Source organism: Myotis myotis, unplaced genomic scaffold (assembly GCF_014108235.1).
Source record: "Myotis myotis isolate mMyoMyo1 unplaced genomic scaffold, mMyoMyo1.p scaffold_m19_p_16, whole genome shotgun sequence".
Classification (NCBI taxonomy): Eukaryota; Metazoa; Chordata; class Mammalia; order Chiroptera; family Vespertilionidae; genus Myotis; species Myotis myotis.
Genome location: NW_023416320.1, coordinates 40550728 through 40694906, shown reverse-complemented (window position 1 = coordinate 40694906; position 144179 = coordinate 40550728). Strand labels below are relative to the sequence as shown.

Sequence of the window (144179 nt, the reverse complement as noted above, 5' to 3'; positions counted from 1 at the left end):
ATCCTCATATAAACCTACCTCCGACATAATTATCTTTTGCAATGTGCTCACCTGATATAATTTCTAAAAAGAAAACAAACACTTCTAATGCTTACCCTAGCGTTACTTAATTTAGGAACTTTAAAATGGCAAATTTATCAACTGATTAGCTTGAATTGCATTTCTCTGTGGGGGAGATTATCTAGTGTGAAATAGCTCAGAATCCACCCTTTCTCCCCAGAATGTGTTCCAGCAGAAGGACGAATTCACATCAGATAATCTGGGGCAAAAATACATACTTGACCTTCTTGGCTAATTCACAATATAACTTAGCATACTAAAAAAAAAAATATGGTGTCCCACAGGAAAAAGGATTAAAATTTTTTAAATGTGTGTTAACCAAAATCATAATGCTTAACGTCACATTTCCCTACTTTGGGTGACTTCCATAGTCTATCCTCTTCCGTATGATACCTATGGACATTCTGCAAAATAGGCTTTGGGAACTTGTTCCTTATATCGCTCTGATGGACTGAAGGTTTGTGTCTTCCCACAACTCAGGTGTTGAAGCCCTAACCCCCAAAGTTATGGTGTTTGGAAGTGACACTTTGGGGAGGTAATTAGATTTAAATGAAACCCAGAGAGCAGACCCCAACAAGGTGGTTAGTGCCCTCGTAAGGAGAGAGACACCCGAGTTCCCTCTCTACAAGCAAATGTCCCTAGAAAAGCCCAGCTGAGCCCACCATGAGAAGGTGGAAGCCCGAAAGCCAGGAAGAGCAAGCTCACCATAACCCAACCACCCTGGCACCCTGATCTTGGACTTCCAGCCTCCAGAACCGTGAGAAAATAAATGCCTCTTGTCTAAGCCACACAATCTATGTTATGTTGTTATAGCAGCCCAGGCAGACTGAGACAATTGCTTTATCATTTCCCATTTCATTCATATTTTATCCATATCCTATCCTTGGATCACCAAAAGTTTTTCTGTCCTTAACCCACATAGAAACATACATCTTAGTCTTTTAAAAGGTAGTGTGTGGCCTTTGAAAAAGGAAAAAACAAAACAAAACAATAAAACAAAAACAAAAAAAACAATGGCCATTTGTCTTCACCACCAAATTTTGCTGTGATGTATCCTGAAGTAATTTCCCCACTGAGCATTTGTCTTCTCACCTAAACTTTAACTGTGGTGATAGAATATAATTAAGGAGGTCTAAGGATTAAATAAGTCACCGTATGTAAAAGTTTAGGCAGCTCCTATGCCTGGTAGACACTAGTGTATGCAAGGATATCACTGGGATGATTATGAAAGAAAGTCTAAACCAACTAGACTTCTACTAGCTTCCACATGTGTACATGCTAATTATTAGTATCCTATAGTAATACCACAACTTCGCAGCCCCGTGTTAGAGGAGGGGCCTTAGGAAAGGAGTGCGCTGGTTTTCTGGCCTCTTTGTTCTTAGCGCTGTGGCAGACAGAGAGGAAGCCCTGCCTGTTTAGCTACTGGGTGGATGCTGCAGGTTCCTTTGCTCACATCCTGTGGACGTGACTCATTGCATGTACTGCTGCTAACATCCAAGTGTCAGCCTGCTGCCTGGGGGCTGAGTGTGCCTGAGAGGGCTCTTCAACCGGCCACTTGGCTCACATGCAGCAGGATGGACATACAGGGGAAATGGATATCAAACCGCCCACCCCTTCAAGAGATGATTCTGGAAAGTTGGGTACAAATCCCAGCTCATTGGATGGGATATTCTGAGAAGAGTGCATTTCTCAGTTTCCTTGAGGGACCAAACTCACGTCCTTACTTTCCTTTGGTGTTTTCTGGACTTTCCAAATAAACTATTTGCACTTGAAACTTTGTCTCAAAATCTGCTTCTAGAAGAACCCAACCGAAGACGACGGTGACCCCTCTGAGGGGGCAGGAGGAAGTGGGTGCAGGGTGGGGTGCGCCCACGCAGCTTCTTTGGGGACGCGAAGTTTTGATCAATCTCCTCTGATGTCTAGGCTTCACCTGCAATTGTGGGTTCCAATGGACTCCATTGCCTTTTCCTAAAAATCGTAAAGGCTGATGATCTGGAAACACTATAAACACGAACAAGAACCAAAGTGCACTTACTAAGAACTGAATCCACACTTTTGTACTAGAAGCACAAACTGTAATACTTGACCCATGAGTCTGAAATGCCCTCATATGCCTGAATTTCCCACTGAGTCCAGAGTCCCTCTCAAATGTCTTGAAATTCCCTGGGAAGAATGGGAATTCTCAGTCACCTTGGCCTCCGGGACCATGCCTCTAGGCCACCCTCTGGGACTAACAAAACCTCCCCCTCCCCCCACTCACAACAATAAGCAGTGTTGCAAATTTATCGAAAATCAGGAGAGGGCAGAAAATGAGAAATAGACTGTGTTGTAACAATGAGTATAGCCACTGTTCATTTTTACTGATTTCAGAGAGGAAGGGAGAGGGGTGGGGGAGGGAGGGAGATAGAGAGAGAGGGAGAGAGAGAGAGAAACATCAATGATGATAGATAATCATTGATCAGTTGCCTTCTGCACGCCCCCTACTGGGGATCAAGCCACCACCAGCTATGTACCCTGACGGGGAATCAAACCATGACCTCCTAGTTCACAGGTCTGCGCTCAGTCACAGTGCCACACAGGCAGGGCCAATCACTGCTCTTTCATAACACATTAGCCAACCCACTGTCAAAATATTACCTGGCTACCATATTCTCTGAACTGCTAAAACATTTTCTTTCCTACAACAGATTCCACCGTGACCTGAGACTAAAGCAGCCGTGGGCAAACTATAGCCAGCAGGCCGGATCCGGCCCGTTTGAGATGAATAAAACTAAAAAAAAAAAAAAAGACCATACCCTTTTATGTAATGATGTTTACTTTGAATTTATATTAGTTCACACAAACACTCCATCCATGCTTTTGTTCCGGCCCTCCGGTCCAGTTTAAGAACCCATTGTGGCCCTCGAGTCAAAAAGTTTGCCCACCCCTGGACTAAAGCCATCCCCGGAAGTACGCGGTCTGCCTGTCATGCCTGCGTCCATCTTACTTTGGCCTGGGGTCATCTCAAAGACCAAACTGCTTGTTGCCTAGACCTCCGAGTTTCACTGTCTCCCCAAAGTCACTGCAGGTATTGTCTTCTCAAAGAAGAATTCTGGTGCTACCTCATTACACATATTTAATTTACATATAATGCTTATTGTTTAACTAAATAGATCAGTAACAGCCAAAGTAATGTGTGTTTTTTGTACTTGTCCATTCTCACTATGCCAAAGTTAATAAATGTGGTTAAAGAGTGTTCAACACAATTTTCAATGACAAACAGGTGAATGCTGTTTACTAGTTATAAATTTATTTCATCTGTATTAGAAGCAACATAACTATAATATCAAACTCAATGTTTCATTGAAATAGTTGTGTAAGAAGAGACGACTTTCAAAGATTCTAATTCAAATGAAAGTTGATATAAAACAGAAATATTATCAAGAAGTCAGTAACAATTCTGACATGGTCAACCAATATGACAATAATTGTGAATGTGGTGTTCGACTAGCTGAATAAAATTTTTGAAATATTTCCCTAGGGTAACGGTGAGGTATTTAATAAAAAAAAAAATGGCCAGGGAAATGTTTGTCATTATTCAGGTCCTGTTTTATTTATCTCAAATTTTATGTATTGCCTGAAAATATATGCTACTCCCAATTGAACTGTTAAATTTATTTTGTCAGAGCTGAGATACTCATTTCAATTAGTAGTGACTCTCCATCAGTTGTTAAAAGTTTAATACTGACTTATTAGGGAAAGTTATATTGCTCTTGTTACTTTTATTTACTGACTCATATACACATGCACATAAATGCATAGATAGGTAGGTAGGTAGGTAGGTAGGTAAATAGATAGAAGTGGAGACAGTGGTATCGTCAACTGTGGTTCTCTTTTAATACATTTTCTTCAATATTTTCACTTTTAAAATATCACCTTCTATGCTCTTTAATCCAAGATTCCTATTCCCTGCCTCTTAAATTTCAAAAACCATGACTAAAAGGGTCCTTTATGCCACTGTACTGGGATTTCATTATTTGAAGAGTTTTTGTATACCTTTTCAGTTACATTTAGATCGGTCTCTAACATTTGAGACAAGAGAGGGTGAAGGTTATAGTAACCTTCTAGAATGCCTCTGATCATCAGTGTCCATTCATTCACCAAATATGTATCCAATATTATGCTCAGGTTAACATAAATGAAAACAAACCGCAATGTACCATAAAATTAAATTTTATATTTCACTTGCCCATCTTTAGAGTAAATGCAGTCAAGTGTCTGCATTTATACTAAATATTAAACTATCTTATTAGGACTACGTAAACAGCCAAATTTCAAAATTTGGCCATCGGTACAATTAATTTCAAAGCAGAGACTGGAATAATTGACCAAAATATTCTTCATCTGTAATTCTTTTGTACCTTGTCTTTGAATAATATTTTATACCTTTTTTCCAAGATATTGTCTATACTACCTGATTTATCCTCACAACAAACGAACCAACTGGATAGGCTATGTCATTGCACCCATCCATCAGGGAAGTAATAGATGTGGCCCCTAAGAACGGCAAACATGCTTGCTTCTAAGCCAGACCCTCACACTGATGATATCTCCCATCTCCTGCTTGGCCATGGGCAGCGGTTCTATTGAAAAAGGAGAGTCTAGGAAAGCAGTCACTCAATGATAGGCCTCATCCGCCCACCCATTACCTTAAAGCAACTGTGCCTTCACCTCTCTATCAGGTCAAGCACTCGGTCCACACATTTCCCCAATCGCTGCTATCGATTCAAAACAAGCAAAAGAACATCCCCTCCACTTTTGTCCGAAATATGCGATCCAGTGGTCTGTTTAGACATCTCATAGAAAGGGCATTTGTCTTCTCAGCTACCCGCCTTTCCACTTTTGCCCTAAATCCTATAATTTTCACTTACCTTCTATTCCATTTCCTCGCGATCCATCCATCTCCTCACTGCTGCCTGGGAGCACACCCAGGACATTTACTATTAAAAGAAAAAAAAATTTCAACGCTGTAGCTTCCAACCAGTTTAGATTTTATTTTTTCCTTCCACTGTATTTTCAAAAACTTACCTTTCCCCAATCTATCTCTAGGTAAACTTTCAGCAATATATATAAGTTCTTGGGGATCCGTAAAAATGGAAGGGTGCCCCATGGAAAACACCCCTTCCTCCCAAGCCCCACTAGCAGCCCTGCTCGGTTTCCCAGAGGCAAGCTCTCCAGCCACTGAGCCATCTACGGAGGCCGGCTTCACATCTTTAACCAAGTATGTTTCTAGCCTGCTTGGCTTTTTCTCAATTGGTTAGCACAGTGCACGTGGCTGCGGGGAGCGAAGGGGGGGCAGGGGGGAGGAGGTTTCACCTGATGTTAACATAACCTGGAGGCTAGCAATCCTGGGATGAGGCCTAGGCTCATGTTTGTTGTTCTTCTGCTTGCCTGTCTGTTTCAAGAGCTTCTCCTAGTCACCGCATGGGAGTGACATGAGTTCTCACCTGTTCCTGAGCACTTAGGTGTCTCAAACGTTTGAGACTTCAATGATCCCGCAATGGATAGCCTCTATATACGGCACTGCTCAGGGTAAGTACATACAGTACATGTAAGATAAATGCCTACAAACCGCTCATTTAAAAACAGAATTAAACTAGCCAACGAAGCAGAAACAGACTCATAGATCCATAGAACAGACTGGCAGCTGTCAGAGGGCAGGAGAGTGGGGTGGGGAGGGGGGAGCTGGGTGAAAAGGTGAAGGGATTAAGGGAGAAAAGCAAAACCTCAGAGACACAGACAACATTAGGGTAATTGCCAGGGAAACGGGGGTGGGGGAGTTAGGAGATGGTGACAGGTGACTTTGGGTGGCGAACACAATACAATACAGTGGGACCTTGACTTACGAGTGTCCCAACTAACGAGTTTTTTGAGATACCAGCTGTCTCTCGGCTGATTTTTTGCATTGAGTTGATAGAGTAATTTAAGTTAACGAGCTCCTTAATGAGCTCCTTAACGAGCTCGGTCTCGGAAAGAATTAAACTCGTAAATCAAGGCCCCACTGTATCCTGATGATGTATTACAGCAGGGGTTCTCAACCTGGGGGTCGAACGACCCTTTCACAGGGGTCGCCTAAGGCCATCGGGAAACACATATATAATTACATATTGTTTTCGTGATTGATCACTATGCTTTCATTATGTTCAATTTGTAACAATGAAATTGGGGGTCACCACAACATGAGGAACTGTATGAAAGGGTCGCGGCCTTAGGAAGGTTGAGAACCACTGTATTATAGAATCATACACCTGAAACGTATATAATTTTATTAACCAATGTCACCCAATAAGTGAACTAAACATGTTAAAGAAAAGACTTTTAAAAAACTTACAATCTTTTCTCCCCCTCCTCACCCACTTAGTTGCCTCCTTTCTGCTGACAGAGCTTTTGTGCCCTTCTCGCCAACGCCCGCCCATCACCTCCCCTAACCCAAGCTGTCTTCTCAGGTAACCCAAGTCCACCTCCTTCAGGAACCACCCCCAATTGTCCTCCTGCGAGGACACGTCCTGTTTCTTATTACCTCCGGTCGTTCATATCCTTCGCAGTGAATTCCCGGGACACAGGGCTCTCACTGTGTAACAGGCCGCCGCACAAGACAGGTGGGAACTGCGGGCTCCACTTATACCAACACAGTCCAGTCGGCAATTCGTATCCCTGAGTTTCGCATCCGCAGATTCAACCTTCCCTGGGTCTTGGATTGAAAACAGTGATTTTGCGTTCGCAAATGCAGATTCTGACTGGCATGGGAAACACTGTTTGGGATCTGTGGTGGGTGGAATCCAAGGATTCCAAGGGCTGTAGGTAAGTTTTGGGGAAGTCACAATTTATAGCGAGTTTTCAGCTGTGCAAGGTTCGGTGCCTGCCTAGCCCCTACATTGTTCAAGATTCAAATGCCTTTGTAGTAATACTTTCGTTCCCACCGAATTTCTTAGAGGATAAACTATACCTTTTGTGTTTGCTCTTAGTTGCTCTTAGCACAGACCTGTATATTTAGTTGACTCAATAAATATCTGTCGCATGAATATATTATTAAATGAATGAATGAAAATGAGTGAACAAATGAGCACATGACCGAAATCTAAATTCTGCAGAAAACCACATTTGATTCAGTCTGAGAGGGCCACATGATTCCTTCTGGACCTTCCTTTGTATCCACTTGAAAATTTTTTAGCTTCAAGGCCTTTGTTAAATGAGTAGTCTTAGGGCGCTTCCCATCCCAAACAAACTGAGATGAAGTGCAGTCCCTTTAAGTTCAGTGTTTCCCAGATCCCTTTGACATTCAAAAGAAGATACTGTTAGGAAAATGTGATTCCACTCTCAGTAGTCCCCATGCGCTCATTGAGAACAATGCGTGGTTTGTGGAGAAGGGTCCTCTCTGTGCATCACTGCTTGAGGAAGTCTGTCTTCTGCTGTTTTCTTTCAGTTCTACTGGGTCTGGGAACCCTGGGCTTCTCATAGAGGAAACTAGAGTTTCGTGAGAGATGCACAATTAAGAGAGAGCTGCTAGCATAAGGCACTGTAATAACCACCGCTGCTCACCCCATTGCATAAGCAACAAAATTCAGGATCTTAGGTCATAGACCTCTGACTTTATCCTGAGGGCAAACAGTGGAAACCTTTTCCTTGTCTCTGAATCAGAAGATTGGGTCCATTGTGTAATTTATCATTAATATTGAAATTTTTTTTAAAATTTAGACATTCTCAAATGTGATAGTTAAAAAAAAACTGTGTAAAAGATTATGGGACATTGTGGTATAGGGGGGGAAAAAGACTAATAAGTTAAAACTTACCATGCAGGGCCTCATCCTAACACTCCCTCTCTGTCATGTCGCCCAGGTCCGTTTTCTCTCTGTCCTCCATCTTCTCATTGAATAAATAACAATTTAGACTAGAAAATGTGAAGGCCCATTTAAGTCCTAATGATCTATTTAGGAGTGGGAGCTCTGGAGATGGAAAACCTGCCTCCCAGACACAGTTCCATGATTTTGTGCTAAGTGCGTGTTGGCAAGTTATTTAAGTCTCTGAGCCTCCATTGTCTTATTATTAGTATTTTACTTGGAACTAATGATGCCTGGTCAATAGACAAAGTGAGGAAAAAAATTTTAATTCAATGTCACTCCATACAAATAATAATTACAAAAGTAATCTTATTTCTTTCTTAATTAGGAATAGAGACGATTCTCATTCTTATTGCACAGTGGTGAATGAGTGTGGCGTGGCACACCCTGGTCTCCATCGCCTAAGCTCTATTATTTTGCATAAGGTTCAAAACTTTGGGAAACTCACGTTGAATAATAAGCTTTCAGTACTCCTAAGAAAACAATAAACAAATAAATAAATAAATAAATAAATAAATAATAAAGCCTTTGTCTTTTAGAGAAAGGAAACACCTCTATTAAAATAAAGGGCCAAATACCACACAGGGATATTAGGAAATGAGCCAACACTAAAAAATGCTTAAGCACATCCAGACTCAATACATTCATCATAATAATAGGTAGCATTTTACATTTGCGTCCCAGACACTTTTCTAAGGACTTTGCATGCATTAACTCAGTCAATATTAATATCATTTTAATTTTATGGGTGAGATTAATTGAGGAATAGTTTAAATAATTTGCCCAAAGTCAGATTAGTGAGTAATGTAGTCATTATTTCAGATCACACAGTCAGATCACATAATCAGAGATTATGAATGTAAACTACCAAGCTCATAAAAGGTGTCTAATAACAAAAGAATGTAACTTAATAACAAGAATTTCTCCTGGCTCAGGCATCCTACAGAGTCACAGAAATAAAATTTTGTATTGAAACCTTTTCCTTACTCCTGTGCAAGGGAAGATAATATTTAAAAAAATGGAAAGAGAGAGAGAGTCTGCATGAGATGGGTGGTCAGTATGCAGCAAAAGGAAGAACTGGAGGGGAAATTATTTGAAATTCATGTGATTTTTATAAGTTTGGGGCCAGAATGATTAACTGCAGCAGTGGCATCAGGGTAAATACAATAGTTAGCATTACTATATTAAAGTTATTCCTGAATATCAAAAGTCTAAAGAAAAATTTACTATCTAGTTAATTTCTTTGTTGTTGTTTTTCTTTGATCACTTGCATGTCTTAAAAAGATTCCTCAAAATAGAGGGGGTTATGGGAAAGAAATTCCTATTAGTAAGTCTATGTGCCTGCCCTTTGCAACAGCAATAGCATGTTGTTATTGTTTTTATTTCTTTATACACACGTGAAGATTGACTCTGTCTTTTTTGTGATTTATGTTGCTTGGTTATAGAATGCAACATTTCCATAATCAGTAACATTCGTCTCTATTCCAATTAGGAACTAAATGAAAAGTCTAAACCCATCAAACATTATCATTGCAATAATGCTACCAACTGGAAGCAATTGGAGATTTTGAGAAACAAACTTGACTAAAATGCTTCAGGCTTAAAAAGCTTTTAGAATCTAAGGGCAATTATACCACTGATTTTCACATCATCGGTTGGTCAAAGACTCAAATTGGAAAAGGTTGTGTTTCACAGAGAGTGATTTATTTGCTTTCCATATACAAAATGTTATTTTATTTTAAAAATAACAGGCTTCTTTAAAATGGCTGGCTAAAGTTACTGTGAGCATGGCAACAGAATCAAAGGGCCGTAGGCACAGAGGACCACAGAGATGAGGGGGGGATAATGTTCCCGCAAACCTTAAAAACCTTAAAGGCATTTATTGTGATCAAATGCAGTTAATGCACCTAAACAATTTACCAAAGCAGAGCAATCCAGAGTTTCCCTTACGTGTGAGTGTGTGTGTGTATTGTGTGTGTCTGCACGTTTGTCTGCATGTGTGCATGTGTGTGCATGTGTGTGTGTGCGTTCTCAAACGCATTTTTTTTATAGGAGCTGTCATTTACAAATGCCCTTTTGTGTGATTATGTCACCAGGTGGGATGTGGTCTTGTCAAAAACATCCTTGCGCATTAGGATTGTATTTCTTAGGAAGAGTGAGATGTGCTGTCCTCCAAGCCAGCGGTCGCCAACCTTTCGCACCTCCCGGACGGGCCAGGCGGCAGTCATTGTGCGTGGTGACTCAGACGTTCACCTGCAGCCAGCCCTTGAAACTTTGCCACCCCTGGATGTAAGACCGCCGTGATAGGTGCTTTGTTTTAAATCTGGTTTGTTCTTAACTAGGGAAGAGCATCCTTCTGCCTTCTGCCTGAAGAGTTTGAAGTCCCTGGCTCCCAGGAAGGCACAGGAACAAGGAAACGTTGTCACTTCTTGCAAATAAATAAATGAGGAGGGGAGATAAGGCTTACATTTCTGGTAACATGTAATTAACAAGTAGTTTTCCTTCAAACAAGCACCCACACGCTTAAAACAGGCAACCAAGACAAAAACAAATGGGGTATGTCCGATAGCTCTTTTAATTCCTGCGTTTAAAAATAAAGTCCTTAGCTGTGTATGTGTAGAGGCTATGGATATGCAATGTAAATCGCGCCATATAAAAATATAACATATTTGTATCCTTTTGTCTAGATAAAGAAAGAGAGCGAGAGAGAAAAAGAAAATGAGACAAGAACGCAGGGAGGAAGGAAAAGAGAGAGGAGCCAGCTTTTTATGACGAGAGGATCTCGAGGGCCTGGGAAACACTTCATTTGCTTCGATGCTCTCTGTCTCCTGGCAGCAGAGAGCTGAGCGGAGCCTTCCTACCTGGCTTAGAGAGAAAAGAAAATCTCTTCGCCTCTTCTTTTCTGACCCCTTCAATTAAATCCCTGCCAGCAACCTATGCTTAGACTCCAAGCATCTCTACAAAATGCTGGGGATTACATTGAACTATACTCAGAAATTGAGAATAGTCATCCAGTTGTCTATTCCCATATATAGAAGGAAATTATAAAAATGAAATCGACTCAATCAAATCAACTCAATCCATAGTCTATATTTCAGAATCTAACACACTGAAGCAAAAATAAATAAATAAATAAATGTAAATTGATTTAAAAAAAAGTATTCAGGCAAAATATCAAATTGGAATTAAAGTATTTGTAAAACACCAATTAAAAGGTATGTGTTCAAATTGTGAAGATGAATATTCCTTTCATAGAGCATCATAAATGTTCAAGTTGTCCTAACCCTAAGAAAAATATAATTATATCTCCACCTAGTGGACATTTATGGCAAAGCGGGTGTAAGAGGTAAAATCTGAGAAATTGCCACCATCTAATGAAAAAGCAGCAAACCAGGCTTGCCATAGAAGTCTTGGAGATGAGCCCCGTATTGGTTAGCGATGTCTTGAGGGAGTCGAAGTAATTCTAGGGCACTCTTGTTTTCTTTTCTTTTTTTCATCTCGGACCGGATTATTCTCATTCTAAATGTTAGAAAATGGTCCCTGCCCCTTCTTGCCGGGCATGGTGCCTTCCCTTAGCAGTGTTAGCCCAACTTTATATTTACACACTTACTGCACATTCCTGAGGGTCTTATATAGAAAAATGTAAATTTTAAATGGAATTTGGGATTGATTTATTAGATTTGATGAATTGTTTGGATAGATATTTACTCTTAAATTTTTGTTAAAAGAAAATAGCAAGCTTGATGATTATCATTGAAAGCCAAAGAGAATTCAGATAAAACAAAAGTAAAAGATACAAAGAGATCCTTGGATTGGATTGAGTATTTGCCTATCCGCAATTATTTTGATGCTAATGGAGGAAAAGCTGGACACTTGGGTAATTTAATTTCTTAAAGAGAACCCTAGTATTTTTTTTAATCAGCACAAGCTTTTTTACTCCACTAGCAAAAGCAAATGAAAAATTTTATTTTGGCTTTCTCCCTTAAGTGTTCAAGGGAATGTTATAAATATTTAAAAGCTGTGATTTACGGCTATAAGACCTAGGAGCAGTGGACTGAGGTAATCTGCACCATGTAATATATTTAGCACAATAATGTTCATCTCTAAGATGGAGATCTGGAGGTGGGGGAGGGGGAAATGCATTTTCTGAAAGCCCAAGAATACATGGCATTAAAATACCACGATTTCTCATCACAAATTTACATTAAAATAAATCCTTTGTTAGAAATCTAAGATCATTGATAGATTTTTATTGTTAGACCCACACTAAGGGTGACTAAAAAAATCATACATTCATTTTTTTAAAGAATATAGAAAATATATATAGAAAACTACTTCTTACTGTTTAGAATTAACCAGTGAGAAGTAGCAGAACGCATAGTAGACAAGAATGGAAACTTTTAATTTATGGACTAAATATGTACATCATATCTAGAAAGGTATATTAATACTAGCAAAAACAGGTTCAATGATAAGAACATTATACTAACAATAATTTTGGTTGCAAGTCAGAAGTAAAACAAAGGAACAGTAGAAAAATAAAATAAAATTCCAAAATAGTCCATCAATTTTGCAGAGATTTATTTTGCTTGTGCTTTTATTGCGTTTTTAAAAATATTTCTTTTGTTTTGTTTTTAATTACTCAGACATATGAAATATGACATTTTTCCAATCCTTTCATTTAGAAATTTTGTGATATATTAGTTATTTCATAGGTCAGGTTTTTAAAACTACGATTTAAGTTGATAATTTCAAATACAATTTAAATAAAATTTCCTATCCAATTTTATTTATTGTTAGAAGATTAAAAGTTAACTTATAGCTCTACTATTCACATCCTGTTTATTTTTTTTTATTATTTCTCACAATCTTTTACTGGCCTTATATTTGGAAAAGATTTTTAATGACATTTTCATAATGTTAGCACATTTAATTTTCTGCTACCTAATTCTACCATTTTCAAAAATTGGCATTAAAAACAATTTATGATTTAACAACCTTTTAAAAATAACAAAAACTTATAAAAAACATTCCTAAAGATTCCTCTTCTAAAACATAGTGATTGGCAAATTATCTGAAGATCAAAAAATTGAGTTATGCATATTAGTACTTAGAATAATTTTTAGGCCTGAGTCACAATAACTGAGAAAGCTAAGTTAGTCATATATATGTGTCCAATATTTAATAACAGCAATAAAACTCTTTTCTATAAGTCTTTACAAATGTTTTTGAAATTTTTTCTTAGGCCTTCTTCTCATTTATGAAACTAAACATAGATACTGTGCCTGCTGTTGTCCTCCTGCTAAAGATTTAAATTTGAGAAATAATAGCTCCCTGTCTAGACAACCCTAAAATTGTTTTAGTTACTGATGTATGGATGACTGATAAATGTCATCTCTTCTGCCTGCAGTGCATTTTGAATCTAGTCGACTGACATTTCCCTACAGCTGACCTGTGTCTGCATTTTAGATTTACATGAGACACTTAAGTTTTACAACTACAACCCTTTCGATCTCATTGTTCGTACTCTACATCCAGTACAATAAAACAATTAGATCCTCTCCCATGTTTCTTTGTCCTCATGTGGATGTTTTTAATTAAACCAGCAGGGAAGATTGTAATCAAACGAAAGGCAATGGAATTTACTTCATCCCTTACCTAGTGAAACAATTATTAAATTCCCTAGCTTCATATTTCTCATACCGATAAAATTAAATCTGCAGCTCGGCTAGGCAGGGTGGAAAAAAGCAGTCCCAAGTTATCAAAGCCTATAGGTCTTCAGAGCAATAATGCAAAATATATAACTCTGTTGTCTGGGAAATTGTTAGCTTCTCGTGCAGATATCATATCAGTTTTCCTCATTTTCACTTTATTGGGAAGTGGTCCTATATTTTACACATAATAACAGAGCAGTAGCCCTTAGAAATGTGGTTATAAGGCTTAATTAGGTTATTTCTGAACAATGTTCTTATAGGATAATGGCTTACCTTGAGTTGACCCACGATTCTACTGAAAGAGTGTTCTTTGCTTATGTTATGTGATAAACATGAAATTACCAAGAACATGAATACGAAGAAGTGTATTTCAGACTGCATGTCTGTGGGTCTTTGTTAGACATCTCATTACCCTGATACGCTGTGACATGTGACATTTCCACTTTCCACCTTTTACACTATATACAATGCTTGGACAAGTTTAAAAATTTATGTAAAAAACATTCGCCCTCCATTTTAAACATATGGAGAAAACAATTTACATAATTCCTAGCCAATAATGAAACAGAAGTTGAGCAGCTATAGCAGCAGTAACTTCATAACATGAACGATGATCCCTGACAGCCCCCCATCCGAGGCAGGTTTGCACTTGCCGTTTAACAGGCCATGCCCGGGGAAGATGTGCTTCCCACGTACATACTTCGTTACCAGCCCTTACATCAAATAGGTCCGTATTTGTCACCATCACTTGACTGTGAGATTAAGCGCAGAAAACACAGCATTTGTCTCCATCGGCTCCTTGACTCATTAGGCACTCAATGGATGTGCAATGAATTAATTAATATGATGAGAATGAATAAATGCGGTCAGAGTTGAAATGCTGACATTATGTTACCACCTCCAGAGTCCATCCTCTTTAACAGAGAAATATTGAAAACATTTGTGAACCTTCTGCAGGATCCAAGAAGGAAACACCCTGAAAGTCAGGAGTGAAGTTGAGCCACAGGTGGAAACACACAGGCTGAAAAGAGAAGGAGGAGAAGCTCAGTAAACAATATGTCTGGATGAGCTGTAGGAAGAAGAAAAATAAAGCCACTGAAATCTATATACTTTTACAATATTTTGGTGATGAATTTGAAGCTTTAGGTTACATTAATTGAAGGGACTTTGTGGGAATGAGACTGCAAGCCTAACTTCAGGACTCTATGATTTATTTTGTCTGGATTCAAAAATAAAGCCATGTTCTGCAAGGAATGCAGACTCTAATTTCTGAAGTGATTTATATGGGCAGATGCAGACGACTTAGCTGAAACTGGTGTTTGGTCAGGGATCCAGGAAATGGAGTGATAGCTGTGGTAAATGTGACTATAGTCAATGCAAATTTTGCAGACAATATAATTAGTAGAATGATAATGATTTTTGAAAGCAATTTACAAAGATAAATTATGCTATCGTGCACTGTTTTGGACATGGATATGGATATAGGAAATTAAGAATAGAGTGCAGGAAAAATAAAAGGAAGTTCTCTCAGAAAAAAAGAAATAAAGATTATTCCTCAAAGGGGATATAATGAATGAAATAAAACAAAATGTAGGTGACTTCATTCTTACGCTTCTTAAAAGGATTATTATTATCATCTTCATTAATGTCCTTAGTTATTACTTTTCATCAATTTCTTATTTATTCTCAACTAGTTAACATAAATGGAAAGTAAGAAAAGTGAATTCCTTTCACTTACAACCAGAATAGATCATTTATAAAGTAGAAGGTAGATTTAATAAATTTACCCAGAATGCTCAATATATAAAGGGACATCAAAAAGTATTAGAGGCTGAGAGAGGTATAAGTAGTGTCAATCCTTAAAAAAAGAAAGTTAAGCTTGTCATACCGGGTGGGGCCACAGTAAGTTTACAGTTGTGAGTATGTGAAACACAGAATTAATTCTTGTATTATTATTTATTACCTGTTGTATATTTTCCATACGAACAACTGTCAGCCTACTTTTGTCCCACCTTGCATTCATCATATTGTCAGGTCTCTCTCTCTCTCTCTCTCTCTCTCTCTCTCTCTCTCTCTCTCTCTCTCTCTCATTTCCCCTCATTTCTCTTTTAGCAATCCTCTTCTTTTTCTTTCTTACACAAAGTCCCGTATCAGAGCCTTCTTTCCTGGTTGGCTTTCTACATGTTAATGTGCTCAGCTAGTATGTGTCCCAGCCTTACTGACTCTCCTGAAACTTACCTTTGACACCACATGACTCGGAATAGTGACCATGGATCTGATGAAGTGACACACGGGATGCAGGTAAGTTCCTTGGTAATTTGTTTGATTATTGAATTAATTGACAGAAATTTTAGACAAGGCCAGCAGTGAGTTTCCAATTTTTAAATTCCTTACGTAGCATCAGATAGGAGACTTACACATTATTTCGGTGCTGAAATTAAACACCTGCCAGCGCTATGTAAATTCAGGTAGACTATGTTTCAGAATCACCTGGAAATGGAGATACTAATCATTCTGAAGTCACACAAGGGTTTGAGAGTCAAATGAAAAAAAATGCACATCAAGTGCTTCATACTGGATGTGGGAAATAGAAGCCATGAAATAAATATTACCTACTATTGTTGGTGTAATTTATCCCAAGTAATCATTAAAACAATTCATATCCTGTTGGTTTAATGGCTCAATTTAATGTGTTCTGTATTCAAATATTACAGAATATGAAATAACGTAATTTAAAATGACATCATCTTTAAAGTATCTTCAAACTTTGGAGTGTAGTGACTCTGTGATTCATACAACTATGAATTAAACTTTTTTTTTGTCTGATGTTATTTATTTCTTTTTTTATTATTATTAGTTAAGGTATTACAAATGTGTCCTCATCCCCCCCATTAACCCCCAACCCCCCCCCCCCCCCGCCCCGCACACTCATGCTCCCATCCCCCTGTTGTCCATGTCCATTGGTTTGGCTTATATACATGTATACAAGTCCTTCGGTTGATCTCTTCCCCTTACCCCCGCCCTCCCCTACTTTCCTTCTGGGGATTGATAGCCTGATCGCTGGTTCTCAGTCTTTGGGTCTGTCCCTTTTCATCAGTCTATGTTGTTCTCTATAATCCACAAATGAGTGAGATCATGTGGTATTTATCCTTCTCTGACTGGCTTATTTCACTTAGCATAATGCTCTCCAGTTCCATCCATGCTGTTGCAAAAGGCAAGAGTTCCCCTTTTTTTACCGCAGCATAGTATTCCATTGTGTATATGTACCACAGTTTTCTAATCCATTCATCTCCTGATGGGCACTTAGGCTGTTTCCAAATCTTAGCTATGGTGAATTGTGCTGCTATGAACATAGGGGTGCATATATCCTTTCTGATTGGCGTTTCTGGTTTCTTGGGATATATTCCTAGTAGTGGGATCACTGGGTCAAATGGGAGTTCCATTTTTAGTTTTTTGAGGTAGCTCCATACTGTTCTCCACAGTGGCTGCACCAGTCTGCATGAATTAAACTTTTAAGTAAGCATCCAGCCTAATACTGTCCTAAATACAGTATTATTATTGTACTTTTTGTAGATTCATATTTAATTTTAGAGTATGATTCCATTTTATTACTACAATAGCAAACTGGTGGAATTCAAAAGCAGCAAGAGTGTCAGTTTCCTTACTTCGCCTTGACTAGCCAATAAAATAAGCATGGGGGTGACTGTTTTATTGATGTTGAGAAAGAGAAACTGAAATCACCACGGAAACATATGGAGGTTGAGGACTTGCCCATCACCACAGATGGCGTGATTGTAAAAGATCATTTTGGGGGGATGTGCGGGCTGTCGATCCCTCAGTGACGATGCCTTCATTACCTGGTGGTCCTGACTACATGCTTTGCCACGAAACACAACAATCTGATGATTGTAATGCTTTTGCTCTTTCAAATCTCAGATTTTTTTTTTTTCTTAAACCGCCAAAGGCAGTCATGCCAGACAGACTGTCTGATTATTTGGTTTAAAAATCAAACTAAACTCTTAAGTCCAGTTATCATCTTTTTGACAGATTTTGAAACAGACCACCAGAGCTACACTACAAACTGCCGGAAAAAAAAAAAAGTTGTGTTTCAATTCCATGTCTTCCCCAAGGCCTGGTTACCATTTGGTATTCTTAACTTACTTATTGAATTTTCACTCAAGCAGTCTGGGCTTCTGAGATTGTCCAGCTCTTCTGTTAGAAAGAAAAGCTCATCTACAGAAGAGCAGGGCAAACATGGCTCAACCCAAATCATGTCCATTCACTCATCCCCACCCCTCCCGTGGACGTATGCCGTATCGGAACACACTGTCATTGCACTCAGAGTGGTCAGTTTCTGCAGAGGTCTCGGTGCAATGAGTACAGAGGAAAGAGGGCTGGGGTTGAATTTTATGTCCAATTATACATATTGATTTGAAACAAGATTATTTCAAAAATTTTATTGATTTTGAAGTATCTTGTTTCAAATCAATATGTATAATTGCAAAATATTCTTACAGGTTGTGTTAATAAGTGGTAGTCGTTTTCTAAACAGAGACACTTTCCAGAATACATTTTTTTCTTAAGAAAATGAATGACAGCAGTGATTTTATTTTACACATTCTTGACATATTTCATTTCCAGGGCATTGTTTATAGTTACTTATATTCCCTGCACGATGAAAACTTTATGGAACTACCAATTATGAATGGCTGCAGAAGTTCAAGAAATTTATAAATTAAGAAGAGTCTCGATATAAATGAAAGAAAACAAGCCAAGATTCCATGTATGTACACTTGCTTAAAAATGAGTAAGATTTTTAAAAAGTAAAACAGCAAATCAGGTAGATTTTTAGAAGCACATTTTAGAGAATATGTAGAATAATCTGCCCATTTTACAGATATGAGGAAAGTGCACCAAAAGAGGGTAATTAACTCACTCATAATCATATCTCTAGCATCAAAGGCACAAAAGGTGAAGGGATTAAGAAGTGCAAAGTGGTAGTTACAGATGTAAGTTAGAGCACAGGGAATACAGTCAATAATATTGTGATAACTATGAATGGGACCAGGCAGGTGCTTGAAGGGTACATAATTCTCTATCCTCTGTGCTGTACATCTGAAACTAACACAGAGGGAATATTGAATGTAAACAGCAATTGAAACAAATAAGAGCGACAGCTATCTTGATGCCCAGTTCTGTATGGCTTGCCATGTGCTCATGCTCTGAGCTTTGGTGCCAATGAATAATTTGTGAATTCCAATTTTGTCCACAAACACTGACGTATGCACGAATCACGCTTTTCTAAGACTCTCCCTGTATTTTGAAATTTCTTGCCAAACATAGAAAGGCAATGTAAAACAGATCTTTAATCTGAAAATTCCTTTCTCTGAGATAGAAAGATTACCGTAGAAACAAATTAATGTGCAAGTATGCTTTTCTTTTGTTTTAAGAAAATTTGGTGATAAATGAGGAAAGGAAAATGTCTTGTACTTTCAGAATGGGAAGCTGGATTTTGGTAGACATGACTTGCCTCTTCATCTTGACCTCAAATTCACACCAGGCTGCTGGCAGCTTCATAACATAACATTTTAAATATATCTGCATATGTGAATACACGCATAGCGGGACACCTACAAAAATGTGCCAAAAAAATAGGAGAGCCCTAATTGGTTTGGCTCAGTGGATAGAGCATCGGCCTGCGGACTGAAAGGTCCCAGGTTTGATTCCGGTCAAGGGCATGTACCTTGGTTGCAGGCACATCTCCAGTTGGGGGTGTGCAGGAGGCAGCTGATCGATGTTTCTCTCTCATCGATGTTTCTAACTCTCTATCCCTCTCCCTTCCTCTCTGTAAAAAATCAATAAAATATATTTAAAAAAATAGGAGAAAAAGATTGGTCACAGGAAGTTTCATCTTTGTTCTGTATGTAATTCATTCCTCATAGCATTTCTATGTTAATTCCTGACTTCAAAGTTGTTTTTTTAAAGATCGTGAACTCAATACCTTTATTGTTCTCTTTCCCTCTTAGTGTTTAGACATCTCTTTAAAAATCCACAACTTCACACTGTGGCCCCTGGCAATAAATGCAGTAATAGGAAAAACAAATTATCTGGGTGCTCTGTGGTTACACATTAATATTCCCTGTCATTTTTATTCAAGTGCATGGATGATTTACTGTGTGGAGTATCTGATAGTCAATGATAATCTGACTAGTCTAATTAAAATGAATCAGTCCAAATAAACATTATGGAGCATATAGTAATTTTAAATGCAAATTGAATAAGGAGATTGCTTTTATACCATTTGCTAAGGTATATATTATTATTTTCAATTTTTTTTTAAAAAAAGCTTTTGCTATATTGTGATGGTTTGGTGTGAATTAGTTACAGTAGTAACCCTTTTATAAAATTCTCCAGAATCTCCTTGACTAGTTTTGGCCATTCTGTCAGGAAATGAATGGAAAAGACAGAACAGAGGAAGAGCATTTTCTTGATATTTTATTCCAGGTCCTGCAGGCTAATTTGAAAATTTCAAAGTCCAACATTTCCTGTCTGTAACATGCTCATAGAACTTTGGCATATACGGCATATATCCTAATTCCAGAAATTTGGGATCAAAATTAATTTTCTTTCATCCATCTTTCTTAAAACATAGCAATAAAATACAGTGATAACATAGTGTCATGCATGTTTTAAACTTAGGACAAAATTCAGTTTTCATCAGTTTCTCCTCATTTGTCATGATCTTGCCGGTCAGATTATTGAACAATGTCATGACACTATTAAATCACTTAGTTGTGTTTGCCACATAAAACCAATATCCAAAATGCCCAGGAACTCAAGCTTGGATAATACACACTGGCTTCAAAGAGCTTCGCAGTGTAAAATGTGCTTTCTCCTCTATAGTTGCTCTCAGCCTTGTTCTCTCTCTCTCTTCCTCTCTCTTTAGATCAGCAACAGGGGCACCACAACAATTTCAAATAGCAACTGTTAGAGAAAGTAAACTATTTTTCATTATACCTGGGCAGTGCCTATAACTCCTGATTATTTAAACCCCTAACCTGTTGAGACAAACGTGTCTCCTGCTCATGACCATGTGGGAGACGATATAATTCTCCCGACTCTCCTCTCCTCCTTTATTCCAACAGGGCCCGAGAGCCGGGGTGTGGGCAGCTCTGCTCCCTGACGAGGCTACAGCAGAGGCTGGAACCTGCTCCACGGCGTGCGTTCCCTGCAGCAGTTCCCATGTATTTCACTTGAAAAGACAAAATGCACTCTCGAAGCTGTGCAAAATATGAAGCCTAAAACAAGCAGAAGCTGACCTGATTTGAAAAATGCAAAGCAAAAGCAAAAATTTGGAAAATCTCTGCAGAGGCACGTGCTGGTTGGATGGAGCCGGGCCATGGGGGAGGAATAACTAAGTGGGGCAGAGGACCTTTCAATCATTTAGAAAAAAAGAGCTGGGATGAGGTTGGACTGTTTTGCACTGAGGAGAGTTGTGTTCAGGCAGCGGCCAGGGCGGCAAGACAGACAACAGTGAATTCCCGACACCTGGGGACTGTGCTTGAAGGGATGATTGACAGCCAAGGTGGGCACACAGCTCTAGAGAAAGCAGCAATATGGCTACCAGGCAGTATTTTGGAACATGTGCCACAAGAAGTGCAAAGCTGTAAGGCTCACTAAAAGAACTTGTATAAATCTGTATTTGTCATGGGAGTTCATGGAATTAATAGTAGGGTTTTTTTCTGCATAGATTGGATAAGGGTAGCTGAGGATGGAACAGCTAGCTGAGATGGTAGGTCATATATTGAACAGGAACAAAAGCTTTTCACTTGTTTAGGTACCAAAATTACTGTCTTGGTTCCTTATACGGGCTGAGGATACTCACAGGAGGCTGCCAGTATAATGGTTGGCTGACTTCTTCCACCTGCACACGGAGCTCATTTGTCCTTCCCAGGCTCTGTCCAGAAACATGTCTTGCATTTAGTTCACTTCACTTTAAGCTCCTTTCATTAGCTCATAAGCTTGAGATGATGGTCTGGGTCCTCAAGGGTTAACCTTCTCGACATTAACCAAAAGGCTTATGTATATCCACACATTGGGACCATAGAATGTTTGTAATAGAAAATGGAAAAATGTGCCCTGACTGGTTTGGCTCAGTGGATAGAGCGTTGGCCTATGGACTGAAGGGTTTCAGGTTCGATTCCGGTCAGGGGCATGTACCTTGGTTGCGGGCACATCTCCAGTGGGAGGTGTGTGGATCTATGTTTCTCTCTCATCGAAGTTTCTGACTCTCTGTCCCTCTCCCTTCCTCTCTGTAAAAAAAAACAAAAACAAAAAAAAACAAAACAATAAAAAATATTTTTTAAAAGAAGAAAGAAAGAAAATGGAAAAATGAAATAGGAGTTCTCTTCCCCCTACGCACCCCCCCCCCCCCCCCCGGGAAGAACATCAATGTTGACCATCACCCATGGGCAAGATGACTTTGTGGAAGTCTGGACTCAAGTGGGGAAGTTCCAAGAAAACCACGGGAGCAAAATATCTGAGATTGGACTAATTGATAAGATTAAAAGGAACAGTTTCGCTTTACCTATGTCACCTCCCCCCCCCAACCCCCCACCCCCACCCCCAAGACAGCAGAACCTAATGCCAAGGGTGGTCTCCCAACAAAGAATAGTGCAGGATTTGATTGTGTTACTGGTGAATTCTGCCAACATTTAAAGGAGCATTAATGCCAAGCATTCCAAAAGTCTTCTGAAAGGTTGAATAGGAGGGAACAATAAATTCATTTTATGAGGCCAGCATTTTCCTTATACCAAAGCCAGACAAGGATACCACAAGAAGAAAAAATAGAAGCCAATATCGCTGATGAACATACATGCAAAAATCCTCAACAAAATACTAGCAAACAGAATATAACAGCACATTAAAATGATCATACACAATGATCAAGTGGGATTTATCAAGTAGGATTCATCCTTGGAATGCAAGCACTGTTCAACCTACACAAATCAACCAATGTGAGACACCAACATTAATAAAATGAGGGATAAATCATATGTCATCTCAATTGATGCAGAAAACGCATTTGACAAAATTCAACATCCTTCCCTGTTAAAAACTCTCACCAAATTAAGTATAGGAGGAATATATTCTCAATACTATAAAGGCAATATTTAAGAAGCCCATAACTAACGTCCTACTAAGATCAGAAAAAAGACTAGGATACCCACTCTTGCCACTTCTACTCAACATTGTACTGGAAGACCTAATTCAATCAATTAGTCAAGAAAAGGAAGTAAAGGTATCTAAATTGGAAAGAAAGAAGTAAAATTGTCTCTGGTTGCATATGACATGAACTTATACATAGAAAACCCAAAGATTCTACCAGAAGAACTGTTGAAAGTAATAAATAAATTCAGGAAAGTTACAGGACACAAACTATATTACAAAGCTCTAGGAATCAAAACAGTGTGGTACTAGCATAACAGCAAACACACAGACTAATAGAACAGACCAGAGGGTCCAGATATAAACCCAGATATACCGTTTACTAAGATTTGACGAGGGCGCTAAGAATACAATAGGAAAGGAAAGTCTCTTCAAATGGTGTTGAAAACTGGATAGCCACATGCAAAAGAATAAAACTGGATGCTTATCTGATTCACTCACACAAATTAACTTGAAATGGATTAAAACTTAACTGTAAGACCTGAACCATAAAACCCCTAGAAGAAATCATAGGGAAGATGCTCCTTGACATTGGTCTTGGCAGTGAATTTTTGGACATGACACCAAAAGCACAGTCAACAAAATAAAAAATGAATAAGTGGATCTACACCAAACAAAAAATCGTCTGCACAGTGAAGGAAATAATCAACAAAATGAAAAGGCAATCTATGGAATAGAAGAAAAATATTTGAAAATCACATATCTGATAAGGCATTAGTATCCAAAACATATTAAGAACTTAACAGCAACACAAAACAACACCAAAACACAAATCCTAGTTAAAAATGGCCAAAGAACCTAAATAGACATCCTATATAATAAAAGCCTAATGTGCAAAGTGTCCCCTTGGGTGGTCATTGACTGGGAGTTTGACCACTTGCTATGACATGCGCTGACCACCAGGGGCCTGTGCGGAACATGGCAGGCATCAGCGACGCGGCTCTGGCAGCAGGTGGCAGTGGAGGTGCTGCCGGCCCTGATGGGTTCTGATGGGCCCGGGACAGCAGCAGGATAGTGGAGCAGGTGAGCGGGCAGCGTCAGGCCAAGGTGAGGTGCCAGGTGGGGCTGTAGGGCTGTGAGCCTGGGGGCACAGGCTAGGGCCCAATCTCCACAGGCCACCCCAGGGACCCTACCCATTCATGAATTTCATGCACCAGGCCTCTATTTTTTCCATAAAAGATATACAAATGATCAACAGGTACTGAAAATATTCTCCACATCACTAATTATCAGGGAATGCAAATTAAACTACAATGAGATATCACCCCACAATGGATAACAAGTGCTGGCAAGGATGTGGAGAAAAGGGAACCTTTGTATACTAGTGGGTGGTAATGTAGAATGGTGCAGTATGGAGGTTTCTCAAAAAATTAAAATTAAACTACCATATGATCAGCAATTTCTGGGTATATATTCAAGGGAAACAAAATCAGTGTACTGAGGAGATATCTGCACTCTATAATCAGTGGAGCATCATTCACAATAACCAAGATATGGAAACAACCTATGTTCCCATTGATACATGAATAGATAATGAAGATAAAATTATATATACTAGAAGCCCGGTGCATGAATTCATGCATGGGTGGGGTCTCTCCGCCTGGCTGGTGATCAGGGCCAATCAGGGCCATTTTGCCCAGTCTGTGGGGAGGGATTGCAGGAGGTTGGACGGCCCGGGGGAGGGGGGGGTGAGTGAGTGCACTGACCACTAGGGGGCAGCTCCTGCGTTGAGTGCACATCATAGTGACTGGTCAACTGATCGTTTGGTTGTCCGGTTGTAACAGTCATTTCGTCATATATATTGCATTTTATTATTGCATATAATATTGCATATTATTCATCCATGAAAAAGTAGGAAATCCTGCCATTTGCAACAACATGGATGAACCTAGAGGATATCATGCTAACTGAAATTAGCCAAATAGAGAAAGATAAAAACTGTATGATCTCATTTATATGTGGAACCTAAAAAAAAAAGTAGAACTCATAGAAATAGAGAGTACAATGGTGGTTACTGGGAGCTGGGGGTGGGTGGGTGGGAGGTGTAGGAGATGGCAGATGCTAGTCAAAGGGTTCAAGCCTTCAGTTACCAAATGAATATTCCCTGGGGATCTAGAAACTGCACAGTGACTATAGTTAATGATAGCGTGTGGTACATATATTTGACATTTGCTGAGAGTAGACATTAAGCCACACACAAAAAGAGGTAAGTATGTGAGGTGATGGATGTGCTACGTAACCTGATTGTGGTCATTTCACAAAGGCTATATAAGTAAAATTTTCACATTATGCACTTTAAGTATGTGCAATTTTGTCAATTATGCCTCAATAAAGCTAAAAAAGAAAACTATCTGATTAACATTCCCATGTAAAGCATTTGGGAAAAAGCAGGGGGAAATAAAGCAATGGGAGAACATAGAAGACTAGCAATTATTGGGCACAGCGCTTAAGAGTCAAGGACAAATTATCTTTATAGATATTTTTGAAAAAGCAAAGATTGGGATGTTTAGTCGCAAATAAAAGCCGTTTAGCTAGCTGATGTATTGTGACTATCTTACATAACAGGCAGAAACAATTAAAAATATTATGTACTGAAATACCCTTTAGTTAGCCTATTAATCACACACTGAATCTAAACATTTTCATCATAGACACCCTGCCAACAGAATAACACAAAAATTATTCTAACATGCAAATTAGCTTCCCATTTCCTCTAATTGATTTTGTTCCCACACAAATTTTAGTTAATCTCGGAATAGTCCTAGTACATTTACTCCTCTAAGGGAATGCAGCTACTAAGAGGAAATTTTTTGTTGGCTTGGATTTTGTTTTTATTTTATTTTGTTTTCAGCAAAGGTTGGGAACATCTGTGAGTTATATTTAGGGGGTTAGGCATCTCTTTTGCAAGCTAATATGAAACACAACATTTACATCTTCAAGGTTCCAGGAAGACTATACCTAACTCAGAAATACATGGCATGTTAGAGCGTCTGAGGCTTAAATGACTAACTTAAAATGCTCTTTGTTTCTCAAAGAGTATTCTAAAAGTTCCAAACATTCATTACATTTTTTTGGTTAGTGCTCACCATGATGTTCTTCAAGAGATGTTTTAATAAGATCTAGTGATTGTGAATGGACACAAGTCTTTACAGATGGTAAAGCAACAAATTGTGGTTAACTGTGATGCTGCATGTGGCTCATTCACCTTGTTGTTGCAGGATATTCTACGATGTTCCCTTTTCTCCACATCCTTGCCAGCACTTTACAATGGAAAATCAGAATCAAATACAGTAGTGCTCATTCATTAAGATTGGAGACTGAGTTAACTCTTCTACTTCTCATGCTTAAATTGTTACCATACTTAATTGTTTTCATTGATATGCCCATTCATTTACTGAACCGCTTCGGAAGACACAGAAACACTATTCTAGAGTTGATACATATCTCAAGTCCCCAAATAAATATTTTATGAAGTAGGATTGAAAATAATTTTCTAATTTGTAATTTTCCATTGTCTGTATTTTCTTATTAGGCTCTTCAATGTCAGTATTACTTGTTTGCTTTGCTTCTCTTTGTGAAGATCTGTTCCCTCCCCCTTCCCACCCCACCTTCTCTCACTCTCATAAAATAATCACGATTACCATTTATAAATGAACAAAACTGAATTCATTTCCAAATACCCACCTGTTACTATATCCTATTCCTTTGAGTCCTCATGCCTTTTTCTGTGTGAGGATCAATTGGCATACTCTGCATTTTGATGGAAATAAAATTTAACTCTACCTTTCATCCTATTGTTATCATTCCCTCTAGTTACTTAATTATTACTCTCTAGTTTAAATTAGGAGTTTTAAATCTATTTTCAAAACTTTGATCACATAAATTTTGTATAAAATTGGGGGGGTATGGTCATGTGTAGGTTACTATGGGTCCATTGATTTCATGGGATTTTCAGAATTTTTAGTTAGTTAATCTTTTATGAATATCTTAAATAACAGGGGCAATTGGAAAAATTATGAACTAAAATGTCCCTTTATTAGCCATCTGATAACACACTGAATCTAACTATTTTATCATATACATGTACTCAAAACCCCCACAAATGATTAACCTAACATGCAAATTAGCTTCATGTTTCTTTTTATTGATACTTTTTGTTTTAAAAAGTCGAAAATCACAGGTTAATACTCAATGCAACAAGTATTACTAGGAATGATACTGAACACATAAGAAATAATTGAGAATATGAATAGTGAAGATGACAGTGAACAGAAGGAAACAAATATTTCTCTACTTGATTTTGCTGAAAACTTTTTAACGATTTATACACCACCATATAAGCTTTTTTTGGTCCACATATGAACTATTAATGGTTGCCACATTTTTTAAAAATACGACAATCTCGTGGAGAATGTTATTTTTTCCATTAGAACTCAAGCCATTAAATCCATTATCCATTTTTGTTTCCTTGTCAACGCGATCTGTCTCTTTGCTTTGCCCCTATTAACGCCATATTGAAAAATTGAATCTATTCCTTAAGTTAGTCTCTAATCTCTTTTATTATTTGAAAGAGAGTTTAGTGCTTGGAAACTTGCTCAGGGAAATAGAAATCCCTTCCTAAAATTTTCCACAGCACAAACATCAGTAGTGCAAGGGTGTACACCAGTGAGCCCCTGGCGTGCTTTTGAAGAATTGTTGAGCAAAATGACTGAGGTCAATACAAGGCCTCTCAGAGGCTCAGCTAATTCATGTGTTACAGTTGATGCTGATCCCTTAGACTACAAGAAAAAGCCATTGCTGTCTAAGACCCACCGCATGCACAATTACGGTATCTGGGAGGGTGTTTGTCTGTTCTATTCACCTTCCGGACCCAAAGAGAAAAAGCTTAATAAACTCAATGCGAGTTTCAGATACCTTAAAACACATTTCCTTTTTAGTCCAAGGTAGAGTCCGTCTTCCCATATTAAATCATGTTATTTATTGCTTGACAACATTAATGAACATCATTATACATGATTTTTACATATTGGATAAACTAGAATAATTTGGATGCTCAATATTGAACATGTATTGTGGATGAGGTCATCGAAATAACAAATGAAGTTTCCCCCCTCAGCTGTATGGGAAGACTAATGAGCAAATTTCAATCACCTCAGCTGCCCTGAATTCTCTTCTGTCTCCTGAACTCAACTCGGTGAAAGCACATGTGTCTGTTTCAAATTCCTCTCCCCACACCACTGCCTACAGAGCTAGACTGTCCCCAAGGAAGGGGTCGAGGAGATTGTAGGACTCACATCACTTTCCCCCTAAGGAATCACAACCCTGCACTTTCTGCTCTGAAGCCAGTAGTTTCATTTATTTCGTCCAGTTTTCTGTCTTACTGTGGGAGAGTAAGTCCATTTTCTGAGTCCCTCATGACAAGATGTGGCAACCCCTTCATTCATTTAAGAAGTACAGCAGGTCCTGGAATAATTAAAATGTTGATGAGACGGCTAGGAACTTATCTGTATCAATGAGCCCTTTGGTGAAATTGGTTTTATTATATATCATTTTACTTAAATTTGCAGAATCTATCAGCAACGTTAAGTGAGGACTTTCTATATAAACCTTCGACTTACATAGAGCTCACATACACAAAGGTGCGCAAACCATGAACACAAAGACTAGTTTTCATAAAAGAAATGTATCAGATATAGCATCCAGATAAAATATATCAGCGCCAAGCCCAGCCTGCACCTCTCCAACCACTGTAGCCACTATTTGTCCTTGAACACCACTGATGACCTGTGCTTGTTTTTATTTTATTTATTTGTTTGTTTATTTAAAATATATTTATATTGATTTCAGAGAGGAAGGAAGAGGAAAGAGAGAGGGAAACATCAATGATGAGAGAGGATCATTGATCAGCTGCCTCCTGCACGCCTCCCTACTGGAGATTGAGCCTGCAACCCGGGCATATGCCCTTGACCGGAATCAAACCTGGGACCCTTCAGTCCACAGGCCTATGCTCTATCCACTGAGCCAAACAAGCTAGGGTTGTGCTTGTTTTTAAAGTGACGTGCTGTACATGCTCTTTTACGCCTGAGTTCTTTTGCCCAGCATATTTTTGTGATTAACTGTGATGCTGCATGTGGCTCATTCACCTTATTGTTGCAGGATATTCTACTCTGTTCTATTGTGTATCTACATCACAGCTGGGCAGTCTGTGCTTTGGAGCTCTCATAAAGGTCCCCTGCCACTATAACCATTCCTCAAGGGCTTGTTTCCACAGCATCTGTACCCAAGGTGTTAGGAATGGACCTAGAAATTAAATTGTTGGGTCACAAGGTAGATATTTATTTAACACAACTATATACTGGAAAATAATTTTACAAAGTAAATTGTTTACACGTTCATTAACAGTGTATACTATTTCCTCAAAAACACCCTCAATATTTGATCCACACCCTCAAACACACCAAGTATTTCCCGTCTGTTTCATTGAGCTACCTGGGTCGGTGTGCGTGGGACTGCAGGGTGGTTTTAAATTCCTTTTCCTGGTGCCTGCTCAAGTTGTCACCTTCCCATGTTTCCTGGCCAAGTGGGTATCCCCTTCTGTGAGATCTTGTGTAAGTCTTTTGCACATTTTATAGTGGCTTGCTTCCTGTTTTTGAAAATTGATTTGTTGGAATTCCGTATATATTCTTCTTTGAGTCATTTGGCAGGTATATGGATGGCAGATATCCCATTCTATAGCTTGTCTCCCCCCCTTCTCCCCGCGCCACACACACACACACACACACACACACACACACACACACACACACTATTTTAATGTTCTTTTGATGCAAATATTTTTTTCTTTTAATTCAGTGTAAGTTGCTCTTTTTCTCCTACTGGTTGGATTTTATATCTTTTTGTTTAAAGCTTTGCTTAAACTAAATCATTATTGTCACTCTCGTTTTATTTTCCTAAAAAAGTTTTGTTGCTTTACCTTGAATATTCTGATTTTGATTTTTCATACGGGTGAAGTCAGGCTCTTGATTCATGTTGTTCACATGACTATCCAATTACACAACACAAGTTATTGAAGACATCATTTCCTCACCATTCTGAATGTTACCTTGTGATAATATAGATGCGTTAGTCTGTTTCTAGACTCTATTCTGTCCATTGTTTTATTTTTCTATCTTTTCAGCCATCTCTGCACCCTTAATTTTTTGACCTTTAAAATGGGTTGGTATTATGGTGATAGTATAATCCCCAAAAGTAAGAAGCTTAGTTGTACCAAATCCAAGCAAATTAGACTTCAAGGCAACAAGCATTGGGAGAAGTGAACAAGGTATTTTCCAAAGATGAAAGGTTGGCAGCTGAGAAAGGCATTTGGCAGAGAAAGGTCTCTCATTTTGTGCTTTAAGTTTGTCTTGCTTGTTGTTGATCTTTTGCATTCTTGAGAGCATGTTTGGAGGTTCTAGCAGGGGAGTATAGCTACTCATATACCCTTGACCTTTGACCAAAGACCGGTCCTCTCCTCTGGGGGGAAGTTCCTCTTCTCTGACCAAACTCACAGCTTGGGGAGGGTTGCGCATGGATCAGTAAGGGAGGAGGTGGACACTCGCCTAGCCAGCCAGGCCAGCCCTGGCTTCAATGGGGTGACAGATGTCACAGCCAAATCACCCTCACAGCCCATTTGCATTTTTATATAAATTTTCGGTTCATCTTATCCAGTGCCAGAAAAATATTTTGTGGGGATTTTTATTAGAATTGAATTGAGCCTAAACATATTTGGGGGAAAACTGATTTCAATTATTTATAATACTGAATCTTCTAGTCAGTGAACTCAGTATAGGTTAAGTTTTTCATTTCTATTTACATTTTATGGTTTTCTATATGTGAATACAAATGAATCCATGTGTAGGAAAGCACCCAAATCTTGGGTAATACCATAACCCAAGTGATATTATTTTTACAATCACTTGCATCAGCAAATAAATTGTTAACTTGTAAAATGGATTATATTTGGTAAGCTTTGTCTTCTATGGACTTTGAGACAGTTTTAAGTTTTTAAATTGATATGACAATATGAAATCCCATTTACTCATGTGTGTGGTTTCAAGCTGACAGGCTTAACTTCTCTCTACCCTTCCTTGAAAGATGCAAAATTACAAGTTTGTTGAAGTCATTGTGTGGAGGTCAGTAATAGGGCTGGAGGGTTACCACAGGAGTGAGGAATCTCACAAAGCTGTAACACTGTATTTTGATGTGTAAAAGTAAAAAGAAGGTTTTATCACATTGTGATGTTGAAAGTGTGATGAATACGTGGCTGTTTTTGCACCGTCTGCTTTCAGTCCCCTTCCCTTTATGTGACTCACGGGAACAGACGCAGCTGAGCACTGGTACAAAGCTTAAATATTAACTGGGCCGAACGATTGTTTTGGTGGATCTAATTGGCCAACAGGGATTATGGAAGAAAATGTTCAGAAAGTTGAATGTGATCAATCCAGGTCTCTATTTGGAGATCACTTCTGTTCCTTAAACTCTTCCCCTACTCCACACTATCCAAGACCCAGACCAGTTCTCTCTGTCACTTTGCTTTTTGTGTATAGATATTGCCTCAGTGTTTTGCAGTACCATCTATGCAGTTACTAGGTAAATGATGATATATGGCTATATAATTATATTTATAAAATTATGTAAATAAAATAATATAAATATATAGCTATGTATATAATCATATATGACCTAAGGATAACTCCGATATTCTGTGTCATAAATAAAACCTTAATTGAACCCTATAACCCACAGGTTTCTGATTGCACATTCCCAAGCCCAAAGTCCAACCCGACAAATGAGTTACAACTAACTACCAAGAAATACTGTTGAAAGTTTCTATATAAACAAATTAGTGCTCATATTTTTATTCTAAAATTACCAATTCACCCTAAAGATGGTCCTGTTTATACACTAAGTAAACTAAGGAAAATATCTGCTTGGTAAAGGAAAAATGCTTTTCATGTATTGGTGTAGATATTTTCAATAAATTCTATTACAAGGTTGAATTGCCATGGTGATTATCTAGGTTGTCTAATCGGTTTACCTAATTAGACATCCAGTTCCTACTCTGGGCTCCTCTCACCTATCTCAGATCACTCCCTTTCCTGTTCCTGGTTCTTACTATAACTTATATTTTCACTCCCTGATTGGGAAATCTCCTCTTAGGAATCAGATTGTAATTAGAATTTTTCAGCATAATGTAATACAAGTAAACATATTGACATCTCACTCGGTCAGACTCTTGCTGTGAAAGGTTTAGCCTCAAGCACAAAGTAAGAGATGATTACAAATGTATGTACCTTGGAGTCTCATGAAGGTTCTTATTTGAGAGGTTGGCAACATCTCACTGGAGCTACAGAAGAGGTAGGTCACCAGGACCTAGTGTATGTAGATCATCAGGGTCCCAGGTTAAGACTCTGTGCCTCAGTCCCCGGTGAAAATACAGATGGATCTGGAAGTGAACACTGCACTTCAGAAAAGAGAAAATTACCAATTGAAGAAACAGTCATGGAAAATCAAAAGGATAATATCAAGCAAATTTTAAATTACCTGAAAAATATTTCTACTAGACAGTAACGTCAGGAATTATATTTAGAATACAGTTTTAAGAAAAATTTTCTTTCGTTAAAATATTTTTATGGAAAAACCTTCAAACTATTCTTTTGAAGATTTTAGTTTTCTTTTTCTTCTCTTTTTAAATTTAATTATAGTTGGTATGCAATCTTATATTAGTTATATTAGTTTCTGTTTATAATATATTATTTTGACATTTTTATACCTTACAATGTATATAATCACATAGTCAGCATTCTATTGGCTTTATTTTTATTATTTCAGTTGCTTTTCCTTTCCTATTTCTTGTAATTTTTATGAATAATATATATCTTTGTCTTTACCACTCGTTGCTTCTCTCCCTCCTTCTCCTCCTCCTTCCCCTCCCCCTCCTCCTCATCCTCCTCCTCCTCCTTCTCCTCTTTGTCTTTCTCCTTTTTCTCATCCTTTCCTTCTCTTCCTCTTCCTTTTCCTTTTTTGACTAGTATTGCATATAATCTATATAGCAGTATAGGGAGAATTAAAATTCTAACACTATTGAATATTCCAGTTTTCAACTTGGTATATTTTCCTCTCTACTTTTTCTTAGAAAATATTTTGTAGCACTCATTATAGAGGTCTTGCATGACTTTTTTTTCTTTTCTCTCTTTATTGATTAAGGTATTACATATGTGACCTTATCCCCCCCCATCCCCCCACCCCCCACATTCATGCCCTCACCCCCCTGGTGTCTGTGTCCATTGGTTAGGCTTATATGCATGCATACAAGTCCTTTGGTTGATCTCTCCCCCTTACCCTCACCCTCCCCTACCTTCCCTCTGAGGTTTGACATTCTGATTGATGCTTCTCTGTCTCTGGATCTATTTTTGTTCATCAGTTTATGCTGTTCATTATATTCCACAAATGAGTGAGATCATGTAATATTTATCTTTCTCTGATTGGCTTATTTCACTTAGCATAATGCTCTCCAGTTCAGAAAACTTCCCTGATGTGGAAAAGAAAAAAGTCACACAAGCACAGAGAGTCTCAAACAAGATGAACCCAAAAAGACTCACACCAAGACACGTAGTAATTACAATGGCAAATGTTCAGGAAAAAAAGAGAATCTTAAAGGCTGCAAGAGAGAGACAGAAAGTTATGTACAAGGGATCTCCCATTAGATTATCAAGTGATTTCTCAACAGAAACACATCAGGCCATAAAGGAATGGAAGGAAATTTATCAAGCGATGCAATGCAAGGGGCTGAATCCAAGAATACTCTATCCAGCAAGGCTATCATTCTGGTATGACTTTTGTTTGATTTATGTTTCATTAAGTTTTAATGCTATCATAAATCATATTTTTATTTCATTTCCCAACTGTTACTTGATTATTATATAAAAGTAAATTTTTTGTTTATATTTAGACACCTGTGAATAATGACAGTTTTCTTTCTTTACTGTCTTCATGTCATTTATTATGGACTAGAGGCCCAGTGCATGACATTCATGCTATGGGGGAGAGGGGGTCCCTCAGCCTGGCCTGCACCCCTCTCACAGTCCGGACCACTCGGGGGATGTCTGACTGCTGGCTTAGGCCCGCGCCTCGGGGAGCGGGCCTAAGCTGGTAGTTGGACATCCCCCGAGGGGTCCTTAGCGCTCCTGCCACTGCTGCTGTGCTTGCCAGCCATGTGCCCGGCTTCTGGCTGAGCAGCACTCCCCCTGTGGGAGCACTGATCACCAGGGAGCAGCTCCTGTGTTGAACGTCTGCCCCCTGGTGGTCAGTGTGCATCATAGTGACTGGTTGTTCTGCCATTCGGTTGATTTGCATATTAGCCTTTTATTATAGGATTTAACTTCCAATGCAATTTTGAATAGAAGTGGTGAGTGGATATTTTTAACTAGCTTCTTCTTTCAAGAGGAGAATGACTAATAGTTTATCTTTTTTATTTTTTCAGATTGAACAAGTATCACTTTTTTCTGAGATTTTAAGAATAAATTTTATTAGTTTTTTTCTGCACCATTGAGATTATCAAAGGAATTCCTCCTTTATTCTGGTAATGTGCTTAATTACATTTAATGAATGTTGAAACAACCTTGCATTCCTGGGATAAATTGCAAATAAACAAGTAAAATAATAAAATAATAGTTATAAATAATAAACTAGTTGAGGTACATTTTTAAAGGCATTTATTGTAGTGATGGGAGAAAAGATAACTCAAGGAAAGTCTCTCTGAAAAGGTGGCATAAGAGCTGAGAGTGGTCTGTTAGCAACATGTTAACATGATAAAAGTATTCAGAATAGAGAAAACAGCATGGTCAAAAGCCCTAATTTCCACTAACCAAAATGATGATGATGACGATAATGATGATGATAATGATGATGATGCCAGGCCAGTCTAGTGAGTCAAGAGGGTCCAATGTTAAGTGATTAGGTTAGAGAGACAAAATGTATACATTAAATAGGGTCTGGGGGACATATCATGGAATTTAAATTTTATTCAGAGAGTAATGGGAAGCTATTAAAGCAGTGGTTCTCAACCTTCCGAATGCCGTGACCCTTTAATACAGTTCCTTGTGTTGTGGTGACCCCCAACCATAAAATTATTTTCGTTGCTACTTCATAACTGTAATTTTGATACTGTTATGAATTGTAATGTAAATGTCTGAGATGCAGGATGTATTTTCATTGTTACAAATTGAACATAATTAAAGCATAGTGATTAATCAAAAAAACAATATGTAATTATATATGTGTTTTCCGATGGTCTTAGGCAACCCCTGTAAAAGAGTCACTTGACCCCCAAAGGGGTCGCAACCCACAGGTTGAGAACCACTGTATTAAAGAGTTTTTAAAAAGAAGGTGGGGCATGATCATTTATATTTGATTATGACATGCAAATACAAATTTCCAACAGAACTCCTTTTCTCATTCTACTTTAACATCTTAGTCCAGTTTTATGGTTTACCAAGGCATCTTTCTGAGCCAAATAATTTAAAAAATGACTACCTCTTTTAAAAGATAATTTTAAAAAACCAAAATATTTTCACTTGCATGAACTGTAATTTCATTGATTAAAATGTAAATTTAAGTAAATATCTTCTTTTTATACTTACTACTACTGAAATGCCATGCTTTTTTAGCTGGGAAAATATAGAAGTTGAAGAATCACTTTGCAGTTTTTCCAAAGTTTTCCTAAGAATGGCTATGTATGCTGTGTGTCTGCTTTTATCTGAATCCACTTGGGAGTCAGGAAACGGTCATGGCCCCAGAGTGAATTGCTGTAAATACTTGGCCAGATCTCAAAAGCCATGTGTGACAAGCACTTTGAGCTTGCTGTGATTACAGAAAATTCTCAACCTTTAGGAATTAGCTTAGAGTGATTCTCATTTATAGCACTCTTGCAATTCCACCTGTGTAATTATTTACGGGACTTAGAGCAGCAAGAGCACAGGCTATGTCACTCAGGCTGTCTGGATCTTAAGTATTGCCACATAAAACCTGAACCCCTGAGCTCTGCCTCAGGGTCACTCCCACTACCTGTTTCAGGTGCATCATCAATTTCAGGATGAGAGTTAACCATTTCTTTGCATATCTATCATTCCCTTTTCAGCCAGGTATTTTTTAAATAGTAATAAAAGTATGTATTAAAGATATATATATATATATATATATATATATATATATATATATATATATAATGTATTTTATAAATTTAAAACACTTTTCGGTATATAATATATAGATGTTTGTTTGTCACTTTATAGTTCAATAATGATAATGTTTCCAGTCATATTTGTAAAATGTTGGTAAGTCCTTGGGTGGTATAGGCAGCTAACTGCAATGCTTTATCAGAATATAAAAATAGCATTGTCATCTTAGAGTACCATCTAAAGAAGTAATAATCAATATGTTTCAAAATTCCTATGTATACTCGTTATAATCAATACCCGACTATGTGGATTACTTTTAGAAGGTGGAATGTAACCCAAGAATTTGTTTAACTGTTTAAAAAGCCTGGCAGGCATGGCTTAGTGGTTGAGCATTGACCTGTGAACCAGGAGGTCATGGCTTGATTCCTGGCTGGGGCACATTCCTGGGTAGCGGGCTCGATCCCCAGCGTGGAGTGTGCAGGAGGCAGCTCATCAATGATTCTCTCTCACCATTGATGTTTTTATCTCCCTCTCCCTCTTCCTAACCAATAAAAATAAAAATATATAGATTTATTCATCTAAGCTCTTAAAAGTCATCTAACAGCATTAAGATGATTTATTATAAACTAGGGGCCCAGTGTATGAATTCGTGTACCTTGAAAGAAGCTGTGGGCCATGAGGCTGCGGTGGGTACAGGGGTGGGTCTTGGCCCATCCTCTGCGCCCCCACCTGGCCCCTCCCACCACAGCCCCTGGTCCCCTGTCTTCTGGCAGCCCCACTCCCGCCACTGCTGCTCCCATGCGCTGATGGCGCCGGCCCTGCTTGCACCCGCTGATGGTGCGGAGCAATTGGGGCCAGCACAGTCAGTGGGTGCAAGCAGCGGCTGCTGCCCCAATCACCCCTCAGGAGCAGGGGGAAGCCCCTCAGGAGCAGGGGGAGGTGGAGAAGCCCTGAGGGGTGATCGGGGCCAGCAGCCGCTGCTTGCACCTGCTGATGGCACCAAGCGATTGGGGCTGGCACCAGGTGCCAGTAGCAGGTGTGAGTGGCAGCTCTGGCACTGACAGCGGGTGCAAGCGCTCAATGGGACTGCAGTGTGCGGGAGCAAAGAATTTTTAGTAACCACCAGAGGCTCACCCCAATGACAGTGACTGGTGCCCGCCTTGGTCTGGCGCCCCCGCTCACCTGCTCCACCATCCCTCCATGGCCTATGCCAGTCATGTTCCATGCTCTGTCGCCTGCTGCCAACACCCGCCATGTTCCACGTGCACCCCTGGTGGTCAGTGCATGTCATAGCAACCAGTTGTTTGGTTGTTCTGCCTTTCGGTCTATTTGCATAATAGGGTTTTATATATATAGATAGCCTGAAAAAGACTCATTATTTTTCAAAATGACATCTTAAAGAGAAATTTCTCCAAAATATGTTCTAAGAAACTAGGGGGAGAGATACATATGTTAAAATATAATTGAGACAACAATCTAATATCTACATTAGATCATGACTTTGAAATAACATCCCAATACTTAATATCAGAAATCATTGATTTTTAAAAAATGTATTAGAGAGAGAGGAAAAGAGAGAGAAGCTTGATTTGTTGTTCCACTTATTTATGCCTTCATTGGTTGACTCCTGCGTGTGCCCAACTAGGGATCTAACCTGCAACCATGGTATATCAGGACAATGCCCCAGCCAGCTGAGCTATCCAGTCAGGGCAGTAATCATTGATTTTTTAAAATCTGTCCTCTCAGGCCTCATGGTTTATACCTTTGATAATAGTTGCTCATTTTTTTTAGTGTTTACTAAGCCCAAGATCCCATTATAAGCACCAGATTCCAATATGAGAATGACTTGAGTGAATTACATTCTGATAAAACCCTGTAATGATTTGATGCCACTTTTCCCATATAAAAATATAATACATTTTGTGCTGCAGAGTATCTTTTTAAACGAAGTTTATACTTTAAAATATGAAAAATAAGTTGATAAAGTATGTCTTAAAAACATCTATGAGAAAAGAGTTAATAATAATATAGATAGCGGTTAAATGATAATGTTTTCCTTACTACAAATAATTGTCTCTTACAATTTTTATTTTAAAAATATGATAAACTGTCTTGTTCAAATAGTTACCATTATCTAAATATAATCCATTGACACTGTAACCGGTTTGGCTCAGTGGATAGAGTGTCGGCCTGCGGAATGAAAGGTCCTAGGTTTAATTCTGGTCAAGGGCATGTACCTTGGTGTGGGCACATCCCCAGTAGGGGATGTGCAGGAGGCAGCTGATCGATGTTTCTCTCTCATCAATGTTTCTAACTCTCTATCCCTCTCCCTTCCTCTCTGTAAAAAATCAATAAAATATATTTAAAATATATATATATATTTTTTAAATATAATCCATTGAATAAGTATATTATTTTAATCTTCAGCACATTTCCTTCCTGAGCTTTATAACAAAAAAAAATTCATAGTTGTGACTAATCTCTTATCTGATTGAGAAATCACTATTGATCACCTATTAATTGCTAGGAATTCTATTGACTCTTGGGAATTCAAAAATGTACCCAATGTGGCATTTACTCTCCTGGGGTTCATTCTAATTAGCAATAATAAAAGTATTGCAATAAATTCTATAAATGGAGCACATACAACCAACAGAGACACATGAGGAAGTCCTTAATTTTACCTGAGAAGGTTGTAAAAGTGTCCATGGAAGGGTGAAGGTGATATGTTAACTCAAGTAGGAGCACTAGAAGATAGAAGAAAAGAAAATGCCCACCAAAAGAAATAGACTGTGGAAAGGGGGAAGCTAGAAATTTGTCAGCTGGTCTCTGACATTACAAAATCCTTAACTACCATAACACTTTCTAACTAAAAATCAGATCTAGCCAGCTTTTTTACTTAGTCACTTATTTCCAAACATCTGTAATTCAACTCCATCAACCCATTTAATGCCTTTTTCTCCTAATCCATCAGTCTTCCATGCCTTAATTTCTTTGCAAATAAATTAAACTCTCAGAAATGTTTCATATCTTCAGTGTTTCAATGTAAACATTTTTGATTAGTTTACTGTATTTTAGAAATTTGACTACTGACGGTATTATAATCTACTAGAGGATTCGTGAACTGGTGGGGTCCCTCACACCAGTGCATGATCAGGGCTGGGGAGGGGCCATGGGAGGGCTCCAGGGTGTGTCCGACCTGTCTTGCCCAGTCCTGATAGGCCAGACCCCAGCAACAAGCTAACCTACCAGTGGAAAGTATCTACTCCCTGGTGGTCAGTGTGCATCATAGCGACTGGTCGAACGGTTGAACAGAGGGTCAGACACTTATCATATTAGGCTTTTATTATATAGGATATTTCATAAGTCTGATTTTATAAATTTTATTTTTATTGATATTATAGTCCTTATGGTTGGTTAATTTCATCTTACAATTGCATATGATACATAAATATAAATGAGTTTTACATGTTGTTTCAGGTTGAGATCCCTAGGAATCACACTCCCAAGATTATCATATAGGACATATATTAGGGATTATTAGGGAATGCTCTAAGGACCTACACCCAAAAAAGAGGATGGAGGCAAGCATTGGTAGAGAAAGAAGTTAAGTTGTGATGCAGACTCAACACAAACCGCAGTCAATCCCATCGTGAGCGCTGAAAATGGGATGGCTCTTCCAAGTTGTCCTGAGTTGGGGGAAGACGGCAGAGCTGTCCTCTTCGGATGTAAGCTGCTTCCAGGAAGGGGCCTGGCAATGGATGAGGTGGCTTTCAAATGAAGTAAATTCCCAGAGATGTCTGCTAGCTGGAGTTCTTAGCCAGTTGCACTCCAGCAATGGGTGCAGTAACTCCTTCAATCTGTTGACTACAATGTAAGCCTTGTGCCTCCCACTCAGATGCACATCTTCCTATAAATGTAGGTAGCAGCTTCTCCAAGATTCTGGTGAACTGGTTTTTGGGGACAAAATTAAGAGGAAGGTAAGTGGGACAGATTGATGGTCCACCAAGGAAGCTGGACTTGAGGCCATAGCAAATATTTACCTCTTTCTTCTAGAATCTCACCTAGAGTCTCCTCGCCTTCAGCTGAACCTCTGCAGTCTCAGTGGCTCGCCTGGTGGCATGATCCAGACCTTCACCCACCCCTGGGCTCTGAGCCTTCAGTCATCGAGCTCTTTGCAAGTATTTAAATAACAACTTCTAAGTCAGTAAAATATTGGTTTATTAAGAAATTGGGAGGCTGTCGTGGGAGTTGAGTGTATACATGTAAGGTTTAAAACTAAAAACAATACTGGAAAAATGTGATATAAACATATACTTTCAAACTGTAGAGAAAAAATACGAGCAGCTGCATAGCATAATACTCTCCACGTCCCTCCATACTGAGCAAAATATGCCTTCAGAGAAAGGCAGTATCACATGATCCCACTCATGTGGAATCTAATGAACAAAATAAACTGAAGAACAAAATAGATCCAGAGACATGGAAGCATGGAACAGACTGATGAATCTCAGAGGGAAATTGAGGGAGAGGGGAGAGATTAACCGGGGAACTTATACGCATATATGCATAGCCTATAGGCACAGACAAAAGTGTGGTGAAGGCCTGGGAGGGGTAGTGAGGGGTGGAGGTGGTCAATGGGAAAAAAGTGTGGGGGGGGGTGACATCTGTAATACTTTCAACAATAAAGATAAACTTTTTAAAAATAAAAATAAATAGCCCTAACCGGTTTGTCTCAGTGGATAGAGCATCAGCCTGTGGACTCAAGGGTCCCAAGTTCGATTCCGGTCAAGGGCATGTACCTTGGTTGTGGGCACATCCCCAGTGGGGAGTGTGCAGGAGGCAGCTGATCAATGTTTCTCTCTCATCGATGTTTCTAACTCTCTATCCCTCTCCCTTCCTCTCTGTAAAAAATCAATAAAATATATTTTAAAAAAATAAATAAATAAAAATAAATAGAGCAGCTGCAACATTTGAATGTTGCTACTGAAGGTCAGAAGGTAGGGAAGAAGGGAATGGTGGGGTGGAGGACTGCACTATAAACTTCAAGCATAATTGTGTTTTTAAATGATGTGCTCATATTCCCCTGATAAAAGTAGAACTAAAATAAAAAGTAGTAGACTTTTATAAAAACGACTGGTCCTCATAATACAAGAACATTTACAAAGAAGCTGTAACTATGACTACAGAATAACAGAAGTGAAAACATTGAGTTTAAAAATTTACATGCCAAGTATACCTATACAAGTCTGAAACTAGCCGGGGCCATATATTTCATTACTGTGACAAAACTATAAAGCAAGCAAAACTACATAATTAACACACAAATGTGGGGATGGTCCCTTTAATCAGTGTCTAATTCTATGATGATTTGGAAATGTGCTAATTAATTTTGCTCTGGCATCTAAACACCAGTATTATGGAACTCTATGTAAATTTAACTGAATGCCCATACAAAAGATATTAGCATTATCTCTACAATTATAAAATCATTTTTGAACAATAATGAAGCACCCCATTTCAGTATTTTATCTCAATTTTTATTTCGAAACTTCAGTGAAACAACATGGTATCACAGTTTTGAAATATTTTAATCTCACTATAATTTAACATTTTAAAAAATCTAGTAATTTTTGATTTCAAACAATAAAATTTATAAAAATAATTTTACATTTATAAAATGAATCATTATTTCACAATAAATTATTCCATCTTATTACATGAAAAAAGTATTGTGCTATATAAAAGGAATAACTTTATCAATATTTTGAAAATATCAGTTCCTCTCATCAAGCACTGTTGGCAGTTAAGTATACAAAAATATATTACAAAGTCCCTGACCACAGTTATTAAAACAAAATTGTTGGCAATAATTTGTAAAACATAACTGTTTAGTAAATACATGCAGATAAGTTAAAGGGTTTACTAATATGACTTTGTTTTATATTTTAAAGTTTTTTAATATATTCTAAGAGAACAACACAAAAAAGTAAGCAGAAATCTACAAATAATATCTGTATTTATAAAAATCAAAAACATTCTTATTTATCACATAGAGATACCAAAGTAAATATTTAAGCAGTGTAAGAAAACTTTCTTCTTCTCTTTCTCTCTCTCTAAGATTTCCCAGTGACATGAAGGTACCAGCTCTTGAAAGAATTTATTGATTCTATTTAACCAATGATAGCTTCTAAGGAATCATTTTCTATTTTAAGAGTTCAATTTCACTTTAAGAGCCAATGGGTTAGTTAACATTGTTATTTGTAGGGTAACTGGGGGTTACACCATCATAAGCTTAGAAACTTTCAAAGGTCCTGAAATTATCATGTAAGTCAGTTTCTTTCAGCTTGGGATACTTCTTTGTATCATTGATAATTATTCAAATGTTTGTTGCCTGCTTCAGACAGAGAGAGGAGGCTGGGGAGAGAGAGAGAAAGGTCATGGGTTTACAGACAACCCATCATTCATTGTTTTTCAAGAAGCTCCAGCTTTAGATGATATCAAATAGTTTAGGGCGCCAATGAACTGTGCTTCTCGGTCCAGAGTTAGGCATTCAGTATATCCCTGGGTTGCTGGATTGTTGAAAACCTGATAAATTAGTCATTTTGCTTCTGTTTTCGCGATAACCTATCTGGTGTATCTTTTATTTTCTTTAATTTATTTAAAATATTATTTTAGGGGTAAGACTTTTATTCAAAGTACAAAAGTGGTTTCTTATCAAGCTGCCAAAATTTGGCACTCACTGCTTGCATGTAAATGTGTTATAGGTAACATGACTGATAGTATTCCATCAATAGTCAATTACATATATTTAAAAACCACAGCAAGAAACTCACATTTTTCATCCCACACCAAAGATTTATTCTCATGAAAGTCAACCAGACCCTGGCTTAAATGAAGCTCTCCTACTCTCCAGGTTTATGAATGTTGGTTACATTATTTAATCCCCAGGCTAAAGGTTTCTTTATAACTGAAAGATAATAAAACCTCTTTTTCAGGGTTGTTGTGAGGACTAAATGAGGCAACACGTGTGTCAAAGGTGGATGGTTAATTTGTCTCCCAATATTAGTCTCCCCGAGTTGTAGTTTTGGTTGGCATAAGGCTTTCTTCCTCCTCTCCCAGTCTCCCTGGGGATTGGATGAGGGTATGTGCCAAGTCCTAGTCAATGGATGACGACTTCCGGATATTGTTTAGGATGGAGAAATAAATGCCTCTCTTGGTGGAGCCACTGTTTTAGGGATTTCTTTTTTATAGTTTAACCTGTAACCTATCTGCACAAACTAACACCTTTTATCTTAACATACATCTTCAAAAACAGTCAGATCTGAAAGAATACACAGTCATCCTTGGAATGGCTATTTATATTTTTCTAAACTGAAAATAGGTATATTTAACTGTGGCCCAAAGACACTTCTTAGCCACAGGATGTCCATGAGGAATTGTTCTTCAAAGAACTATGCCCGATTTTACAGTAACTGCTTTATTGTTTTCTAATTTGCAAGTTTAAAATTTATTATTTATTAAAAACTTGGTTCAATGTATATTCATCTGGGATTTGATATAATAATATTCTCAGTCAAAAAAGAACACTTAGTTCTGCATAACATCACACCCTAAAGCAATTATTTACAGATTTAAATTAATATGAAGGCAACAAATAGAAATGGTACATAAGATTCAATGGCTTAAGGCCCGGTGCTACGGGAGCTGGGAAAACCATATGGTATAAATGTATGGAAACTCAGATATACAATGGTTGCAACTGAAGGTTTCAGACAATAGCAAAAACAAACAAAATGAGTATAAAAACAAGAAAATAGGTTACCATCTTACAACAGCACCATGAAGAAGCCTTGGCTAAGAGTTTGCCAAAAGCATATCCTGAGATTTTCAAGACTGGTAATTTTTCACATTGAAGCAGTGCTGTTCAGAAGTAAACATATCCTTACAATGGCTTTTGTTTGGAGAGAGGCTGGTGTGAAATGACTGAAGCTTGGTTTGCGGCAATTTTGTATTGTTCTTGTCCAGAGCCTTGTGGTGGGGAAGGGAGTGGGGTTTCAGGAGTTGCTAAAAAAGAATCAGAGAATTGTATGTGATGGCCACAGTCACCCTGACCCATCATCCCATTAAGCCCTGCATGACACCAATACACACTGTTTTACTTTTCGTGTGTTTTTAAAGATCACACATAAAGTAGTGCTTTATATAACACTAGAGGCCCGATGCACGGAAATTCGTGCAAGAGTAGGCCTTCCTTCCCCGGGCTGCCAGCACTGGCTTCCCTCCAGCACCCGGGAACCGGCTTCCCTCCTCCGGCCGCCAGCAGGCACCCGGGACCCGGGCTGGCTTCCCTCTGGCCCCAGCTTCATCAGGAAGGACATCCGGAAGACGTCCAGTCTAATTAGCATAATGCCCTTTTATTACTATAGATTATCAGCTCACTGACATACCACTGAAGGTGCTCCTCTACCCTACACCTCACCAAATAGATTTCTATTGGACCAGATCATTCTTGAAAACCTTAAAGAATCCTTTTAAGGTGTGGTCTGTCTTTCTTAATAGCATTTGTGAGCATCTGATTCTCCCACACACCCAGCAGAAAAAAGTTAATGAAAAGAACGAACAGAATGCTAGTGTTTTTTTCAAATCTTAGATCTCAAGTGTTATAATTTTGTAATAAAAGTGCACATGAAATAAAATATGTTTGATTTGGCTTCCACTAATTCGACCTCATTAGATGACATTTTAAAATGAAGATACTTTTCAAGTGCTTTGAAATCTATGTTGTAGTTAAAGGCATCTGAAAAATACTGGCTTTGTCACATCAAGATTATTCTATTATAATTGCTCTTGTTTGTCACTGCCCCTGTCAATGCAAAGAGCAAACCTAGTTATTTCACGGTTTAGAATAGTGTTTCCTTCCACTGCAAACTTTTTTCATATTATAAAATAATCTAGGAGCTATTCTGTAATTTTTAAAAACTCAAAAGTACTTTAGTACTCATTATTATTTCATATATTCAACAGTGTAGAAAATATTTGATGATCAGACTGAAGCATTGCAAACTTTATAGATTTTTTTTCTCCAAAACAGTTACTTAAAATTTTGAAAAAAATTCTATACAAATACGAGGACAGACTCTTTTTGCTTGGTTATCTTTACTATAATAACTTTGGTATTATTAACTATGGATTAGCAATTACTTAGGAACAACAGTTTGAGATCGTTTAATTGACAAAAGAATAAACAAACTGCCTTACAAATTTATTTTGGGATTCTTAGGGTGGATCTGAAACTGCAGAGGCCTGCTCTAAAACACCAAGAAAATATGCACAAATTAAGTTTTCCTGTGTTTATGTACATGTTTTGTTTTGGATTAAAACTATTCTAAATGAGCACAAGCAAAGCAAAGCTTTCCTTTAAATGAGTCTTATAAATATTGTCAAAAGAGGGGAAAAAATGAAAAAATGTGATGATGAGATTCTAAAAATATTAGAGGCAACAGCATGCTTTCAAACTATTAGAAAACTGGCAATTAAAAAGTAAAGAATTCAACCGCCAGCAGAATTGTTCAACCTTCTCGCCAGCTGATGCCTATAATGCTTAATGTGTTGTTAATGTTCTAAGTTTATGAATAACTGAACTTGGAGAGACACAACTCCGAGTATTTTGGTGTGATACTGAGCTTGCCTCTCTTGGCTCTTGACCACCTGTGACATGAAAATGGTAACATCTGCTTTGCAAGGATGGTCCCCAAATTATCACTTCCAAGTACACTGGGACCCGCAGGTTAACTGTACTACCCTATCTCCAAAAATGGTACTTTTTCTAACAATTTCATTTCCGCCTCTGTCATATACTCAAAGAACTTCTGTTTTAGACACAATTACATAGGTCTACCAATGCTTGTATACTACAGGGGAGATGTGAGAACACACATTTTTGTGGCCTCTACTTTTCTGGCCACTAGGCAGCAGTCGGGTGGTGCTCACTGAGTTGTTACATTTCCTTGAACACTGAGGTAAAACAGCATTATAACGAGATATGAGCGGCTGCTGCCAATTCAGCGGGTCATACAGGTATGCATGACCATGGCATCACCGTAACTCAAGGCATCTCAGTGAGGTAGCTGGCTTAGTGCTCACAGGCGATGGATCACAGGTAAATCTGGGATAATTACTATCAATTCAGTGGTAACTCTTGATATTTGGTCAAATAGGGATTATTATCTCCAGGATAGCTTATAGAAACAGAATCGTGTTAAATCTGCAATGATATCAGATTAAGTGAGCCACTCACAATCCTTAGTATTTATATAGTTATTTTCGTTTCAAAGTGTTTGCCCAAGCAGCCCTCACTGTGCACAATTCTGATATGCACGAATCTCAGTCAGCACAGCTAATGGCACCAGTCCTGCAGAAAGCATGGCCAAGTGTCATTAGCCTGGTAACTCCCAATTAATTGTGAGTACCGCATAACCAGGAACTTCACTGCTAATGTGTCTCCAGTAATCACCTAAGTAACAGAAGTCCTGTCATCAGTGACCTAGGGCATCACGCCTTTCGTTCTGTCCGTATTTCCGTATTTTGTTCACATTGGCACATATTTTATTCAATTCACACACTGACAACAGAGTGAGCACTGGAGTTCCCTCCGTGTCTCCCAGTGATAAATCCACGTGACATTTTGCAAAAATAGACAACTGAAAGAGAATTGGCTAAAAAAAACTCCACACATACAACAGGACTCAAGTGCAGCAAAGAAACAAAAAGTGATAATCATAGAATCAAAATTCCAATTGCACGTGAGCGGAGTGACAGAAGATAGCTGACCATGGGAATGCGGGCAGGACTGCTGTTTGAGACCCTAAATGTGCTTCTAGGACCTTAGTGAAAGACACTCATCAGCGTTCAGCATAAGTGAGGGGGCTGGTTGTGTTGGAAAGGACAACGATGCCCCAGGGGAAATGAAACTGGCAAAAAAACTTCACATCAAATGGATTCTCAGACATATTTCAGGACATGTAAAATGCAAAGGGTTCAGCACAGGAAACATAGTCAGTAACATTATTATAACTTTGTATGGTGCCAGGTGGGGACTGAAAACATCAGGGGGAACACTTTGTAAAGTATATGATTGTCCAACCACTATGCTGCACACCTGGAACTAATGTAAAATAATATTAAATATAAACTGTAATTTTAAAAAAATAATAAAAGGAGGGGGAAAAAAGAAAATGCAAAGGATAAAATGTTAGAAGCTGATCCAAACTTCAAAAGAGTAACATTCATTAAAGCACAGAAAAATCCTCACTTGCTCTTACAAGTTGCAGCAGGAGGAAGCAAAAATACTGTATAAACTATGCTTCTTAAAATTTTTACAAAGAAGTAAAACTTTAATTTTCAGTGTTTCTAATGTTTTACATTACGGTGCACAAAATAAATATTAGGATTACTATATTTTTCAACTTCCCTATATTTATTTTTTTTAATTTACTTTGTTTTCCAAACTTCCCTATATTTTTCTAACATTTAGTTAAAAGGGTTCTTAATGTTTTAACAGATATTTTTGTTCATTTGTAACTGAGGTATAATTGACTTATAACATGATATGACAGACATTTTTAAAGCTCACAAGTAACCATAATTTTCCAGTGATTATTCGGGTTTCTATGCATGGCCCCAGCCTGCGTAATTATTTCTATAAGCCTGCAGACCAGCAGAGCTGGGACTGCCCCTATATTCTTTTCTGCTCCCAAACCCATGAAGTAGAAAGATTGAGGTACTGTATCTCCATTTTAGGGAGCAAACTCATGCCTAGAGAAGACGTGACTTACTGAATGTCACAGTCTCCCACAGTGGAGCCCTGGAGAGGATAACACCGAAATCCTGCAGTTCTGGGTACTCATAGATTCTTTCCCCCAATTCCTCTTTTTCTCAAGTAATTAAGTTTAGGACAATTTATGGTTGAAAAGAAGCCCACATACTTACAGATCTGGTCTGGATGAACCAGTGTTGACATGGGGCCTAAAAGTATGGTTTGTCCAGTTAATGGGTCCTGAGACAAATGTGGATGCATCGGATGATGGAGATGGCTGCCGTCATTGGAAGCACCTACAGAAGATAAAAAGATGGTGATATTTAATCAGAAATGGCGAGTTTACCTTGGAACAAATCTTTTGATTGACAACTTGAATATTGCTATTTTTGCAAAGTGCTTTTGGGGAGTTCAAAAATAAATTAATAGAACCACTGCTGTATTAAGGACAATGTCAGCTTTCACTGTACACTGGCTAGATGAATGCTGTATCATATTATGTTGTCTATTAATAATGGACCTTGTATGCTGTTTCCTGGAATCATTAGGGTGGCTGCCTGTTGTTAAGGCAATTCCAAGAATCACTTACCTCAAGTTTATAGTATTTGGGGTCGCCCTAATAGCATAAACAACTTTTATTTCAGGAAGACATCATTAGGGACACATTAAGCAGCAGAAAACTAAAAATAAAATAAAGCGATGTTATCAGGAAATTTAATCTAGATCAAAATGCTTTCCTAACTTTCCTAACTATTCCTGGCATTTATTGCAGTAATGAAATCTCATTTTTCCCTTCTCATTGTCTTGTGTCAATTAATTATTTCAGAAGCAAAGTGTTCATATATATAGGGTGTCCAAAAATTCACGCAAGATTTGAATTTTGCGTGAGCATTAACAACAACAACAACAAATAAAAGCCTAATTTTACTTGGTTTATTGAATCAGGTTCTAATATCTGTTGCCCTTTGATTTCAATCCCTTCAATTTGATAAGCATTAGCAAGTACCAATTATGGCCCAGGAGCAGGGACAATGAAGACCAATGAAGACCACGGCTTTGCGTATGTGCCAGCAAAGCCATGGAGGCCATTTACCCGATGTGCTATTCCATACATAACCCTATACTGTATACTTTATGAATCAATAAAAAATTTACAATTTTTAATTATAAACTTGTGCTTTCTATCAAAATTACTTCTTGCGTGAATTTTGGGACTATATATATATATATATATATATATATATATATACACACACACATACACATATATATATACATACACACACACACATACACATATATGTGTATATATATGCATATACACATATTTTGGGTTAGTTTGCAATTCTGATATCTTTGAGTTTTTAAAGGAGTAAAGGCATAGAAAAATACAATGATACTTCAAGGACTATTACAAATAGGAAATATAGTTCCATTCACCACATTTGAAGGACCTGAAATTTGAGGTTATTGGGATCATGAGGAGTTAGATCAGCTGTGGGCAAACTATGGCCCGCGGGCCAAATCTGGCCCATTTGAAATGAATAAAACTAAAAAAAAAAAAGACCGTACCCTATATGTAATGATGTTTACTTTGAATTTAGATTAGTTCACACAAACACTCCATCCATGCTTTTGTTCTGGCCCTCCGGTCCAGTTTAAGAACCCATTGTGGCCCTCGAGTCAAAAAGTTTGCCCACCCCTGAGTTAGATGGTGGAGGCTAGTAAGAATGGGGATTTCATTGTGTTCATGTATTTTGTCCCCACCCAATGAGTACTGCAGGCTTTCTAAATGTAAAAAAAAATTGAGTTCATTCTGTCACAAACAGAAAATAAAAGGGACAAACTTATTCGAAGTACAAGGTGGGATGCGAACAAGTAAAAGAGACTCACCGCCCAGCAGCATCTCCTGGAGCAGGTTGTCGATCTTCACCATCCCGAAGAGCTTCACGAACTGGATCTGCTCGATCATCTGCCAGGTGATGCTCTGCAGCGTGGGCAGCAGCAGGAGCAGCTCCCCAAACCGCCCGCGGGAGTCGTACTGCCGGTCGTTGATATAGTCCTCCAGGCTCAGCTGTACCTGGAACCGCATGTTCTTAATCTTCATGGGGTCACTGAGCCCTTTTGCATCTGGTAAAGGAACAGAGAGGGCAGCCTGAAGATTGGATCTTAACAACGTGCGACGACAAATGTTCCAATATTAAAAAGTAGTCTTATCTTCATTATAATTATTGTTTAACGGGTCTTTGGGAACAAACCTGGATCAAAAAATACAATGGCCTTCAAACAAGCGTACTCATTGTCATCGATCTGGATTTCCTGAAACGGCCGGACCAGCTCGTCTAGGACCCGGTTGGCCACGCGGCTGATCTCGACCTCACAGCTGTTGCGCTGAATAATGTAGTTGTTTCCTGGGGGGAAAAATAATAAAGTCATCCTGCCCCCAAATTATCAGATACTGCTTAAATTTTTACAAAGCAATATTTTAAATGGCCTTCCCTTGCATTAATAATAATAGTACTTCAATTCTCAGTAGTGTTACGTTAGAAAAACTTAAGAACACTTAAAGGATCAATAACATTGATAATATGATCACATGCATTTTAATAGCCTCAGTCACTGTTGATAACACTAAAGTACAGGCTAATAAACAAGCTAATAATTGACAAGAGAGAAGCAAAGTATAATGATTAGCTTTCCGCTATGTCAGTTTTCTACCAGTGTCTTACTCATTAATCAGCTTAATTCAAAGCCCAAAGAATCTTTCTGGCTTAGAGTGGATTAAAAACACCATCCTCTAGTGGGGTTGGTATATGTAGGTATGACTACGATTGAGACACTTTTTAACAAACCTAAGTAGATATGTTTTATTCCAATAGATAATGAGAAAGGTACTGTAGGGTCCTCTAAATGCAACAGAGCATTTAATAGAATTTGACAGTATGGTCTCTACAGTCACATTATGTGGTTTAGAATCCTGGCTCTATCCCTCACTAACCTTGAAACCTCAGCTTAACTTTCTCCACCTGAAAAATGGTACCTATCCCTTAGGGTTATTGTGAGGATTAAATGAGATAGTGCTGATCTACATATCAAAAAGTACGTACAGCAATGCATATGAAATAGTAAGTGCTTGATAAATATTAAATATTATTATATTACATTCAATTTATTCATGTTTGGGGACAAAAATATTTATCACATAAATAGAATAAACAATTTAGTAATCATTTCATACTAGCCAGGAAAAGGTAAAGCTAATAAGCATGAGAGAGATCTTAACTCTTTCTATAGGAAATCTATGTAAGTTAAGTAGGGTGAGAGGTTGGAGATTTCATGAGGACAAAAGCTTTTCCTTTGTGTCATATCTTCTCCACTCACCTTCCCTTCCACCCGCCTCCCTACTTCTGCTTCTTCTGGCACTGTTATTGAATCATCAGAAATTTTCAGACACTGTCACCAAATTATTTTTAACTTGGGATGTTGCACATATCATGGGCAATGATATCATAGGAGATACACATGCTCATTAAAAATGTACCCAATAGCATATATTACAATTACCTATATTATAGTTACTAAGTAGACACAGAAGAATGGGAAACAACACTGAGACTCCCTAAGATGGTTGCACAAATCATTAATTCTTTGTCCTGATGATTTAATTAGACTCAAGAGTCTGTTCATTGAGCAACAGCTTTCTTTACTTTTCATCTTAATACACCCTGAACGCACGCTGAACTTCCCTGAAATCAAGCAGGAAAAACGGGACCCGGTGAGGATATCAAATAGACCCAGTCTGCGAAACGGGAGCGCCATCTGTCAGTGTCTCAGAACGCTCGGGACACACAGAATAGATCCTGTGTAAGAATGAAGCAGGCAGATTTTTTTCTTAAATTAAAAAAAAACAACAACAACTTACCCAAAAGCAAAATATCTTTATATATCATGGATCTCTTTGTAGCTCCGAGCAGTAAATGCTCCCCTGCATGAGCTCTCAGCAGGGCCACCTTAAAGAAAAATTCCAAGTTGAACAATTAATGATAAAATATGATGATTAACAGATGGTATCACATGAGTTCTTTAAGCCTAAGACTTTTTTTTATTTATTTAACAAACTATAATATTCATAGTTGCCATCAGTAAGCCTTCTATTTTTCTACTTGAGAATATCATAAAGTTTAACTTTTCAAAATTTCTAAAACTAATGAGTCAATGTAAGCAAACACACAAACAAACAAAAAGACTCAACAGAACAACTAAGTGTTCTGGAATGAAGTAAAATCAAACCAAGCAGTGTTCAAATTCTGGCTTGGCCACGTACTACCTGTTTGATCTTGGGTAAACCAACCATTTATGGTTAGGACTCATTTGTTTTCATCTACCCAGTAGAAATAGTGAATAAAATTTCAAATTCTAGACATGAGGATTACATGAGAAAATACATGTAAAACACAATCTCTTACACATAATAAACTGAAAAGACAAGAGCGAAGTGAGGGCCTGTGACATGGTGAAATGAGAATGGTGAGTCGGACTGCTAACACACTCAAGACTGAACCCATAATTCCTTGCACTAAGCTCTGAACTGAGTTTCATGCATATACTTCATTGCCTACTGAATATCACCACTAGAGATAACAGGAAGCGTTCCTAATTTAACACTTCAAAGTAATGCTTCTCCAACTTCTTCATCCGTGTCCAACAAGCTTGTTCATGACAAAAACAGGACTCCAGTTTGATTCTTCTCTAATGGCCCAGCAAATCCTATACCACCCAGGCCAAAGCCTTTGCTTTTCTTGCCCTGGCCTTCACAATATACTCCAAGAACCTAAAAGGTATTCTTGCTTCCTTCCTGGTTCCTCCATCCTAAGTTCCTCCATTTTAAGTCCTTCTTGACAGAGCTACCAAGATGAGATTTGTAAAATAATCATCACTTAATATCACTCCTCTGCTGAAAACCCCTCACTGGTTTCTTATTGTCCTTAGAATATCATCCAAACTGCTTGACCAAGGCCGCACAGGTTATAGCTCAATGCTTTGTCCCCATGCACCCTGCAACATCTCTGCCTCCCTCAGAGTCTGCGAAGATACTCTTTCTGTACCCGGAATGCTGTCTTTCTCCTTGATCTTGGTATGACTGGCTTCTTGTCATCCGGGTCTCAGGAAAAATCTTCTCTGATCCCCAATTTAAAGTATCTGTTACCACTTGACCCCCAGTCATTGTCCAACAATTCATCCCATCTCATTTTATAGGATTTATCCCCACCTAGAATCAACTTACTCATAATCTGTATATCTTTTATTGTCTGTCTCTCCCAAATAGAAAGTAAACTTTATGAGAAAAATGATGCAATCTGAATTTTTACTTGCTGAATGCTCACAGTTCCTAAAACTGAACCCTAGTCCTAATACATGCGTTTGGGTGAATTTACTGAGTGAATTGATAGAGAATTCAGTTTTGAAAACTGTTAAGTGGAAGTTATAAAACTTATGACACAGAGCTCCTGAGAGCATTAAGTACAAGAATCTAATGTATAAGGCAACTGAAAGCTAATTCCCCAGTGTCTTATCCACAACAGACATTGGCAAGCCATGGCTATTAATGCTATATTGTTAATATTAAAGTCTGAGCTTGTAAAGAAAAATTGTTTTCTGACAGGTTACTGGAATTCAATTTCCCAACTTTTTTAATCACTATCTTCATATGTAAGTCAGCAACTTTGAAAGAGGAGTGATAGTAAACATATAAAACTGATAAATAACATAACCCTACTTATATGGCTTGGGGTGAGACAAGGAGGTTTTAGCAATTTAGCATTATTCACCGTGAAACAACCTTCCGAGCCAAGCTATCTTTATGATATGTCAATAACCATGACTCATAACAGGAAGGTAGTTACAGAACATTTTGAGAATGATTTCAGATTTCACAAGATTTTTTTTTTTTTTCGTCACCAAGCGTAACGCTCTCCTAGAAATGTAACTAAACTTCCTATGATTACTTTTTTTCTGGTTGTATAAATATTTTGTCCTTTGAATTTTAAACAATTGCACCTTTCCCTTTTATTGTTTTTGTTTTTGTGTGTCCGTGATAAAGAACACTGGTCAGAGAATGTAAGATATACACGAGATAAACTACATATCCTGGTTTATTCAATGTGCAGGAATTGGAAATTTTCAAATTCTTTGCATCTACAAGATATTATATACTGCTTAGATGGAAGAGTTCAAAATGAATCTGAAACTAATAATCTAATCTTCATAGACTAATTAAGAAACTAAAGCTTTTAGCTAATAATTAAAATGTCTTAATGCACGTATGACAAAGCATGGCAATATATGTATTAGGAAAAATCATTATATCTGAATTTTCTCGATTTCTCTGTAGATTTCAGAGCATGATTCTACAGATTTTTTTGCTAGACATATAATTTTTATACAGTAATGCTTGAATAAAATTGTCAATATACAAGGCAAAATTTTATATGTTAATTGTACAATGTGCCCACAAAGACACCAATACACCTGTATGGTTTCCTCTAGGAGTGGCCTGGAATTTCTGAAAAATTTCACAGGTTCCTTCACTAAATACCCAGACACAATAGTGCACCATTTACGTCCCAGGCATTTGCTCTGCAATCCTTTGTCTCACAATGGCAGTTACTTGCTATCTCTCTCAAGTTTTTAAAAAAATGTATGTTTTTAATTGATTTTTTTATTTTTTAGGGAGAGAAAGGGGGAGGGATAGAAAGACAGACACATCAATGCAAGAGAAACATCCATTGGCTACCTCTTGTATGCCTTCTACTGGGGATCAAGCCAGCAACCCGGGCATGCACCCTGACCGGGAATCAAACCAGGGACCTCTTGGTTCATGGCTTGACTTTCCACCACTGAGCCACACCAGCTGGGCTCACTTAAGCTTTTTACACTCCAAGAAGGGATAACTGTCCTGCTCAACTTTATCAAGTCAATAAATATGCAAGACCTAAAATAGGAGTTAAACAGCTGTGCCTCTGATAGAACAAGGAGGTGAATGGATAAGAAAACCAATTTTTTTCTCATGAGATAACTTCACCTTTGTCAAATAGGGTAAATCCATTATAAACATAATTAAAAGAACACAAAAAACTGGGCAAAGTTAAAAAAACGAGTGTGTGGTGTTTTTTTAAGCATTCAGAATTTCTTTAACTTCTACCTGATCATCCAGTGGTAACTCGCAGAAGGCAGGGATATATTTTGCCCATTCAACCAAGACCAAGAGCTGCTGTTTCATAGATTCACAGACATCACCAATGTTTGCAATTTTCTTCACATTTATGTCTGTGCTCACACCAGGGCTTGAGGCTGACATCTAGCATGAACAAGAACATTATGTTAACTTCTCATTGAAAACAAGACATAACCAATACTCCTCTTTTCTCTATGAATGCCATTGAAGTGGCGCTATCATTGTCACAGTATCTTGAAATATGCTAAATATTTTTAAATTGAGAACTGAAATACCTTTCAGTACAAGTTTAATTGAAAACATTCCCTGCATAGCACATACTGTGGGAGCACTATCTTATTTTAATAAACACAATTGTAGAAAAAGTTACCCAACTTTTGGGGAGTGCCATAATCTAAACTGACTATACAAAGAAATAACAGAGTATTTATATGAAATATGCTATGTGGTTTCCTTTTTCATTAAAAAGTGATATTTCCATTAAGAAAAATCCATCTTTAATTTGTTGAAAATATTTATAGTGGATAAAGTTTAACAAACTGGGAGAAAGGATTTAGATGAGAAAGAAGACGATGTATGTTCTGCACTAAATAGAAACCCATAGAAATCAAATCAAGAAACCAACCTTTGACTTAGCTTAATCTAATAACAATTTTTACAACTCTGTAGGATTTTGAACTCTATAAAAATATAAGTGGCTTCAAAATGCCCTTCTGCTGAAGAAGTGACTTTCTGAAAGTTATGAACTTTTCTGCACTTTCTAAATGTGTGTGTACGTGTCTTTCTGTAGTGCGTGTGCCCTTCCTCACACCTCCCCGTAAGCCATTCTCTAAGCACTTTATAGGCCATCAGGTAATCTGCAAGCCATGCTGATGATCACAGTGAGGTTAACCTCATCGTACTACCCTTGTGTTATCAAAAACGAAAGTAGTTGCACTGACTCATTATAGAGCTGGATTAATAGTTAGCTATTTCATAATTTGCTTTATAATAGAAAAAATATCACTAACATTTCTAATAGAAGCAATGTTAAAATAAACTGTCCGAAAGGGTCTGTTTAGTTGATTCTAAAGCCACTGTTACTTATGTAGATAACTAATGTCCTATGTAAAACTTTAGAACTGATATTCTCACGCTAGAAACTTCAACTTTCTCTTGCGCTTTTCAAAATCTGGCTCTTCCCTTAAAACACCTATTTCCAAAGCAGGTGCCAAGGTGAGTTCTTGAGTCTAGAAACTGTTTGTAAGGAAAGAAGCTCTGATGATCCGTCTCAACCAAATTCCCCAAAAGTTGTGATAACTGATTTTACACATTCAACCAAGAAAACGAGATTCTCCCCCCAGAGCACTGTGCCACACATGAAGTATTTCAAATGAACTTTGTAAACAAATGTATATTTTACAACCCTCCACTGAAATACACTTCATTGTCCCATTCATAAATAGGAACTGGTCCAGAATACATCACAGTGAAGTCAACAGTCCGACCAATATTTTCAAAGTAAAACTCTTGAATTTGCATAAACATGATTTAGGTTAGTAATGAGCACATTTGAAAAAAGTTAGATTATTTCAGCATTACACCTAAACAGCCATTTGATTCTATAAGCAGGGCGGGGTGTTAGTGCATTTGAGTCTATAAGCGGGTGGGATGCTAGTGCGAGGTGGGTACCTGGCGAGACCGCATTTCTGCCTGTGCCAGCGTGTTAATGGAGGGGATGTTGGTGCCATCAAAAGTGCTTCTTCGGGTGCTGATTCGATCACGTTCATTCTGCACAGCTAGGGGAGAAAAATCACAATGTCTATTGGTTGCTTCTCTTCACTACGTGTCACAAAATAAAATATGGAAAGTGAGAAGGGATGTTTCTAAAACACCTGGGAAAGTAGAGAAGTGTGACTGAAGACACTTCTCATTCTGTGTCACCTTTAAAGACAGAGCCAGGCTTGTCACTTGAGCTCAAAAAATATTGCCTGTTGGGATTTCATGATGGCATGCATGTTAGAAAGTGCTGGGTCAGCCAGTTCAGGCATGCTGTATTTCAGTAAGATGGTTTTCCAAACTCTTAAAGTTAATAAAACCGTGAGGTAACTGGAGGAAGAGTACCTATCGCCCATGAGATTGACTAGGTCAAAGAGAAGAGTGTATTCACTATCAGAGATATGAGTCAAGTGGAAACCTCCATTTTATTCTAAGTCATGAGCAAAAGTGGAAAGAAAATTTAGTTTAGTTGTGGTGGTTTTAAGATTGCAATCTTATGATCTCTTAGGAAACAATGTTCTTAGAAAAGTTTACAACATGAATCAAGCCAAAGGCACAGCAGGTAGGACGTCTCTCCTGAGAAGACTGAGGCTGGAAACGCAGCACTTGGGAAGGTGAAAACCCCCCCTATTATATAGAAAAGACTTCTAAGAGAGAGCTAGATCAACCTTTTCTCAGTAGAGGGAGAAAGAAAAATGTGTATCCCCAAATTCCTTATTGAAAACTAAAATTTTCAATAAAATTTCCTAAAACTAAAAAGGATGAATAAGAGGGGTTTGACTTGTGTATTTGTCACATAAAGAGGAACAGAGGTCACATGTTAAAAGTTGGATTTCAAAACTTAGGAGGTTTTGAAATTATCTCTGTTAACCAAAAAGGATGGAAACAAGTCCTGTAGCCCCTAAATTATTTAAGTTAATGCTCTGCCCTGTTGTGCTGGGAGGATAAAACATTGAACTATCATAATTTTTAATGCAGTTATTTTTTTTTTATTTAAAAAACTCACTAATTTCTGCCCAGCCAATGTGACTCAGTGGTTGAGTGTCCACTCATGACCCAAGGGATCACCAGTTCGATTCCTGGTCTGGGCACATGCCCGGGTTGAGGGCTCAATCCCTATGTTTCTCTCTCATTGATGTTTCTATCTCTTTCTTTCTCTCCCTTCCTCTCTCTCTCTAAAATTATATTTATAATAAACAACTTTATATTTTAAAAATTCATGAATTTCTATGCTAAAATCTACTATCTATCCAAAACATACTATTAACTATCAACTCATTAATTTGGAAGAGAAAACACTGAACTTTTTGCCTTTAAGAGTGAGTAGATTTTAAGTTGGAATAAATCAATAATATTTTATTTTAAAATCTTATTTACTGGTACTTATCCTTCTCTTTTTTTCATTTCTTTCTCTCTCTCTCTCTCTTTTTTTTTTTGCAGAAATTGTCATTGACTTTCAGCCTAAACTAATGAAATACATTTATGGAGATAAAAATAAAAATGTAAGTTATGCTTTTATGAATTGAACTTACATTATTAATCTTTAAAAAAAAAATGCTAAAATATATCATGGACATTTGTAACCTTCCTACTGCTAAAGTTTTCAACAGAAAACCATGTTTATATACATTTCCACCTTAAACTGGATATGATGCTATCATCGTAAATAAGGGAAATATAACCACGCTAAAATCCAAAAGTTACTTCCTAATGTATTTAGAAAATACTAATGTATTATTCTGTGAATAGTAGATGATATAATTTCACTATTTTAAAAAATAATTCATATAAAAAAGGGTAAAACTCTTAAAGGAAATAAAGGATGGTGATCTGTAAGTGGAGATGGATGAAAATGATGGGAAAAGTATGTAATCAACCCATAAACTATCTGATATGCCACTAGATATAAACTATTTTTTAAAACAGTTTATTGATTTTTAGAGAGAAGGGAAAGGAGAAGAGAGAAACATTGATGTGGATCGATGCCTCCTACACACCTCCTACCAGGGACCGAGCCTGCAACCTGGGCATGTGCCCTGACCTGGAATAGAACCAATAACCTTTTGGTGCAGAGGACGATGCCCAACCAATTCAGTCACACCGGCCAGGGCAGGCATAAGTCATTTCTAAATAGGAAAGTGCCTCTCCTTTAACTCTGGGAACTTTCATCCGCCTTCTTTTTTGAGACTAGCAACCTGAACAAAACTATTGAAACTTTGGTCTCTTTAAAATATTGAGTGTCAAAAGAATAAACTAGCTATGTTCAAGACAGGTTTGATATATCTTACATTTCTAAAGAATACCGATTTCATTCCATTGATTGCTTAATAGTTTGTGAAATAGTTCTGAAAACTATCTCTGTGTATATGACCGGCACAGGAATGTGGAAAAAACTGATATGCATAAATCTTAATAGTGACTATTCCCTGCCAAACGTTTAAACGTGTTCAATACCTTTCTAAATTAACCTTAGTTAGGATGTAGGATAATATAACCAGATTATTTAATATGTTCAGAATGAAATTGTTCACACTAAAATAGAGTATTTATTCAATGTCTCTGTTCCTCAATAGAAGATAAGCTCCAAGAGGGGGAGAAATATTCTATTATGTTAACTACTGAAACCTCAGCACCCAGAACAGTGTTGGGAAAGTAGCAGTGCTCAATAAATATTTGTTAAATAAATACATGAATGCATGCACAGTCCTTGTTCAGTTAATGTTTATAAAATAAAGGTATTCAATCTTTTTAACAGTAAAAATGTGCTTAAAAATAGTTATAATTTCAACTGATTAATAGATATTGGCCATCTATTTTTTGAACAGGATGTTGGAATGTTACTTAGACAACAGTTTTGTTGACAGGTGTAACAGCAATAAAAAATGGCATCTGGCTTAGTCATCAGAGAGAGACTGGGTGTCAGTTCCTCGGGTAAATCCTTAAACTCAAGGAACCACAGATTCTTCATTAAGAAAAATCAGAACTCATGTGAAAATGTTATTATGATGAAATGAGAACTTGTGTATAACACTCTTCATTGATAGTATTAAATATCATTAGTATGTTATATCTTACCTTCTTTCTTCATTCCTGCTCTAAAACACTTTCTTAATCGACAATATCTGCATTGATTTCTTTTGTCCTTGTCAACAACACATTGCCGACTGAACCTATAATATTAAAAAAAAAGATGTATTAATTTTTCAGATAATTATTTATGGAAAGAAGCAAAGAAACAGACTTTAAATAAGTATGCCTAAATATGGCCCAATAGAAAGAATGTATAAGAACAATTAATTGAACACTCATATATAATTCAAAAACAAAACAAAACAAAAAAAGAACAATAAACTGACTTTTCCAGATTGTGAACATTTGTAGCTTTCCTCCTGCTATCATTTCTAACATAAAACCATGGTCAGCACATACATGGGAACACAAGCCTCACCTCCCATGTAGCCTTTAGAATAAAATAAAACTGAATGACAGTGCGCACGGTCATTTCTGTCATGAGTCATGAAAGCCAAACCTAGTTTAAGCATCTTTGACATATAAATCTCAATTGCCTGTTGCTAAAGGTTTTCGGTGTAATGGAGACTGTATCAGAACTTCCTTCCTTTGCACTTTCATGCTTTTCTCATTGTAAATATTTTTCAACTTATTTTAAATGTGCTTCACATCCAATTAAAGTTTACTCTAAATAGATGCCCAATTTCACGCCAAGAACAGCATTGAGTAGTTTCTGCACAATTAGATGTCACCTGACATCCACTAAAATGCCTCTAATCAGGAAAAAAAACCAAACAGACAATACCAGTGTTGATGAGGATGCATAAAAATTGGAACTTTCCCACATCACTGGTCATAATATAAAACGCTGCAGCTGCTTAGGAAGAAAGTTTGGCAGCTTTTTAAAAAGTTAAACGTAGAGCTATCATATGATCCAGCAATTCCACTCCTAGGTATCAACCCAAAAGAAAGAAGCCATATGTTCACACACAAACTTGTACACAAGTGTCCACAGCAGCATTATCTTAATAGCTAAAAGGTGAGGACAACCCTAAAGCCCATCAGTTGATGAATAGATACCTAAAATGTGGTTCCCACACACAATGGATATGATAAATAACAATGAACAGGAATGGAGTTCCCATACATGCTAGGACTTAGCTGAACCTTGACTATTTTAAATGAAAGAAGTCAGACACAAAAGGCCACATAGTATATAATTTCACTTATATCAAATGTCCAGAAGAGGCAAATGTGTGGACACAGAAAATAGACTAGTTTGTGCTTCATATCGGTGGAGAGGAAGTTGGTGGGAAAGGGTAGTGACTGCTAAAGGTAAGAGGTTTCTTTATAGGATGATGAAAATGTTCTAAATCGACTGTAGTGATGATTGCAACTCTGGACATACTAAAAAAAAAACTGAAATGTGCACTTAAAAAAAAGGAGTACCATTTCTGGAATTAGACCTGAAGCTTGATTCCCAGGTCCACCATTCTTAATAGGATTTGGCAATGTAATTGAACACCCACTCACACTCACCCCAGTTAATTTACAATTGTAAGATAGGGAGGGCTTGCTGTAAAAGATTGTTATGTGAATGTACTTTAAAGACTTTGGGACAAATATTAAACATATAGTAAGCAATAACATTTCTTTAAAATTCTGGCTTAATATTATCCATATGTATATCCCTGACTACTTGTGGTTGATTAGTAACGATGAGAATAAAATAATATATTTTGTGACCTATATAAAATATTTCTTCTAGAAAATATGAATGGCTACTAAATATGAAAAGAATATAAAGCCTATTATAGATGAACTGAGCTGGAAGAGAGACATACTTCCTGGATGAGGAAAAAAATCATTGTTCATTTGAGAATACATGGCTGAGGAGATTCAAGAGAGAGGGCCAGGTTACCAACAATTACAGCAGGAGAACACATTCAATTAACATTAAACTAATGCAAAATGGAATACATATGTATTAAGCACCTACTGTGTATAAGATCCTGGCGTAGGGATTAAACAGAGAAATGTTATCTATCTCTTCCACTCAATGAAACTATAATCTAGTAGGGTACACATACAAGTTTACAGACAACCATAATAAATAACCTAATGTGAGAAGTGTTGAGACAGTAATTTAAAGAGCTTGAAAGGGCAAAGCCAACTTCAGTGTGAAGAGTTAGAGTGAAAATGAAATTAGTAAATCTAAGAGAACGGATAAATTTAAAACCAGCAAAATGTGAGTTTTAAGAAAACCTTTATGATCCTAAATTTGTATCAATATAACAATTTTCCAAATGGAGAATTGTAGCATTTGCTTAAGAGCAAAATATGTAAAGAAGGCCAAGGTGGTAGCAATACTCATGAAGGGAAAGTGTGAGTCAACTCTACATGTTGGTGGAATCTTTTCTGAATTTCTGAAAGTTGCTATGGTGACACTCCTTTCCTACTTTTCTCAGATAGGAAGCATGGAAATCTTGAAAGCCCTTTATGCTGCTGATAGACTCTGATTCTTAAAAGTTTTTGATGGATTTTGTTGTTTGGATTGTTATTGTTCCTATCTATGGATTTCACCTTTAACAGAACACCTAACTCAAAAAAGTACTGTTTACCTGTTATTTTGTATTTATTTTTGTTGATGACTTTGGAACTCTACATTGGTCTACATTTTATCTTTGGAGTTTTGCTGTTTATAAAAGCAAGATCTATCTAAATATTATTTTTTGTTTACCAAAAAGGTGTTAAAGTGAATGATTTACATTTTTTTTACATACTAAGGTTTCCTGGAAAAATTACTAGAAAATACCAGTTAAATATTTGGAGAGTTATGTATTAACTTTTCCACGCCCTTGGAAATCAAATGGCATCACACTGGAAAAGAATTAACTTCTTCCCAGGCACAATCTGCACTCAAGAACTGTCATTCTGAACACTCACTGTGACATATCTAACCCTCAATTGTGCTATGACATTGACTAGATATTCAAACAGAAAAGCCAGCCTACTAGAAATGATAAAATGTTAAATTTAATGGCAAAACTGTGGCACAAGAAATAGATTTAAAATTTTAGAACTGAAAATATAAATTCATCCATTAGCTTAAAAAAGCTAAAAAAAATGCTACCAAAGTCATCCGTACTTTTATAATTTTGTTTGAAAAAACTCAAGATACAATGATGCTTAAAAGAATACCAATACTTCAAAAAGGATGCAAACTGTGAAGCCACTGAAATGCAGATTTAAGTATGCCTATTGGCATATGAACATGTGGTAAAACAATAAAGAAATAACAGGAAAAGACAGGACACTTCCGACAACAGTCACCTCTGGGAGAGAGGGGAGAAAGAGAAAGCCTTCAGGGGAGGTGTCCACCAGGCTCCAACTATGTTGGTCTAAGTTGAGTGATAAGTATGTGGAATTTTTTATACACGTTGTAATAACTCTGGACATTTCATAAAAGAGAACCACCTTGGTGAACGCGCGTCCTGCTCACACACCCAAACATCCTCATTGTTAAAGCAGCTTACAGACTGTGCTCCAAGGGCTACAGAAATAGAAAAGCTCTGAATTGTGTTCCCTTCTTGCATGCCTTTTGAAACACCTGTGCAGATGCCTTTGCTAAAAGGAGCGTTTCAGGTACCTGCACGAATACACGTGGCTCTTGCGAATGCTGCGTCTGAAGAAGCCCTTGCACCCATCACAGCTGGACGCTCCGTAGTGCTTCCCTGTGGCTCTGTCCCCGCATATGGCACACAGACAGTTGACCCCATTGTCTGCGGTATTCATACTTGTCGTCTCTGGGGCAGAACTATCTGTTCAAAAAAAGGGGGTGGAGTAGAGTTTGAGTCAGTATTGAGTCTTTCTAGTTAAATCACCCAACTAAATATTCAGAGGCTTGAAACAGTCCACTCTAGGCTTCTTGGAGGCCCCACAAACTGCTTCCTTTGAACCAATGGCTGTTTCTGCCAGTCTTCATCCATTCTCCCCTCTGACTATTAAATATTGGGACACTACAGGGCTCAGTCCCCCAACCACACTCTTTTTCAAGGGCAGCTTATCTAGTCCCACAACATTACATATTATCTGCATGATTAACAGACCCAAATTTTATCTCCAGCCCCAATGTCTCCCACAGGCATCAGGCTGAAATGCCCAAATACCTATTTAACAACTTTACTTTGACATTTAAGAGGAATTTTAAATTAATGTATAAAAACAGAACACCTTGATTTTCCTTCTAGAACATGTTCTTCCTTCAGTCTTCCATGTAGGTCTATAGTACAATCCAGAACCTAAGGCCAATAACCTACGAGTCTTCAATGGATTCTCTCCTTATCACTCATACCCAATCCAATAGTAAAGTCTGTATTTAAAATACTTAGAGAATCCATAACTTTTCTCCTTTTCACAATGGCCACCCTTATCCAATTGACTGTAATCATTCCCCTGGGTCATTGCAATAGCCTTCTGTCCAAGTTCTCTCCTTTCATCCTTGCTCTCTACTGTTCATTACTCCAAAGCCCCACAGCGCACCTGGTATAAGAAAGCCACATCTTACCAGCCTTCTGCATCCAAATCTTAGATACAGGTAAGTAACATCGTGACTTCTGAAGCTCCATGGATAGAGACCCTCCCACCTCTCCCATTCCACCATCTAGTACTATCTATTTTTCACCCTGTTCACTGTGAACAGCAAGGTGGCCTTTTTTCTCCCCGAAGTCTTTTTCTATCTCAGAGCCTTTACACTTGCTATTCCTTCTGCCTGGAAGGAAGTTCTTCCTCACAAATATCTTCCAACCGGTTTTCCAGTTTCTGTTCTACTCGCTCATTTTCTGTGAAATATTCTCTGAACCTCCCAGAGTCACTTCCCATCTTCCCTTCAAGTAGAACCTAGAACTCTGATTATTTAAAAATAATAAAAATAACAATTGATTTATTGTCTTAAATTATATTCTGTAATGGTCTGCCCATTTATTATCCATCTCTGTCTGTAGAATACAAACTTTGTGATGGCAGAGCATTTATCTGTCTCATTCACTGTCTCTAGCTCTAAGAACTGTGCCTGGCATAAAGTGGGATCTACTATATAGTTATGAAGAAATAGGCTTTAAAAATCCACAGATGATTTTACTTAAGTACTTAAATGAGTTAATGTTGTTGACTACATCTTTAAAAATCTGTATGTACTCTTCCTGGTCTGTGTGGCTCAGTTAGTTGCACATTGTCCCAGTCAGGACACATGCATGCGTTGCTGGCTCAATCCTGTGAGGGTGTGTATAGGAGGCAGCCAATCAATGTTTCTCTCTTCCTCTCTCTCTCCCTTCCTCTCTCTCTAAATAACAACAAAAAATCTATTTTTTAAAAAAAAACACACTACATGGGGCTTAAAAAATCTGTATGTACTTAAAAGATACTGAATATATAAGGTAATATTTTTAATTTATATAATTGTATAATATTAACATAACAATTCATTATTATATCTCCAAAATAACAAAAGATAAAATGAATGGTTGTCATGTCCCAAGTACATTCTGTAACAACATATATTTTCCACTTACTAATATTTCTGAGTAGACAGATATAACCTATATATATAAAAGCCTAAGCAACTGCTATGACAGAACGACCAAATGACCAGTCGCTATGATGCGCACTGACCATCAGGGGGCAGACACTCAATGCAGGAGCTGCCTGCCCCCAGCCTGCAGGCCCCAATCACCAATGGGGCCTGCTGGCCAACATCCTGGTCCCTCCCCCCGCTGGGCCCCCAGGCTGGGATGGGGATCTGGGGGTGGGTGGTGTCGGACGCAGCCCCTTTCCCAGGGAGGCTGAGGGCCAGCTCCCTCCTTGGGGCCGGTGGCCAACCTCCCAGGTCCCTCCCACCAGCCGGCAGGTCCTGATCAGCAGATCAGGACCGGATCCTGGGCTGGGACGGGGAACCAGGGGTGGGTGGCGGGCCAACTCAGGTGGTGAGGGAAGAAGCTGGGAGGCGGGGAGGCAGGGAACTGTGCAGTGGCGGCGAGAGAAGGAGGAGGCGAGGAACCTGATTGATCCTGATTGCAGGCCAGGCCTAGGGACCCCACCCGTGCATGAATTTCGTGCACTGGGCTTCTAGTTATGTATAATTTCATCAAGTTAAAAAAATAATAAGAACATGCTTAAGGTTAACCATGTGACTTATAGTTCTCAAATGTAAGAATTTTTCTTTTTGTAACATAAACAAAATAGATACTAGAAATAGGCAGCTAGAAGTATTTTAGAATTGACAGCATTCTATGATTATATGAAAATACAAAAAAATTCAACACTCATCATTGTCTTAGAGACACACATCCAAGGCCTCCACAAGCCCGGGCTGTGTGAGGGCTGCCAGGCGGTCAATAGGCGAGTGATAACCCCAAGTGAACTGTAACTTAGTGACTCGAGAGCAGCTGTGGGCGGAGCCTAAAGCTGTGAGCTCCTTCCGCAGCTTTAAGTTTAATGTCATATTCATATGTTATTAACAACATTACTAGAAAAAAGTCCAAAAACATTTTGAAAAGTCAATTATTTTAGTAAATACTTATGGTATGCCTATCTCTACTATTAGCAATCGATAGTCTTTTTTTAAAAATCATGATTCTACTGAAATAAATAATACTCTGTTAAATATCTCTCATCAAATCTAAACATAAGGAACCTAAACAGTGACTTTCTAAGATTTGCACTATTGGTTCATTTTAACTCTCTTTGTGCTAAAATTTCAGAATTATTCTTCTGACAATTTGTAATACTTGTTCCACCAATAATACAACATGGAAGAACATTAAGATAATCTGAGCATGTTACATTCTCAATTCTGAATTAAACACACAGACACACACAGACACACACACATTTTCCACACTACACACAATTACTAGGTTTTAAGAGTTATATCAATTATAACTGATCTTAGACAATATTTTTACTTAAAAAATAAATTTAAAGTCAATGGTAAGCTGTATTATAAAAAGACCTGAACCCTAAACAACTCATGTCTTATTTAAAGTTAAAATGTTACAGTAGATGCATACCAAGAGCTTTTGAAGCTAAACATTAGCTTGTCAAGTGGGGTTATAATATAAACCTTTATTTCCTTTCATATTTGTGTGAAATGAAAAAACTTGGTAGTGATTTTCAATGCAGTTTCTCACTGGCAGCAATGAGAACTGGAATAATGAAGTAGGGGGCAACTAGGAAAACTGTCCAGTGTTCTATGGAAACTCTGTCCTATTTGTCATCTAAATGCTGCCTAGAAAATATACTTTACAGCCAATGTTACTTATTACTGTGATTTACAGTAAACAAAATAACTCTTTTTACCTAACTGGGCCATGACAGAATTCTGAGGTTACTTTATTAAGCATAGCTGGCTTTTTCTATCACAAACATGAAATGGGCAGAGCATTATTAATTTAAAATTTGTGATGAAGTCCAGAAGCTCAGATGTATGGCTTTAAAATGTGAGTCCCAATCTATCTCGCAGTAAAGCCTGGGACTACCACCCTGGGAAGCTCAGACTTCTCCCACTATACTTACTTAAAAATATATATTTATAAGCAGATGAGAACTCACCATTTGAATTATACAGAATCTGCATGGTTTCAAACTCCAAGGTTGTATACGTTGGGTCCAAAACTTCACTGTAATTTGCCATATCCATGTCCAGGATCGGTTCCGATACCCTCATCATTGACTTAGAGACACACATCCAAGGCCTCCACGAGCCCGGGCTGTGTGAGGGCTGCCAGGGCTTCAATCTGCGAGTGATATCCCCAAGTTAACTGTAACTGAGTGACTCAAGAGCGGCTGTGGGCGGAGCTGTAAAGCTGTAAGCTCCTTCAGCAGGCCAGCTCGGCTCCTGGCTTCTTACTTTATGGCATACGAAAGCAATTTCCTGTGATAATCTTGGAATGTTGCATGAAATCACCTTACCTGAAGTGCTTAGTGGACTAACTTGATTTCCTAGATTGATTTCCAGTAGATAATAAATGATGTCATGAAGAGATTCAACATAGAAAAGAGAATCGAGTGTCAGGTTTTAAATTGTAATTGAACCAAGATTTATCTTATTGAAGGGGCTGAAATCACATACTACATGTTCCCAAAGATGGGACTTTACCGCTGTAAATGTGATAAGTCACAATGCTAAGTTAACACTTAACATAAGCTCTTAACAATTTCAAGTGTTCTTACCCATACAGTAAAGCTAACTTTGTTTATGTTGTAATAAAACAAGCTTGTAATTTGAAATGACAGGGATTTAAGATATACTTCAGTAGGAACCGGGCATAACCTTAATAAGGCCTTTAACATATTCTCTCTAACTATCAATGTATGAGTCTGTGTCCCTTGGGTGTTTGCAAACCTCCCAAGGGCAGAAGCATTGAATAAATAATTGTAACATGAATAAGGTTCCATTTCTTTAGACTTCTGATGCCTATTATATTCTAGGTATTAACCTGAAATGAAGCCTTCCCTCACCAGTGTGGATCTACACAATCTCACCACCAGCCCTCTATATCTAACTTCCGTATAGCACCCAATATCTTTTATGTGTATATGTGACAAAGAGCATTTAGAAGATAGTATTCAATGATTATATTTTACTTCTGAGAATACACTTATTAATTTTATCTTCTAAGAAAAAGTTCCACCCACGGTTACACTATGAAGTCAGAATTTCATTTCTACATTTGTTAAAGATTACTATAAGGTACTATTTCTTACTCAATTTTTTAAAACCATAAAACTTGTAAATAAATTAGTAAAGAAATTATTGTACTCTTCACCTGGGCAGGCTAGGCTGGCCTCTTAAACTCAAAACTACATGAAGAATTGTGAAGACAATGGCAGAGTCACCTTAGCCGCAAGTCACTGAATCAAACAGTGATGCCGAAATAGCCCTCTGGCCTTCATATTCTGTAGTCTCTTAATAGTGAGAATAGTATTTGCAGGATACATTTTATGGGCTGATTTTCTTTAGTGAAGGCTAACTGTACTAGTAGTTATTCAGTTTTTGGACAAGTAGACAGCAAGAAAATCCTGTGGCTTTCATGTGCATGAAGTGGTTCTCATTTGTGGTGAACTTACACAAAAGTGCTTCCATTGTGAACCAAAGGATTGAATTGTGTGCACTCTCTTGTCTAGGTAGTAATTCACTAGTGCTGAGAGATGTCACCAATGGGAGTGTTGCAACAGAAGGAAAGGAAGAAAAATATAAGGCAGAGAGTCCAGCCTGTGTGGCTAGATGGTTGAATGTTAACCTGTGAACTGGGAGATGGGTCGGCAATCGGTCTTGGCAAGGTTTGTAGCTTGATCCCCGGTAGGGAAGGGCATGGGAAGGCAGTTGATCAATGATTCTCTCTCATCATTGATGTTCATATCTCTCCCTCTCCCTTCCTCTCAAAACTCAATAAAATATAATTAAAAATATATATAAGGCAGAGAACCATTCATTTTTTCCTTTTTATTGAACTTATTGGGGTTGATACTGGTTAACAAAATTATACGGGTTTCAGGTACACAATTCCACAACACATCACCTGTACACTGTATTGTGTATTCACCATCCCATCAAGTTACCTTTGAGAACAATATATAATAATAAAAGCTTAATATGCTAATTAGACCAGACAGCCAAATGACCTCCGGATATCATTCTGGATGTCCTTCTGGACAAAGCTGTGGCAGCGGGGGCTGAGGCAGAGGCAGTTAGGGCGATCAGGCAGGCAGGCAGAGTGATTAGGAGCAGTCAGGCAGGCAGGCAGAGGCAGTTAGGGGTGATCAGGCAGGCAGACAGAGTGGTTAGGGGCCATCAGGCAGGCAGGCAGAAGTGGTTAGGGGTGATCAGGCAGGCATGCAGAGTGGTTAGGGGTGATCAGGCAGGCAGAGGCAGTTAGGGGTGATCAGGCAGGCAGACAGAGTGGTTAGCGGCCATCAGGCAGGCAGGCAGAAGTGGTTAGGGGTGATCAGGCAGGCAGAGGCAGTTAGGGGTGATCAGGTAGGCATGCAGAGTGGTTAGGGGCAATCAGGCAGACAGGCAGAGGTGGTTAGGGGCGATGAGGCAGGCAGACAGAGTGGTTAGGGGCCATCAGGCAGGCAGGCAGAAGTGGTTAGGGGCGATCAGGCAGGCAGAGGCAGTTAGGGGTGATCAGGTAGGCATGCAGAGTGGTTAGGGGCAATCAGGCAGACAGGCAGAGGTGGTTAGGGGTGATGAGGCAGGCAGGCAGAGTGGTTAGGGGCAATGAGGCAGGCAGGCAGGGTGGTTAAGGGCCATCAGAAAGTCAGGAAGGCCAGCGGTTAGTATCCAGCAGTCCCGGATTATGAGAGGAATGTCCGACTGCCATGGGATCAGGCCTAAACAAGCAGTTGGACATCCCCCGAGGGGTCTTGGATTGCGAGAGGGTGCAGGCCGGGCTGAGTAACCCCCCCTCCTCCCATGCTTGAATTTCATGTACTGGGCCTCTAGTCTATAGAGGCTAATATGCAAAGTGTCCCCTCGGGAGTTCAACCAGAACAGGAGTTCGATCACTCATATGATGTGCGCTGACCACCATGGGGTGGCACGAAATATGGCAGGCAACCAGCAGCAGTGGGGCGCTGAGGGAGTGAGGGAAGGAAGAGACAGGGAGGGGGGACAGCGGGGGGGGGGGGGACCACACGGTGGTAGTGAGCAAGTGGTGAGGGAAGGAGGAGGCAGGGAGGCGGGGAACCTGATCAGTCCTGATCACCAGCCAGGCCAAGGGTCCCTACCCGTGCAGGATTTTCATGCACCAGGCCTCTAGTTCATTTATAAGATTGCAAAACACTAGAAAAATGTGGATGCACTAATCCCTCCTTATCTGTGGGTCATTTATTCTATGAACCACCCCCGCCCCCAGTGGATGCCTGAAACTGTAGATAGTGTTGAACCCTATATAATACTATGTTCTTTCCTATACATATATACCTATGATCAAGTTTAATTTATAAATTGGGCCCAGTCAGAGATGAACAATAACTAATAATAAAATAGAACAATTATAACAATATACTATAGTAGTTATGTGAATGGCAATGGGCCCATCATCAAATAAAATGAGGGTTACTCAAAGACAAGCAATCGGATACCATGGCAGTCAATCTGATCACCAGGACAGTTACTACATGACTAACTAGATGCTGGGCAAAGACAGAGCAGGAAGGCAGGATCAAAACAGCATGGTTTAAAACATGATTTTTTTTTTTACTTCTTGAATTTTCTTTTTTATATTTTCAGACTGAGAGTAACTAAAACCGTGAAAAGCAAAACCATGGGTAAGGGGGCGGGGGCTATGTAAAGCTCAGGAGAACAACGCTGTCACAATGTTATTGTTCCACCTCATCCCATGCCCATGGGCAGAATCACTATGGGCATGGCATTCCACTCACGGTTCATCTTGGCACAGTGGCCAAATGTAGCCACTAGCAATTAAAGCTGCCTTTTAAGATGAAATCTGCTTGCCATTCATGTTACTGTTATTATTTTCTTCATTTTATAGAGTAAAAACTGGAGAATTTCCAGAAAATACTGAAGATCCAAATAGCAGGCATATCTCCTCAAGTGGACAGTTTGTCTTTTTAATGATATTGAGATCTGGACACACACACAGAATCCAGTCAGCTTCCATCTAGTAAAGGAAAGATTCTCTTGGCCCCCAGCCTGCCTCCCCAACCGCCATCAAATAAATTACAAGGTACAGAAGTCCTCTTTCTCTTAAATTCTAGGATTTGTAATTTTACTTAACTGGTTAAGCCAATAATATAATTAAAATAGAGAATCACGGAAAAAACCAAGATGGTAGCATAGGTAAACACCGGAGATTGCTGCCTCGCACAACCACTTCAAAAATACAACTAAAAGACGGAATGGACATCATCCAGAACCACAGGAAGGCTGGCTGAGTGGAAATTCTACAACTGGAAGGAAAGAGAAAAGCATACCGAGACTCAGAGGAGGCGCAGTGCTGAAGTAAAATACAAAGGAGCGGAGGTGCATGCGGAGAGGGCTGGTAGCTGAGGACACGGTTGTCTTTTTCAATCGGGAGGGAGTCTCAAGCTCTGAGCTCCAGTTCCAGGTGAGTCTCTGGGGACCCAGACTCATATGGGAGGAATTGGACTGTCTGGCTTCGGTCGGAACTCGAGGGCAGCTTTCTCTCGGGGGTGCTTGCAGCGATTGCCGGGACACTGAGAAGCAAGGCCTCTGAGGGCAGGACTGAGAGCAGCCATAACTGCTCGCTCCGCCCTGTTGATCCCCTGGGACCTCGCCCCGCCCAAGCCATGCACGGAGGCTTTTGCATATGAAAGGCTTGGCCCTTTGCAATCTGATAATTACCTAACAAACTGCAGGTGGCCCAAGGCCCCAGGGCAACTTGCATTGCGGCCACAGCTGGCTTCTGCTGGATAGCCTCAGGCAGAGACTAGATTAGCACCTCCTTTGAGATCCAGGAGCCAGTGTGCCCAGTGGTCTGAGTGGGACCATCCAGATTGCAGCACCTTGGATCCATAAAGGACACACTCAAGGGGCAGACTCAATGAGCACCAAAGCCACACTGAAGCAAGTCTTGCCCCAGAAGGGTGTCTCCAGCACAGAAGTTCTCCCACTGCAGACACAGCTGATTCTCACAGCCAATTGGCCTGGAGGTCAATCCCTCCTACAACAATCAAGGCTTAACTACAACAAGACTATGCACAAAGCCCACAAAGGGGTGCACCAAGAGTGTCTACCTCAGGTAATTGGGGAGGCTGAGTTACTAGGCCCTATAGGACACCTAGCACAGAAAGCCACTCTATCAACACAGGGAAGCATATAAAATGGAGAGACAAAGAAACAGGACACAAATGACAGAAATGGAGGAAAGCAAACTACTGGATATAGAGTTCAAAAGCACACTTTTAAGGTTTTTCAAGAATTTTTCTGTCTCACAGCCAGTTGGCCTGGAGGTGAAATCCTCCCCTCAGTATTACCTACAACAATCAAGGCTTAACTACAACAAGACTGCGCACAAAGACCACAAGGGGGTGCACCAAGAAAGCATAAAAAAATGCGGAGACAAAGAAACAGGACACAACTGACAGAAATGGAGGATATAGAGTTCAAAAACACACTTTTAAAGTCTCTCAAGAACTGTCTGGAAGCCGCCGATAAACTTAGTAAGGCCCTCGAAAAGACTGGTGAGACCGCTGATAAATATAGTGAGATCCTCAAGAAATCTAATGAGACCCTCGATGTTGTGATAAAGAACCAACTAGAAATTAAGCATACACTGACTGAAATAAAGAATATTATACAGACTCCCAACAGCAGACCAGAGGAGCGCAAGAATCAAGTCAAAGATTTGAAATGCGAAGAAGCAAAAAACACCCAACCGGAAAAGCAAAATGAAAAAAGAATCCAAAAATACGAAGATAGTGTAAGGAGCCTCTGGGACAGCTTCAAGCGTACCAACATCTGAATTATCGGGGTTCCAGAAGATGAGAGAGAGCAAGATATTGAAAACCTATTTGAAGAAATAATGACAGAAAACTTCCCCTACCTGGTGAAAGAAATAGACTTACAAGTCCAGGAAGCGCAGGGAACCCCAAACAAAAGGAATCCAAAGAGGACCACACCAAGACACATCATAATTAAAATGCCAAGAGCAAAAGACAAAGAGAACCTTAAAAGCAGCAAGAGAAAGACAGTCAGTAACCTACAAGGGAATACCCATACGACTGTCAAATGATTTCTCAACAGAAACTTTGCAGGCCAGAAGGGAGTGGCAAGAAATATTCAAAGTGATGAATACCAAGAACCTACAACCAAGATTACTTTATCCAGCAAAGCTATCATTCAGAATTGAAGGTCAGATAAAGAGCTTCACAGATAAGAAAAAGCTAAAGGAGTTCATCACCACTAAACCAGTATTATATGAAATGCTGAAAGGTATCCTTTAAGAAGAGGAAGAAGAAGAAAAAGGTAAAAATACAAATTATGAACAACAAATACACATCTATCAACAAGTGAAGCTAAAAACCAAGTGAATATATAATCTGATGAACAGAATAAACTGGTGATTATAATAGAATCAGGGGCATAGAAAGGGAGTGGACTGACTATTCTTGGGGGGAAAGGGGTGTGGGGGATGCGGGAAGAGACTGAACAAAAATCATGCACCTATGGATGAGGACAGTGGGAGGGGGGTGAGGTTGGGGGGTGGGGGTGGGAACCAGGTTGAGGGGAGCTATGGGGGGGAAAAAGAGGAACAACTATAATAATCTGAACAATAAAGATTTAATTAAAAAAATAAATAAAATAGAGAATCACAAAAATACACTTCATAGTGTATTTGGCTTCAATATGTATAACTGCTACCTTTTGTTTGAATAAGAACCCACTATTAGGAATTCTTTATTGTTTAATAAATCCCATACGCTACCTTGATATCTAGTCTGTTTTCTTTAGTGGCTAACAAAGTCAAAGCTATCTGTAAAGCAATCTGAATCTTGAAACCTACTAGAATTTTATGCTTTTTTTCAAAATATTTTATGTATTCTAATCAACTTGTTTTTATCTACTTCAAAAGTATTTCTCTTGGTTTTCTTAGGAGAAAAATATCTTTTTTACACTCATATTTCTTTGGATTACACAATATTTAACTAAATTACAAAATAACAGGAAAAAATGCATTAACATGCTAGGTGACAAATACTAGTGACCCTAGATCACTATGTGAAGTTGCTGAGATGTCAGGGGACATTGCAGCCATAGTCAAGATGGAAACAACACAGAAGTTCATCAGTGGATGAATGGATAAGAAAATGGGCTCTACAATGTAAAATGTTCAGCCTTAAAAAGGAGTGCACTACCATATTACCACAACATGAATGAATCCTAAAAACAATGCTAAGTGAAACAGGCCAGTCACAGAAAGACCAAAACTGTGCGTAAGTCCACTAATCTGAGAAATCTAAAGTAGTCAAACTCATAGATTCAAAAAGAAGAACAGTCGTTGCCAGGAGCCAGGGGGAGGGAGAAATGGGGAGATATCAACCAAAGGGTTTAAAATTTCAGTTAAGCAAGAAGAAGAAACCAGGAGATCTGCTGTACAATGTTGCAACAGTCAACAATAATGTGTTGTACACCTGAAAACGTGTTGGAAGAGCAGAGCTGTTAAATGTTCTTACCCATAGAAAATCAAATAAAAAGATTGATGGAGAAGTAAACTACATCATGGGAAAGTGTTCAACCTTTGTAATCAGAGAAATGTAAAATAAAACAGTTAATGCTCTTAACAAAAGAAAAGGTACCTGCTACTTAAGGAAGGTAGCCTACCTTGGTGTGCTCCGCAAAGGAAGTTGAGACCCCCAGTTAAACCAGAGTTGGCTTTGTGGAGACTGTCAGAGTTTCTCTAGTATTAATTTTTAACATGAGATAACTTGTCTTTATACATTAATTTATATCTCTTCTTGTGCCCAACCTCTACTTCTAAAATTAATGAGGCTAAATTTAGAATATTTTTATTAGCTTAAACAAGAGTAGGGAGAAGAATGAAAGAAAAAAAAAAGGAAGATGGAGAAAAAGAAAATGTCACAGAGAAACAATTTTAGCCATAGTGACTTTTGAATTATGCATCATAATCAAAGCAAATATCACCCCCAAAAAAGATACTCTCTTTAGTATTTTTTGGTGTTTTCCATTCAATGGTGATTGCAGAATTTTCATAATTTAGTAACTCTGATTTTTGGAAGCATGTCTGTGATGCAACTAAACAAAATAAAATTATACAATTTAACTGCATAAACCATAGGTACATGAAACAGTTAAGGTATGTGTTTACATATTTTCATGTTAAATTTCAGTTTTTTTTCAGGCAAACAACAGATTGATCTCACTCAGGGAGCTTTCCATTATTGCTTCAAGTACTTTTTATAAGTAAATTCATTAAGACTACATTAGGTTAAAAGCTTAACTAGTTATTAGGAAAACTATATTAATTTTATGCATAGGTGATATAGAACCAATTACCCTTAAATAAATGGGACTTACATTATTAAACCTTACATTTAACATAAAGTATGAGTGCTTTTAATTTTATTTCTAAAGGTTTAATTGGGGAAAAACATCATATATTCATGCTAATTCTTTTAAAAATATTTTATATATTTTTATTGATGTTAGAGACAGAGAGGAAGAGACAGGGAAAGAGAGGAACATTGATGAGAGAGAAACATCGATTGGCTGCCTCCTGCTAGCCCGCACCTGGGTATCAAGTCCACAACACAGCCACGTACCCTGACGGGGAATCCAACCAGCAATCTCTCAGTGCACTGGTGATGCCCAACCAACTGAGCCACACTGGCCAGGGCTCATGCTAATTCTTAAGACAGTAATTTATAAAAAGTAACATATACACTGAGTGGCCAGATGATTATGACCACCTGACGTTTGTAGGCAAAGTAGCTACAATTTCACGCTGAAGTTGCTAGAGGGCCAGACCATTATAAATAGGGAAACAGGTTGTTTACGACGACAGTAGAAGTGAATTTTTTTTTCCTGAAGATATTTGTAAACAACGCGATTTAACAGCTTTGAACATGTGATATATATGTGTATATGTGTGTGTGTGTATATATATATAATGGAGGCCCAGTGCACAAAAATTTGTGCACTGGCGGGGAAGGGGGAGTGGGGGGTGTCTCTCAGCCCCACTTGTGACCTCTCACAGCCTGGGACCCCTCGGGAGATCAACCACCTGCTGGCTTAGGCCTGCTCCCCGGGTGGCAGATGGCAGGCCCGATTCCTCAGTGCATGCCCTGCCTCCGTGTGTCACACACACGGCAGGGCCAATCCGGGGGTTGGGGCACCGCCCTGGGTCACGCACATGGCAGGGCCGATCTGGGGGTTGGGGCGCTGAACTGGGTCGGGTTGCACACGGGACGCCTGGGCGGGCCGGCGGATCGCTGCTGCCCCTCCCGGCCGCCCCAGGTCGGGTCACACAAGGGACTCCCGAGCGGGCCGGTGGATCACTGCTGTCCTGCCCAGCCGCCCCAGGTTGGGTCGCACACGGGACACCGGACAGCGGCCGGGCGGGCCAGCGGATTGCTACTGCCCCACCTGGCCTCCCCGGATTGGGTTGCACACGGGATGCTCGGGCAGGCTGGCCGATCGCTGCTGCAATGCCCAGCCGCCCCAGGTTGGGTTACACATGGACGCCCGCCGCCCCAGGTCACAGATAGCAGGCACAGATGGCAGCAAGGCAGGCGGGATGGCACTGTCCCGCCCTGCCTGCAGTATGCAAATTAGCTGCCATCTTTGTTGGTGGTTAATTTGCATATCACGCTGATTAGCCAATGGGAGGCATAGCAAAGGTACGGTCAATTACCATGTTTGTCTATTATTAGATAGGACACACACACACACACACACACACACACACACACACAGTGGCCAGATTATTATGACCATTCCATCAGTACTTCATTGGGCCACCTTTTGCCTTCAATACTGCAACGATTCTTCTTGGCATTGACTCCACGAGATGTTGAAAGGTGATGCGAGGCATCTGACACCATGCCTGATGAATAGCACTGTCTAGTTCTGTGAGATTTGATGGTTGTGGTACCAGCTGCCTGATGGCTCTTTAACTTCATCACACAAATGCTCAATTGGATTGAGATCTGGTGATTGTGGGGGCCACCTAAGCAAGGTAAAGTCTTCCTCATGTTCATGAAAACACTTCTGCACAATACGAGCACTGTGGCATGGCGCATTGTCTTGTTGGAAGAAGCCATCTCCACTGGGATACACCATCAACAGGACAGGATGAAGCTGATCAGCAACGATACTTAGGTATGTTGTGCTATTCAGACATTGTTCCACATGAATTAAAGGGCCCAAATCATGCCAGGAAAACATGCCCCAAACCATAACACTGCCCCCACCAGCTTGAAGGGTTGTACTCATACATGTGGGGTGCATGCTTTCATGCTGTTTCTGCCAAATTCTCACTCTGTCATTTGCAACTGGAAATGTGATTCATTGGACCACATGACTTTTTTGCAATGCTCGACGAAGTACTGATGGGTGGTCATAATAATCTGGCCCCTCATGTTCAAATATATCCCACATTCAAAGGCTGTTAAATCACGTTGTTTACCCATATCTTCAGAAAAAAATCACTTCTACTGTTGTGGTAAACAACCTGCTTCCCTATTTATAATGGTATGGCCCTCTAGCAACTTCAGCTCAAAATTATAGCTAATTTGCCTACAAACGTCAGGTGGTTAATAATCTGGCCACTCAGTGTATATTCTAAAGTGAAATATATAAATTTAATCTGTGCCCTCAAATATAACATCTATAAAAGGCTAATATGCAAAAGTGTCCCCGCGGGAGTTCGACCAGGAGAATGGGAGTTCAATCTATGACGCGCGCTGACCACCAAGGGGTGGCGCAGAACATGGTGGGCAACCAGCGGCAGCGGCAGGGCACTGAGGGAGAGAGGGAAGAAGGAGGCGGAAAGGCGGAGAGGCGGGGGAACCTGATTGGCCCTGATCACCGACCAGGCCTAGGGACCCTACCCATGCACGAATTTCGTGCACCAGGCCTCTAGTATATGACAAACTAAGATCTATTAAAAATCTCTCTTAACAGAGATCACTAAATAGAGGCCACTGTGCAGGAAGCTGAGCAGAACATTACAGTTCTTTGGCATGATCTCATAGTTTGTGAGCTAAGATGGACCTCCTTAGTCCTAATCGGGTCACATACCTCAGAAAGAAAGACAATATTACTTACAGATAAAAGGTTGATTTTAAGTAACACAACTAATGTTCTTGAGAAATGTCTCTCTCAGACAATGGTTCTCTAAACTGGCATGTGAAATATGGCATTTAAGTTTATTCAGAGCAACATAACGAAAGATGAAAACAACAGAGTGTTTTAAAAAACAACTCAATTTACTATTGACTATTCAATATAATAGCAGAAACATTTCTATCTTATCTGCAAGACTATTAAAGCAGTTAAATTGTTCTAAACTTTATATTTGACTTAATCATTCCTTCATAGCGTGCTTGAAAATAGAAAACAGGCTAATAAAAATCAAGGTTATTTTCAAGAAAATAATTTGAAATGTTAATATCAATATTAAAACATTCTATTTTTCAGTTATACTTAAATTTTTTCTGTAAACTTATTTCTTTGAGATTACTTTTCATTAGCAAACATAAATACTAATTTCAAAAGCGCATTTGTAGTTTCTCTTATTTCCATATTTCACCTTTTCAAGTGCAAAGGTTACACACATGTGATCACTAAAGTTCAAATGAAAAAGAATGACAATCCAAATCAACCCAGCATTTGTTTCAGTGTTAGCAGGGAACCATTAAGTGGAGAACTCCAACAAATCAAATGGTTTATTAATTCTAAGCAAAGCCTCCTTTCATTTCTAAGATTAAAAAAAACACCTCAATTTAAAAAAAAATCATTATTTTCCTTATTGCCACTGTCTTAAGCTAACCAGTATTCTTCTGAAAAAGAAATCTCTACTCCTCTCCATTCTACATTAGATGAGGGAAAATAAGCATATAAAAAAATTAAAACAAACACAAATAGGCATCTCAAGCTTCAAAGCAAGTTGGTATTACTGACATGGAAAGAAAGATGTTTGAAATTGGCTGTAATAATCAGACTCTATTTTCAAAGAACTTCACAGATCCTTTCTGAAGGCCCAGATGACATATCATTTTTAGATAAACAAAAATAAATTTTGCTTGTCTTTTTCCCCGTTCTTCTAGCTGATGACCATGCAGTAACCAGCAGAACCACTGAGCTCACCAGGTCATTTAAACCAGTCATTCCCAACGTTTAAAAAGTCTCTTATTAGTTTTGAAACATACTCCTATCCTATCATTGCTGACCATTCTTAAGTTAAACTGAACATTCATAGACTTATCTGCATATGTTTAAAATCCCCCTTAAATAATTATAATTATTCCATAGTTAATCACTCATTCATATTGTTTTTCAATTAATGTTAAGGCCAAGATAACAATTTAAATCCTTATTTTAGACCCATCTTTAATCTGATCAATGCAAACAAACAACTCACATCACTACTAAAAAAATGCCATTTTATAATAAAATCTAAACAAGTTGGACAGAAATACACAGCATCTTGCCAAATAGTGGAATTAGTTGAGCTATATGTTACTATTCTTTATAACATTTATCATTTGGCTCATGTTCATATTTATTTGCTAATAAAGCATCAGATTATTAAAACTAGTTCTACAAATAAATGTAAAATGCAAAACTAGTAGGGGAGGCCAGGGGATTGTCAAGGGTGGGGAAAAAAAATAAAAATAAAAATAATAAAATAAAATGCAAAACTAAAAAAGATTTGAAACTGTATTATAACTAAATCAGATGCTCTTTGGATAGATAAAAGGAGGATTGCACAGCTGAGATTTAAATGTAATCAAGAAAATACTCTGACTAAAGCTAAGAGGTGATCTGAGAAATCTGCATATATTAATTTAACCTTCAGGGTCAGTTGCCGTGTGACTCTAAACAGACTCTCCTTTTCAGAAGATAAGGAGCTGATTAGCATTAAATTATTAACTGGAATATAGATATCCTGGTAGGGAAAAAACCAGTCTGGATATAAGGAACATGTTAGCATCCAACAGCTATTATTTCTGCATTTCCTTTTACAATGGGCATTATCTCTGTTGCTGCTACTAGCTCAGCAGAAGTTAGTGGAATATTTAAGATTGCGGAGGCACTCTGATACCAAAGTTGCTGCACTGCGCAAAATGCAGGCAAGGAGGTTTTCAGTTTGGGCCAATGATATACCAAACATGTTCCGAAGAGGTATAATGTTTAATAAATGTTAGCCCAAGCTGGTTTGGCTCCGTGAATAGAGCATGGGCCTGTGGACTGAAGGGTCCTGGGTTCGATTCTGGCTAAGGGCACGTACCTGGGCTACAGGCTCCTCTCCACCCTGGCCCTGGTCAGGGCGCATACAGCAGGCAATCAGTGTGTTTCTCTCATATTGATATTTCTCTCTGTCTTTCCCTTTCTCTTCTACTCTCTCTAAAAATAAATGGAAAAATATCCTCAGGTGAGGATTAAAAAAAAAAAAAAGGAAGCAGTTAATATGTTGACTGACAGACTGGAACATTGAAACATGTGTATTATGACTGTTAAACTTTAGTATCTGAAGTATCCGGGAGCTAATACATATATACATACCACATGCATACATACATGCATTCATACATACATGAGTTACTATTTCTTCATTTCAAAAATGTAGTAGTAGATTATATAGACAGTCATACACTCAAGAACTGCTCTATGTCCCTCCTAAAGCTTTTTTATATACATACAGAGAACAATATATTAATGTGATATTATCAAACTAAATATTTGCATTCCATTTAATAAAGATAGGTATACGATGGCCTCAAATGAAATGATAAACATGTCATACCCTTTTAGATAAATTTATTTTTGAAAAACATACTGATTGGTTTTTCAAAAATACCATAATAAAATGTTACTATAATTTTATATCCCGAATTTTTATTAATCCTTTCCCCCCTAGAATGCTTTCCTGTCACACACAGTAAAACTTTTCCACAATAATATAAGTGGGGACCAAAAACTTCAATCTCATTACTGTGAAGTTAATAAAATGACCCAAGTCGGCCTATAGAATTAGTTGGCTTAGAGGTGAATGTCAGGGGGCTCAACCATGTTCTCAGGTTTTATACATAAAATGTAACTCATTTACCCACAGCAAACCACAAGGCTTTCTTTTATGATTTCCCTAATTTTATCTTGGTAAAATTATTCTTGTAATATATATACATAATATAAAATCTTGATAATCATAGCAAATTCAGTCTACTTTTATCAATTCAATAATCAAGTCATATTGGTTCATCCTAAGTAAACATTCCTTACTTGCCCCTACCTATTCATTCTCACAATTTTCCTAATACAGATGAAATCACCTCCTGTGTGGGCCATTGTCCCAGTCCTTTCACTTACTGCTTCCTCCTGTTCATCCATATCATCATGTGCACTCTGTTCTGTATGCAGGCTACTGTTCCAAAAGTACTATTTTCTAGTGCTATCATTCAGATATAATGACTGTGACAACATAAAAAGCATAGTTTGTAGACATAAATACATAAGGAAGGTTTTCAAAACTACTCGGGATACAAAATGATCAAACATTTTTCATGATGACCATTTTAACCAGTCTGATCTTGTAATTTCTTGAGTCTTCGCTCCCACTGAAGAAGAGGTTGCGCATGTAAATATGGAATGTTTTAAACTGTTGACTTGGGTTTCCTTTTACTATGTCTACCAAATTCACAGCAATTCCTTCCAGTTATAATCTTACCTAGCTATTCATATTCCTTACTGTATCTAGGTTTTATAATGTATATACCGTGTATATATGTACACCATAAATTTTTATTTAATAAGTATATTAAAAGAAAGTCAACCCATGTGAAATGTGTGTCCACCATAGGTTTTTCAGAGATACTCAGATCTTTGTGTTCAAATTTTAATCTGTGGATATATGGGAGTGTATAGCTGTGAAATTTTATCAAGCTATACACTTAAGATTTGTGTAATTTTCTTTATCTATATTATACTTCAATAAAGAGTCAAAAATTTAATCTGCTAAAAGACTGTATCATAAGGAAATATCACTATTACTAAGAATTCAAGGTAGCCCATATAAAGTGTCTTCCATTAAATGTTTCATTATACAACACACATCAGTACACTAAGAATATTCTTAGAGCCCAGCAAGTGTGCCTCAGTGGTTGAGCATCAAACCAAGAGGTCACCGGTTCAATTCCTGGTCAGGGCACGTGCCTGAGTTGCTGACTTGATCCCCAGTAGGAGCGTGCAGGAGGCAGCTGGTCAATGTTTCTCCTTCATCTACGTCTCTATCTTTTTTAAAAAAAATTCTTTATTGTTTAAAATATTACGTAAGTCTCCTTTTTCCCCCATTGGCCTCTCCCCAGCCGCCCCCACCCCCCAGCACATGCCCTCACCCCCCTACTGTCTGTGTCCATTGGTTATGCTCATATGCCTACATACAAGTCCTTTGGTTGATCTCTTTATGTCTCTATCTTTCTATCCCTCTCTCTTCCTCTCTCTCTAAAATCTATAAAACCACATTTAAAAAAAGAATAATCTTAGAGAAGTGACAATTATTGATATTTCTAAGAAAAATGATACAGAATTATTTTTCTGGTCATTATAATCAATGTAAACGTGAATGAAGTGTCTTGGTAAGCTTTTTACTAAATGTAAGGCTCTCTTCAAGATTATGGGCTTTGGGAAGGTTTTAAGAAGTGAGTTCCAGGGTTCAGTAGTCCCATGTGTACGCTTATGTAGCACTACTGAGTATAGAAGCTCCCTCACACGTTCAACATACACACACAGGTACCTCCTCACATCTTCAACTACTGCTCATCCCTAGGGTTCAAAATATTGAAACAATTAGTTTAGTATATATCTAGTCGTAGGTCAAAAGAAAGTGAAATAAATGATTAAAATTTTTTCTACAAGAAGTAGCCATCTCAGCAATGGAGTTAGAGGCCACTTAGAAAGCCCATCAGATAATGATAGAAATATAATGTCCCAATTCCTTGGTTCTAAAAGGCAGAATGAGCATCTGGAAAAAGCATGAGATAGAAGATTGATCATCCCGGGGATTCAAGGAGGTTCCTATTTCTTTGCATAATTTATAGAGAGCTGAGATTCAATACAGTTTTTTCTCGTTCCAAAAATTTTGCTTTTCCTTTTGTGCCATCTGTGTTGTGGTATGCTTCAGTTCCCTTTGTCCAGCTACTTAGACAAGCAACCAAACTCCAGTGAAAGCTTTTCCCCCTCTGTGGGCCTGGTATATTCCCAGCTTTACATTAACTTATATGGCAGATCACTCTTGAAATATCACTTCACCTAGATTAGGTGGCATATTAGGAAAACCTTCTAACTATAGCAGCGGTTTTTCCGTGAGGGGTGTCTTTCCCTAGGGGACACTTAAAAATATCTGGAGATGTGTTTTTATTGTGACAACTGAGAAGGAGGGGTGATACTGGTATCTATCTAGTGGGTATAGGTCAGGACCACTGCCAACATCTTGCAATGACAGAGCACCCACTAAGACCAAAGAATTATCTAGGTCAAATGTCAATAATGCTGAGGTGGAGAAACCTAGGCCATGTGTCCTCACTTAAAATTCAACGTATTTTAAATGAGAATCAATAGTGATTACGTATTTAAGTATTTTGAAAATTACCAAGATCAACTGTGATAATAGGCTTCATCGAGCCTTTTGGAAATTACATAGAACTGTCTAATCATTATGTGTTTATTTAAACACTAGAAGCCCGGTGCACAAAAATTTGTGCACTGGTGGGGGGGGGGGTCCCTCGGCCCAACCTGTGCCCTCTCACAGTCTGGGACCCCTTGGGAGATAACCACCTACTGGCTTAGGCCCACTCCCTTGGTGGCAGATGGCATGCCCGATCCCCCGGTGCCTGCCCCGTCTCCCCTGGTCACAGATGGCAGGCCCGGATCCCGCGCTGGGGTGGGTGGCGGCTTGGGAACTCGCTGCAGCAGGCCGCCAGCCCTGGACCACACACGGCAGGCCCAGATCCCACGCTGGGGCGGGCTGCGACTCACTGCAGCAGGCCGCCAGCCCTGGACCGCACATGGCAGGCCCGGATCCCACGTTGGGTTGGGTCTGCCACCCACCCGGGTGGGGCAGTGCAGCGGGATCTGCCTGCAGTATGCAAATTTAATGGCCATCTTTGTTGGTTTAATTTGCATACTCTTCTGTTTGGCTGACGAGTGTAGCAAAGGTAAGGTCAATTAGCATCTTTGTCTTTTATTAGCGTAGATGTATTTATTTAAAGTTATAAAATAAAGATTTGTTTAAATATATTCTGGTATACTCTAAACTATTCAGACATAACCTCTTATACATCATATGAACCCACTATCCCATGAGTAAGGCAGTAATATGTGTATAACAAGTTTGTTTAATTGATGAACTAATACAGAAGCATAGAAGTTGTAATTCCTGGTCAGAATCTTTTACATGGAAGTCTGACAAATACAGCTTTTATAGCTTTCAAAGTTAATTAATCACTAAGTATTGGCAAGGGAGATATGAAACAGCATGAGATATGGAGTGAACTATAACTTTAAATAGATATGCAACAGACATTTTAAAAGATAATTGTCATCCAAAAGGTCATGATTTTTATTTAATATCATTGAAAACACACTGTTAATACACTTTTTGAATTTTCTGTTTGGTGTCTCCTCAAGTGAACTTTCAATCCTACAATCACTTCTGCTCAGTTCTTTCAGTGAGATCTTTGCTGTTTCAGTTCTTATGCTCTTAAGTTTGGCAATCTCATCCTCCTGGCTGCAGTTATGTACATTGGAATAAAATTCACATATATACACACATATATAAACATACAGAATCTATAGGTATAGATGGGAATAGCGATAGGGAAAGAGAGACAGAGACAAAGAGAGACATGTATAATGAAAACTATAAGATATTTATGAAAGAAACTGAAGACACAAATAAATGAAAATATGCCCATGGATTGGAACAATTAATAGGGTTAAAATATTCATACTATTCAAAGCAATATATAGGTTCAATGCAATCCCTATAAAAATCCAATAGCATTTCTCACAGAAATAGAACAAACAATTCTAAAATTTCTGTGGAACCACAAAAGACCTCGAATAGCTCTGGCCGATTAGGCTCAGACAGAGCATCAGCCTGAGGACTGAGGGTCCCGGGTTCGATTCCCAGTCGGGGCACATGCTCGGGTTGTGGGCTCGATCCCCAGTGGGGCGCATGCAGGCAGCAGCCGATCAATGATTCTCTTTCATCACTGATATTTCTCTCTCTCTCTCCCTCACCCTTTCTCTCTGAAATCAATAAAAATATATTTTAAAAAAAGACCTCGAATAGCCAAAGCAATCCTGAGAAAAAAGAAAATGCTGGAGATTTCATACTCCCTTATTTCAAAGTATATTACAAATGTATAGTAATCAAAACAGTATAGTATTGGCATAAAAACAGACATATAGATCAAAAGAATGGAATAGAAAAACACATAAATATACGGTCAACTAATTTAGGACCAAGTAGCCAAGAACATACAGCGGAAAAGGACAGTTTCTTAACAAGCCTGTTCTCCTAGTTCAATCAGGAAATCTAATTTGAATTAGAAAGCAGGTCAAAGGGAATGATAATCTAGTAATCAAGATATCTGCTACCTTGCAGGAATTAAGGGATATGAAAATGAGGTGGCTTGTTAATTATTTTCTCTGATTATGTTACCTATTTTTATCCATGTACATTTAAATATTAATCAGAGATGCACTATAGTATAGCATTATTGAAAAGAATAAAATGAGAGTTCAAGATAAACAGCCACTTCAAATGCAGGATAAGAGTTCCCTACTTACTAAACTTTGTATTTAACAATTACCAAAGCTGCTTGTAAATTTTTTTAAAGATAGATTTTATTCTTGCTCTCTTATAAACTGAACTTTTATGTTTATGGAATTAGTTTAGTATTTGTTTAAACTTTCAAACTCAGATTCTTAGAAAAATCACTAAATCCTTCATTTTCAGACCTATTATTATACGTATAACTTTAAGCCCGGCTCTACAGGTTCTAATAGACCAGAACAATGTATGCCGTGGTAGGAAAAACAGTACAATTGTCTGTAATAAATGCCTGACCTTAAATATTTACATAATCATTTTTAGAAGAACATTCAGGTGTTTAAAATGTAAAATGTCTCATTTTCACTAGGAGAGAAAAATTAGTAAAATGGACCAATTTTAAAAATGCAATTCCACTTCCAAGAATGTTAAACTCTGGGGATGTCTTTTCCTAATTAAGAAAATAATTAAAATGCACTGTGTTAGTTATTACAAACAGACTGTCAAGGGTCATTCCACTTCAATCACGGAGTCCTAAGCAGAGTTAATTATTCAAAGTCCATGTATCTACCAAATATTTAAAACGTAACTGAGAGTTGAATGGATTCATCACATTCTCCCTCAGACCATTTTTAAACTACATGAAAAGGTGGCAAGGACCCTCAAATGTGTACATTCGCAAGGCCTGTATCTTTATTTTTTATAAATAATATTCTGGAGCTGCAATAGCACTCTCTCTAGCATCAGGTGCATTTGCATCTGTTTTCAAGTGACAAGACAGTGAAGCCGGTCAGAGAGGCTGCTTGGTAAAACAAACAACGTTCTTGAGCATTTCACTTTAACTTTGTCCATATTTTGGTGAGTGAGTATCATTTGAGTACACTGTGGTTTGGGGGTTCCAGACTTTTGAAACCTTTGTACTGTTTTGCTTTGTGCTGGAAGAAAAGTTATAGACTGAGATAGAGAAGCCAAATTATGGTTGACCATGAACAACCTCAAATTCATTTGGAAATCCCAAAGGCGTATTTGGAAGCAAGAAATGCATCCTATGAATCAGAAAGGCGTAGCCGGCATGAAGCCCAGAGACATCTCAGGCTAGCGCCTCATTTGCGGTTGAGGAGACAAAGAGGTTAAAGTGACCTGTCAAAAGTTCACCAACAAGTTAGCAGGAGAAGCAGGTTCAGAAATCAGTAACTACATCAAATTTAACCAGTCAAAGCAGTACCTGCACTCCACAGCTCACCTATTTTTAGAGAGTGTCAGCAGAGAAAAACAGAGATCTTCTCTCTAAACCCTAAGAGACTACTGACAAGATCCCCTGAAAAGAAAATTCCTCAGTGACTGTCATAGTAAGTGTTTAAGCGTTGAGTGTATCCCAGATCCTAGTAGAAATTTCTAAAACCCCTACATTAGTGAGTGGACTTATGAAATATCCACCCTCCTTTCTACGCATGAACCACCAAATGGAATAGGTGTAATTCAAAATCACAACATGATAGAAGTCGACAGTCAAACTAGCTTCCACAGTTCATAACTCACTTTATTAGAACCGAGGGTTAGGTACATATAAGCTATGAGGCCATTTTAATTTGTAATAAAAACATCAAGAACCTAGTAAACAAATCATCATCAGTGAAATAAAAATACACAATCTAGACAAAGGGAAATATAAATGGAAAACGAACATATGGGAAATGTCCGAATTTAGTAATAATCAAAGGACATTAATCTCAAAATATAACTTTATGCCTAGTAAATTAGCTTATTTTGTAAATAACATTATTTGCCGCAGATAACCAATACCATTCATATGAAGTTGTTAACTAGGCAAACTGTCCTCCTCCAAAATGTATGTGTATATGTCGGTGGATATGGACCTATCAAGAGCTATTAAAATGCTTATACCTTTGGCCTAGTAACACCAGTTCTAAGAATGTGTCTCTCTGAGATTTAATAACCAGAGCTGCACCTGGTATTTTAAAAGCAGAAACACTACTGTTTAATATAAAGAAAGGGTAAGGTCATATTTTGTTTTCTTTCCTGATCATGCCCAGAATTTTATTGGCTTTTAGGATTATGGAGGCAATTTAGGCTTGTGAAGTCTGAAAATAGTCTACAGTGATTTCTATGTCCTCAGACCATCTCCAACTTCAGTTTTACTGACTTGAAACTAGTTCCCTTCCGGAGCCAAGGATTATAGCTTGTGATGAAGTGATTTTCTCATACGTGGCTCCCTCCCACAGGCACACCCAGGGTTGTCAGCAGTTCTCTGCACCGTGGCTGTAATCCGCCCATTTCTGTCTCATTCAAAAACTCAGTTCTTATTTCAATCAAGTGTAAGAGTTCTTATAGACACAGCACTGATTCAGTTCTAACATAAAACAAATAGTCCTCAAACTTTGGTGGAGTATTGTAAGAAGCAAGTTAGTCACAATACACACGATGACTGCAACACATCAGCTTCTCCTGGCACCACGGAGAGGAAGCTCTGATCAAGATCAGCAGCCATTTCAGCCGTGGGCAAACTACGGCCCGCGGGCTGGATCCGGCCCGTTTGAAATGAATAAAACTATTGAAAAAAAAGACCGTACCCTTTTATGTAATGATGTTTACTTTGAATTTATATTAGTTCACACAAACACTCCATCCATGCTTTTGTTCCGGCCGTCCGGTCCAGTTTAAGAACCCATTGTGGCCCTCGAGTCAAAAAGTTTGCCCACCCTGGCTTAGTTGGTTGGAGCACTGTCCAGTATATCACAACATCACATCGATGTTTCTCTCTCTCTCTCTTCTCTCTCTCTCTCTCTCTCTCTCTCTCTCTCTCTCTCTCTCTCTCTCTCAAAATCAAGAAAACCATATCCTTGGGTGAGCATTAACAAAAAAATTCAGTAGGCGCTGCTACATATGTATGTACAATGGAATATGGCTCGGCCATAAAAAAGAATGAAGTCTTACCATTTACGGCAGCATGGATGGACATAGAGGGTATTACGCTAAGTGAAATAAGTCAGTCAGAGAAAAACAAATACTACTGATTTCACTTATATTTGGAATCTAAACAACAATATAAGCGAACAAACAAAGCAGAGTCAGAGTTGCAGAGAACGAACTGATGGTTGTCGGGGGGGGGGGGGGGTTAGGAGGCTGGGTGACAAAAGTGAAGCAACTGAGAAGTGCAAATTGGCAGGAGTGTGAAAATGGTCACAGGGATACAAAGTACAGAAAAAGGAATACTGTCAACACCCTGCAATCACTATGTATGTGCCCGGGGGGGGGGGGGGGTACTGGGAACATCTGGGCCACACTTTGTAAAGCGTATGGTTCTCTAACCACTACTCTGTACACCTGAAACCAACGCAAACAGGGGGGAGGCATCTGGAATACTCTCAACCATAAAGATTGTAAATAAAAATCATGCTGAATGTAAACTGTAACTGAAAAAAGATCAGCAGGCACGGACAGAATGTCTTCACAGCAGCTCTAATTGAAAGCCAAGAACTCCATACATTGCTGTTACTATTATTAATAACAATAATATATCGCATTTAATGGATGATTACTCTTTGCCAGGCCCTGAGTTACTTTTCATTTCATCTTATTTAATACTTGGGCTGGCTCTTAGGTGACCACCATTTTCATCTTTATTTTACAGAGAGAAAACTGAGGCTTAGAGGGTTTATGGAATTGACCACAGGAAACCAGACACAAACAAACATAGGGCTATCCCGTGTCAAACTCTGTACTCTTAACCAAGCTTTTGTTTACCCTAGGAAACAATATATGTTGGCACAAAGCCGTGGCCAAGAAAACCCACACTCCCCAGGAGCAAACCTTGCTTGGAGGGGATGGCATTGAAAAGGCCTTGAGGCAAAAAGCCGTAACTGCCCCACTGTCCACAATGGCTTATTGATCCTGTGCCATCTCCTGGCACGGACTTGGCACAGCATTCTGTCTGCATATAGCTGGCTTCCTCTGCTTATAAATCTTCATAATGGATCTAAAGCTTTGTCTTCTAATGGATCTGTATTTCCTGTTTCATTGAGAATTATAGTGATCTTAGAAATATGTTTTCATGCTCTTCAGATTTCTATCATTAGAAACAACTGCCCACATGATCCTGTGGTTCTAATGTACAATTATTAAATGTCTATTTTCTTCATTCTCCACATGTATCTATTGGTATTATATACAAATATAATCATAAAACTATAAATCCTTTAGCAAAAATTATATATTAATAATGTCATAACCATTATAAATATCTAATATGTGCACTTATTCTTCCAATAACTCTTTGGTTAGATATTATTACTACTGTAATGTTATTATTATTATTTCTTTTTATAGTAGGAAAAATACTGTTATTTACAAGGACATAGTTATTTTCCTCAAGTCAAAGAGTTCATAAAAATCCATACTCTTCAGACATAATCAAATGAATTTTAAGGAATAGAGGAGACAAGTAGCTTCTTGGATTTCCAAACTATAAAGGGCACTAAAATAACTCCAACCCTAATTCACAAAGTGTTTACAGGTCCGGAGCCTAATGGTGTAGAAAGCCAGGGAGATGAGGAGGGAGAAACTCCTATTATTAAACACAGATCTCTTTCTGTGGAATATTCATGTGTGTGTGTGTAGTTTCAATCAGCTAAAAGTAGGCAGTCACAATTTCAAAGTGCTTGTGTTTACTGCACACAAAGTACATTTTCATTATTTAAATTATAAACATTAAAAAACTCAGTGTTCACAAAATGAAAGAAAAATCTAAGAGATGAGAATAATTCAGAAAAAAAGCATTTGTAATTTTTTTCAGAACAATGATCCCACTACATCAGTACAATTGAATCAAACATGTACCTCTGCTCTGATAAAGAATATTTTAATAGAAACTGCTTCCTCCATCATTAAATAATGTCCTTCAAATACTTCCACTTTTTAGTTTGAGAATGTGCTGACTGTGTCTAGTGCTCAGTCTGGAATACGGAAAAAAAAAAAAAAAAATATATATATATATATATATATATATATATATATATATATATATATACTGATAATATTTTGTATGAATAAAGCAGAAATAAGAATGACAAAAGACAATTTCAATAAGCTCAGAGCAGATCATATTTTCGAAATAAAGTAGGAAGGAAAGGAGTTCCATGAGAAGGCTGTGGTCAGCAAACACATTGAGACTTTTCAATATATATGAGACCTGAGCAATCACAAGCACGTCAGACAAGAAAAAAAGAGGTCTTTACAAGGTGTCCAAGCAATAAATAATTTACAGAGCAATTTAGAAATCTCAGCAGTCACCACTTACAAGGCTGTGGTGGGGAAGGGAGTCTATATTTGTAGAGAAGAATAGAATCAATATAAGGAGTAAGCTGTCAGTTTTTCCTATAGTGTCAATATCTCAGACTGGCTGCTTCCACTGGTGCTTCTGTGGAAACAATTTCCAAAAGTATACTACCGAGTGACATGCAGCATGGATTAAATGATTTACTTTAATCCCCTAACTGCACGTTGGCAGACCAACAGCCCAAAAGGAATATTAGAGGGCCTGAGGACAAAGCAACCTATAATAACAGTGTGATTTTGGAATGGTTTATACTTAAGAAAGCCCTAGTGCCACAGCAAGCTCCCTCCAGAATAACAAGTAAATATAAGAAGGAGCCACGACAGACTTATACTATCTGGCTACCAGAATGATCATTCACAATATTGAGAGATCTGATTAAATAGAATCAATGGTCAACTTCCCGTTTGTAAGTCATCAGATAAAATGGGAATTGGATCTTGGAACAGCAATGAGCAGTTTTAAGTCCCTTTTTGTTTGGAAGTATGTGATAAAGATCTAGTAAAACATTTCTGCAAGTGTGTCTTGTGAAACTCAAACATAGCTTTCGCACTAAATAATTAGGCATAACTTATCTGATTAAGTCAGAAGGTTATACTATTAAATTGACTTTAAGCATAGAGAAATGGGCAGGTTCAGAGACAAGGGTAGCAGAAAATCACCTCCAGGTTGAACAAGGCTGACTCACCAACTCCATTGCGATGTGACTTTTGATCATTTAAATGGGAAGATGGGTTCAATTTGGTTCTACTTCCTTCCAGAAATACCAATTCTATCATTATTAAAAACATCAATCATTGCTCAGGCCTTACAGCAGACTAAGAATTTGTGAGATACTGAGGGGTGTGGGAACATCTGTCCTTAAATTGGAAGGCACTATACTGTTGGGATAAGGAACTATGATGTACATATAAGAATAAGTTTATTTTTCTAGTTCAAATTCTATTCACTTACTTGCTCTATAACTTTGGACAATCTTCTCTCTCTAAGATGCAGTTTCCTTATTCATAAAATACAATAAAGATGGTCCTTACTTCAGACTTTTTTGGGGGATCTCAATCAGATTACATGAAAGGTTCTCAGCACAGTGCCTTCCATGCGTTCATTCATTTCTTCAACAAATGTTTATTGAGTTCATTCTGTGTCCCAGTCCTGGGCCAGGCATTGAGCAAACAAGGTTGACACAGTTACTGCTCAATGAAGCTTCTAGTCTATTGAGAAAGGCAGGCATTCAAAAGATACCCAAGGTGATGAATTATAATCGTTACAGGTACTATGAAGGAAAATGAGAGTGCTGTGAGAACATATCACTGGGGGACATATCTGGTCTGAAATGTCCCTGAAGATCAGCAAATGCTTTCTTGAGAAAGTAACATTTAGTCTGGAACCTGAAGGAGGAGTAGCCAAGTAAAGAGGTGGAGCAAGAGAATTCCAGAAAGGGCCCTGAGATGGTGGGTGATGTCTGACTCGTGGGCCATATAAGGGCCGTGAAGTCATTTGGTCTGGCCCTGCCAAGGCAACATCAGGCGGGACTCAACATTTAATAAATCTAGGAGCTTTTTTTCATAGCAACATAAATTTATATTAAGTGAATTCTATTAAGTGAATGATGTTATAAATATCCAAATGGCCCTTGCCAGAAAAAAGGTTCCCTACCCCTGGCTTTAAGCTTTGTGCATTGGAGTATTCAAGCTCCTGACTCAGAGACAGTTTCCATAACTGTGATCATATGGATTATATATTGTATATCCTCTTCTTTTCACTTACCATTAATTTTTCCATGTTATTAAAAATATCAATTGTTATGGCTACTTAATGCTCATAATGAAAATAAATAATATACTTAATCATGCTATTTAACCATTTGATATGCTTCTAATAATTTCTACTTTAAGAAATGCTGAGATAAAAAATTCTTAAGTATACTTGAGACTACTTTCTCATAATGTTATATTGGGTCAAAGAAAAAAATATTGTTAATTTCCCAAATTTTCATTTTATCCAAAGAGTAAAAATTTACATTCTGAAAAGTGGCTATCCACTTGGCTTCATTAACTTGAATCTTTCTTAACTTTATTTTTGAAACTTTCATAATTCATATGAAAGTGTCATCTGTATAAAAAATTGTACTAAGAGACTGGCTATTCGTCAATACTGGGCATTATCACTGGCCAAGTATACAACACAGGGAGCATAGTTCTAAGCAACTATAATGAATAATACTTATTAAGCTCTTATGATTAGCCTGTTTAATCCTGCAGTGGATATTAAGATCAATTTTAAGGGAAAGATCTGCTAACACCTAAGATACTGTTAAAAATAGTATCAACTGTCTACTTAAATGCTAGCATGTTCCTTAGAGAGTAGACCTATCATTAATAAGAGCACTTGTATTTTTTTTATTTTTCCTCTCCCTTCCCCTCACAAATAAGAGCTCCTTTAGATCAATAATACTGAACTTCAGTGAAAAGTGACACAGACTGTATATTTTTTAGGGAGCAGGTGAAATGAGTCAGCCGAACAATTGACACTGTAAGGCCACTGGCTGAGAAGCAGGGGGCAGTGTAACAAAGGCAGAGGGAAGAGAGGCAGCCAGCGCTGCTGAGTCCCAGTGGGCAGGAACCAGAACCTTCTTCCCGGGGCACAGTAGGTGGCCGGTTCTTTTTTAAGGATAGAACATCTGACTTTGTAAACAGGACAGCTGAAAAGAAAAGGTGTTGAGTGGCGCAAAGAGCTCTGAGACATCCAAACCACTTACAGGGTCCCATCTGTGCTGGAAAAGAAAGTAAACTTCTCCTGACTGACTTCAGATAAAATTAGGGACTTTTTTTTTTTTTTTGCCTGATCCATTTGAAATAAATGGATACATATTTTAAATCAACACTCTTTTTAGAAATATAATCAAAGTTTTGGTTTATTTTTGTAAAGTGTAACAGGAGTTTGGTTTTATTCTACTTGGACATAGGTTCTAGTTAGAACATTTACATACTCAGAAAATAGGAGTTTCTCTCCTGCTTGAATGTCCACTGAATGCTTTTCTGCTCCCTGTACACGTGTTTCCAAATCTGGTCTAGAAATTAACTGTTCTTTCCATTCTGTACATATAAAGAGACTTGAAGGATTTGATAGGATTTTATTCTAAATATACAGTATCCAACAGACAACAGTACTTCTTTCTCCCTAGTGTGATTTTTAATAAATATTTTAGCACTAAAAATCCATGGTTAAAAAAACTAAGCTAAGAATCCTTTCAAAGTGGGTGGGGGCTGAGTGGAGGTGTACAAAGGGGGGTGTTGGGAGACATCTGTAATAGTGTCAACTTTAAAAGAAAAAAATTTAAAGGTGGGCTTTCACTGGAACGGTTTCCTTTTTAATTTTAGGATAATTTATAAAAAGAAAATATTTAAGATCCTTGAAGCTACACTGGTAAATGTTTCTAGCTCACTCTACAAACCCCAGTGTAGGTGCTGTCAGTAAAATTGACAAGATGTTGATAAAACAAGTAGATTGAAGGGTAGTCTAATTAATTCTGATGTTAAATAGGAAGTCTTTCCTTTTATTTTGAAAGATAAGTAAGCCATATTATCAACTTCTACATTAAATGAAACTTTTATGCTAATATAAAATAATATTGAATGCAAACTGTAACTGAAAATTAAATTTAAAAAAACCTTTTACGCTTAATTTTCAGGCTAAATCTACTCTCGACTAAATCTACTCTGACTATTAGAAATAGTAATGCTTTGCTGGGGGCACTTACTCCTCTCTCCTGGTGTGTCCTTCTGTGAACCAATTCTCTGCCCAATCCCAGAGGAGGGAAGCCACTTCTCTGGTTGGCACATTTGGGAACCCTGAACTGGACCATCCGGGCCCTCTTTCCTTGGGGAACATGTTGCCAGAAAGTTCCCACAAAAGATTACCCAAAAAGCAATTCTTACTTCCCAAATTCTGAATAAAATATGGCATGAATAAAATTACAATATATGTAAAACCACCTTTTCAAAATTGTGCTTCATTACGTTATCTCGTCAGTACAACCACGTTAGTTTTGCCAGTAAGTTCAGCCTAACAAGTCTAATAAGCCTGATAATGAAGTTGACAGTGAGACATACACTCAAACTCAGAAGTTCAAGTTTGCATTAGAAATCGAAAGAAAATTAGAAAGTCGCAGACGAGTTGCCAGTTATATTCATTTAACATATAGATCTAGTTCCTTCTCTGTAGTAAAAATTGTATTTCTATGGTTTATTGTAAATGAAAAATGAGACTGGGAATTGGGCATTTTCTTTTTGGCACTTTAAAATAAAAACAATAAATGAATAAATTTAAGAAAACCTCACTGAAGCTGTAGGTTTCCAGTGCTCATCAATATAACTCACCCATGAGCCATTAGCGTGTCATAAAGTTAGAAAGCTCAATAAAATAATCATAACCTCACATGTTTATTTAGTTCTGAAGCTTAAATGATGGACCTTTGTACCTCGCCATGCCTGGAGACAGTTTTATTAAACACACACACACACAAATACACACTTAGTTCATGTTCTCTCTTAATTATGTAAACTCACATACAACATGTGTTAATGGGCCATCTATAATGCCATCATAGCTTTCCTTTAATAAACAGCAAAGGGGCATTACTTAGTTTCCTTTTGAAATAAGTAACTTAAGCAATGACTTTTTAATTTAAATTATAATTATTTATAATTCTTAACTTCTGAATTTCCTCTGAAAGGCAGATGCACCCAAACAAAAAAGAAAGGCTCAACTTATGTGAATATATTTCAACTTTTTAATTATTTTTCTAGCTCTCATTTTAGCAAGTTTTTAGGGACATTTGGATTTGAGGCAAATCAGTTTTCATTCAATACTCATCTTTCTAACTTACATGAAATATGGGAAATGCTCAAAGTTATATAAAATCTCAAGTAACATTAATATAATAGACAAATTTGCCCTTCCTTCCCAGGTCTCTCCTTAGGATTTTGCTGTCTTCTTTAGGTTCACTTCCAGTCTGTGCCCAGGGGCCTTTTTTTTTCAGTCTCCTTAATTGACCATGGAGAGTCTCACAACTTCCTGACCCAGTGATGCCTCCTTTGCATAGTCCTCTTTCCGGATCCCCAGTTCCAGTCCAATTTCTCCCCTCCTGACAGATTCATCTTCCTAATCATTCTAAAGCGCAGTCTGGTTAAAGCCTTTCAGAGTGGAGGATGGAGACAGCAGAAGGCAAAGAGGATTCCCAGCGGTTCTGTGACAGCTGAAGAACCCAATGGGTTCCGCTTCCTCTGGGTAAACGTTATCTTGATGTCTTTATTCTTGTCACCTCTGATTCAGCAAAACTGTTAGGTCACTATTCTCCACAAAGCCTTCGCATGCCTACCGGAGACTCTAGCATCCCTTGTCTAAAAACCATGGCTTACGGTGAGACATACATTTTATTTATTTATTTTTTAACTATATTTTATTGATTTTATACAGAGAGGAAGGGAGAGAGACAGAGAGTTAGAAACATCGATGAGACAGAAACATCGATCAGCTGCCTCCTGCACATCTCCCACTGGGGATATGCCCGCAACCCAGGTACATGCCCTTGACCGGAATCGAACCTGGGACCCTTCAGTCCACAGGCCGACGCTCTATCCACTGAGCCAAACCGGTTTCGGCAAGACATACATTTTAAATTGTGACCAAGTGCACACAAAAGTGTAACTGTACATGTGTGTTTTATGTCGATGTCACCTGTAAATCTAAACAATTTTCATGACATAATGACACTGTAACTTTTTATATGTAAATCATGATCCACTAAACTTATTTCATCACCCAATAGGGAAGTGCAACCCACTATTTAAACAGCCTGATTATCTAAATCCTTGATCTTCTCCTAAATGTGATTCATTATATGTTTCATTAAGTCATTCACTCATTCATTCATTTGTTCATTCATTCATTCAAAGAGGTGGGTAATAACCCCCTGATGGAAGTCAGGCATTTCTGTATGTGCCAGGGATAAAATGACAATGAGCAAACAGTAAGTCCCTGCCCGCAGGAATCTGCAATATCCATCCTCAAAAGACAATGATTCTCCTTGTTCCTCCATTCTTGAAGTATTTACTTACTCCAACCATTTCAGAGCTATATCATGCTACTTGATATTTACTCATCTTTCACATCAGAATTCCATCTCCATGAATAAGCTGTCATATCCTTTAAGAGTGAAATCTTAATTTGACATATTTGCACTCTGTACCTTCACTTAGGAAGGGGAACAATTGGGCAAGAGCAAAAAACAACTGCATTCCAGCCTTACTCACCACTTACCCGCTGTGCAAGTCTGGGCCAGTCAATCAACTGCTCTCAAATCCAGGGTCCTCATCTGTAAAAGAAGAGGTTGGGCTACATCAGTGGTTTTCAAATTCTACCACACCAAGGTTTCGGGATTCCTAGGAGGTTCCAGAGCACGACAGTAAGTAATCTTCACTCAAAAAATGGGGGTGGGGGGCTTGGATCCCCATCTCCTGCCTCATTGGAGCTTAGAATTTTGTTCAAAATAGTCTGAGTGCTATTTTTTTTTAATTATTAAATCTCAAGATTGTGCAATCATGTGCCCCACCTTCTCTGCCATGCAAGGTTGAGATGAAGAAGAATAAGGTGGGAGGAAAAAGAGATGGTTAAGAGGGAAGGAGGGAAAAAGAGAAAGTACTTGTGGTAGAGTATACTACACTGGTATGTTTCAGGAACTATGTTAGGGTAAGCATATATGTTACCTTATTTTTTCCATGCAACAACTTCACAAGATATGAATCATTAGGCCATTTTACACATGAGGAAAATGAAGTTCAGAAAGGTCAGGTAACTTGATGTAAGTGCCCAATTAAGAAGCAGTGAGGCCAAAATCTGTTCTCTTTCCGTTATCCACTTACCTTAAAAGAAGCTAACAGGGACATGGCATGTGGTGTGTTTTACTTTCCCTCATATTTCACATGACTTTATCCTAACAACTTTGAGAAGAAGACATCAGCATTATTCTGATTTTGCCAATTAGGAAACCAAATTTCAGAAAACTGAAATTGACCAGCCCAATGTCAAAGTAATTTAATGGGGCAAAGACCTAATTAAATATCTAAATTCACATTCTGTGCTCTTTCCATATACCAAACTGCCTTCTTTAAAAGGAAGAAAGAGAAATGGGGGAAAATAAGAGAGAAGGAGGCAGAAAGGGTGGGACAGGTGGAAAATTATAACAATTCCACTGCTTATTTAAGAAGGTTAGTGAGTTACATGAGCTCATTGAATGGAAAGCACCTTGAAAAATCTGAACACCCTGTCAAAGGAAGTCATTATTAACTATTAAACAGTGTGCTCTGAGGATAACATTTTATATTTTTATAAAATTCCACATGGTGACTGCAAATGTAAGAGGGCTATATAATGAATTAATTGCTTAGACAGCCTACAGGAAATCACACAAAAGGAGGACAATCTGACACTCTTGAGATTATGATACAAGAGTCGGTTACATATGCCTGCTCTCTGTTCATGATATACAGCCCCTACTGGCAGTAGAATAATTCAAATTTTCAATTTTTCTTGGATTTCATCACAAACTCAATCAAAAGCATGAAAGTCAGTATTTCAATACCCTTGCACCATGTGAAAATAATAGCATGCTCTACTACCTGAACTCTTAAAGCATTTTTTATTTTGATTGTCTTCCCATTATACTGAAAGATTGTAGGGACTTTATCAGGACGAGCATCCAAACAAACTAGAACATTATTAAGGTTCCAGCAGTGCAGTAACTCACAGAGTGTATGAGTGATTAAAAGCAATACAGTTGTGACAAGGATCATGAGGAGATCAGACAAAGAAGCTACGTGTCTTTAAAAGAAGAAATTAAAAAAAAAAAGAACTAGAATGATTTAACTCCCTGTATCTTTTACCAGCATTAAACCTGTGGCATGATTTGATCAATATTCACAGCCTATATGACTAGATTCCTTATGGCAAATAACTTCCCAAGGTCAAAACAGTGGAAAATAGGATTAACACAGAATTACAGCATAACTATCGCCTTGTCACAAGGCCAGGATTCCAAAAAATGATACTTAACATAACAAGAGGCGCTGACATTAGTAAAACACTGCCCCTTCCGGAATTTATCATTGATTCTAGTTACACTTTTTTTTTTTGGTTCGTTGAATTATTTGGACTTAGAAATATGTTCCCAGTTCATTTAATATTCACAAAACTGAGTTAAATGCTTGCTTTTTGCAGACATTGCACTATTCACTGGAAACGGTGTGATCAGAGAACAGAGGCTCCAGAAGGAATGAATGATGTAGGGCGAGAGACAAACAGCTGAATTCATTATCATAAAAGAATGCAATATCAAAAATGCCTATGCCATATTGCTAAATGAAGCAAACGACCTTAACACTAGAAGTACCCCAATATTAACTGTATTCTCTGAAGCAAAGAAGAACAGACTTTCTTTTTTTGAAATCATATAAGGATTTTAAAAAACATTTTTATAATCAAAAGTAAAGAATCTGCCCTAACTGGTTTGGCTCGGTGGATAGAGCATCGGCCTGTGGACTCAAGGGTCCCAGGTTCGATTCCAGTCAAGGGCATGTACCTTGGTTGCGGGCACATCCCCAGCAGGGGGTGTGCAGGAGGCAGCTGATTGATGTTTCTCTCTCATCGATGTTTCTAACTCTCTATCCCTTTCCCTTCCTCTCTGTAAAAAAATCAATAAAAATATTTTTTTAAAAAAAAAATTATCTGAGAAGGAAATTCTCTCATGGATATTTGAGTAGAATGCTGGGAGAAGCCCGGGAGAGGACCCTGCATGTGAGCCAGACCAAGCCTGACGGCACAGTGGCATCTGCACTGGCTGTGCAGGGTGACTAGGGTGCGGGTGACTAGGGGGTCGCTGAGTGGAGAAGACAGGGGGTGAGAGCCAAGGTAGTGAGACAACTGTCTAGAGAAGTTTTGAAGTCATCATTCCACTAGTTTGAGTGGTGGATGGGGAGAGGAGACAGAAGTGGATGTTCCCTGGGCGGGAAAACACTGAGACCAATGTGTAAAGGGCTTTAGATGCCATCCTATAGACACCTGGGTTTCATCCCGTAGCCAGTGGGGATGCTACTAGCTCCAGAGGTCGGTGAAGTAAAACTCTGGGTTAAAAACAAAAGCTTCTAATAGAATAAAATAGAGTGAGGGATTTGAAAGGTGCATTGAGTTGGAACGGACGGACCTCTTCACCTGTTGGATAGATGGATGAGGAAGAAGGAAAACTTGAGGATCACTCACAGCGATCTCATGATGGGAAATTAAGGGGCTGAGGATTAGGGTAAACCGAGAATTAATGACATCATAGTGTGAATAAGGTGCCTGAGGAATATTCATTTAACTTTTTTTTTATTGATTTCAGAGAAAAAAGGAGGGAGAGAGAGATAGAAACATCAATGATAAGAGAGAATCATTGATTTGGCTGCCTCCTGCACGCCCCTCACTGGGGATCGAGCCTGCAACCCAGGCATGTGCCCCTGACTGGAATTGAACCTGGGACCCTTCAGTCTGCAGGCCAATGCTTTACCCACTGAGCCAAACCAGCTAGGGCCATTTAACATTTTGAAATACAGGTCCTGTATTCATGAGAGACACTGAGGTCCTTTCACCTCTGATTTTCGCTTCTATGACACTAATTATATGACTCTAATGAGTAAATGAGTGACCTCTATAATCTTATAAGTGAAACTCTAAAAAAACCACAACACTTGAAGTTTCTCATAATGGCAAAACAAACAAACAAAACTTTATGCACAGCAAGACTACTCATATTTATATACTTTCCTTCGGATATAAATTGGATTACTGTTCCAATTATTCAGTGTCTTGTTCTAGGTCAGACATCCACACCCAGTGCCATGTACTTTTATGGTGCTTCCCACTGTGGGTGCACTACACTTCCCCATCCCACTCAGGTTGTGTTTTACCATAAAATTGCTTTTACTAGTAGAAATTTCGTGGACATGATGTAACAGAAATTTTGTTTGCATGGCGTGGTTTGTTCTCTAGTGCACCTGTGATCTGCCACACACACACACACACACACACACACACACACACACACACACGCACAGCTACCCATCCACTGGTCCTTCAGCTTGTACCTCAGACCTGAAAGCCAATCAGAAGCCTGTAGTGTAGCCCGAGTCCATCAGAGCCTGGCCTGGATCAGCCATATTATACCCCTGGGAATTTAAAAATAAATACAACATCACTGAGGCACTGAGCATTTCATGGTGTGGGATTGTTGTTGTTGTTGTGCAGCATTTTTGTAGCACTAGTTGACTAACATAGCTTCCGCTTTACCTTGGAGTAAAAAAACAAAGGTATTTGTTTTTCCTTCAAACTGTGGTCTTCTATAAAATTATAATCTACTTGTTAGGCTACATATATGTAATGCTGTCATACAGAATGCCCCAATTTGAAGATATCAATAAACAGAAGAATATATCACGTTCATGAATTACATAAATCAACGTTTTCACTTCTTTGCAAATTAATCAATAAAATTACAGCATTTTCAATGAAAATCAAAGCATGGCTTATAATAAATATTAATAAGCTCATTCTAACCATTTATACAGTATTCAAAAGAATAAGAATAGCCAAGACAATCTTGAAGACAATATTTTATTTGCTTCTATGCATGTACAATATTCATTATACTTTTAAAAAATTAAAAGAAATAAATTAATATAAATAATTATAGAACTAGAAAGAGGTTAAACATATAATAACCAAAACATCAAATGCATCAGAAGCCTAAAAAGTCAGCAATGAAAATATTTCTTATGTAAAGAGCAAAAGTAGAAAGAGAATAAAAAATATGAAGTAGAAGACAAAACTCAAATAAAAGGACTATAGGAGGTCCCACTAATAGAAAGTGAGAATGAGAAAATGAAAACAAAAAAACTGGAAAGACGTAATCATCAAAGAAAAAGCTAGAAAATATCCCCAAACTAAAGCACAGAATATCAATTTCAAAACTGAACAGGCCATGGGGATCCCAAGACAATGAGTGAAAAAGGCCCACGCTCACATTCTTTTGAAATCTTGGGACACTATGAATTGTGAGATTTTCAAAAATATGTGGAATTCCACAAGGAAAGTTTCCAGGGAGGAAAAGAAACCTGAGGATGAGAGATGAGGATAGAGTAACAACAAATTTGGAGCAGGAAGCAAAAAGAAACACAATTTCAAGTCAAGATAAAAAACAAACCTGTATGAAAAAGTCAAGGCCCAGATTTAAAGAAGCGTAAATTGAAAAGATTTTAAGCCACTGAGTTAAAAAATACACCAAAAAAGATAATTCATTTGAACATGGTAAACTTTTTCCCAAATATGTCTGAGGTTTCAAACCTCGGGTGGATCTATGTCCAAGAGCATACAGCACACTACGTGACTCACCTTCGGACAATATTTGTGAAGGGCTAACATGTTTTACACGTTTTCAACTTTTAGAGTCAACACATTTAAAAAGGAAGACTTGTTAGTGGTTATAGAAAAAAATGTAAATATAAACAAGCTTGCCAACACAGAAGTGAAAGTTTAGCTTACAAAGTAAGCCACAGGGGGAAGGAAATGTTGAGGAAATGAGTAGGAATATTAATACTTTGTCTTAGAAAGTGAAGAGTATAAACTTGTTGACAAAGAGAAATGAATACCAGAGGGGGAAAAGAACAGAATATTGGATGGCAGTATACCATTTGTTAAATAAAAAAAGACCTCTGGAATGTTTAACAGTTCCAGAAAATAACAGTTTTTGCAAGTTTATTATCAGATAGCATTGGTGACATTTGAGTAGACCATGTACTATGTACCTGCCTTCTCTTTGTTGTTTTCTAAAAGTGAGAGAAGAAGCATTGGTTGATTCCTACCAGGTGTGTTGATATATGTTTCCATTTGTCCTGAGGAATAAAATTTGGTATAGTTTCCCACCACATCAACGCTAAAGAAATGGCACTAAGAGATTTATCTGACATTAGTAAATGATGGAGCAAGAGTTTTTCTAGATTCAAAACTACTTCTATTAAATCATGCCACTATAATCATTTTAGTGATCATTAATCTCACTGAGTATATTTTGAGTCTAATAAATTATATTATCAAAATATTAATTTACAACTGCACTATGTTTACCTATATCTTCTTTAGCTTCTGTGGTAAGAGAAATAATGGCCTTCCAGAGATGCCCTAAGTCTTGGAAGCTGTGAATATGTTACTTTTAATGGCAAAAGTTGACTTTGTAGATATGATGTAGGTAAAGGTCTTAAAATAAGATTATCCTGGATAATCTAGGGGGCCAAATCAAAAGGATCTTAAAAGATGGACTAGAGAGTCAGAAGAGTCCGAACAGGAGACGTGAAGACAGAAACGGAGATCAGACTGATGGGGTTGCTAGTTTGAAAGATGGAAGCTAGAAGGAGGGGCCATGAACCAAGGAACTGAGGAAGACACTAGAAGCTGGAAAAGGCAAGAGAAGAAATTCTCTCCCAAGTCTCCAGAGGAATGCAGCTGTGCTGACACCTTGAATTTAGCCCAGTGAGACCTCCTTGGGACGTCTGACCTTGAGAGTTTTAAGACAATGAGTCTGTGTTATTTCAAGGCAGACAGTTTGTGGTTTGTTACAGCAGAAACAGAAATCTAATGCAGGGTCTGCTAAGAGAATCAGAAAGGTCTGGGCGTCAGTCTTATCTCTGCTATGTAATTTTGGGCAAGATTCCTAACCTCTATGGACTGCTGGCTTCTTTATGTGCAAATTTGAAATTATAAATACATCTATTCAAGAAAATGTGATCATTATTAGTCTACAGTTAAGAATTCTTTAGAGCAAGCATGTCAAACTTACAGCCAGTAGGCCGCATGCCTTGTTTTTTGGTCCGTGTTAGCCTTTGTAAATAAACGAGGCATGTGGCCCTCGGGCTGCGAGTTTGACATGCTTGCTTTAGAGGGTAGATAGTAACTACTAATTATAGGAGAAAAATAAAACTTGTAAGAAAGAATGATTACGATTGTTTTTTTGCTTCCAAACCCCCAAAGTTCATCAGCCTGGGATTCTTCATAACATACTGGCTACAAGTTGAAATACTGAGGAAAACAGCTCCAATATTGAAACCACTTCATGATTTGAGCTTATTCACTCACTCCTTTAATATCTAGCCTCTTTGGAGAAGAGGCAATATCCTTGACTGGCTATAAATTTATGAGTGTAGTTGCTTTTATGACTCTGAATGTAATAGAACCTAAGTAAATACTGATAAGTTCTCTAGTCTTCTGAGATGTTTCCACCCACAAAATATTGTCCCATCATTGGAAATCCCCACAGTTTTGATAAGAAAGAAGGCAAGATCTCTTTTATATATAACACTTGTCAATTAGAATCAGAACAGCATTCATCATTTTAGTTGGAAAACCTATGTGTTTTTTTAAAACCGCATTTGAAGTCTGTATAATGAAATTTCACTCTTATTGTCTTTGGAGCACCTTCAATGGGTTTGGGAGGTTAATGTTGGCTTTCAGGTTTATTTTTTTTTCAAGCATCCTTTAACATGGTTTACATTTACAGATTAAGTGGTAAACTCAAAGGAAATAAGTATTTTCTGTCACCACACTCTCTCCACATAAACAGACTAGATTTGAAAGTCATGTCCATGTTCAAGACTATCTTCATTAACTAGACTTGTGGGGAATGAGATTAACTCTTTTAAACCACTTAGTTACCTATCATTTTCAGGAATTTTCTGTGGATACAGAGATTTTTCCCGCTCAGATGCAAAGTATTGATTTAAGCTTTCTGTGTACAGGACCACAACAGGGCGTGAGTTAATTAGTATTCAGGAGGCCTCATAATGAGGCAAAGTCTCACTAAAAAACCATGATCACTCTACAGAGGATAAGCTGCAACTAAGAAAATATGCTTTACTACGTGGCTCTCCCTACCCATGGCGCACAGGTTTTCAATGATAGGTGCATCCTTTCAAGACATGACCTCCGTCATTGTAAGATGATTCTTTAGGGAACCATCACTGATATCAACCAAAAGAAGAGCTCGGAGCTCTTACACCGTTATTTTGCTCTGGTCTAAGTAAACTTTTGCTTCGGGTACTTCTTATCTAGCATCTGAGGGTGAATTTCAGACATCATCAAACAGCAAGGTCATGAACGCACACAAATATAAATGAGTTCACAGCCCAGAAGTGGGAGCTCTTCTAGACTATGAGCATTCTGAAGACAGGTGCCTGTCCATGCTAACGGCACTTCACCAGTGTCTGGGTCACTGTGTATGAACAGAATGTCTGTGTCCCCCCCTCAAATTCTTATGTCAAAACCTTAATCCCAATGTGATGGTATTTGGAGGTGAGGCCTTGGGAGGTAAATAATTCATGAAGGTGGAGCCCTCAAGAATGGGATCAGTGCCCTTATAAGGAGAGGCCAGAAGATACATGACAGGTCAGCAACCCAGAAAGGGCTCTCGCCAGAGCCCCACCATGCTGGCGCCATGATCTTCGACTTCCAGTCTCCAGAACTGTGAGAAATCAATTGTTTAAGCCACGTAGTCTATGGTAATTTGTTAGAGTTGCCCAAACTAAGACAAAGGTATGAATGAATATGTATATGATTAAATGCATAAATGAACAATCATCCCCTGAGTGAATATATCTATAAATAAGTTACTTGATTTTTACACCAGAATGTGGCGGAATTCACTTCCCTTTACTAAAATGAAGCCAAAGTACACAGTGCATTTGTCGACACCATTACACAAGCAACACGATGGAGTCAAGGCTGGAATAAATACTTTATTATCAGAATCTCATCACCCAACAAATCAACTATCTTCTTTGTGCTCCTACTGATTTCCTGATCAGATTTTATATAGTTTGTGTGTTTAGCACAGATAAATCAGAATATTTTTTTATATAATGAGAAAAATTCAGGCACAAGTTTAAAATTCTGTACATAAATTAGGCTTCATATTCTTGACAGGCCAAATGGGCTCTCTCCTTCCTAAGAACTTGTGATACTTTAGGAATATCATACTGACAAGGGATACAGCCATAGACTGCTGCAAGATATGTTTGGTATTATTATTTAGCCTGAATTCTGTTCAATTTTATAGGCATTATTTATTTAGCTCCTATGAAATGCATTCCTACTAGGGAATATAAATTAAGTCCCCTTATATACTTCACTCTGCCTAGAAAGGTGTAAAAGATACATACATAAATGGATGGATGGATGGATAGATAGATAGATGATAACAGACAGATATTTGTTGACTGATTATAAATGAATATCCTGTATAATAAAAGCATAATATGCTAAGTGTCCAACCGTTCATTCGACTGTTCGACCAATCGCTATAACACACACTGACCACCAGGGGCACACAATCCAACCAGTAGGATAGCTTGCTGCTGGGGTCCGGCTGATCAGGACTGGGTGAGATGGACCGGACATGTCCTGGAGTCCTCCTGCAGTCCCTCCCCACCCCGATCGTGCACCAGTGAGGTCCCTCGGCCTGGCCTGCGCCCTCTTGCAATCTGGGACCCCTTGGGGGATGTCGGAGAGCCGGTTTCAGCCCGATCCCTGCAGGCCAGGCAGAGGGACCCCACCGGTGCACAAATTCATGCACTGGGCCTCTAGTAGTCATTATAAAAGAACAAAAAATAAATGGAAAAATGTGTAATATTTTATATTGTTGTGTTTTGAATATGATTACAACAGCTTCTTCATAACCTTTACCACCGGAAATAAACAGCACTACTTTCCCTTAAAAATATACACTTTAAGATAACCAGCATTTTTGGTTAATATATCCATTAAACAGTAGTTAAAAATACCAGAAAGTCATTAGAAAAATCAAATGGAGCAAGAAGGATTATCATTATTCTCTTTAGCTTTCACTTTTGATTTTAAAAAACATGCGTGAGATGAAAACTGTGTTCTTAACTCTGACCCAGTTACGATGCGGACGCCACCTGAACTCTGCCCCGAGTGCCAACCTGGAAGCGGAGGTTATTGCCTCTTCCCACGAGGGTGTAAATTCAATGCCCTGAATGCGCTGCATGTACCAGACATTCAGGAAACCATGAAATGAAGAAGACACTACCCCTGCCTTCAAGGAGCTTACAGGACAGTAGATATATGTGTGTGTGTTATATTTTTTGAATTGTCAAAGTCAGAACAGGTTTTTTGTTTTTCAGTAGAAACCATGACTATTTGATCCCTGCTTTCTTTGGGAAAAGGAAGTCTCTGAAAATCAGTCTGCGTCTCTTTGTTCTTAGGGTTTCCCTCATTTTTAAAAAAATACATTTTATTGATTTTTTTACAGAGAGGAAGGGAGAGGGATAGTTAGAAACTTAGATGAGAGAGAACACATCGATCAGCTGCCTCCTGAACATCCCCCAAATGGGGATGTGCCCTCAACCAAGGACTGCCCTTGACTGGAATCGAACCTGAGACCCTTCAGTCCACAGGCCGACGCTCTATCCACTGCGCCAAACTGGCTAGGGCAGGGTGTCCCTCATTTTGACAACTATGTCTCCTTGAGATGTAGATGAAGGTTAGCTCATTAAAGGTAAACAAACATTGGTCCTTTTTCTCCGATTATTTTCTTCCTTCCTCATCTTCTCAGTCAAGTTTTACATCTTCCTCCCATCCTTAATCCAAGACTTGGTTTTTAACCCTGTCTAGTTATTAATTCAGGGATCTAACATCATAGGAGCTGCTACTATTATTTTATATTTTGAATCCTAACCACCTTCCAGTGTGTAGGTGAGTCTTAAAGTACTAGTATATGTACAACTCCTTATGTTTTCCTTAAAATTAGCATCACTCTCTAATTTTTCCTCTATTGCAAATGGCTATCATTTCACTCCTAGGAATATGTACATTTGTATATACATATGTATGTATATATATATTTGTATGTATGCATGTGTGTATGTATTTTTTAAAGTATAACCAGTCCTTCCTTTTATATACTGCATTTATCATGAACCCATTTTGAAAATTCCTCCGGAAGGAGAACCTAATTTCTGTAGCAGTAATAGCAAGTTTTTACTTTCATAAAAATTTCAACAATCTAATGAGTAGCTCTACCTTACCATGCTCACTCCTCTGTCACTTAGTCATCCCATGTGAGGCTCTTGAACCCAGCCTAGAGGTGATGCCAGGCTCCCCATGAAGCTGCTCATGGCTCACCTCTGTAGCTCACACCTCACTTCAACCACCAACTGAATTCCAACAACTCTTCCCAATAAATCAGGCCCAGACCCATCAGATCTTAGATCCTGCCACCTCATTTCCAAAAATGGTTCCATCCTACCCTATGGCACTGTTCCAATGAGGAAATATCCCTGTGCTGAGCAAGACCTGCGCAGCCATCAACCCCACCACCACCACCTTCTCAAACCAGACTTTCCACATGCTTTTCAGAGGTGTCCTCTAAAGCATGGAGCAGGAGACCCACCTCCTAGATTCAGTGCAACACTTTAGGCTCCAGGAAAGGTTCAACCTCTCTAAGATATCAGCTCTCTCCTCCAATTATTCAAATAATGGCTTTAGAGTCACAGAGACCCAGGTTTTTAATTCTGGCTCTGCCACTTGTTGTCTCATCCTGAACAACTTCAGTGTCTTCATTTAAATAACGGTCCTAGAAAGATTTACCTTAGGGGTATAGAGAGGGATAGGCTTAAGGTACATATCTTAGGGTAGGCACCAACCTCCCATCTAGCTTAAGGCCAAGATAGTTTTTAGAAGGTGGTGAGATGAAATCTGTCTTCATACAGAAAATATGCAAACTGCTAATATTTTAAAAGAAGCAAAAGTAACTTCTAGACAAAACTGTGTTAACAGTGCATCCTAGCAGAAAATATGGAGGAAATTACCACTTTTATGAGCTCTTGCAATTATCTCACTAACTCAATGACATCGTGGATGTGTCTGCAAAATCAAACATAGAACTGAAATAGTTTATCAAGATAAATGTTAGTAGAACATTTTCTTTAATTACTTGCACATTTCATTTTGCTTTAAGCTGAATTATCCAGAAAATTATAGTTCTCCATGTTCATGCATAACGGGAAACACCAGGTTATAGCAATTGATTTAATTGTTCTCTGGAGCATAAATTACCTGAACGTTACTCATCACATTGATTGTCATTGTTGAAAATGTGTATAACTAAAGATACCAACATTTTATGAAACATTTTAGTTATTATTCACTTCCTATCCATTTAGAAGCAATGTGATTACCTAAAAATAAATAGATAAAATATCTCTAAGTAGAGACAGATGGGAGAGCTTTATGAAATATAACACTTAGGTTTAAAAAGTTCATAAATTTTATGTTCTCAAAAACTGCAGTGTTCTCAAGAGCATGGTAGTGTGGTAGTCATTTCTTAGGAAGTCAATCACCCAGAAACTTGGTTAGTATTTTATTGCTTTGAGGGCTGATCTATATAATTTGGAAGATGAGTTGTTTGGTTTTTGATGGAATAGAAAAATGCATCTAAGGAACCTGTTATTTGCACAAAAGCAATGGGTGTAGGAGCAATTGGGAGAGAAGGACTCAATACCTACATCTCATTTTCCATATATGATTGACATTGTTATACCATTCCCTCCACAATGCTAACATTTATAGTAATATACATATGTTAGGAGTTTTCTACATAATTAGATTCTTAATAGCAGCATTTTCTTAAACAATACCTTTCATTTAGTCAAAAAAAATAGGTGTTTAATGGTGCCACAGAGCCAGTACGTTTTCTAAGCACTGGAGACAAAGCAGTTAATAAAAAGGACAAAGTCCCTGCCTTTACGGACCTCATTCTCATAAGCAAGAGGAACACTGTAAAAATCTATATCAAAATGTCAGTGACTGCTAAGTACAAGGGACAGAAATGCAGGAAGATGAGATGATAGCATGATTAGGGCTACTTTAATTTTCTTCATTTTGCAAGGTAAAGCATAAGTGATCAGAAATAGGAAATAACTTGCCCACAGTTGAGGTAGAGCAGGGACCTAGTTCCACGTGGCCCAAATCAATGTTCTTAGCTCCTGTGCTATTCTGTTTCTAGCAGGAATACAGCCACGACTTCCTATCCTGGACCAACGTGTCTGGCTGCAGATATAAGAACAGCCCAATCAAGGGAATAGAGAACTCAAGTTGAAGTGACCTGGCATTACTGCTACCCAGGTGGGTGATGACGAGCAATCATTTAACCTCTTAACATTTAACTTATATAATCATCATTTCCTCATTAATTCATTCTGAACATATCTATTGAGGAAGGCCGATTATAAACTAGGCCCATGGTCGGCAAACTGCGGCTTGTGAGCCACATGCGGCTTTTTGGCCCCTTGAGTGTGGCTCTTCTACCAAATACCACGTGCGGGCGCGCACATACAGTGCGATTGAAACTTCGTGGCCCATGCGCAGAAGTTGGTTTTCGGCCTGGGCGAGTCTATTTTGAAGAAGTACTGTTGATATTTGGCTCTGTTGACTAATGAGTTTGCCGACCACTGGACCAATGTGAACCAGAATTATAATGAATGATCATCGAGTGTGCCTTCAAGAATTCCTCAATCAAGTGGAAAGCGAACCAATGAAGGGCAGATCCTTCAAGATAATATTAAGTCCAATAAATAGGTAGAAAACATGCTATGGAAACATCAAGCCAAACACAATGCTGCCTGTCCATCAGTTTTCTGTAAAATGAAGGAATTAAGCTACATGATCACCCTGGGCCTTCCTAATATAATGTTATTCCAACCATCAATCATTGAGTAACATTCTATGCAGCCCATGAGAAAGCAATAGTAATATTTTTTGGCAGGCATTGGCTATACTGGGTTCGTCTTTCTCTCCTTCCTGTAACAATCCCTATAATTCTAAATTATTTTTCTAATAATAAGTCAGATGCTCAGAAATCTTCACAGGTCATGAATTTCTTGATTAATAACAATAATAATGGATGGAAAGAATTTAACCTAAGTATATAAGCATTGGCTATTACTCAAAAATGAAATGTGTGCATACAAAGAGTAAGTGCAAGCATATTCCACTTTCCTTTAACATTTTCTGAATAAACTCAGGTTTTCAGAGTATAATGTTAGAGGAAATAAACTTGGAAGAGCTCAAACTTATATAACTAAAGACATGCACTTTCAGTAACATCTCCTGTAGATACCTTGCATCCACATAATTAAATTTTGAGGGTTTGCATAAGCCCAGGAATAAGAAAGGAGCTTGACTTCTGATAAGTTATGTGCTGAGGCTCACATAATAAAACTCTAGATAAGAGACAAAGTTGTAGGAGTAACTCACTGAACTAGAGGGTGAACAAAGCTGAACTCAGAAACTCCATCTTGAAGAAGCTTTATCTTTCTCTCTAAAGTATGACATTCCTCTTTAGGAACTAAAATCTCATTTCTCTATTATAGTGCTGGTAAAACAAAGAAAACATGCAGAATCCTAAGAAATAGATAAGCAAAATAGAGACAGACTCATAGATAGAGAGCAGGCAGACAACTCCAGTGACAGGGGTGTTGCGGGAGGGGGGATGTTGGGGGGCAGAAGTATTGGGCAAAAAAGAAAAAAAGAGAGAAATACCTCATGGACACAGACAACAGTGTGATGACTGGGGTGGTGGTGGAGGACATAGGGGAGATATACAGTGATGAGGGGGAAAGAATATTGCAGAGAGAAAAAATGAAAAGCAATATTTTAGATAGTCAGCAAAATGTTAAATTTCAGGTTGTAGCTATGACATAAAGGAACTCATCAGTGTTCCAAATGGAAAAAGAAAAGTCAGTTCCTACAGTCTCCACCCTCTTCAAAACAGCATAATCCTATATAATAAAAGTCCAGTGACCGAAATGGCGGAATGACCAGAATGACCACAGTCCCTCACCCTGGCTGACTAACCCCCATTGAGTGGTTAGGGGCAGTCAGGGAGGCAGGCAGAGTGGTTAGGGGTGATCAGGCAGGCAGGCAGAGTGGTTAGGGGCGATCAGGCAGGCAGAGTGGTTAGGGGCGATCAGGGAGGCAGGCAGAGTGGTTAGGGGCGATCAGGCAGGCAGGTAGAGGCAGTTAGGGGCGATCAGGCAGGCAGGCAGAGGCAGTTAGGGGCGATCAGGCAGGCAAGGCAGAGTGGTTAGGAGCGATCAGGCAGGCAGGCAGAGGCAGTTAGGGGCGATCAGGCAGGCAGGCAGAGGCAGTTAGGGGCAATCAGGCAGGCAGGCAGAGTGGTTAGGGGCAATTAGGGAGGTAGGCAGAGTGGTTAGTGGCGATCAGGCAGGCAGAGTGGTTAGGGGTGATCAGGCAGGCAGGCAGGCAGAGTGGTTAGGGGTGATCAGGCAGGCAGAGTGGTTAGGGGTGATCAGGCAGAGGCAGTTAGAAGCAATCATAGAGGCAGAGGAGGTTAGGGGAGCTCAGGCAGGCAGGCAGAGGTGGTTAGGGGCAATCAGGCAGGCAGGCAGAATGGTTAGGGGCGATCAGGCAGGCAGGCAGAATGGTTAGGGGCGATCAGGCAGGCAGGCAGAATGGTTAGGGGTGATCAGGCAGGCAGGCAAGCAGTCAGGGGCCAGCGGTTCTGGATTGCGAGAGGGATGTCCTACTGCCGGTTTAGGTCCAATGCACAGGGACCCCTGCAGGATTGGGCCTACACCAGCAGTCAAACATGCCCCAAGGGGTCCCGGATTTTGAGAGGGTGCAGGCCAGGCTGTGGACCCCCCACATCACGAACAAATTTCACGCATCGGGCCTCTAATATATAACATAAAGGTGAAACTTAATGCTGTTACCATTCTAATAGAGGGAATCACTAAAATCAAATCCTGTTCTAACACCAATGCTACGTTAAAAGGAGTCTGTGATTACTTCCTAATTGTTGAATCACAAATCTTCCATTTGAATATTAAAAGTAAATTTTACTGGTTATAACTAAATCTTGTTATGGTGACCAGGAGTCTAAGTTTGCACAAGGGAGTGTCAGTTTTTGACTGTTGCAAAAGCGTAATTAAAACTAGCGTGCATTTAGGTCTCAAAAGTTTCCTGGTTCCGGACATTAAATTGTTTGCAATACAATCACTTTTATCAAAACTTAAAATAGTGTGATAAATAATAACTAAATTAATTATCAGAGAGAAAAAAGGAAAAGAGAATTCACAACTTTCGAAGTAGTGTTTGGTGAGCCACTGTGAATGCTTTTGGTGCCACACTGATCGACTCTGTCTTCAACTATAATTGGAACTCAATTAAAAAAGCTGGAATGGTATTAGTCCTATGCTAGAAACTAAAACAAATAGGACTTCAGAGATAAGCCCTTTCCTGGTAAAAATTAAAACTAAAAGGAAAATAAGATGGCCTACCAATTGGCATATAGCACCAAAAGCTAGCGAAGTAGAAATATAAAAGCAGCCACATGAAAGACATATATATGCTAGGAAAACACACCAATTTAAGTGAGAAACATGTCCATAAATAGAATGCATTTCATCTAAATTTAATTTACTTGATCTGTTCAGTTTTCTAAAAATGTTCATTCTTTTTTTTTAAATAACCATAGTTATTAGTACTAACAAATTATATGACTGGTAAAAGTTACTTTTAATTAATAATTTTATTTCAATGTAAACAAAATGTATGTCTATTATCAAAATTTTTGTAAAATGTAGAAAATATAAAGAATAAAATAACCTATAGTTTTATCATCCAAATTACTCCTTTAATCTTTTATTATATTAAATACCACATACACATATATATGTATTTACAGATTCATTATCCATGAATGCATACATACACATATCATACATTCATGTATATAAATATCTGCTACATACAGATTATTCTCTACTTGGAGTTTTTCAAACCTTTTTATTTATTTTAACACTATATTATGCCCTGTACCTTCTGCTATATAATTATTATTTCAAAACACTCTTTTAATGGCTCCATGGCAAACTGTAATGATTGTCTACATCATTAATTATGTTCAAAGGGAAAAACAATCCTAAAGGTAGAATCATTAAGTCAGATGGTATGAATTTCTTTACAGATGTTGGCCCACAGTGTCAATGCGCTCTCCAAAAGATCGGTGATTTTCATTCTCCGCTAATGTAGGAGCGCAGAGTGGAGGCAGGGCTCAGCTATTCACTAACCGCAGACTTCCGTCTTTGAAGGTTTCAAACTTCAGAGACTCCTTTGGAAAATAGTGACAATAAATGTACTCATCTCTTGACTATAAGATTGCAATGATTATTATTGCAAACACTAGAGGCCTGGTGCACAAAATTCGTGCATGGGAGGGGATGTCCCTCAGTCTGGCATGAACCCTCTCTAATCCGGGACCCCTTAGGGGATGTCTGACTCCCAATTTAGGCCCGATCCCAGAGGAATTGGGCATAAACTGGGAGTCGGACATCCCACTAACAATCTGGGACCACTGGCTCCTAACAGCTCACCTGCCTGCCGACCTGATCCCTCTAACTGCTCTCCCCTGCCAGCCTGATCCCCATAACTGTCCTCCCCCACCAGCCTGATGTTCCTAACTGCTCTCCCCTGCCGGCCTGATCACCCCTAACTGCCTCTGCCTTGGCCCCGCCACCATGGCTTTGTCCGGAAGGACGTCTGGTCTAATTAGCATATTATCCTTTTATTAGTATAGATTACTGCTACAACTAGTAATGGCGCAATGCCAACTCTGAGTATTATTTCTGTTCTTTGATATTATTTATATCATTTATTGTAAAACTGTAAAATAATGTTGAATTTATTTGATTACCAGTGTGGCAGAGACCACTAGTAGTTCCACAGAAAGATTTGTAATTGGGCACTATTTGGAAGTGGAGACCACATTTCCCAGCCACCCCACAGCTGGCTGTAGCCATGTGGCTAAGTTTTCACTAATGGGATGTGATCAAAAGTGATGCTTGCCACTTAAGTGTCTAGGCCTTAAAATACAGTGCATGAAATCCTCTACTCTCGCCTTCCTGCAATCTGGAATGCAAATGTGCCTGTGATTTAGCATCAAGGAGGCAAGGCAAGACAATGCCCTATGGCAAGGGTCATATAACTATGGAGCTGCATGTTTTTGTAAATAAAGTTTTATTGGAACATGGTCATGCCTTTTTGTTCCTGTGTTGTCTATGGACACTTTCACCCTACCATTGCAAAGCTGAGTTATTGCAACAGACACCATATGGTCCCCAAATTCTACAATATTTACTATTTGAGCCTTTATAAATTCACAAAAAAAAAGTGCCCAATGCTGCTCTAGGAGATGGCAAAGCAATAACATAGAAACAACCTGAGCCCTAGCTGGTTTGGCTCAGTGGATAGAGCATCAGCCTGTGGACTCAAGGGTCCCAGGTTCGATTCCGGTCAAGGGCATGTACCTTGGTTGTAGGCACATTCCCAGTAGGGGGTGTGCAGGAGGCAACTGATCGATGTTTCTCTCTCATCGATGTTTCTAACTCTCTATCCCTCTCCCTTCCTCTCTGTAAAAAATCAATAAAAAATATTAAAAAAAGAAACAACCTGAGTCCCCAAATGACCATGTTAAATATAAACATTCAACCTACACCAGACAATTTTTTGAATTTACAGAGTTCTTTGTATGTTAGAGATTTAAACCTAAGTTTGTAGTATTTACAGAAAATAATGTCGAGGGGTTGTTTGATTTTTATATTATGTTTCTATATAGTTTTTATAATATTTGTCTTCTAGCAAACCTATCATTACCTTCTCTTACAGTTCCTTACATTGTTTTATGAAGTTTTCCTTATCACAAGATCAGATAGATATTTGTTCTTTTTGTGCTTTTTATTATGCTTATATTTCACTCATAATTTTTCATTTTCAATGGCATCCAGCCAGCATCACTTTTTGAATAGTTTCTCCATAGATGTATTGTAATAACTTACATATTAGAGCCATATATTCAATTTATATCATGTAATTGTGTGTTATACATTTATAAACATTCAGATGTTTCCGAGCTTTTGTATTGTTCCATTGCTGTATCCTTTTCTTAAATCAGTATCATAGCATTTTAATTATTGTAGTTGTAGGAATTCAATTACATTCAGTGTGGAAAGTCACCCTTATTTATCTATACTTTCAGTTTCTAACATTAGGCGGAGGGTGAAAAGGGGGATGCTTTTTGAAATTTAATTTTGTCATGTGGTAAATATAAAATAAATTATAATTGGTTTTACTTGTCACATCCACAGAAAGATGAACAGATGTTCACAACACAGATTAAAAACACACAAATACATTACATTACTTATACCATACGCTCTCATTCTGAAAAGTGAACTTGCAAAATATCCAATTCAACAGAATTATTCATTCGAGTGAGGCTGAGACTAATAATTTTTGTCTACTAAAGTATAACATTAGACTTTCAATGTGTTTTCTCATATAGTTTCTGCAATAATTCTGAGTTTTTCATACTACTGCTATTTTTACTTTAGTTCCTAGAAAACTGGATAAAGTAATTAAGTGCTTCAATTAAAATCATGAGGTCACTGAGCAGCAGAGCCTGAGATTGGCCACCTGCTCTCTGGTTTTCGGCCACAGTGATCTGAGCATTTGTGCTACGAGGGGTCTGGCCGACTCAATTAATGTGGACACTTGATTACATTTTTTTTTTTATCCCAAAACACATTAAGAACAAAGTTTTTAGACTGTCATGATCAAATCCCTACACTGAAACTCAGTATAAAGTAATGACCTACTGTCCCTCCTAGGCCTCAGAATATTTATGGGTGTTGATTTTTGAATTTTATTTGTTTATCGTTTTTCTAATGGGAACCAGATCAGGTATATATATATTCAGGTGGACTCAAAGCTTTATAATCCTGAGTCTTCCCATTCGGTAATGTCTTCCTATTCACATCTTTATATAGGCCTTTCAGAAAAGTCCTATTTTTTAAAGTCGTGCATATTTATAATTTTAGTAATTTTATTACAAAACCTGATTTATTTATATGTAAATCTAAATATTTATACATACATGCATATATAATAAGATATAATATCTGTTCAGTTTAATAATAATAATTAAATGAAGGGCCTGGGTCCCTTTCTTGATTGAACCCCCACTCCAGGTGGTAAATTAATACCCTGTGCTAATAATTTCTTACATTTCTTTTGAGCTTTAACACATATCTATGAATTGATAACAAGGAAGCACCAATTTAGTTGTTTGTTTGGGTCTTTATATAAGTGAAAATGTTACCAGAATATATTCTTCTTTGACTTGATCTTCTGTGTTTTGTTTTGTTTTTTTACTGAACATTTTGTTTGAGATTTCTCTGTTGATGGACAGTGGAGTGATTTATTACTTTCTCTGCTTTTTAGTAAATCATCACATGAACACACCGCAATGCATTATCCATTCTACTATTGATGGACGTTTTGGGGTGTTTCCAATTTTTGCTTTCACAAACTTTGCTGCTATAAATATTCCAGAGCATGATTCCAGGTGCACATATCAACACGTGGTTTGCGGATCCAAGCCAGTTCATGAATTGTGTTACAAGTCCATGATGGGGTAAGACAGAAAGCGAAGGTAATCATTTAGAAGCTTTAATAGTAATTGGACCTGCTGTACTATCCAAGCTCACCATCAGTGAACTCATCTCATTTAACAGGGTTTTACCAGTTTGACAGCTCAGGTCGTGAGTCACTACACAACAAAAAGCACAAAGGAGTCATGAGTGCTAGGACCACGTGATAGTTTTAAGATTTGATTGGCAACTGTAATTCAAAAGTGAATATTGGAGAAAACATGAGAACACACATATTGTATAAATATCTGTGCATTATGATCATTGAGTACATCATTTCACCTCCTACTGCAGTCTTATGGTACCAGATGCTTCTCATTCAGTGAGCCTAGAGTAATTGCAATTGTTGAATGAATTAATGTCTACCTTTAGCAGAAAGCTCCAAGAATAAAAGGATATTACTTAACATACTGTTATCTCTAAGGAACAGCTTATTTTCTTTTTAATTGTGAAATATGTCAGAAAAGGAATCAGGTAGAAATGAAATATTAATTATAAGTGAAACACTGAGTAACATTACCCAAGTGAAGAAAGAACACTGCCAGTCTACGAGAGCCTCATGTGCGTGTTTCTCCAATCGCACACCCAACTGCCAGGTATATGCCAACATAATTAAGCATTAACATGAGATTTTGATCATTATTCCCACTCTTCCTTCTACAGAATGTAATGAATAAAACTAACATTCATGATCACTTTGTAAAGCATATGATCGTCTAACCACTATGCTGTACACCTGAATGGGAGGTACACCCTCAACATGGTTAAATCTTAGAAACATATAAAGCAATGTTTTATTTGCCGTACTACTGATGACACTGGGGTTGACGGTTGATGTCTGTTGCCTGTATTGCTGTATATGACTCATACATGTCCAAGAGCTCGTCTACAGCACATAGAAGAACAGAACTGTGGGCTTGAAGTGCTACACAAACTTCAGAGTTCATGAAAATTAGCAAATACAAGTTATTTCATATGCTATACTATGCATTGACATGAGTACTATATAATTTTCTCAAAATAACCCTGCTATTATCTAAATCAAACATTCAAGACATTTTACCTATTTCATTAATATATTAACTCATGCAGCATATATTTATTGAGGCACCTACTATGTGTCAGGTACTATACTAGAGGTTAAATTATTCTTAGTTTTTTATGTCCTGCTTCTTAGAGGCTCAGCACTCACTGGTCTTCAGAAAACAAGCTTCATCCTGATACTAAGAACCGGAGTGAGAGCAGAAGTGAAAAGATGCCTGCAAATAGCCAGAAAGAGGTATGTTGTAAATTGTTGATAGAAAGCGCCCTAAAATAATCACATTATTATGGTCTCACTTCTCATGTAAGAGCAAATACCTTTAAATATTAACTCCAAAACTTTTTTTTTTTAATAAAATCACTTAAATAACAACATGGAAAAGAATACACAGATCTGAAATATTTAAATCTGATTTCTGTCTTCTTTTCAAAATAAATCATTGCATGTCTCTCCCATCCCATCATGACCCCAGGCCTGGAAATGCCTTCACATGATGGAGCTTTAACAAGTGACTGAAATACTCCTGGGCATTGAAGAAACATCAACACGGTTCGATCAGTGCCAGGAAGCGGCACAGTCTCAGCCAATCATGATCACTTCCCATCCACTTTTCACTTCAGGTCCTTTTATCTTTCAATAAATAAGAATTGCAACCATGGAAACATGTCTGAGCTGCATCTCAAGGATATTATTACGCCTCAAACCGTGGCTCTAATTTGGGTGACTGGAGAGAAAATATTTACTGCTGACACACCCTAACAAATAAAAGCTGCTTAATGACGACGCATGAATGCCAGCGCGGAAGGAATTTTTGGTGCCCACTTCCTGGTTCAGAGGTATAAGAGAGGACATAAAGGAATCATTTGAATCATTTAGAGAACATTTGGCCATACAAAGAGCAGAAGACAGAATTCACAAGAATAGATTTAGTTATTTTAAATGTATTGTTGTCATAACCGAAATAAAATGTAAGTTTTCAAAATCATGCTCACCGATCAACAGTAAAGCTCAGGATTTGTGTGTGTGGGAGGGGAGGGTCCTGTGTGCTGTGCTCACCTATGAACTCCAGTTAAACCCAGTTTCATTGGGTTCATTAACATAAACAAATACCTGTCAGTGGACAGTGTGTGTTCAGACTTAGGGAGTGTGAAGTGGTCACACAGGGCAATGGGGAACATGAAGGGACTAGTGAGAATGTGATTCTGGGCAGACACAATGAATGGCATGAGCAAAATCCTTGAAGAATAAAAACAAAGGTATTTGTAATCATAGTTGAATATCAATATCTCAACAAAAATTTTATTACTAAAAATTCATTTAGGAATATGTTTATGTGAACTAATAGTTATTCAGTTTCATTTGCAATAAATTCACACTGAAAGGAAGGAGGAACTTTTTAAGTTTTGCCATAAATGAGTTTGTACATTCACCCAGGTTACCTACCACTTTTCTAATTACTCTTTCTCTCCCCTTTTGTATGATGAGTATAATATTCTTACCACTTTACAATATAGAAATATGTCTACTAGTACCTTAAATAGACTTTAAAACTTAAAGAAAATACTTCCTAAACATATGCATCCTCTGTGACCCAGTAATTCCACTCTTGGGAATATACCCACCACAAATGAGGGTATACAACCAACAAAAGACTAAAAAATGACCAAGGCAGCTTTACTGGTAATAGCCCCAAACTGGAAGCAACTCAAGTGTCCGTCAACAGTAGACTTGGTAAATGAACAATTACATATTCATCCAATGTCACACTATAGACCAATGAAAAAGGACAAGCTACTAATATACACAGCAACATAGTAAAATAAGCAAATGTAATCTATGTCTGAGTAGGAGCCCAATGGTAGTTTTTAGGGAACTGGAAATACTCTATTTTAGATGGCAATGGTTAAATTTTACGTACGTAGAAATTTGAGTATATTGCTAATATTAGCTACAACTCAATAAAAAGTTTTAATTCAATAATCAGTGAAAAAATCCTAATATGAATTAATCATGGTGAATAAAATAACAAGACATGCCCACAAACACACATATGTGAGACTGGGCAAAAAATGTGCAAAAAAAAAGGAAATGCGTGTATGCTGAATTATGGGCAACTTAAATTTTTATTTAAGAAAATTCTTCAAATGTCATTATGATTCTGCTCTGATCATTAAGAACAGGTCTAAATACACTGAGAGTTTTAAGAACTAATTAATGTAAAATGTTATTAAAGGGCAGATCTATGGGAAAAGAACAGAGATTATATTTTCAGATAAAGTGAGTGGCTTAGGAGAGACATGGAGGAAACAAGAGTTGTGAAGGATGCAAAGTGGCAAAGTTCTACGCAAAAAACTCAAGTGGCTGTGTAGTTGGATATAAATTTGTAGAACAGCAGGAGATCAAGGGAGAGTGGATCCCGCCTTACTGGAACAAATGAAGGCTGGATCTCAGAGAGAATAAAATGAAGCAGTTAAGAGTTTCAGAACATCACTCCTGCTACTGACTGGCTGTGTAACCTGTGTCTGGATGGAGAGAACACTATTCATAGAGCCATTGGGTTGTGAGGAGGACTAATGAGGTACTGCAGGTAATGCATGGAAAGCAATGCCTGCCAATAACAAGTGCTCAGTCAATATTAGATAACGCAACAAGAAAATTAAAGCCTGAAAATAAAATAAAAAGAAAAGATTTATTTCACTGGATTTTCACCCTCCCCCCAATTTAATAGGCTTTGTAAAAAAGTCTTACTCATTGTTTTATCAAAGCTATACTGCTACACTTAGCTTAGTCATGATTTTTGCATCACTCAGAAATTTAACATTCATTTTACCCAGTATTCACACAAAAATGTGTCATGAAATATCAGTTTTCAAGTGATCTGTAGAATAAGAAATGTGTCATTCATTCTTTTCTACTTTATTAACTATTGAGGACCCCGACTCCCTCCCTTCCCTTGCTCCCCTGGCCTTTTCTGTTTTATCCCTTTTACAATGTGCACCCAAGCTTTTGCTGCTGAGACCTCCTAGCTGGCTGGGGTGGGGTTGGGGTGTGTGATTATCTGGGATCTGCAATACACATGGAGGAAGGCATGTTTAGAAATCAGAGGAAACTCCTGAAACTGTCTCTGTAAAAGTGACATGTAAACCGAGAACCAAAGGATGAAGATACTCATGCTATGTTTATGTATGGGAGGTGGGGGTGTTTGAAAGGAGGTCAAATGCAAAGGAGAAAGGCCTTCAGATGAAAAATACGTGGCTTTTGGGGAACCCTGAGAAAACCTGATGTGGCCAGAACCCAGGGGGTAAAGGAGAGTGAGAGGTAAGAGTGAGGAAGATGGGGAGGCCAGATTCCGGGCACTGTGGGAAGCCGTGGGCCGGGTTTAAGCAGGGAGATGACATGTTCTTATTCGTGGTTTAGGAAGATCAACCCTGAAGGGAATGATATGGAAACTGAGGGAGCAGTGAATAGACTGGGGCAGATGTCTGCCTATGCAATCACCATGGCTCCCGTGATGACACTGAGCAGGAGAGGGGAGGGAAAATGGGAAAAGCGAGGCTCATTGGAGGTCATACTGGCAGGTCTGCTATTCGCTGACAAATCAGATCAGGTGTGAGGAGAAGACATTCTACTGCTAGGTAATTATATTAAACAAACGACAGCACAAAGACTTTGTAAGAGAATGTTCATAACAGCTCTATTTGTTAAAAGCCAAAATTTGCAAACAATCCAAATGTTCAACAGGTCAATGAATTAACAAACTGAGGCACATCCATACAATGTCATGGTAGTCAAGGAAATAAAGGAATTGATTGGTCCAACAGAATGAATGCATCTCAGAGGAATTCACAATAGAATAGTGTATGGTCCCATGGATATAAAAATTCAAGAAAATACAAACTAATTTGCAGAAAGAAGATCAGTGGATGTCTCAGGAGCCAGAAGGGGGTTTACAAAGGAGCATGAGCACACCTGCAGAGCTGGCGATACCACTGTCTTGATTGTGGTGACTGTTTCATGAGTACATACATGTGTCAAAACTTGTTAAATTGTGCACTTCAAATATGTGCAGTTTATTGTATGCCAATTGTACCTCCTAGATCTGTTTTGTTAAAAAGGAATATAGGCTAATGATACATACAACAAGATGGCTAAATCTCAACATGATTATACTAAATTTAAAAAGCAAGGCACAAAAGGCTGCTGATTCTATTTATATGTTAGTTTAGACAAGGCAACATTAGGGACAGAAATCACATCAGTGGTTGCCTGGGGAAATGAGGAAGGGCTGACTGCTTAAAGGGCATAAGGCAATTTGAGGGGGAAGGGGCAAAAAATGTTCTATATCTTCATTGTGGCAGTGGTTACACGAAAGCATACATTTGTCAAACTCATTGAAGTGTATGCTATAAAAAATAATGGATTTTAACTAATGTAAATTACATCTCAATATAATTATCTGAGTAATTATATTCAATATCAATAAGTTATATACCTCTTAAATTAAAAATAAAAAATTCCTATGTCATCTCTTGTGTAACCTACTCCAGAAAAAGTTGGTATGGCTTTTGCTAGGTTCCTGTAATCTTTCTCCAGTATTCCACGTTTGCTCTTATCACAGTGAGTAGAAATATTGTCATTCATATCCCCAAGCAGACATGAAAATCTTAGGAGAGAAAGGTTCTAGTCACTGTTTGATCCCAATACAGAATGTAGTGCTTGAAAATGAGGTTCTCAACACATTTATTTTATTGGTATTTCACCTTTTTTCTCCATTACAATTACTCATTTATTCAGTGAACACATCCTCATTAAGCTTGAATTAAAGGCCCAATTTAAAAAGTGGTTCAGAATAACAGAGTTCCTACCCTCAGATGTCTATCAGTCAAGTCTGGGAGAATGACTGTCAAACATCCAACCACAGTGTGTGATGAACTTGGTAATTATGACAGGGAAAGAACAAGATACACTAAATTGTTATACTGGGTCAGTAGATTAGAAAAGATTTTGAAGGTGGTATTTGAGCAAAGATAAAGGGAAGTTGGCTAGAATGATGGGGGGGAAATGATGGGATGGTGCCTGTTTCAAATGATAGAAACATCACTTTTGAAGGTACAGAGAACAGTGCATTTGTGGAACTAAAATACTTATTCCAGCTGAAGTTTTAAGTCTGGGACCTCAAAAAGAGAGAGATGAGGCTTGGAATGGAAGTCACATGGACTGCAGACTAAGGGTATTAAGGCATTAAAAAATTAACAAATGGTGGTTTTTTTCAATATTTTTTTTTATTTTAGAGAGAGAGGAAGGCATAGGGAGAGATAAAGAAACATTGATGTGAGAGAAAAACATAGACTGGTTGCCTCTCATATGCACCCCAACCGGGGATTGAACCAACAACCTGACAGAGAATTGAACCAGAAACCTTTAGGTGCACGGGATGATGCTCAAACAACTGAGCCACACTAGCCATGGCTTAACAACTTAGATGAAATGATCAAATTGGCTTTCTCTCTGTCACTCTAACTGCCATCTGGGGACCTGAATGGAGGCCAGGAAGATAAGGAAGGGGGAGCAGTTGGTTGTTGCAAAAATTCAGGTTAGAAATAATAATTACTTTGCTGAAAATTAGCCCAAACTATGGAAACAATAGTCTTCCTACATACCTAACAACCTCAGTTAAATGACCGAAAAGTTTAGTTTTGCCATACAGACTAAGTTTTAAATCCAAAATAACTTGTAAGAATAGTTAAAAAACTATAAATTCCTAATAAGCATAATCAAATCAAAGTGTCCTGTACCATCCTAAAGAATATGGACTTAAGGTCAGCTTCAATCCCCTGCTTTCTCTCCTCTTCCACACTCTACGGTTCTTAAATTCAGTTTAAACACCTTTGAAGCATCACTAGATTCTATCCTATCCTGTTTGCATTTCACTGTGGCCAGGGGACTCTTGTGAAAGGTTCCTACTGTTGCCCTGTCTTTTGTCTCTCCCTCTTTAATCTGTCCTCCAAAATGCTGTCAATTAACCTGGAGCAAAAAAAGGGAGAGGGCTTTCATAACTCAATCTACTTGCAGACTTTTGATGGCTCCCCATTGCCTCAGCGGTCGCCAACCGGTGGTCCGTGGACCACTGGTGGTCCATGAGGTCCTAAAGGTTGGCGACCGCTGGCCTAGATAACATAGCCCAAATCTTTGTCACCCACATTCAAGCTTGTCAAAATCTGGCTCAGTGTTCCATCCCCATTTCATCTCTTGTTGCTCCACCTATTCCACATGTAATATCCTCTGCCCCAAACATCTTTCTGATTCTTCTCTATTCAGCAAGTTCTAATCAGGAAGTCATTAACTCCTTCGTGAAATCTCTCCAGACTCTTCAAACTATGCTTTGTGCTCCCGTTTCCCACGGTATTTCTATCTATGGCACCAATGCCAAAGTTATCACGTATGGTATAGAAGGTGATATATGTTTTTCTTCCAAGTAAATTACTTGTGTTTGAGGGTGAAGATGCGGCTTATTTATATTTGTGTTCCAGGCACCTGGTACAGTGCACATAAGTTCATTTCTGCTAAACTAATATACATCAACTATTTGCAACCTGTAGCCATGACCCAAGGAAGTCAAGGGCACAAGCAAAGCACACTCAGTATGCAACCGGAAAAGAAAAACACTCAAAGATTCAAAACACTAAAAATAACTAAACTGCCAGGCCCAGATGTTTTCAGCTGACACTTTTAAGTGATGGGGATACAATACCTAGATGTCCATGTGGACGTTTTGCTGTCATAGATAAATGTGATTCTTCTAGATTGAAATAGAGCGTAGATAAAGGTCAAACATTCAACAAATAACATGCTTGGTTTAAATAATACAAGAATTAATCCATTAATTATACTCTGAGAGTCAGGACTATTATTCTCATTTTACAACTTTTTTAACTGAGCACAGGCAGTGAGAACTTGCTTAGGACACAGCTGGGAGAGAGCAGGTTCTAACCACTGGACTACATGCAGGGCGATCCTTTTCTACACTGCCTCACTAAAAGCCCCATGAATTCAGGGACCGTGTCTCTTACTCATCGTTGTATCTCCAAGGCTTATTAGAGGCCGTGGCCAGGTTTCTATGGATTCATAAACTCCTGAAGCCATGTACAATTTGAGTATGTAAGTACAATTTCTCCAGAGATAGTGTCAATAAAAGCAGGTGACACATTAAGAACTTACTATGAATCGAGCAGGGTTTAGATGCTTTATCTCATTCTAGAACAACTACAACAGCAATACCAAATACTTACTTACTTATTGGGTACTTATTGGGTCCCAGGCATTGTTCAAAAGGTCTACATATACTAACATATTTAATAATCATACTAAGTATATGAGATAGGTATTACAATCATTTACTTCAAAAATGAGAAAATTGGGCCTCAAAAAAGTTAACTTGCCCAATTCCCCCACCCTCTGCCCCCCCTTTAGTAAATAGCTTAACAAGAATATAAAACTCCCTATGTGACAATAAAGCCTTCTCTCTTGGCTTATATGCCATGAGTTGGTCATCCTCAAAGACCTTCATGTACCTCCAAATGTTAAAAGACTCATGTGCGCACGAACACATGCATATACACACACAAACACACACACAAACTTCTTATACCTTTCCAGAAAAATGTCTTGATAAAACCAAAGATATTCACAGCAACACAACACCACAGGCTCTGAGCTAAGTCTCCCATGTGGAGAACATCCTGGGCCACCCAGTACGAAATATAAGGTAGGAAGGATAGGCAGTAACGAAGGCCGGTCTTTGTTCTTGAAGATGTATCCATCATGAATGGGCAAGACAGTGCTGAGTTCCAAAGGTACTTACGTGAGCATCCGAATGTGTACACCTGTAGCTCCTGACACATCAGGAGCAGGTGCTATGGGGCCTTACAGACCTGCTGTGACCTAGAAAAGTGCCCTCCCCTGGAATGCCCAGCCAAGAGCAAGGGGACATGGCATGGCCTGTGGGTCCTGCCAAGGTTCAGGTTTGTACTCCCCTCTGTGGGGCACCCTGTGCAGGGAGCAACCAACGACCAGATGGAGCAGCCTGGTGACTCTCACAGCCTAAGGCCACAGCGCCTGGATTTGAGTCTCCACGTTTGCCCTTGTGGATGTGTGACCTTACTCAACTTTTAAGATTTCTGCTTCATTTTTCCCCATCTGAAAAGGGGGAGAATATTAGCATGAACTGCACAGGGTTGTTTAAAGAAACTAAAAGAAAAAAAATGCTTATAAGTGACTTAGAATATCATTAGCACATACTAAGGATTCAATAAGTATTAGCTAAATACATGTATTACAAATACAGTGGGGCCTTGACTTAGGAGTGTCCCGACTAACGAATTTTTTGATACCAGCTGTCTCTCCGCCGATTTTTTGCATTGAGTTGATAGAGTAATTTGAGTTAACGAGCTCCTTAACGAGCTCCTTAACGAGCTCGGTCTCAGAACGAATTAAATTCGTAAGTCAAGGCCCGACTGTATTCCTAAATCGTTTGTTCAGCTCTAAGAGTAAACCATATTTGAAGCACTCCTGTCTGTGCATGAGCTGATCAATACTAACAGGTGAGAGTTCCCATGGGGAGGGTGGAGAGAAGTAATTCCACAAGGATGCATCTTTGTGCACTCTGTTGTTTTGTTTGCATCTACAACTTCCTGAGGATCCAAAGCTATGATATCTCATTGGAGACCATGCCTTCATTCCCGGAGAACGGAATCCTTGTTAATGAAGTCGGCAAACGTGTACGTCAAGAGCCACAAAATCACACCACCAACTAGTAGGCACACTGTCGTCATCTGTTTGCAACACAGACATCTCACTTAGCACGCACCAGTATCTCTAGCCCTTCAGTAAATGGAGAGATAACAACTAATGCAGTAGTATCTTTTAGAAGCTCAAAATAAGGTAGTATTTTGACATGCAGTTAATTCCCTTTCTACTTTATTATATTTTTAAAGCAAAATTCTCAGACTCTGCAAATCAGGCGTTCCAGGACTGGTCCATATAATTTCTAAATATTAAACTACAACAATGAGAAATCATTTCTTCAGCAATCAGATGGGCAACATCTTCCATCATTATTATCCAGTGTGGGTAAGAGCATGGTCAATATCCGGTGGGGAGTGAGGAAGGCTCTTTGCAATAGTTAGCCAATTTAAAGTAAACAGCCCCTGGAGCCAGCAGCCCTCTCAGAATAAACATTCTGCAGCACTAGTGCAGAGATAATGAACACAAATATTCGTGGCAGCACTGTTTGTAATAGTAAGAAATTGGAAAATCCAAGCGACTATTCTGGGGATATTGGCTGGCTACACAGAGTACATGCACTAGGAAAAAAAATTCTTCATATATTGACAGATAAATATTTGGAAACTATTAAAGAAAAATAAGTTTCAGAACCATTATCCAATTTTTTTTTTAAATAATGAAGGAAAAATTCCTGTTTATACAGAAGGAGGGACATAAACCCAGCCAGCAATGGTAGTTACACATATAGAGTAAAACAAGAAAGGGGTTCACTTTGTATTTTACAATAATTTTCATGATGCTTTATAAGCAAGTAGTACTTTCAGAATTCATAGAAATAATAAGAATTTTCAAAAGAAACAGGGAACTCAAAAATAAAGTTATTATTTACATGCAGGCATTTAGAAAAATCTTAGTAGTCCTCAAAGTTAATTTGCACTGTCTTATAGTCTTACTAGAGGCCCGGTGCACAAAAATTTGTGTGTGTGTGTGGGGGGGGGGGGACGGGGGGGGGGGGCCCTCAGCCCGGCCTGTGCCCTCTCGCAGTCTGGGACCCCTCGGGAGATAACGACCTGCTGGCTTAGGCCTGCTCCTGGGTGGCAGAGGGCAGGCCTAATCCCTAGGTGCAGCCCCTGGTTGGGCTCAGAGCAGGGCCGATTGGGGAGTTGGGGCGCTGCCCCCTATCATGCACAGAGCAGGGTGGATTGGGAGGTTGCGATGCCACCCTCAGGATGCCACCCTCAGTCACGCTCAGGGTAGGGCCGATTGGGGGGTTGGGGCACCGCCCCGTCACACTCAAGGCAGGGTCGATGGGGAGGTTGCGGCGCCACCCCCTGTCATGCACAGAGCAGGGCCAATCAGGGGGTTGGGGTGCTGCCCCCTGTCACGCACAGAGCAGGGCAGATCAGGGGGTTGGGGCTCCGTACCCTGTCACGCACAGAGCAGGGCCAATCAGGGGGTTGGGGGGCTGCCCCCTGTCACGCACAGAGCAGGGCCCATCAGGGGAGTTGGGGCTCCGTACCCTGTCACGCACAGAGCCGAAGGACGATCAGGGGGTTGGGGAGCTACCCCCTATCAGGCACAGAGCAGGGCTGATCAGGGGGTTGGGGCGCCTTCCCCTGTCACGAACAGAGCAGGGTGGATAGGGAGGTTGTGGCCCTACCCCCTGTCACACACAGAGCCGGAGGGCGATCAGGGGGTTTGGGTGCTGCCCCCTGTCACACTGATCCTGGTGCCGGGAGGCCTCTCAGCTCCGCTGATCCCGGTGCTGGGAGGCATATTACCCTTTTACTATATAGGATAGAGGCCTGGTTTGCCCTGAAGGGTGTCCTGGATCAGGGTGGGGGTCCCCACTGGGGTGCCTGGCCAGCCTGGGTGAGGGGATGATGGCTGTTTGCAGCTGGTCACACACCCTTCAGGGTGGGGGGTTCCCACTGGGCTGCCTGGCCAGTCTGGGTGAGGGGCTGAGGGCTGTTTTCAGGCTGGCAGGTGACTGAAGCTCCCAACTGCTCCTGTTTTTCTTTTTTTTATTCTGGGCCAGCTTTAGCTCTGGCTCCAGCTCTGAGGCCTCTGCTGCTGAAAGCAGGTATCTGGTTTGTTTGGGTTCTATTATCGAAACACTGTATCAACTCCAACTCTGAGATCCGGACTGGCTGAAAGCAGGTTTCTGGGGTTTTGTTTATCTTCTATATTTGTAACAATGTTTCCAAATGCAAGTTCAGAGGCCGGCAAGGCAGGCGGGGAACTTTGGAGTCCTCCATCACTGAAGCAAGCAAGCCTCATGTTCGCTTCCAGCTGCCTGGCTGCCGGCCGCCATCTTGGCTGGCAGTTAATTTGCATATCTCCCTGATTAGCCAATGGGAAGGGTAGCGGTCGTACGCTAATTACCATGTTTCTCTTTTATTAGATAGGATAATCACACTTGCAGAATAAAATGCTTATGAGATGCCGAAACCGGTTTGGCTCAGTGGATAGAGCGTCGGCCTGCGGACTGAAAGGTCCCAGGTTCGATTCCGGTCAAGGGCATGTACCTGGGCTGCGGGCACATCCCCAGTGGGGGATGTGCAGGAGGCGGCTGGTCGATGTTTCTCTCTCATCGATGTTTCTGACTCTCTATCTCTCTCTCCCTTCCTCTCTGTAAAAAATCAATAAAATATATTTTTAAAAAAGTGCTTATGAGATGTTAATAGACACGCTTTAGTAAAAGGGTTGCACTACCTTCATAACGCACACTGGGAAAAATTCTGTATTTGTAGTCTTATAAATGGAGCTTAGGAGGAATGGGAGAAAAGTGAAAAATGAGATCTTACCACTGCTACTGGCCACCTCCCTCTCCTCCCCTCTCCCCCAAATGGTAACAGAGGGGAGCCCAACCCTACACTTGGCCTCTGACTTCAAAGGCACAATGAAGAGTGATAGCAGGTGCACAGAAGAGGAAAACAGAGAAGGTGTGTCCAGAGAGGGTGGGGACAGGGGGGTTTTGATGGGAAAATGGTGATAGCTGGAGAGGAAGAATATTTTTACGATGAATAAATGCTTGTGCAGAGAGGAGAAACGTGGAAAATCAGGAAGAAGTAACAAAACCAAACAGGAATGTTCCTATCAGTGAGGTGTTCAGTTCTCAGGGCCTCCTAGGAGTTGAGAGCTTCCACAGGCTGCACTCTCCAGCTCTCGGCCTCCTCTGAAGGTGGACTAGACACTGTCTGAATGCTGGAGAAGGGCCTTTGATGGTGGTGAGCAAGCCTTAGGAACAGGGCACATCAGGTGTGAAACACCTATGATATCCAAAGCCAAGGTCTTATCATGTGCTGGCTCAGCCAGTTAGACATGCAGTAACAATCGCTTAATTAGTGCATTGTCTAAACAAGCTTGCAAAGAACATTTCTTCCCAAAGGAAGCTAAACGGCATATATATATATATATATATATATATATATATATATATATATATATATAACACATGTATTTATGTATGCATAGGTAAATATATCTATATGTACATGTAGATATATGTAAATGTATCTACAGGTAAATACATGTATTTATGTATGGGTAGGTAAATAATATATCTATATGTACATGTAGATATATGTAAATGTACCTACAGGTAAATGTACATGTAGGTAAGCGTGTGTGTGTGTGTGTGTGTGTGTGTGTGTATAGTTTTTCCTATAACAGCCCAGCAGGGTCACCGGAAGACGCCCACTCCCCAAATGTCTCTCAGGGAACCCACAGAAGCTGAGCCTGGAGCCAAAGCCTTGGGGTGATGCTCCAAGACCAAGCCCCTCCCCACCAACCTGCACTGTCCACAGGCATCCAGGAGCCTGAGCCTAGGCCCAGGCCACACAGACTCCATCCACCAAAGCCCCCAGGGGCCTGGCAGCCACGTGACCCTCTGCAGACACCAGAGCGCTCTCTCCAACAAATCCCACTTTCCTTCACGGTCCCGGCAGGGCTGGCGGCCGGCGCGTGCCCGAGGCTGCCTGCGCCCCCGGCGGCCTCTGCTGCAGCCCTTTCCCCTTCCCGCTCCGCGGGCTGCGGGCGGCCTCGGGGTATGTTTCCAACCTGCCTGGCCCCGGGAGCCTCCAGCCTGGTCCCTCCTCCTCCCGAAGCCTGCGGGGCTCGGGGATTCGCGGAGGGCGGGAGACTCGGGCTGAGCCCGTGCGCGGGGCGCGGGCGCGGGGCCACACTTACCTGCGCGGAGCAGTGGCGTCGCGGTCAGCTGCGCGGCGGCGCCGCATCTCCGGCCGCAGGTCCCCGCCCGCCCCGCAGCCGCGTCGGGGCCGCACTTTTCCGAGTCGGGGAAGTTGGCGCGGGCGCGGGGGCGGGCGCGGGGGTGGGGGCGGGGCCGTGCGCGGGGGAGAGGCGCCCGGGGACGCGGCGGTTGTTTGTTTGTTTGTGTGTGTGTGGCCCCCGGGCTCCCGCGCAGACTGTCGACCATATGCCGGGAGGATATGAGGTCGGCTGGGTGGCGACCAGACAGCGGCCCGGCTCCCACCAGCCGATCGATCCCCTGAGCAAACGGAGGCGTGGGTGGGGATGTTAAACAGTAACCAGCGGCCTCGGGGAGAACTGAAAGCGGCGAGGCAGCGCTCCTCTCCCCGGGCCGGGCGACCGGCGGGCGGGCCAGCGAGTCCCCGCCGGACCTCCCTCCCGGAGGCCGCCGGGCCGCCAAGGCCACGCCACGTGCCTGACGCCCACCGCCAGCGCGGGGCGCACCGCGGCCGGCCCATCGGGGCCGGAGTCACCGCTCCCCCGCCGCCCGCGCCTCGGGAGACCCGGCATTGTGCCCCCCCAACCCCCGGGCGCACCCCGGCTGGAGCGGCGTGTACCCGGAGCAGCGCGGAGGCGGGGGGAAGCCTGCCCCCCCCTCCCCCCAGAACGCAGGTTTAACTCCGGGCCAATGAGGGCCAGGCAAGGGCCGGAAGTGTGATGAAAGGGAATTAAACAGGTTCCTAGAGACAGCCGTGCGGCCACGGCACCAGGGGAAAACGCAACCATTTCGACAAACTGCACCTGAGCCGCTGGGGTTCACTCCGGCCCTGGCGCTGGGGACCGCCTTGCTCGGCCAGAGTCCGGGAGGAGGGGGAGAGGAGTCCCACATTCCCGGCGGCGCGGCCACCTGTGGCTTCGTTCCTTAGCGCCTCTTTACTGCGCGCCGTCGGGAAGCTTCCCATCCCCTCCCTCCCCTGCCCGCACCTTCCCAGCTGGGCGCAGGGAGAAGGGATGCTCAGACCCACGGAGATGCGCGGGCCGCCTGGGCCAGGCTTTTGTTAACCACGCACTATCCCCGGGGCGGTGGCGCTTAGAAACATCTTAACAATTTAACGTGGTGGTTTCAGGAATGAATGACTTCAGGTCAAACAAGTAATTATCCGCATGAGATAAATAGTTATTTAATCCGTAAGATTTTTCTGTTCCGACCTGGGGGTTGGCGGATATTTTAAGACCTTAATAACCATGCCAGGGGCATCAAAGGGCTAGGGTTTGTTGCCTTGTTGTTGTTGTTTTTCCCTTTTAGATCGAGTTTACGAAACTTGGTTTCCTCGATCTGAATCTCTTGCCGAAAGACTCTTTTAAAAACAAGTAGTAGGTTGTTTTAGAAATCAGAACAAAGGGGAGAGGTCCTGTACTATTTTCTGTAGGTCGACCTTCTTGAGCGAAACACATTCTTTGGGTCTCCATTGCGCAAACGGTGTCAGGAAAGCGGCCTTTGTCGCCCTGGAACCCATTCAGGGGAGGCTGAGGCGGAAAAGTAACAATTAGCGGGTCCTGTTCAGGATGCAAATCTCCCGCAGGTGCGCTGTTTATAGATCACCTGTGGACAGTCTCTTTAAAAATATTTCCAGCGACGCGGATAGCGAAGGCTGCCTCATTATATGCCAAAATATTAAACATTTAGTTCCCATAAAACGCTGACAGTCTGGAGACAGAAATTCTCCATATCCCCCATTCACGGAAGCTTTAATGCCATTGGACACCTGTTTCCACCAGAGAAACTCTATTTTAGTTCAACAGTTTATTTCTCTGTGAATTCTGGATGTTCGGTGGGTTTGGGTAATCAGCTCAACATCTGATGTGTGGTGGATGCGCTGATCACCAAGGAAATGCCCATCCCATGTTGTGTGTTCAAAGGTATTTTGGCGCCATATGTAGAAGCTCTGCCGGAGGATTTTATCAGCGCAAGGATTCTGACTAATGAGCAGCCCCTTCGTGGACGGATAACCCATTCTGCTGAGGTTTAGTGGCCATCTGAAGGAAGCACTGATTTGCCTAAGTTTGAAAACTCTCCGAGAGTGTGTGGACCGGTGCCAGTCCTCTCGCACAGGCGGCAGAAGGGAGTGGTTTCAGGTGACAGAATAAATAAACAAACAAGCGGCAAGAACGGGAGCCGCTGGGCTCCGGGCAGTTTTTACTAGAGACCAACCAATTCCAGTTGACCAAGCTTTAGCGAATCCCTTATATGCTCCTGAAACTAATTGATTAGGATTCTTCGTGGCGTGGGTTTATGATGCTGAACATGAAAAATGCGCTCAATGGAGAGCTGTTCCTGATGCATGGGGGGGGGGGGGAGCATTACGAGAAGGAGAGAGATCAGGATCATTTTTTAGGGAAGGAGTCTCAGGCACTAAGTTCTGTTTCAATGGTTAGTGCTTAGGAAGAAATCATATGCACATCTATTGATGCCACATCTGATCTTTGAACTTAAACAAAATTCGGCATTAAAAACCCCTTTACTTCCCTTTTCAGTTAAATGTCTTATGTAGCCCATGCTTCTCCTTTCCGCCTCCATCACCTATTTGACACCATTTCTTTTCTCCAGACTGTCTAGATCAGTGGTTCTCAACCTGTGGGTTGCGACCCCTTTGGGGGTCAAACGACCCTTTCACAGGGGTTGCCTAAGACCATCGGAAAACACATATATAATTACATATTGTTTTTGTGATTAATCACTATGCTTTAATTATGTTCAATTTGTAACAATGAAAATACATCCTGCATCTCGGATATTTACATTATGATTCATAACAGTAGCAAAATTACAGTTATGAAGTAGCAACGAAAATAATTTTATGGTTGGGGGTCACCACAACATGAGGAACTGTATTAAAGGGTCGCGGCATGAGGAAGGTTGAGAACCACTGATCTAGATGGACACTGGGTTTTCCCACCAGTGGCTCTGACACTATTAAAAACGGTGGCGCTGGGCAGAGCGCTCAGGTGGGGCGGGCGCGGGACTTGCAGGGCAAAGGTCTTCTGATGCCAGCATGGAGACCCTCTATCCGAGGTCGCCCTGTACATGACACCGTCACACACTGCGACCGGGACGTGCCCTCTTCCTGCCCGGCGCTCCACCTCTGCTGACCCGGTTAAGCCCGGGGTCCTAGGCGCGGCCATGGCGCCCACAGTGGATCTGGCAACCGCTGGGCGCGGGCGCAACCCAGGGGGACTACCACTCACCCTTACGCACCTTTGCGCGCAGGAGAAAAACAGAAAAACCTTTTCTTCACTCGCCGGTGGTCCTTTCTGGTTTGGATAAAGCCCAATGACCCCTTCCAAGCCGCTGGTTTGTAAAGGACCTCAGGCGGGGAGGGACCACGGGTGCTCAGGTGAAATCAAAAGTCGGGAGCCTTGCTAAGTGCATCCCCCAAGCACGACCGTTGGGCCTGTGGTTGACCCTGGGGGCCAAAGGACGGGTAACGCAGCCTCCACCAGAATTTCAAACACTCCCTGGAGGCCACTGAATGTTTATGCATCAGAAGGGAGGCCGGGATTCCGGTCACCAGGACTGGGAGGGGGAAGGGCGCAGTCAGCAGGGTGGTGCGGGGGTGGGGGCGAGAACAGCCTGAAGCTATCCAGGCCCCGGGTGCAAGGACCTTCCCCCTCTCCCTCCCCGCCCCCCCGCCGCCCATCACTACCCCCGCACCCACGTCTCTTTCTAGTGTAGCACAGTCCTTTCCGTCCCTAGCGCAGCCCAAAGAGGGGACACAGATTATCAGGGGATAGAGCTGCAGGCTTCGACCCCTGGGAAGTGGGACGGCCACAGCTGCTTCATCTCCTCTGACCCTGCACAAGGCCTCCAGCCAGGTCTGCCCCGCACCCCAGGGCTCTGATACCCCGTCTGCTACTTGATTTGTCGGACCTTCAACATGGTCGAACACATCAGTAGAGGGGGCAGATCGAATACGCAGGAGGGATTGACTAAAGTCCCTCCAGCATCAACACCCTGTAGTCTCTAAAAAGCAACCTCCAGACCTTGCCTGGCCCTTCTGGGGAGTCAGGCGCTTAAAAACACTTGTGAAAAGCCGCAGGCATGGCCTCCAGGACTGGGCACCCTGCTTGGCCACACATTGACACAGATTAAAAAAATTAGTTTTTATTATATTCTCACGTCACAGATCAGGAGCTCCCAGAGGAAACCCATGTGAATAAGGCCACAGGAATGTCCCCAGACTACAGAGCCTGGTAATATACATGTAAAGCCTAGATTTCAGATTGAGAGTCTAAATGGAAACTGCTTTGCATACGTTAGGCATCTGGCTGAGACTGTGAAAATAGTGCATTCAACACTTCTCCATGTCAACGTTAGGTTTCTGGGCCAAAAAAGCAAACTGCTAGGCTGGATCTCTTTTCCCCACCCCCTCTGTTTGTCGACTTCCTGCTGGAGTATTGATTGCCAAGGTCTCTGCAAGATTTGCAAACTTTTACAGTCATTTATGGTGCATGCAATAAAAAAGGCGATATGAGCATGCTCTTTCAAGGTGTAATGCAAAGATGTATTTGGTGCCCTTGGCAACTATCAGTGGGACCTGTTTGTCTTTGCAGAACACGCCCTTCTCTGCAATGAACCCCTCTGTAACTAAGACTGACCCTTTACATTTCCAGGGCTTTGGCCCCTCAATGGGAAGGCACACATGTTCAGAGCAGAAATTTTGGTTATTTCAAACAAGGAGAAAAAATTCCTAATCAAAACTACAGAGCAAAAAAGAAAAAATAAATTTTTTTAAAGTTTCTTACTTCCCTACTATGTCCTATCATAAAGAGAAACAAAAAAGGAAATTGAGTTCCAAGTTACAGTGTAATCTCTAACTGCCCCTTACATAACAGAGATCCACAGGACCTTCCCACTGTGAGAAAATAAAATGATTGAGATTATACAGAGACAGCACACCATTTTAGAGCATATGGCCCAAAGGGGAAAGAAAAAAAGCTTTAATGTTTTACATGAAAATAGTTGGCTAGTTAAGTACAGATTTGTTGCTAGATTTTAGTTTTACAATTTTTCAATAAAGAAAATAAATACGCAAGAGGGCTGTTGTTTTTACTCTGTAATTGTAGGCTGAACCTAAAAGCCTTATTAGTAATCCTATACTCCGTTACCAGTTTTACCGGTTCCTTTTTTTAAGGTTATGTGTAGGAGATTGAGGAGGAGAAAGAAAGAGACTCATTTTAAATTTCCTACTTTGAACCAAATCGGTTTTCTCATCTAGTATTGCCAATAAAACAGCTGACACCTAGTTTCTGGAAGGTATTCAGAGTCCTACACCTGCCATCTAGTGGGCATAAGGGAAAGTGATGATTCTAGACATCCTGGACTCAGTCTCTAGCTGTTTTTATATTTACTAGTATAAACCAGGACAAGTCTAAAAGATGAAAAAAAAATGTAACTTTAAAGGTAAAGGAAAGGAAATAAACAAGTGGATCAGGGACTTCATAACATAATTATTCAATTGCACCCCAATTTCCTTTTGTTTTGAGTAATCATTAAGGTTATTGATCTCTGCTGAAATAATCAATTTATTATCATATTCACTTTTCTTCTGCATATCCTCTTCACATAGATTTTATGTTGCTTGTCTTCTTTGGGATTAAGCTTATTATAAGTTTTAGGTATAGTTAATATTCATATTAAGAATTTAAAGGGAAACTATTAAATATCCCCTTCCTTTTTGGACTCTTAAAATATCCACAAAAGCCTTTCCACTTTGCAAGAGAGAGAGGGAGAGAGAGAGAAAATAAAAAGGGAAAAGAGAAAGAAAAGAGAGAGAGAAGCTGGAGGTAATTATACACTTGCTCTCGATGCTTGTTACAAGTAATTATACTCCTTCACAAAATGACTTCATAAAATATCAAAACACAGTAGCTTAAAGTCTAGTTGGTTATGGCAGCATAAACTGTGTTTCCTTGAGGTTTACATTGAGCATATGTAGAAGGTTTGCTGAGTGAAAAAGTCATTAAAAGATCTTGACCATATTTTAATAGCTGGGTGACTTTTGGGGGAATGCTCACAACGTGCCAGGGACTGTTTTATGGGCTTTTAATCAGTTGACACATTGAGTACTTACAAACCCTAGAAGACTTATATTGTTTGTACCATTTTATAAGGGAGGAAGCTGGAGATCAGAATTATGAAGCTGAGAAAAGAGGCAAAAAGAGACCATTGTCATGGGATAAAATAGACATGGAGATACATCCACAAGAAACATTTATTTTAATTTTTAAATTTGATCTGAAAAATATTAGATATCCATACGAAAAGCATAAAAATCAGTTAATTACCCCCACTGTGAAATCAACTGCTAAGAAAAACATATGGTCATAAGTAAATGGCATATTCCTTTACCTCATCTGTCTAGTACAGTTTTGAACAGATACTATTGCAAACTTTTACCACAGACTTGCCCGAGATTCAATGCCCACTTGTACTTTAATTTCAAGTAACGGAGTCACCAATGCTAAGCTAAACCATCCTTGAAAAGCCCTCCAACATACTACCAAACATTTACCCCTGAACTGAACTGGCCCTAAGCAAAACGTGTATACACTGTAAACCTATTTTTCTCTTCTCTAATTATACAAAATATTCCCCTCTTTTCAGGACAGCTACTTTATAAATGTGAGCTAGTTCGAAAGTTAAGAATCTGAAATCATCACAATGAAATGTATTCAGATCCTCTCCACACCACTGTATCATGAGAACCAGCTTGCACTTTTAGAAGCGTATTGATCATTTCAGAAACTGTAGGGTGACCCTAGGTGAGCTGCGTTTTTTGTTTGTTTGTTTCAATCCACATATGAAATATTAATTAAGTAGCACTGTATTATGTAGATATGAATTTAAGAGTAGTGAATGCTTTCAAAAGCTGACTGCAGCTGGCTCAGTATTCCTGCTATGGTTTAATCTTTACAAGTGATGTCCCTAGTTGTGTCTTCCTGATCTCCCACACACCTTCAATCAAGATCAGGCCTCAGATCAAAGCTCCAGACTACGGCAGTCAGGCCCTTTGTGTATCTGTGTCTCTGCTGTGTATCCGTGAGGATCTAAGTGCACCTCCCCTCTCAGGAAGAAATATTGACACTCTCACAGGAAGAGGAGATTCAAGTCCCCTTTAAGGTTAATCCCTCCACCTGCGTTCTTGATCCCACCCTTCCTGCCTAGGCCGGTCCTTGTTCTACCAATTATTTCTTTTTCTTGTATCTTCATATTCTCCCTTTCCAATGGCTCCTTTCCTGAAGGCTATAAATATGTTCAATTCCTACCAATAAACTAAAAGAAAAAAAATTGTTTAAAGAAATAGAATTTGTTCTTTCTACTCCATTCCCATTTGGCATTTCCCTATATTTTATTTATTTAGTTTATTTATTTATTGTATTATTTTTGTCATTTGCAGCCTAGTCAAGGTGACTTATGGTCCCTTTAGCAACACCTTCATTCACTCCTCCCCCACCTTATCCTGACCTTCCATGGCTCCACTCCACTGCTCTTCAGAAGGGCCTTCCTTAGTGGCCTCCTGGTCGGTAATCCAACAAGCACATGTTCGGTTGTTGTATCAAGTTCACCAGGGTCTATTTCCAACCCTCTTAAACATTATTTTATCTGTATTTCTTACAACTTGGTTCCAACCTTCTGTAACAATTACTATTTCCTAAGACTTTCCTCTTGGACTCCTTTCTTCTCACTCTACATACTCTTCCAGGGTGATCCCAGGCACTCTAATAATGTTCCCTACCACAAAATTGGCTGCTGATTCTTCAAATTATATTCAAACCCAGAACTTTCTCCTAAGAATCAGAATTCTAGGAGCTTTGAGTTCCAGTTAACTTTTAAATAGTGTCTTTTTATTTTCATGTGCACTTCAAGCTCAATGTTTCCAAAAGTCTCCGAAGTTATCTTTCTCCCAAACGTGCTGTTCTTTCTGGATTAATGGCACCATTATTCACCCAGTTGCCTAAGCCAGCAACATAGATGCCATCAGCGACTCCTCATGTTCCGTTACCCAGAGTTGGTATTTCAGCTATCCTTGCCCCGTGGTTTAAAGCAGCAGTCGCCAACCTTTCGGACTTCACAGACCACCAGTCGTCCACAGACCGCCAGTTGGCGACCACCAGTTTAAAGGGCTTTATTTTTCTCACATAACTAAAAATCTGCAGGTGAGCTGGTGGGAGTGCAGACTGGTGCAGCCACTGTGGAGAACAGTATGGAGTTTCCTCAAAAAACTAAAAATGAAACTCCCATTTGACCCAGGGATCCCACTTCTAGAAATATATCCCAAGAAACCAGAAACACCAATCAGAAAGGATATATGCACCCCTATGTTCATAGCAGCACAATTCACCATAGCTAAGATTTGGAAACAGCCTAAGTGCCCATCAGTAGATGAGTGGGGGTTAGTGGGGGGGGGGAATGAGGACACATATGTAATACCTTAATCAATCAATAAATTAAAGATTGAAAATAAAATTAAAAAATTACAACTAACTAAACAAATAAATAAATAAATATCTGCAGGTGAGTCATTCTCACCTGGCAGGGAAGCTAAACAAACACTGCAGTCAGGGCTCAAGCTTTTTCTATCTTCCTGCTCCTCCATCTTTAGTGCGGGATTCTCCTACTCCTGGTTTTTAATATGCATTCATTTTATCTGCATTCCAGGTAGGAAGGAGGAGGAAGAGCAAAGGGCCTAAGCATCGAGCCCACTATCAGAACGGTCTAAGCACCGTGTCCACTATCAGAACGGTCTAAGCACCGTGCCCACTATCAGAACGGTCTAAGCACCGTGCCCACTATCAGAACGGTCTAAGCACCGTGCCCACTATCAGAACGGTCTAAGCACCGTGCCCACTATCAGACGGTCTAAGCACCGTGCCCACTATCAGACGGTCTAAGCACCGTTCCCACTATCAGAACGGTCTAAGCACCGTGCCCACTATCAGAACGGTCTAAGCACCGTGCCCACTATCAGAACGGTCTAAGCACCGTGCCCACTATCAGAACGGTCTAAGCACCGTGCCCACTATCAGAACGGTCTAAGCACCGTGCCCACTATCAGAACGGTCTAAGCACCGTGCCCACTATCAGAACGGTCTAAGCACCGTGCCCACTATCAGAACGGTCTAAGCACCGTGCCCAGTATCAGAACGGTCTAAGCACCGTGCCCACTATCAGAACGGTCTAAGCACCGTGCCCACTATCAGAACGGTCTAAGCACCGTGCCCACTATCAGAACGGTCTAAGCACCGTGCCCACTATCAGAACGGTCTAAGCACCGTGCCCACTATCAGAACGGTCTAAGCACCGTGCCCACTATCAGAACGGTCTAAGCACCGTGCCCACTATCAGAACGGTCTAAGCACCGTGCCCACTATCAGAACGGTCTAAGCACCGTGCCCATATCAGAACGGTCTAAGCACCGTGCCCAGTATCAGAACGGTCTAAGCACCGTGCCCACTATCAGAAAGGTCTAAGCACCGTGCCCACTATCAGAACGGTCTAAGCACCGTGCCCACTATCAGAACGGTCTAAGCACCGTGCCCACTATCAGAACGGTCTAAGCACCGTGCCCACTATCAGAATGGTCTAAGCACCGTGCCCACTATCAGAATGGTCTAAGCACCGTGCCCACTATCAGAATGGTCTAAGCACATGCCCACTATCAGAATGGTCTAAGCATCGTGCCCACTATCAGAATGGTCTAAGCACCGTGCCCACTATCAGAATGGTCTAAGCACTGTGCCCACTATCAGAATGGTCTAAGCACTGTGTCCACTATCAGAATGGTCTAAGCATTGTGCCCACTATCAGAATGGTCTAAGCACATGCCCACTATCAGAAGGTCTAAGTATTGTGCCCACTCTCAACATGGCCTCCCTTTAGATTGCTTCACTCTCAAACGCCAAACAGCCATTCACGTTATGCCTCCTTGGCCAGAATTAATCACCAAGCTACTGTTTCCAGCGACACATCACAAGAAGGTATCTTTCTGAGCCAGATGTCCCAGTAAAATATATTTGGGGCCTTGTAAATAAGTATGTATTAGTCCATTGGATTTCACTCTGTAACAAGCTGCCTCAGAATGTGATGGTTTAAGACAACAATAACTACTGTGTCTCACAGTTCTTTGGGGGTCAGGTGGGGCAGTTCTGAGAGGCTTGGCTGAGGCTGGGTGACCTGCAGTGATCTTATGCTCATGTTAGGACCTCAGCTGAGATGGCTGAGCAGCCCTCCTTTCCATGTGACCTCTCGTCCTTCAGGCAGCAAGTTCTTCTTCCTTCGGTGGTCTCAGGGTCCCCAGAAGCAAAAGAAGGCAAGCCCCAATGTCCTAATACTTTTTAAACATCTAGTCATATGTTTGTGAATGTCCCATCAGTCAAACCATCCAAAGGGCCAAGTGAAGATTCAAGGGGTGGCGAGAAATTCAACTTCCTTATAGTTTTCAGTGTTCTGGTCTTTCACTTCCTTGGTTAAATGTATTCCTAGGTTTTTTATTTTCTTTGGTGCAATTATAAATGAGATAATTTCCTTAATTTTTTTTCTGCTAGTTCATTGTTCATGTATAGAAATACAACAGACTTTTGTATATTGATTTTGTATCTTGCAACTTTACTGTATTAATTTATTACTTCTAATAGTTTTTTAGTGGAGCTTTTAGGATTTTCCAAATATAAAATCATGTTGTCCTCAAAAAGAGACAGTTTTATTTCTTCCTTTTCAATTTAGATGCCTTTTACTCTTTTGTTTGCCTAGTGGTTGATATGACTAGGACGGCCAATATTATGTAGAATAATAGTGGCTTATTCTTGTCTTCTTAGTCTTAGGAGGAAAAGTTCAGTTTTTTACCATTGGGTATGCTACAAGCTATGGGCTTGTCATACATGGCCTTTATGATATTGAGGTGCTTTACTTCTGTATCCATTTTATTAAGAGTTTTTTAAATATCATATATGGATGTTGTATCTTGTCAAATGCGTTTTCTGCATCCACTGATATCATCATATGATTTTTATCCTTCATTAAGTTAATGTGATATATCATGTAGACTGATTTGCGGATGTTGAACCATCCTTGCATACCTGTAATAAATCCCACTTGATCATGGTATATATTCTTTTAATGTATTATTGAGTTTCATTTGCTAATATGTTCTTAAAAATATGTCCTCTTTAATTTTACAGAAGAGTTTGAGAAGGATAAATTTAAATCTTCTTTGAATGTTTGGTCTTAGGCTTTTGTTCATTGGGAGGTTTTTATTATTGATTCCATCTCCTTACCAGTAATTGGTATATTCAAATTTGCTATTTCTTCATGATTCAGTCTTATAAGATTGTATGTTTCTAGAAGCAAATTCATTTCTTCTAGATTGTCCAATTTGTTGGCATATAATTGTTCATAATAGTCTCTTATGATCCTTAGCATTTCTTAGGTATTAATTATAATATCTTATTTCTGCTTTTATTTATTTTATCCCTGTCCCTTTTTTTCTCAGTGATCCTAGCTAAAGGTTTATCTATTTATTTATCTTAAAAAAAAAAAAACCATTCCATAGTTTCACTGATCTTTTCTATTGTCTTTTTAGTCTCTAT

General features: G+C 39.3%; 1 protein-coding gene across 2 annotated transcripts; it reads right to left on the bottom strand.

Moving 5' to 3' along the window:
* Nucleotides 1-41641: 41641 nt before the first annotated feature.
* On the bottom strand, nt 41642-132605 carry HNF4G (hepatocyte nuclear factor 4 gamma). 2 transcript variants are annotated; one of them, XM_036338701.1, is made up of 11 exons: nt 132513-132605; nt 98151-98205; nt 63565-63736; nt 59982-60076; nt 56820-56926; nt 55116-55271; nt 51837-51924; nt 50173-50325; nt 49808-50044; nt 48088-48210; nt 41642-44163 (listed from the first exon to the last, which is right to left on the bottom strand). In XM_036338701.1, the coding sequence occupies exons 3-11, from the start codon at nt 63708-63710 to the stop codon at nt 44042-44044; spliced, it is 1227 nt and encodes a 408-aa protein (XP_036194594.1). In that variant the 5' UTR covers nt 63711-63736; nt 98151-98205; nt 132513-132605; the 3' UTR covers nt 41642-44041. The 2 variants fall into 2 exon arrangements, with proteins under 2 accessions (XP_036194594.1, XP_036194593.1); XM_036338700.1 differs by lacking the exons at nt 98151-98205; nt 132513-132605 and adding an exon at nt 67524-67900.
* Between the last annotated feature and the right edge of the window lie 11574 nt (nt 132606-144179).

Bases quoted from the DNA above. Each gene is read 5' to 3' on its own strand.
- HNF4G (XM_036338700.1), bottom strand. From the start codon at position 67,659: ATGTGTGTCTCTAAGTCAATGATGAGGGTATCGGAACCGATCCTGGAC. The intron at 55,272-56,819 runs GTACCCACCTCG...TGTTCATGCTAG, and splicing joins CAGAAATGCGGTCTCGCCAG to ATGTCAGCCTCAAGCCCTGG. The intron at 50,045-50,172 runs GTTTGTTCCCAA...TTCCTTTACCAG, and splicing joins CATTGTATTTTTTGATCCAG to ATGCAAAAGGGCTCAGTGAC.